We start from the raw sequence: 144179 nt of genomic DNA, 5'->3' as shown, positions 1-144179 counted from the left end.
CAAACATTAAAAACAATCTCAAATGATAGAAAAATACCGATACTTACTGACAAAATCTAACAAAATTTTGTGCAAGATCATCTTTAAATGATGAAGTTGTACAGATAATTGTCTGGCAGCACAACAGTCTTTTCTTTCTGTTTAAGATATTTCGGAAGCATGTTTTAGGCAGCAAATGACTAGGTACACAGATCGTCTTTGTCAACCTCGAATAAAAAGTCTGATTGAATTCATTACAACTTGGTAGTATTACGCTAAGATAAAGTTCTCGTAGTCTCCGGTCTTACTTGATCGTTATTCAAGAGGAAGTGATTTTGTGACAAAATATCACAAAGTCCATGACGGGAGGGTCTGACCGGCTTGACTTTGTAGCCCCTTTGTATACGGAGCCTCATCCAGCTTGAATGAATATTTACATACAAAGGCTGAGAGGGCATCAACGATGAAAGGTTATCCTTCATACGGTAGATATTTTACGTATTGTAAATTGTTTATCCTACATAAACGAACGGAGACGCCATAAAAATCTAGTGAACTTTCCTTTACAAGCTCGGTCATATGTTCTCCATAAATAGAGGGTATATGTATGATTTGTGAAGCCTGCATTTGTATCTGACACGATATTGTTTGTAAAATATTGTTCTATTGAAATGTTTTAACACACGTGCAGCGGTTTCTGCTATTTCCTGCGGCAGCGTTGTAAGAGGTCCTAACGGCAAAAAGGCTGCCTACGCTCATGATATCAGATTGTTTTATGTTTCTGTATGATGCGAAACCATAAGGAAAGACTGCGGAACCAGTAATAGTTCAAGTTATGAATTGAATAAAAAGAATGTCTTTTTTATTGCTAACTAAACTAAACTGCAAGTAAAACTTCTTAACAATTTCATAAGACTCGCCTGTATCTGTTAGTTTTATTGCATATCTGACAGTTTGTGATGCATCAGTTGTCTGTTTTCAAGAGTTATTCGGTGCAGCAAATTAAATCGTCTCGTTAACTATACTTCGGTGCTACGGTGAGAGGGCCAACTCCGAGTGCGTGACATAACAATAAAAACATCTGGTTTCGCCGTAACAATATGAAGAATGCTGACTCGTACGCAATATCTACTCACACCCTACGCAATAAATACACCGGCACCGCTACACCGCTACCTTCCAGTTAACTGATAATTACGGCTGTCGTAAAAGCTTAGGTTCAAATCCTATGCACACTTTGAAATGTTTATAGCTTTTCTCTATACAGTTTTGTCTGAGTCGTTAAATCTCGGCTATCAGATGCAAAGATAATTTGACAGTTGATGCCCGAGTCTCACTACAGAAATATTATGTTTCAGTTGAAGAGAGGCTCAAAGTGTGCATTCGTGAGCGGGATAGGACACGCAGCACCGGTTCTCATGCAGTCCAGGGGATATAAATATATCATATTTAATATTTTCATTGTATTTGTTAATTCAATATTTTATGAATTAACGTTGTAACGAGAAGATCTACGATGTTTTGTTCAGCTACACTACGTTCACTATGTTTTCATTGGGCGGATGGTGTAGATTTGGAGTTGTGCACACTTTGAGTTACCGTGAGATAAGCGTTTTAAGGTACATTCGCGTGTTGCGGATTAACTCAAGAGCTATGTTGAAAAGATAAGAATTTTTGAGCCAGAAGTCATAGCGAACTGCTCAAATCGAGATAGAAATGATTGAAGTGGGAAAAATGTTCAAAATGGAATAGCTTGCGCCGGAATTTTCTCGCACATCATTCGCAAATGCGGTTTTATTTTTCACAGGCATAAAACATTCGATTAAAATTTTGAGTAAAAAAACTCTCTTGACGTGCAGAATTTTTTGTCGTTTCCAGCTTTCAGATGGCGCAAGCTGGAAGATTAACCCTGTCATGGAAATTAAGTGATTAACATAAAAGGCGCTTTAGATCATATTGCAAAAAGTGCAGCACAAAGTTGCTTTTTGACCCAAAGACATCCCGCTGCAGCGTAAAAACGCATCTGCTGTCTATCGTTTAAGCGTGTAAGAATATATATATATATATTTATATTTTATGGATTAGTGGATTAAGAAGCTGAACATTGTAGGTTGACAAAGTCATCGCTGCTTTCGTGTACATCAAAGAGAATCTTTACGGCTTTTGGCTTATTGCCAAGCAATGTTTTGAAATTTTTGTTCTTTTACAACGACATCAAACAGTGAGAAAACTTGTGATCTCAGGGTATTGAAGCATGTCAGACTACATCTAGAAACTGCATTAAAGGAAAGATCGATTGTTTTTTTACAAAAATCACACTTGTTTCTTTAGGTTTTTTGTAAGGCTTGATTGGCTTACTGCTCTCTCAACAATTGGCTAGCTACACTCAGTTCCACCTGTTGCTATTTGCTCATAGCCCTTGTGTATTGGTCACATTTCATTTGCGTCCCGCTATAAATTGTGCGTTTATTTGTTAAAAATTGCCATCTTTATGGGAATTCTCTTCACGCAATTGCTAAAATAATCACCAGATGGTTGAAATGTGCCTCAGAATTCATTGCTGAAATAATGAAAGGTGCTTTAGCAGTTAATTTTAGTGGTTAGGTATTATCAAATAAGACAGCAATCGTAAAAGTTGCTGCCAGATCTTGATTGTTAGAGCTGATTGCTGTCAGCGCCATGAGATAACATCAATCTTTAATATTATAACATGCAAAACTGCCTGCTTCATTTATAACTATTTTTGCTCATTTTAAAATAAATTATGGTTCGTGCATAGTAAATATGTATAAATATGTATAAATTACATGCAGCATTTGTATATGCGCATACTTCAGGCATGTGGCTTACACTGTACATAGGCCTATAGTATTCTTATATACGCTTGATACATACAGATTGCTTGTAACACTTATATTGTGCAAACTTATGTTATAGATTCGTAAAAATAGTACATTATGTATTCGCTAATAAAAGTTACATGTTTTATTGCAATTGTGAAATGATTCTATAAATAGTAAATTTTAGCAAAATGATTAAATTTGATGTTAATAAAACCGCCTCGCTGGTGGATAAATATTTTAAAACATTTGGTTTGTAGTTGATAATTTTTTCACGGATCTGGAGCTCATTTGAAATGTCTTGTCTTTTTACTTGTAAAGATAAATTTTATTGTTTTATATTATATTGATTTTATTATTATTCTTTTTACATAGAGAGTAAAAAGTAAAACTGTTCTGAATGCTCATATAAATCTGTAGCTCAGCTTGAGTACTTTCCTTTAATCCTGTACAAATCTCCTCTACCGCAGCTCGAGTATATTGTGTTACAGTGCTGAAGTGTGACATAGCTCCTCATCATGACCTGAGATGTGTCTGCATTTTGTCATTTTTTGTCATACCATAACCACCCTTCTCCTCGCATTTGCTCGTGCATAATATATTACTTCTGCCACAAAAAAAAACAGACTTTTCCTGTCAGATACGGTATTTTCCTAACTTTGTTTATTCGTAACGGAAGAACTCTAAACAAATAATTTCCAATTACAGCCAGCTGCTGCAATGTTCAATGATTACCGGACAATTGGCGAGAAATTCTATCAATGAATGGAAAAGCAAAGCTTGATTTGTACAATGTTATGAACGAATCTTTTAATTGACAGACAAAAGAAGTAGATTTCGCTTAGACACCAGCAGACACCAATAGAGCTTTAAATTTAATGCTCACAAGACGGTTTTTTATCGAACATTAATTTGAGGTTAACTATTGTCAAACCTTGGCCTTAATTAAACTGGTTTTACAAAAACCAAATTTATCATATTATCATTCTTGTTATTTTTTGTATTTTTTAAATTATATTTGGTTTTAATGTCAAATTTGCAAGCACATTTCAATTAATAAACTTTAGAATCCCAAGTCCTTTGCCAAGTTTCGATAGCTTTAGAACTGGTAAATTGGTTCAATGGCAGCCATGTTCATGAGCTCATCTGATTGTTTGCTTTTCATCAAGACTGTCTCATGTTTTTGATGTTAGATGTCAAAATTATAGAGATGTTGTTATATTTAATATTTTAGAGATACCGCTATATTTAATACTAGCAGTAATTCCAGTGTTGCCAGAGATTTCTTCTAGTCTTAATCAGAAAGACTCCAGGTGGGTGTTTCAGAAGCTTGTTCTCAGGAACCATACGAGGTTTAAAACCAAGTATATTTAACAATCCGATGGACAGTACCGAGCATATGGGTGTGAGATTTGAATGAAATTACCCTAAAAAAGCGCTGAAATGCATAGTGTTTACAAGGAGTAACAGACAAAGATTAATTTATTACCCTTGATTTAACTGAAGTGCTCGGCCATATACATAATGAGTTCCGTGAAATGCGCAGACGTTTCTCTTCTCACACCTCTTTTGAGCGTTCCTTGTGAGCGTGTTGCACAGCCATGTTGGCCGACTAAAGTTGGTGTTTATTATTCAGACATACACTTTTGCTAGAGACAGATCTTTATGCGTTAGATTTGGATTTTAATGATTTTAAGTAGTATTCTCCCTTGCAGACTTGGTCGGAGTTTCGAATTATGAGAAATGAATCTCAAAATGTGTTATGAAAATGATGCTGCCTCATAAATACTTTGGATGTAAGTCACTGCAATATGCACTAAACAGAAGAGTTTTGGCTGCAAGTCAATGAAAAGGAAGAGTTTTACAACTGCTAGGTTTTTTGTCCAAATGACTGATATTGTACATTAGCCACAGATAAATAATGTTTTTGGAATTTAATAAGTACTCGTAACGTCAAGTATAAAACTTTGCGTCATTTTGTAAGTTGACAAAGCACTGAGGCTGCAAATCAGCAAACTTAACCAAGTCTCCTGCGATATGATTGTGAGCAATATATAACACTGATGTATTAAATTTTACCATAATTATAAAATTTATTGAAATTGGAGAGTCAGCAAAACCAGGCAGTCCTTGTCCTGTGTCAGCGAATTGCAGCGACGTAACGTAATCGATAAAATCAGTAGCAAAGAACTTTTTAAATATGTCGATGTCAATGGAGGTATTTTTTATTCAGTTTTCTAGCCATAAACACATGTCTAGATTGGCAGTTTTTAATCCAAATCTTTGATGAATTAATGTGTTAGTATTTGCCTATATTCCTTTTTAAAAACCTATTCTCTGTGGTTCTTTTTAGCCGGTTATGTAGTTAGCTAAATATATCTAAAACTTTTACTACTACATAATATATATACATGTAAATGCTATCTTATATAAAAAATTATTGAATTTATTTTAGAGTTTAGCGAAAACAAGAAACAAAAGGTATGGTTGGAGGGTTCATGATCAAACTCCTGTATCGATGTACATTATAGCATGTTCTTCAAATAACTTTAATATCTGAAACATAGCATAGGGTGTAGAAAATGACTAGTTATATTTTATCAGAACTGTTTGAGCTTGAAATGTTAATCTTATTTCTGCAACAAAGGAAGTATCGCGTAAGCAGCGACAGCGAGCATCATTGTAGACAAGCTGGAACACGATTAAGCCCTAATGTCTCCAGATAGGCTCAATGTTTATTAGCTCGAAATAATTCGGTGATCAGATTTCTAAATCCAAGAGCAACCGCAATCTATAAATAGCATAATTAACAACGGCAGCGGACCTTATCATATATACTCTCTTACACTTTTTCCTTTTATCATTTGTATACGAAACTTCTTGTAACATAAGCAAACAGAGTCAGTATTCGACCAACTGAATCTCCCAACTGCGGCAAGCCGATTGGTCACTCAAAGTTTAACTGTGACAGGGGAAGCTAGAAAATCCTGAGAGCATCTTTTGAACAAAATTTATTCCACCAATAGAGGAATAGATTGTAAATGAAATGGACGAATAGGAAGCGGACTTGCCTCACTGACTAAAGCAGCAGCACTCTTATCCTCTATTACCCCATCTGTTTATTCTTAATAACCCTGCAGCCTTCATCTTCTTCCAGAGTGCAGAACGCTGCCTTGATTAACAGAAACCCTCTGCTGCCAAACATCGTCGTCTGTTTTATCTCTGCTGCCTCTATCTGCAGCCTCTATCCGCTGCTCTGTGTTTTGATTCTGAGGACAGCCAGATACCCTGAGATGATGAATTCTGCTGTTTCAGCTTACCCCTGTCATTCATATTACAGCAGCGGTGGTGAGGCGCGGCCGTTGGGCAGCCATGGAGGTAGCAATAGTTGGCATCATCCAACCACACAACCTCACGGTGAGTCACTTTTTAAGCTTGTATTTGTTGGTATACCTTTATGTTTGTAGTTCCTGGTTTCCTTTAGTGCTGGAGTTCACATCTCTGCTCTCCGATTTCAACAGTCTAATAGAGCGTTGAATTATCAAGGCAGCGCTCTTAACACTTCGTACCCTTTCCCACAAAAACCTGCTGACTTTGTTTTGAAATACTACATAACTTGAAATATTAAAAACAATGTATTAAATTAAGCAAAGGGAAAAGCAGCGGCAAGCTCCAAAATCCTGAATAATTTTTCCATTGTCAATCAGATACCCTGCAGGTGGGTATATAAGAGGCTTGTTCTCAGGAACCAGATGAAGATTTCAAACCAAGTATTTTTAGCGACCTGGTGGAAGGCATGTAGCATATACGTGTGAAGTTTTGATAAAATCAGCCATAAACTGGAAACACATAACATTTACAGACAGACAGAATGACAATGTAGAATTTATTGATGCAGGTTTTTAATCCTGTAAATGTTCCTGACTTGTTAAAAACAATCAATTTTTTTAGGCAGACGACAGTCGTAAATCATTACTTGCATTACAGCAAGCTGCAATTTAGGCCTTGCAAGATTTGTGTATATATTCTGGTCAAAGAAATTTAAGCGTATTCACTCTCAGTTCATGTCATAGTCATACAAAATTAATGTATAGTCGGACTAGCTTACTATCAGTAGAAAGTTGAGATCTCTCATAGATTTATGCTGTTCTGTAGAAAGTCATAAAAATTTTGCAAACTGGTGATAAAAATTCTATAACTTAAATGATAATCACCCTAACGCTGAAGTTGAACACAAACTGTAGAGGTAAAAAACATATTTCAACTCAAGTGTTTACTTGTTTACTAATATATAAATATTTCTTCTTTTATTATTATTTATTTTGTTTGAAAGTGAGCTTAACCATCAGGTCACGTGAGTGTTATGTAATAATGCTATTAAACTGGTTGACAATGGCAGCACTCACTGGTTAATCAACTGTTAACCTCTGCTGAGTGTTGAAGACAAAAGTTTGTGGTTGTCATCCAGAGAAACCTAACTTAGATCTTATCAAGTGTTCATAATATTTGTTGTGTTTCACAATCATAGAAGCGCTACAAATACTCATTGACAAAAATTATCAAAAAATTCAACTTTGATAACAGTTTTTTAGAGTTGTATTGTTGTGATCATTACAAGGCTGCCAGGATATATGATAGAACACAATTTTTACAACACAAATTGTATTGTGTCATATTGAATGACAAATAACTTCATAGCCTTATTTCTGTCAACAGCTGGTCTGTCAAGCGTGTTTGACTACTACCAGCCCCAGGATTATTATCACTACCACCCCTCGTTGACAAGCCACTGTATGGCAGTTGGCAGCACGGCCAGCACACCGAGTCCTCATGCCTATGAAAGCAGCAGGGCCTTCCATAATGGAACTCCAGACGCTATATATGGACAGGTAACATACACCCGAACTCCTCGTTAGTTATTTCCACAATAATTGCAAAATCCGCACTTTCTGTGTCCAAATTTTCCATAAAAAAAAATTATTGTATCTAGCAACATTTTGCTATAAAGTAGCTTCCGTAATTTTATTTGCTTTTAATTGTACTTTAATGAAATTAAAATACAAGCTGCTCAAAAATTAATTTTGTATTAATGAACTTTTTGTTGAATTTTTCTTGAATAAAAGAATTATTTGCTGTCTATAAAATATGCTGTTATAACACAGCGTTAGCAGTTTTATTTTAATTTTATTTCGGGGAAGCCAAAATAAAAATCGTCCAAGGACTAATTTTATACGAATAAACTCTTGAAAAAATTTGCAAAAATTTAAGTAATTAAAATTCAAGAGAATATCTTAGGGTCTGTAGACATTATAAAGCTAAAATCTAACGCACATTTAATAACCAGTGGTATATATATATATATATATATATATATATATATATATATATATATATACATACATACTATATATGTATATTGTATATGGTTATTAAATGATTACTATATATATTATATATAGTAATCAGTGTGATATATATATTATATATAGTAATCAGTGGGATATATATAATGTATATAGTAATCGGTGTAAGTAATATAATTCAATTAAATCATTCAGACAGATCTGTAAGTCAAATGCTTTGAATTGGGCTACTGCACATATGTATAACTTTTTATTGGCATTAGTAACAATCAACAAAATAATGTTTTTTTAACATATCAAAACAAAAATGAGAAACTATTGAAATTGAAATTAGGAATTATTGAGTGAATTGAACAAAATTATTTCAGAAGCTGATTATCTAATATGAACATTCTGTTGAACTCGCTCAATAAATTATTAACGAAAGTGTTTTTAAATTCTTCTGCTTGGTTTTACTTAAAAATAACTTTGGAATACGAGTCCTATTTTGTATTAGGTTATGCTTAGACTATAGAAAGCTGAAGTTTACCGAAAAAAATTAATAAATATTTTACAAAGTCAATGAGCGGCTGTTGAAATTTTTTCCTGTCGACTTTGCAACTTGCGCTTTGACATTATTTTCCTAGAAAGAATTAGTTTAATATGTGTCAACTTATTTAATATATGTGGCAGTTTGAAATATATTTTGTCAGTAGAACAAGTAACAAAACCGAAATACTAAAAAAAAGAGTAACCCCGAGATTCATCTGCTTGTAGCTTACGAGTGAAGGCACATATGCACCCTACATCAACGGCAGCAACAAAAAGAAAGGAGTAAACTGTAACAGTAAAAAGGAAAGGCGACGTACGATTAGCATCAATGGAGCTTTTGCCAATTTGAGAGATTGCATACCTAATGTTCCGAAGGATACTAAACTGTCTAAAATTAAAACACTTCGTCTCGCATGCGGGTAAGTTGAGAGAGGAATTGGAAACAATCTGATGTCATAATTATCTTTGCTAAACGCTTATTATTTAGTTTTTAGATTCCTGGTGATAAAATAAAAATTCAATTTTGACATAAATTGACAGATTTACTGTAACTTGGTGATTAGATGACATTCTGATTGATTTGTTGATTATTTGGTAGTTTAATTGATTTGTTAATTTAAAAATTATTTAATACTTGGGTATGGTCAGAGTTAATTAGAACTTACATATCATGTGGGTTAGCCAATCAGGAAAGAGATGACAAAGCTCTTCTTGCTTAGGTCACAAATAATCGACTCTACCATATTTACTGTGAATTACTTTTATTTTTGTTTTTATTAAAAATGAAACTTTTTATATAATAATATTTTTATTTAAAATTTTCAACCCTGATTAAAGTTAGCAATTTAATCTTGACATTTTTTCATTGGCTTTCTACAGCAAAAATAACATTATTCAGTTGAGTTGACCACAGCTGAAATAAGTACGTTTGTTTTTTCTAGCAAAAGTTTTTCCATACGATGTTTTTTGTGAACAGATATGCTGAATAGCTGTGTTACTCAGGTAAATAAAGTCCTAGAGAACTGAGACCAATAGTTTTACGAAAATTTGAGCTGTTGTTTTGAAATAATCTACATGATAGCTGCTCTGCATGGGGTATATTTATGAAGTAGAGATATACAAAGCCAATTTTTTGCAGACATGAACAGGAATAATATCGGTACAAGCTTTCGATAACATCAGGCCTAGATCCAGCGAGGTTTTTATGTTCAGAGGCTTTTTGCATCTTTTCTAGTTTATCAGGCAGTTCTATAAGCTTAGAGATACATGTTTCACTTGTTGGAAAATTGGCAAAAGTAGTAAGTTTGCTGTTAGGATAAATATTTATATACCTATTAAAATTTTTTAAACAACAACTTTTTTTCTCTTTCAAACAACATTTCTTTATTATAACTTAGTTGGTCAATAAGCAAACTAAGCTGGAAAAATTGTAAACCTGTGTAAAGTAACTGGAAGAAGAGATCAGCATATTTGTGTATCCAGGGGTACAACCAGTATAGTGGTGCGTGATTACCATCTGTGGGCTAGCATATCAACCACCCGTTTACGCTTGTCACAGAGATGACATGCCATGGATATAGCCTAAACTTTCTTCTACACAAATATCCATGTAGACAACCTGATCAGCTGTGTCTTACGAAAACAGTGAATCAACTACGAGATGCATGTCACACAAACTTTTTATCATGTACGCAATTAAATTTATGTCTTGTCTAATAAACTTTGATTTGAGTCTGTCAGCGGTAGTCACTAGGAATTTTAACTATCTTGCTGACTTCCATCTTCAAGGTCAAATATTTGCTATAATATTATTGTCTACAGGCAGGGCTTGATTAATAGTTACTTTATAAATGGCTCTTCAATATGCTGATAATTATTATGTCAACTGTTTAACAAAATTTTATTTCTCTTTATATGGCCTTTGTGAAAAAGACCAATAAGTGTGTAATAAGCCATAATAATTGTGATTGCCGTGTATTTAATTTTAAATGCAGGAATTTAAAACTTAATTTAAATGCAAACACCAATTTGCAGGTGTCTTAAACATCTGAAAACCGGCGTTTAAAATGCTGGTTCCCAGAAACCAGACGAAGTTTTGAAATCACATATTTTTAGTGACCTTGCAAAAAGCACAGAGCATTTGCTTGCAAAGTTTGGATTAAAAATGGGCAAAAATGTGAAAGAACATAGCATCTACGTAAACTAACAGATACGCATGCACACACAGAATAACAAGGTGGGATCTGTTAATTTTTATTGCAACTATCATATGGAATGCCTATCACTAAAGGTTCCTTGCACTGAGATATTAGATAGATATGAACTATGATCTTATCACTGAACAGTGCCATTGATAAAATGACTGTGTGAATATTGCAAGCCTATCTCTCTAGTTCTTCACCCTTGTTCTAGCCTTCCAAACTGACGATTCCCTGTTCCATCCATTTTTATTTCAATACAGATACATACAGCACCTGATGGATGGTCTCTCAAGCGATAACCTTCAGCCAATGCAGGAGTTCAAAGCAGATCTCTCTAGAAAAACTCCGTGTAGAGCAGAGAAAAGGAAATGTATTGAAGCCGAGATTGTAAGTATAAAAACCATATTATTTTCATTTGGTTTATACAAATATTTTCTCCTAAAGGCTGATGTTTTTGCTTTAAAAGTTTTTCTTTTACAACTTGAATGAAATAATTTAAAAACTTGATGTAACAATTTTCCAGGTTAAGGTTTTGTAATCTCTTTAGTCAGTAAGCTTTGTTATACTAGACCGATGACGACTTCGCACTTTCTCTCGCGCCATCTTCAGTCTGTCTTCTTTTTATTCTATTCATAATTATGCAACCTGCCACCGATGTCAAACAGTAAATAACGGAGCTCACGGGCGAGCCGCGCGATCTGTCTTGAGTAAACAAAGCTAGCAACTGCACAGGTGGAGAAAATTAACTTCTGGCGCTGAGCTGTGATGTAATACTAGTGAGAGGAGAGGATACTGTCTTGTTAGGATTTGAGGTTTCCTTTCATCAAAGCAATTAAATTGCTAATGAGATCAATTAGTGTTTTTAGCCCAGAATTAATGTGATGCCTTTATTTTTATATTTTTCTTGTTTGTTATAGAAAGATGTAAACTACCATAAGAAAATTAATTTCTTTCAATTTTTCTTATTAGTGGTGGGGCTGCTTGTGTTACCATATTCATCAAATATTTATGAGCTTAATATCTATAAATATAAGTAATAAATATATTTTATATACAAGCTAGAGCGATACAGGCTTGAAGTTAAATAGTCAATTATTAAAAATATGTAGAAAAAAAAACAAATGGTTGTGTGAATAATATTATGCAATAAAAAGATAGATGGGTGTGAGGATTAGAGGATTAGATTAGGAGGATTAGAGGACACATCTTAATTTAAATTTTTTGTTAAGTTCTTTTTATGGTGGTGGCTGTTTTTAAAGTAAATAATTATATTTATTAAAATGTATATATGACGCTAGCGGGGTAAGTAAGACAAATAGCTCAAAAATACCAAGTGTATTTTAGGGGTCTAAAATAAGCATTTGTTAAGTCCTAGGTATATCGATAAATTTAGAGTTATTTTCTATATGTTGATTTCAACTATATGCGATTGACATAGTCATTACTTTATCAATGACCTACAAACAATGTAATAAATTTTTTTAGCACACTTCAAAAATGTTTGTTATAAGGCAAACATTTGTTTATCATTATTATCGACAACTAAAATTAATCCAAATATCTGATGAATTAATGTGTTAGTATTTGCTAATATTGCTTTTTTTAAATTTATTTGCTGTGGTTTTTTTTTTACCCAACTATTTAGTCAGCTAAATATATCAAAAACTTTTACTACTACATAATATATACATGTAAATGTTACTTTAAATAAAAAAATTATTGAATTTATTTCAAAGTCTAGCGAATACAAGAAACAGAGGTTTTGTTGGAGGGCTTGATGATCAAACTGCTGTATCGATCAAATTCAGCCCAACTCAGCTATTGTGTGCTCCTGTGTACCACTACTGACAATCTTTTTAAATTCTTGCTGAATATCTTAATTACTTTAAAAGGTTTAATCGCGTATCCTTTAGTCTTAGAAAATTCGGAAACACCTTTAGTAAGACGTCAAAGATCAGGAGGTTAGCTATTTGCTATTGCATCGATCTTTTACCACGTTATGCCACCATGTTCATTTGCCAAGACCAACCATTGGTAGCCGCTTGGTGTTTGATGTACAAGTTTTTATTCTTGTTGTTGTTTCTGCTGATGCTCTGACTTTATAAGCGAGTCCTTCAACCTATTAACGGCTTCTCTAGAAAACAACTTTGGCTACTAAAAACATGAATATCATATAAAATTTAATAATTTGCCACAAGTACATATACTTAGAAGTGATATATGAAAAACTTGGCTAGAATCTTGAGTGATCAGGAGCTGAAGGGTTGGGGGTGGTATTAGACTCCACTGCGTTATATAGAACAAGTACTATAAACATGGTGTCTTGAATGATAGCTTTGGTGGCTCAGTGGTATTTGACTTTATTATATATATGAGTTATGATAATATCTAATAATAATATATCAACCTTACCATCAAAGCTAAGGGCAAAGAGAGATGAGAAACTGGTATAAACTCTATTGCGCCATATAGGCCACTATATATATAGGTCACTATATATATAGGCCACTATATATATAGGCCACTATATATATAGGCCACTATATATATAGGCCACTATATATATAGGCCACTATATATATAGGTCACTATATATATAGGCCACTATATATATAGGTCACTATATATATAGGCCACTATATATATAGGTCACTAACCACATATAATCACTATTTTTCTATGATTCAGTTAATCCGCAAGTTTATGCCATCTGAAAGCTGGAAACAACAAAAAATCCCACACGTCAAGTTTGTGAATGATGAGCAAGAAAATGCTGCGCTAGCTATTCCATTTTAAACATTTTTCACATTTCAGTCATTTCTAGCTCGATTTGAGCAGTTCGCTATGACTTCTGGCGCAGGAGTCCTTATCTTTTTAACAAAGCTCTTGCGCTAATCCGAAACACGTGAGTGTACATTGAAACCCTTATCATACGGTAACTCAAAGTGCACACAATTCCAAATCTGCTCCATCCGCACAAAAGAAACAGTGATTGTGAGTTACTATAGTTCGAGTAAAAAAGAATAACTCTTATTCTGGTGATGTTTGACTTCACCGGTAAACACTTTCATCATATCGATGTGAGCAGTTACAGATAGGCTTTCACATACAGAACAGCGATAGTGGAGCTAGTAACCATGACATGAAAATGCTCAAAACCGATTATATCACGACGTTGATATTTTCTGTTTGAGTTTGTGACTTGAATATTTGGTTAAAAGTAGCATTTAGTTGAACCTACGCGGAAATATGACGCGGTTATATGCCATTAATAGTGCATTAATTTGGTAGGTGTCAGCTAACGTATTAGTTACACCGTCCTGATTTGTTTTAATGGCAGGGTTGCTCATCGGGCAGTATCGATTACATAATAGAGAGGCAAATCATGTCATTGTTAGTCACTTCCTGTAAGCGATGCTTCTCTTGGATTCCAGTCAGGCCCGTACTGACGCATGGCTCCCAGCTGCTTCTCTCTCTAGTCTCATTACAAAATTCACTTTCAGGCTTGTTTACGTTTACTCTCATTCTCTCGGAGTGCACCGATTATGCTGGCATAAACAATGAATGAATAGTCTAGACTGAGTTCTCAGCCCTTAATTTTTGTCCTACAAAACTATTAAGGGTATTCCACATCTTTAGATACCAAGGCTACAGATATCATAAATTGGTGATAGGATATTTAATTATGTTATCTTATTTCTCCTTGACTGATAGTCTGGGAAGGAGACAACCTCTCCCTTAGTCTGATTGAATGTACTCGCAGGTTTACATTGCACTATCTGAACTCTTACTTTGCGTGCGTTCAGAAATAATCAGTACACGCACACTAAACTTTTTGTTCAAGCAGCAAAAGAAAAATCGTTGTCTGACATCCCAGTTGGTCTTACCGTTCATTCCACGGTTGGTGTTTTTTGCATTGATTAGCGGAGTAGTTGTCTGGTTTTGGTCAGCACATACATTCATGGCTTGACAATGAATACATTACTTGTAGGCAGCTGCAGCGGAAAGGAAGTCAAGAGGTCGCAGCGGGTGGCCACAAACTATTTGGGCGCAAGACCTAAAAGGAGACAGCTCCTCCGAATATCTGCCACTCAAGCAAGCATACTTGGCAGCTGATGCGCAGAAGGCTATGCCTCCTCTAGCAAAAATGAAAAATGAGTTAACCTCTCCTGAACACTTAGGCTCAGAGGATATTCAAGATGCCTGCACTTCTGGTCACTCGTCACTCTGCGAAGAGTCGTCTTCTACTGCTGGAAGTTTGGGCTGATTTCTCAAGTTTTTTACAGCTATTCTGTGATTCTCAATAATAATCTATAGAATTATAGGCTCATGTCTAATATTACCGTTGCACCAGACACAATCACCATTTTTACAGTGAACACTCTTCAAATCTGTTTTGTTTGCAATTTGAAGTGACACTGCATATTACTTCTCTCTTGAGAGAGCTTTATTTTTCCTAAAACTTATTTATTTTATCTGGATCAAACTTATCACTTTTTTGTTTTTAATTGTAAACCACTGGATGCCTCTCAGCCTCATTTATGATATGTGCCAACATTGCGCCTTGCTGAAAGCTAGAACCTGGTGGGGATCTCATCTACCATCTATTAAAGTTTAACACCTGATTACAAAATATAATTCATACTATATAATCAACCAACTCTACTGCATCTATAGTAAGTGGCAGGGTAATTAATCTATTAGTTTGTGCCAAACTAGAACATAGACTAATGGTACATCTATGGAAAAGATGATGCAGCTCTTTATTTGCCTACCCTAAGTACCCTTCAACTAACCCTAAATACCCCTCACCTACCCCTAAATATCCTTCATCTACCCCTAAATACCCTTCACCTACCCATAAATATTCTTCAACTACCCCTAAATATCCTTCAACTACCCCTAAATAACCTTCACCTACCCCTAAATATCCTTCACCTACCCTAAATATCCTTCATCTGTCCCTAAATATCTTTTACCTACCCTAAATATCCTTCACCTACCCCTAAATACTCTTCACCTACCCTAAATACCCTTCACATACCCCTAAATATCCTACACCTACCCTAAATATCCTTCACCTGCCCCTAAATATTCTCCATCTACCATTAAATATCCTTCACTTACCCCTAAATACCCTTCACCTACCCTAAATATCCTTCACATACCCTTAAATATCCTTCAACTATCCCTCAATACCCTTCATCTACCCCTAAATATCCTTCATGTACCCTAAATATCCTTCACTCACTCCTAAATACCCTTCACCTACCCTAAATATCCTTCACCTGCCCCTAAATATCTTTTACCTACCCTAAATATCCTTCACCTACTCCTAAATACCCTTCACCTACCCCTAAATACCCTTCACCTACCCTAAATACCCTTCACATACCCCTAAATATTCTTCAACTATTCCTAAATACCCTTCATCTACCCCTAAATATCCTTCACGTACCCTAAATATCCTTCACTCACTCCTAAATACCCTTCACCTACCCCTAAATACCCTTCAACTACCCCTAAACTACCCCGAATTTCCAAAAACTGCAAAAAGGTGACTGGCAGCCTGCGCAGAAGGCTATACTTTCACTAACAAAGATGCAAAATGAGTTAACATCTTTTGAACACTTATTCAAGATGCTTGTATTTCCTGTCACTCATCACTCTTCTGCCAGTCACAGTAGTAATGTCCGCCAATATTCAAACTAGTGCTTGTCAAATAAACAAGTCATGCTGCTTTAAAAACACAAGTAATATATGCTTTATAATTTGATACTTGACATACTAAAAGCTTTACTTTCATCTAATAATGTCATGCGTCTCTTTCAAATATAAAAGAATAAACTTGTGCAATAGTTAGTGCTACTTGTGCTAAAAGAGTGCTATATAGTTAAGAGTGACCAATGTTACAAAATAAGTAAAAATAAAATTATTGTACTTTTGAGTGCAAATGTTCAAACTGTTTTATTTACCACAGCTACAATAATATAGACTATTTGATTCAATAGTACAGTGTAAGTGTGGTTGTTAGTGGTTACAAATAATCATGAAAATCAAAGGAGTTGTTTACTCATTTATTTAACTTAGGAGTTGTCTACTCTTAAAATTTTTGAGTAAGTAACTCCTTTTTGGCATGAACTGGGCTAATATCGGACCTTCATGCTGTTTTGCTTCTTAATATACAAACTAACAAATAATACTTTTTGCCTTAAAGGCGATTGATTGTCACCAGATATGTCTGTGAGACCTTTTATGATCAGAAGAACTTTAATAAAAAAAAGCAATGCTATGGTGGTTATCCTAGAAGTGTAATTTACTAGGCCATCTAAGAGTTCAAGACTCGCTAATGATATGCCATTTTTTTAGCAAATACCACAAAGATCACCTTCATGTTTAAAATAATCATGTAATTAACATAATGCATATAAAGATACCAGAATAAATGGCATCGCATCATGAATAAAAGTGGTTGGTTGAAATTATCATGCATATTTGATACTAGTACTAAAGCATTAACAACAAAAGGAGTTATTTAACAATTTGTCTGCAATTGCCGAAACTGAAAAAACTTAAAAACAAAATGTGAAACGTACTATTTTGGAAATACTCTAAAAAATGATTGGATAAGCAACAACCTCAATTTCTAATGTATAACATGACTAACCAATTTCTAGTGTATAACATGACTAACCAAGTTCTAGCGTATAACATGACTAACCAGTTTCTAATGTATAACATGACTAACCAATTTCTAATGTATAACATGACTAACCAATTTCTAATGTATAACATGACTAACCAATTTCTAATGTATAACATGACTAACCAATATCTAATGTATAACATGACTAACCAATTTCTAATGTATAACACAACTAATCAATTATTAGTGTATAATATGACTAACCAATTTCTAATGTATAATATGACTGATCCATCTTTTTGACTTAGTAAAGGTAGTAATTAACTTTTGCTCCTCCGAGCTTTTGCTACGAACGCTTCTCAAGCATTTCTGAAGGCTGAGAGAACTCCTATGAAAAACCTGACTAACAAAATTTTCGGGGGTTAGCGGGTCTCCACCAACTGTGCTGACAACATGACCAGATTTAAGACCAGACACTCTTTTTGACATCTCATAGTAACAGTTGAACCAGTGACCTGCTGTTTAGTAGGGCAGAGTGCCAGATCATCATACACTGTGGCTTCCACTACTACCTAGTTTGGCAAATATAAAATACATCATATTACCTATAATTAATTTTTTATTAAAGTTGTCTGCCAGTCCCAAGGAGAGATAACTCATATAATATACTTTCTTCAAAGTCTCCTGTGTTGAATCTTTACTATAACAAGAGTAACGTATGTGTGTCTGTCTGTGTGTCTGTCTGTGTGTCTGTCAGTATGTGTGTTTGTCTGTGTGTTTGTCTGTGTGTCTGTCTATGTGTATGTTTGTGTGTCTATCTGTGTGTCTGTCTGTGTGTCTGTCTGTGTGTCTGTCTGTGCGTCTGTCTGTGTGTCTGTCTGTGTGTCTTTCCGTTGGATGTCACATTAAGAGTGTTAATAAAAAAATATCACCCCGCACAGGATTTGAACCAGCATAGTCAGATTAAGAGTGCAGCAACCACTGCACCACTCGACCACCTTGTCACATATAAGAATAATTTCGCATATAGCTATTATGCATGACGACCTCTCATGGCGCACGAACTGCCAGAGTACTAGTACAATAGTAATAATAATATTGAATGTTGAATTAATAGCAAGCAGGTGTCTTCACTGATAGCACATAAAAATGCCTTTACTAGTTTATAGTAACAATTACTTACTATAACAGGAAGTTTGGTATAACAGTTTATTTAATCAGAGCGTAGAGAACTAGAAAGAAAAATTGTTTATTTAGAACACCTTCACATTACTGATTGAAAAAAACTATGTTTAGTCAAAGTTGTCTGTCCAGTTATGTTTATTGCTTCTCTGAGAAAGAACCAGATTGACAAAGACCCTAGGTGAGAGCAAAGTGTTTCTGAAAAACTGATCTAGTTAGCCTCCATTTAGCTCAAACCATCTGGGGCATCATGGGACATTCAGTAAACCTCTCGTCAGGTCAGCTTTTTTGTATTTTTATTAATTATACAGAATTATGGTCTAAAATATATTCTAGTTTTCCTTAAGCAGGTTGTAGGACTACCAGCGTGTTCATGATTACTAAAAGCTTGCCAGAATCGTGTGAATTTAAAAAACTTACCCTATTTATCATTGTAAGCTAATTTGGTCTTTTTCATTTCAGTAAAGAATTAGTGTTTGCTTTCTTTGCTAGCTTTCAGTTAAAAGCTGGACAGAAAGTTATAACTTTTACTGATAAGTGCATTGTTCTTTTTAATATTTTTATATGAAACCTGATAATTCCATTCAGGTTTGAACCACTTATCTTTGATCATGCATAAATCAATTATAGGAGCTAACTTACCAAATACATCTACTGTCATTTCAAAAAACATGTTTATAAGCTCCCTTCACCATAGCTAATGCATATAGAATTGTTTTATTTTGTATTTTTAGGTTGCGTGTTATATATTATTTGGTTATTATTTTGTTTGCAGTATAAATTTGTGTTCTAATCAATCTCGTTTAGCGTTCTGTTCAGGAAATAAATTCTATAGAATTTGGTGTGTAATTTCTTTTTGTAATGGACTATCATCTATGCTTATTTTTAAAACCAATGCAATTATCAGAAACTATTCAGTTGTGCATTTTAATACAGTGCCACTCTTGATGTCTATGAAGCGGAAATTTATAATGAAGAAGTCAATGAAAATATGAGTCGGGTTAGTAATAATATTAACAGAGTGATATTGTTCATCTCCAAGTAGTCAGCGAGTTCTAGTCTTAAATTATTGATATTAAACCCACCTATGCTAATGTAATCTTCCAGTCTCTCTTTGCCGTTACAAAACGCACCAACACGCAATACAATCTGGGCAATCTGATACATACCAGAGATGGGCACTCGAGTTAACCTGCTTTCTTGATAAGACTCACCTCATAGATGAATTAAAACGAATCAAATCTCTTGTATCTTTTACCTACTATAGACTTGTATTGACTCGGAGCATCTTACCAGTGACAATATAATTAAATCGAGTCTTTACTGTCATCATAGAGAAATTGACCCGATTCTCAATTTTCAATAAGCAAAACGGCTCGAGATGCACCAATTTTTTTCCTTTATAATTACTGCTTTGACAGAAAACTCATCACGGGTTGTGATGTCTCAAGTAACAGAATCGGTTACTTGATTTGCATCAAAGCGAAAATGTGAGTGCAGTCCCATTTTGCCACCTGAACACGTTTTTAAAAAACTTCGATATCACTGCGAATATTTTATTGGTCAATAATATTTACTACGCACTAGCTTTATGATTGCCTGCGCACAGACAGTAAGCTTATTTATAAGCTTTATAGCTGCTCTCGAATATTGTTCATTCTATTGAAAAGTATTTATAACGACACGATTTGTACCTGTACAAAAACAATGATCATGGATCGCAGTGTTATCAGATCCACCAAAAACTTTGCCACAAATAAGTTAGGAAGTTAAGTTATCATTGTGCCAAAAACTAACCAGTTGCATAATTTTTTCTTTAATCACAAAACACAGCATAAAATTGAGGTTTCAATTTTTTTTAATTTCCAGTTTAGGGTAAATAAAAGAAATATTGTATACAGTGACCTTAACGTGTTTCAGCTAGTAAAGTTCTTCAACACCGCAGACCAATGACACTTTTTTCTACTATATTTTTATATTGGTTAATGTGTGTCTGTGTTTTGGTCAAACTGCAAAAATGATTGCGCTTTTTTGCAGCCAGTTTTGCTAAACTACAAAAATATTAAACATACCATTTGTTTTTCAAATGCATTGATTCTTGTGCAGAATCTTTTGCTGGTGGTAAGAAACTTTAAAATGACGCTATACGACAGAAACTCTGCTTTTACAGCAAAATTACTGAGTGTATGTCAGCAAAAAATGGTAGGCATGACTTAATTCTACCTGAGAAAGCAGTAAAATCCCCAGTGAAATAGTTTATATTTGCTTTACAAACAGCCAATAGACTGAGCTCATGCGTGTAGCTAAATTAGCGATTGTGGGTTATCGTTGTTTTGATATAATTTTATTATCGTAAGTCAATTTTTGGAAAGATTTATAGAGAATTGATTTTGTTTATTTGGTAGAATTGTATTGAATTGAGCCTTTGAGTTTGAAATAGCTAAGTAATTGAGAATTGAATTGTTGTTTTTGCAATGAATTGTGAATTGAATAAATTCTTAGACGACACGACACAAAAGACTTGTGAATTGAAATGTTAAATTTTGTGATGAAAGCTGAAATGAATTGAGTCATTTTAAATCCATATAACCATCTCGGGTTCATACTCATCGCGGTATATCAACAGGAATCCCACAATACATCGGTGATTGTCTGTGATAACGTTGTTCACACTATTACAAACCCATCTGCGTTTACATGAGTGAAAAGTCTGCTGAAGCGATGAACTGCTCCCGCAGCAATCATCATGAAGGAAAATATAGATAAAGCAATCCGTGATGGCCAATCACCATCACCAAAGTGGTGCACATTGCTCAGACTGTCATTGATGCTCGACAAAATATCTGTAAAGTTTGACAGCTGCAATTTGATGATGTCAGTAGGTGATGCCATCATTAAAGGTTGACTTGCAACAAAATTCATAATACAGTTATTTGATATAAAAAGATTCACCATGTCTTACTCTGTTGTGTTCTAGGAGCAAAATATGTGGAAATGTGATTACAAGCTCTTAAAAGCTAAAAAACGAACAGTTAATTGCAGCCACACGAGACCTCCGTAGTTTGGGTTCCCTTTCCAAAACGGTTCAAATGTGGCGTATCTGTGTTAGATGGTTTCTGTTTACACTTTCATGCAACCTTATTCGTTGAAATATTTCACAAATATACTTCCCGCATTCAATAAAACCATGTCTATTGTTCTTACGCGTCTGTTTTATCGTCATTGTAATGCTGTCACTTTTAGCAGTGATATTTTATAACTTACTGTAAAAATTCGTTTAATTTTTTAGCCTTAGCTTGAAGGAGTACATATCATTGTCTGATAATCACGATGAGCCTGTTGGTCATTTGTGATAATCGAAAAGTGCTGCAAAAATTATTTGCGAAGTATTGGGTCACATGATCAGATTACGACTTGCCGATTAGACCAAACCGAAACAAAACTGTAAAGTAGCGAGCATCTATATTTGATACGGGGTCTTCGGTAAAACCCGAAGTGTTTGTCATAAACTAGTGCTACGATGAGTTTTATATTGCCCTTTCAATTCATGGGAGAACATCACGTGACAAGACGATAACCAAATTTCATGACTACGTCAGAGAAATAAAGAGACTCCAATCTACGGGGGCTTTTCGTTTGAGCTTTTAAAAGCTTGTAATCACATTTCCGCATATGTGGCATCTACCACACAACAGAGTAAGACATGGTGAATCTTTTGATACCAAATAACTGTAATGTGAATTTTTTTGCAAGTCAACCTTTAATGCGCTCGCAAGGTCTATGACTTACTGTCGAGATGACAACTCCTACATACAATGAAACAGTGCATTAGGCTTTAACTATCAATTTTAGGGTTGATCAGTTTTAGTTCTGAAAGAATCTTTAAAAGCTTGGTAGGGATATCTTTAATTTCAAAGTCATTCCTTTAGCCTTAGCCCCATTATTTACTCTGAAATAAACACTCACCTCATGTGAGGGCTGCTCATATAAATTTCACCACCCCCAACAGTATTGAAGCTTGGGTGAGTTCAGTATAATCCTTAAGATATGTAAAAATTCAAGGCAAAGCACGCTTTTACCTTAAGCTGTTGAGAGCACTAGAGACTCATTATCTTTCTTCTGCTCACCTCAGCCACCAGTTGTAAGCTTTTCAAATATGGAGTTATTACAACTTATTCATAAGAGAACAAGAAACAAGATACCGAGAAGCTGTCTTCTCTTGGGTTTTATGTTAAATCAAGGGTGGTCAATGATCATAGATGTTTTCATCTATGATCGATCGATAAATGAACAGACAGCATTGATCCATTCATTGGTGGCGCATTTTTATGCTGTATCTATTTTAACAGCCCTAAGACTTTAGTTAAATTCAGCATTTTATTTAGAAAGATGATTTAATTCTGCTTGAAAGTGATATTTTACAATTCAAAGAGAACACTCTATTGAACCAGTCCATATGCTACATTTACAACAAGTCATGTGTCAGCAATTTTCTAAAACATAAGGAAACAATATGTTTTGAGGTAACGCTGTATATTGTTCCTTATACTGCCAGTGTGTTTATTTGAAAACATTCCATAAATAAATATTAGTTATATTTTATTAAATTATCCATATTCAGGTTTTGATTAACATTTAATTTTATTGTTTGGATTTGTACAGTTTTAGGAATAGTATATCAGTAGAGCAATTTTTTTTATAATAATTACATTGTTTTGAACTGGATTCCAAGAAGTCATATTTCTCACAAAAGACTAAATGTTTTATGTATTAGAAGAGAGCTGACAGCTGTGTTATTTTGTTACTATTTTAATTATTTAAAATGCCAGCTGTCGTGCAGTTTTTCTAACACTGGTTTTCATACAATGTTTTCTCATTTTTGTTAGTCAGATTGCAATTTTTTCATTAGTCCAAATGCAAGCATGCTGTTAATGATTGTTATGTTATGTCTGTGTTATGTTATTGCACCACATGGCTGGAGTGATCATATTTTACAGTTCTACCTATAAGCGCTTCTTTTTAGCTTTAGCAACAATACCTTTCTTAACATGCTGTTCTCATAAAACCAATGACATGATGTTGGAAGAACATACAGCATAGAACATAACTGCAAAAAATATTTCTTTAGAAATAGTTCTGTGTAGGGGAAATGAATGAGGGGCAATATTTATTTTTTGTAATTCGCAGCATTAGATGGTCAAACTAAAATAATCAAAATAAAACTTTTTGCATCCAAGCCTGGCATTTTTATTGATTGAATTACAGATGTTTTAAAAACACTGTTTGTTATTATGAGTCAGGGGCAGACAACTCTTAAAACTATAACCTGCAGAGCGATATTTATGACGCTGTATATTGAAGCATATCAGATAAGGATATAAAAGTGCGTATGGGTGAGTAACAAAAGCTGGATTCGTGCAGAGTATAATGGTCTCTCTCACTTTTGCATAGTCAGTGTTGTAGAAAAGTATAAATCCTTGTAAGTCCGTAGCAAAACAAAATGGCGACTATAATAATATCTTGATGTGCAGTTAAAAATATAGCATAGTCATTGTCACTGTGACTCAACTGCTGTTTTTAGCAGCGCGAAGTTTTTCAAAAGCATTCATCTGAACGTTCTGCTGTACTTCCTTGATGTACCATTTGCCGTTCACCTGCATGTGTAGGGGAGTTATTGGAGTGAGTGGCCTATAAAATGACATAAACTTATGACTTGCAGTTTAATTGGTAACAAACAAACTTTTTAATTTATTCGTTTAAACATTAGGTAAGGGAGACAATTTCTAATTCAATTGTTTCAAAAAGCAATGGTTATGAAAAGCAGCTTTTGAATCAAGCATGTTTGTTTTCAATAATTACAGTGGAAACCTCAAAACAATAGCATTTAGATTTACATCCCCTGCCATTCATACTTCACAGCATTTTTCAGAAAATTTTTAAATATGTGAAAATGTGTCATGATACAAAGGCTTAACTTATTTTAGCATAATTTGATATAATTTTTAACTATGACCAAATATGTGACAAACTAATAACAAATAAACTTTTAAATAATGTAAAACAAAATTGCTGCCCAGTTTTTAGCTCGTGAATCTAGTCGTGGCATCGAAAGGTCAATCTATAAGTATTTATCACATTCACTATGTTTCCATGATGCGCAGTACTTCCATGCGGCCTCTCCGAAGTCGAGGGGATTGTACATTTACATGCTGAGCAGTGGTTTTCAGCAGATTAATTTTCAGCAGTAATTAGTCAGAGAAGAGAAATTGTATAAATTGAATCGCCTGATGGAGAAATAGAATCGATCATGGATACCGAACATCAGAAACAGTCTATTTATGCTTCTGTCGTCATTATACTTTTATTTACAATACACATTCACAAGGTTTTACAAACCTTAACACAATTTTTACACAGTAATATATTTTTAACAAGTATTTTTTAGTAATATGTTATTTAAATGACACTTTAGGACTTGCCACCTATTTTTCGAAAAGTGTTGGTGTCGATAACAAAGTCAAGTCAGATCACCTCATCATCCTCGTGGGTGCAGACCATAATTAAATTTAAGTGAAAGAAGATCGGAAGAAAAAAAACAAGAAAAGTAAGATAACTTTTGTACAATTTTATGGCCCTAGATGAATCTGCCTCCACAGCAAGAGAGTTATGCGCAGCCACTGCCAAATTGCGGCTTCTTTGTTGCGAATTTGCACTGGCTTCGCACTGATCAGTGCGCAGTGATTTCAGTGCGAAGACGTCGTTTCCATGATTCGGAGAGAGCGCAACTCCGAAGTACTGCGCATCATGAAAACAGTGATTTAGTTACTATTTGTCTGACTACAAGAATGTTTTTGAAATAGTAGTTACTCTTGCGAAGGATATTTTCACAGCAAGAAAATATGACAAGTTCAATTGAACAACTAAAGATGCAACTATATCTTTGGATGCTTATGCTGTTTCAAGACCAACTTCATCCATGTGTTATTTGAGGTATAAACGATTAAATAGTCTGTTTTGTTGAATTTTTAACACCAAATGAAGACTTTTGTCACATATTTAGTAAAGAACTCATTAGCGGAGCTTGGTATTTTTGACTTATTGTTAATTGGTGCAGAATTATGGTCTGAAATCTTTCTATTTTTGGTTTGAGCAGGCTGTGGGTTTCCTAGCTGTGTTGCTAATTATTAAAATCTTACAAGAATTCTGTGAAAAAATTATGCGACTTCTTAAAAACTTGTTTATCATAATAAGCTGATTTGGTTTTCTTTATTTCTACTGACAAACCGGTTCAAAAATTACAGTTTTTATACATCTCTAGAAAGTGCACCAGGAGTATTACAGACCGATAGATCTCGTTGGCAGTCAGCTTGAAGGTTTGGAACAAATAGATGACTAGGATTCCGATGAGCACCATTAGTATGAGCGGCAGCGCGATGATGGTGTAAGACAGGTTTCTGCCAAACACCAGACTGGGTGTTCCTAAAAATATTAAAAATTCTCTTTAAACTTGCATATGATTCAAAAACTTAATTCTGTTTTTCTACTTCCTGCTTTTTTCCATTTTTCTTTGCGTTTTGGTCAAAGCCACTACCCTACTTTCATGTTGCATCAACAATGGACTATTTGGCAGCTTATACAATAAATGACCTTGAAATATACTTATCTATATTGCAAAGGACTCCCTGAAACCCCTTACTACTACACAAAAAACCGCACTACTTTGAATCCATAGGGAAATATATGTATTTTCACAAATATATAAATACTAGCTGCGCTTCCCGGTTCTGCCCGGGCATTAAAGATCAGCTTATAAACAATGAGAAGTAATGAAAGGTGCCTGCCACTTACTATTAGCCTGTCACATTGCCAATGGAAAATTTAGTAAGCTAATTAGTTACAATCACTTATTTACGCAATAACCCTGCGTGGTATGCAACGCCGTTGGGTATTTGCTCTCATATAGCGACTTAAATTGTCGAGCGAACAACTAAATCTGTGTGGACTAATGGGTAGGGTGTTGGACTTGCAAATGGGAGGGTCTGAGATCAAATCATCTTCAGGACTGATCCTTTATTCAAGATCTTAATAGGTATAGCCGGAATACAGACACACTGCACACGACAGACATTCTTTAAGAAATATAGATTGACAATGAATGAATTGAGTCATTCTCGCGCTCTGCTTGATGGGCTTCTTTTTTATCGTAAATGTTGGCAGGCTCCACCCCTTTGACACGAAGGTTGACTTAGTGGAAGGTTGGTCCTTTCAGAAGCTGGCTCTGTAGCAGGTTTGTCTTTCATCTGCAAGCTCGGTAGCAGCTTGGTCTTCACCTCTGCCAACTCGATGGTCGGTCTAGCTGGTTTTACTGGCCGATGACCGGTTGGCTGTACATCCAGCTGGTTCGAGGGCCGGCTCAATTCCTCCTTGCCTCGATTTGGTGAGACACACCCGAGTCCCTAACAGCTCAGAGAGCTCAAGTCATCCTCCTTGCCTTGGTACTGCCGGCTGATCGTGATGGCCTTCCTTAGCCCTGAGCCTTAGTACTGCCGGCTGATCGTGATGACCCTCATTGGCCCTGGGCCTTGATATTAGCGGTGATACATTCGTCAACAAAATAAAATATGATAATCTTTGATCGGCTTCTGTCAGAGTTTTTTACCGTTGCTAAAAGGTGTTTAGAGCTGTCAGCTGATTAGAGCTTTAGCTGTGGCGTCAATTACAAAAGTCGAGCATGACGTGAGTCACCATTGATATTTCAAATCTGCTTAATGGATGAGATCATTCTTTTGTAATTTACTGCTTCTTTAAGACTACCGACAGACAAAAATGGTACACAATCATTGACAAAATGACTTTATAACATTATAGCAGAGAGCAATGCTTCTCTACTTTTTAAATTTTTTCAGGTATAGTAGATAATTGTGGTGGGCTTGATCTGGGAAAGCCCTGACTTCCTGATCACCCTGATAGAGACTCACTTGACAAGGACTCTAAAGAAAAAGTCTCATATGCCCACACAGTGACTGGTTTGCCATATATACCTATAACCATTGTCTAAATGAGCCATTGACCTCCACCTCTCCCATCCACTGAGGATGTCATATATCCCTCACCAGCGGAGGGAATCACATACCCTCATCAGCTTAGGTGAATATTGTCAGTAATCATCCTTTCAAGTGTTGTCCATATTGCAGTTCAATTCGATCACCATTTGTGACCTTTTTGTGTCAGTGAATATTGTCAGTTATCATCCTTTAAAGTGTTGACCATATCGCAGCTCAATTCAATCACCATTTGTGACTTTTTGCATTTGAAGTTTAACTACTGCAGCCAAAAGTTAAAAAAGTAAAAAGCAGGGTTGGCCCTTCTGGGTGAGTCCAAACCAAACCTCAAGCCTGAGTAGATAATATATGTTCAACAACACAATGCCACCTTCCTTCTTAATTATCGGGCTAGTTGCATTTTAATTTGACTAAACATAGAATTATACTAACATAGAGCAGGAAATAGCAGCTGCTAGTTTTTTGGAGGAGACACCACTTTTTAGCAAATTCAATCGAATAATTTATTGATAAAAAAACGAGTGTTTGTTTTGTTGCTCTTCGTTCACCGAAAATACTTTTCAGATTAGGTTTGAGGGAAAACTCATTGCAAATCTACATTTACTTGGTTGAAGTGCTGGCTCTAGTTCATTTGTTTTTAACCTGCTGGCTACTATAAACTGGAATCTGTTGAACAAGCCAAAATACCTCCTCTGACATCTCTGTAGTTCTAAGCTTTTAGGATTTAAAAAGGGGCGTATAATACCTAGTTCACTCTTTTCAAGGAATATTGCTTCTGGTTTGTTTAGATCATAGTAGAAGCCATCTTTTGAGACAGATTTTGCCTTAGCGTGTAGATCATCTTCACTCATCTTGGCTGGATACATTTTTGTTATCCATGGTGAATCATCCTGCAAATGTATTAGTAACATATTTGGAGTTACCTAACCAATAATAAATATTAGAAAGAAGACAACTCTAACCAATTCATTGCCATTCACGCGCGTAGTGATAGTCTATTAAAGGCGAACAAACTAAGAATGAAAACGACTTGGTGCACCAGAAATCTAAAATTTAATGAGTTATAATTAATTAATTAATGTACCCACGACCAAACGAGCGGAGCGAAGTGTGGGAGTTTTTTATGATAAATGCATGTGCAGGCAACTTACGAAAATTATTCATCAACAATGAGACGAACCCTCGTCAATAAATTTCATCAACAAATTTAAGCATCGTTATGTAAAGTCGTTAAAGTATAATAACGATACAAAACACATTTAAACCTATTTAAATATGTTACCAAGTCTTTGTAAACCGTCGGTATTATCTTAAAACTTACCCATCTGATCGGATTATACACAAATAGACAGATTAATTTCAACGAAAATCGCCACAAAACACTTGAAAAGCTTGGTTTAATAAAAGTTAAGACCAAAAATTGAAACGCCGAGGGACAGATAATAGAACGATGAAGTCTTGCGCATTTTATGAAAAAGTAGCGTGCGCTTTTCACCGGTCTATAGCATTGTCGAATTGCCGGAGGTTTGGCAACTAACATAGGAGTACAGAAATCGTTTCATTTTTGCCGATTTCAATTTTTTCATTTTCATTTGCCGACACATTTGAGTACTTTCCCATTCTAACTGATGTCCAACGCAGTATAAGCAAAGCAAATGACGATGATATTTTTTAACGTTTCTTATGAGATTATTACAATAATTAATTATAAGTTTGGATGACTACAGAACAATGACTACGTAGTACAGACTTTCTAAAAATCTAACGCAGTGTAGGTAAAGGCATGACGATGATATTTTTTCTAACGGTTCTAACTGATGTCCAACGCAGTATAAGTAAAGCAAATGACGATGATATTTTTTAACATTTCTTATGAGATTATTACAATAATTAATTATAAGTTTGGATGACTACAGAACAATGACTACGTAGTACAGACTTTCTAAAAATCTAACGCAGTGTAAGTAAAGGCATGACGATGATATTTTTTCTAACGGTTCTAATGAGACTATTGCAATAATTAATTATAAGTTTGGATGACTACAGGACAATGACTACGTAGTACAGATTTTCTAAAAATCTATATAAATATCACAACTTCGTGATATTGTTAGCTATGCCGTTTTGAAATGTAAACAAAATTGTGCATTGGTTTTTTATTATTACTATATAAATAATATTGGTTATTCTAATAATATCAGTGCATTTTACTTCTAATATTGGCCAATATTGCATTTCTTTTTTTGCAGGAGGAGAGATATAAACATATAATCTTTTCCTTTCATTATTGCTATTTGTTGTATATAATAACACCCAGTACATTACAGCTACCATTGCAGTTATCCTATTTGACTGCTAATATTGCATTTCTCAACCATCAGTACCCTTTCTTTTTTCCAATATCACTTTGGTCGTGGGCTGTATGACAGTGGAATTTCTAGTTATAATAATCACTACGATTTGGTTAACAATTAACTTTCTATTAAATTGATTATTAATTAGCAAACATCTAAGAATCGATCAGCTACAAATAATTTGTTGAAGGTATGGGATAAATGGTACATAAAAGCAACAGACGTAAAATATTGACATCACAGATATGATGAGAAATATTGTGGCTGTCAAACTTTCACCATATTTTACCGAGCATCCATGACAGTCTGTGCAATGTGCACCACTTCGGTGACAGTGATTGGACATCACGGATTGCTTGATCTATATTTCTTCCATGACAGTTGCTGCGGGACTAGCATTTCAGCATTTCAGCAACCACATTGTATAATATAAAGATGTCATGCCACAGACTACTCACTGCTGTAAACGCAGATGGGTTTGTAATAGTGTGAACAAAATTATCACAGACGATCATCAGAGTATTGTGGGATTGACGCTGACATACTGGGATACAGTGTGAACCGGTCTCAACTTACGGTGCAGCAATTTTTTACTAGCTCGAGACATGATTTTTCTTCTTGCTTGGTCTTCTCATTTATTATGATTTTGTCTGGAAGGGAGCACCTGGTCGTAGAGCACTGAAATGTAACAACAGGTGATCTCATTTTACTCGAATAAACTTCACATCAGCTTAGTAATATAAAGCCAGGGAACATCACATCTTAATGTTCTGGAAATCTTCAAAACACGAGCAACTCGAACAATTAAACAATGCCTGGATAGAAAATATTTTTTTGGCCATTTTTCCAAGCGTCCGCTTTTGAGAATCTTTAATAAATTCAAATTAAAATTCGATGAAATACAAAGTGCAAATGAATAACTCATGTTCAACAAGCCACTATAAACATCTGTAGTCCATTTGACAAGCCAAGATCCAAACTCAAACAATCAAAACAGCTTAGCTGTGATAACGCTGCAAATAAGCAGGGGTCCAAACTCACCCGAAGCATAAACATTGCTCAAATAGTTTTTAATCAAAAAATGCTTAGATGTAACACAAAGAAGCAGATGTATACATGCAATTATTTTTTAATTTTTATGTATAAAAAGACACTGCATTGTGACTTGAAAACGCTTTTTGCTTCGTATTATTTTTGACTATACGGCTCATGTTCTAAAAAAATAAAACATCTTCATTTTTTAGAAAGAATTAAACTTTATGAGTAAAGACGCCTGTGTAGTGGATCAGGCCCTCAGCTATGCCCTGTCTCTGGCCAATCATGCAACACCAGCACTACAGCGAGTACACTGAGGCAACTACCAAAACTTATCAATTGGCTTTTGAATAGGAACTGCATCGCATGGCAATATAAAGCTGTAACCAAGAGGACTATACGTTCCTTACCACGCTGACTTTGCAGCTGGCTTTGCAGCAGGTCTGGGCAGCCTGTAAGAATGCTAAGCGTGCAATAACCAGCCCCAGCAAGCCTTGGAATAGCCGCTTTGACAGCAGAGTACTCTAAGGCTAATGTCAGCACTTTTATGCATAAGCAAAACTAGTGCTATTGCAGCAACGTGTGTATGCACATGTATTTTGAAGAGAGGTCAACAAAAATATGCTATGAACCCGTTGATTTCAGTAGGAATGTGACGATGCTGCCACAAGCCTCTTGTTACACATTTAGGCTCAAAACACTGCGCGAGACTAACTATTACAAAAACATCTTAAATTTCACCAAATTTATTAATAAAATTAATAAATTAAAAAAAATTCAAATCATTAATTTATTTCTTAATACTTATTAAATAATTAAACTTAATAAAACAAACCATTTCTGCATTGATCAATTTGCTTGTGATTATTTTAGAGAATTCTGTCTAAATGTTACCCTCTCAGGCTACATCAAGACTCCATAAAAATTAATGCATTGTTGGGAGTTGCAAGCTCTTGCTAACTGATAAAAAAGTGGTAAAAATATGGAGAAATCCTAGATCCCAGTGTTTGACAGCAATGTTGAAATTCATAAAATTGCAATGCAAAAAGTACAATAGAAAGTCCTATAGTGTAAACCTCTTTTAAAGTACAACTTCCACTTAGCGTAGAGAATCTATGTAAAACTTTTGCTTTGTATTACATAAGAAATTTCATATATACAAAAGCTCCAAATTTTTGCAAGTTCTCAAATTTGATTTGAGTAAGGCGAGTCCCATAGCCTTGAAAATATCATTTTCTCTCTTGTTGCACTTGGGAGAGAAAATGTTGTATAGGGGTATAAAAAGCTAGGTTCAGATTTTCCCTATTTAAAGGGCCAAAGGGGGAGTTTGTGACAATCGTGGAATGGATTAGGCTATTTACATGTATTTTACTGTTCATATAATATAAAATCCCTATAATCTAATATCTAATCCATATAATGTAAACGCTCTCGGAACGGATTATTTATGTTGTAGGAGCATCTACTGTACAATACTTTAAACTATACCTATAAATATATTTCTCAAAGTTGGTCGCGTGTATACATGTGTGTAGTTCTAGCTATAGCTATTAAAATATTGACATAACGAATCTGTATCGCATTACCAACTCAGCCACACAAGCTTGATATATAGGAGCAAACACGCACCGGCCTTGCGTACTACGCAAGGTGATTGCGTAACGTCATGGAGAGAGTAGCTCTTATTAGTACGCTTACTCAAATTATGCATTGGAAATGTGCCAGGCTAATAGCGAGTGGCAGGCAACTCTCATTGTTTATAAGCTGATTTTTAATACCCGGGCAACGCCGGGTAGCGCAGCTAGTATATATACAGTTTATACAAAGTAGGCGCAATGCTGTACTTACCTTGACCGAGCTGAAGTAATCATGATAGAACTCATAAAGCAAGAGAGTTTGATTTTCCAAGCCTTCACATGCCAGCATTATGTTGATGCATTGCGATATGTTGGTTGTGCCCAAACATGTTATCTCTTTTTCTGATATGCTGGCCAGTTTGCAACTGTATGTTTGGTTAGCAAAGTTGGACTGGAGGCTGTTGGTCGCAGCCGTAAAGAAGCTGAAGGATGTAGCAAAACATGCGGCGAACAGAATGAGGAAGAATATTGATGAAATCACCTACAAAAAATGTCACAGATGTTTGCAACTACATGATGGCACTCACTGATTTATATCAGTACTAAAATATATTCTTCACACTCTGCATTAAAAAACCTGCTAACGAACTTCGCTGTAGGCAGCAACTACACATATATGTGGGTGTTTTATTTCATCAATTAGTAGAAATATAACATTAAGCAAAATGAGGATATAGTTATAATATTCATTAGGTTAAACAAAATAAATGAAAGCTTAGTTCCTACTTGTTAAGGCATGATGAGGCCTACATGCACAGTAGCGCTGCAGCTAGCCCACAAGAATTGGTACACTCAAACAGCAGGTCTGGATTAATCTAGGCTTAACCCTTTGAACCCTAATGCCTCTTTTGGGGCCTTATGTAGGGTGTGTCAGAAACTCTAGTGGCCGGAAAACCGGCCTTGGTATGACTCTGTTTACAATCGCTGTTTCTAAGCAACAACGCAAGCCAAACTGTTTAATCTTTGCATAGAACAAAGGCCCGAAAGTTTTTACATCCATTTCTACCGTTTTTAAAGATACAGTGCACCCTCGAGATACGATTACCCTGATATACGATTTTTTTCACCTAACGAAGTTGAACATCGTGAGATCTTCATCTCGCTATACAAATTTTATTTCACCATACGAATTCGAGAAAAGTTTCGCTCAAGTCAAAATTTTGCGGTCAGTGTGCTCATAACGCACGTTGAAATAGCAAAGACGCTGAAATGCTGTTTGCCGAAAACATTTTCACAACGTTAAGAAGAGACACGATGACCGACTTCTCTCAGGTCAGCGTTCCACGTGGGAAATTTTGTGAAAAGCACATAATCGTGAGCAAGTATTCATTTTTAGCGTTATAATCCCTTTACAAGACAAAGGAAAAATGATTTCCATGACAACAGAGTTGGAGGTCATAGATAAATAGGAAGGAGACGCCTATATTGTTAATATTGCCAAGGAATATGATCGCAATCAATCAACAATTGCAATTATTAAAAATAAGAAATCCGTTAAAGCAAACACAAGGAAGAGCTTACGACTGACGACTTGAAAGAGTTGAAAGCAATACACGGTATGTAGAAGATACAGAAAAAACCTACATCGGCAGAGAAGTCTTAAGTGTTAACTTACTGATGCGAACTGGTACATAAAAACAATACTGTTCAATGCATATCATTATTTATCTTCTTAGTGTGGCATGTTTTTTGTGCTTTATTCAATACATTTTATGTTTTATTTTGTTTTATTTATTTCATTTTGATTTTATGTTTTATTTTTTGTTTAACGATGTCTTTGCAGATGGGCCTGTTTTTTACTACGTAATTACAAATCATCATATGTATGTAACTCATATATAACTAGCTACTCAAGATAGTTGATGCATCCATATTACTATCTAGAACTTGCTAAAACCATGCCCTTTAGGGTATAAATATGTACAAACTTCTGTATGTATGGTCACATTGATTTTTGTGCACATTTCATTCAAGACAAACTACTGTACAACCTTCTCTGAATCCTTTTACAAATGTTAGCTAGCTAGCAATTTTCTGCACTGCACCAGCATTTACAGTGCACGAGCAAGCCTCATCCTCCATAAGTGATAATCCGCACTAAGTTAGCCTATTTTCTTCGAGCACTCTCTGTACCAGCAGCAAAAGCTGTGTCTTCCTGGCAATTTCTGCTTTTCACTACCCAACAATTATAAACTAGATCAACAGCTCAAGTCACGTTACTCCAAAAGTATGTGCGTACACTACTGTATAGTAAATACAATGTCATTTTTGATGACCATTATATGGTCAAGTGTACGAGAGGCCACTTTTGAGAATTGCAACGTACGGCGTTTCTTGTCAAGTTAGGTTTTAAAAGGTTTTAACCAGACTCGCTAAAGGCTATAGTAAAAGCTGGGAAGCGAAAAGATTTAAAATTTAACAGAGTTAAAATTTAGTGAAATAGTTGGGGTAAAAATACATACTAAAACTCAGCTTTAACTAGCTTTGAATGTGTGTTTAGTAAGCTAAACATATTTGAAGTGAATTAAAAGCTTATGTTGTACGTATGTCTTGATAGTGAGAACTCCTTACCCATGCATACTGCATTTCATACACACATGATGTTGCATTTTACCGTTTTGCAGATCATAATTACTAGGTGCACTTAATACAATGCAGCTACTGTAGGTAACTAAAGTAAACAAACTATTTTGTTACTAATTTTCAAAATGTTCAACATTTTTATAAATTTTTGGACGATTTTTACCTTTTTTTTACATTGTACAATTACAATGGTTTATATACCCCTACATACGATTTTTTCACCATACGATGTCAACCTTGGAACAGATCAACATCGTATCTCGTGGGTGCACTGCATTTATCGACTTCCTTCATTATAATAACAAATATGTATTTGGACGATATCGTGAAAAATCGTTGTGGCTCATTCGCTGGTAGGTAATAAATGGTTATGATGCAAACAAAGAATTTAATTATATTAACTATATTTTTTTAGTATATTTTGTGTCATGAAATGATGATGAACATGTGTTTGATGGCTATGATACTACTGTAAATGTTTTTATGAGTTTTATAAAATTTTTCGAACTTTTTTAGTTTTAGCCTGAATAATAGTGAAGTACTGTTTTTTTCTGTTTGATGACATTTGCTGAGGGTTGCCCAACTTTTTTACTAGTGTTTTATCAAATATCATTGTATTATGAGCACATTTAGATATATTTAATAAAAGTTTAAAAACTTCGGATCGTTGGACAAATTGCCCAGAGTTACAGACACGTGTTGACAAAAACGGCCAGGGTTCAAAGAATTAACAAATGGCTTTTAACATTAATTCTAAAACTAATAAATGCAGACATTTTGTATAAGTTTCAGCAGTTTAAATAATTTTATTTAAATATTTATAAAATTTTATTTAATATTTTTAATTTAATAATTTTTTTGTGAAATTGTAAGTGAATATCAAGGTAGCCAGCAACTACATTTAGCGCTACATTATATCTCTCGTAGTACATAAGATCACCTGCTGCAGAGTGTCACATTAGCCTGCAACAAAATATAAGTAGCACTGGTTGGATTCACAGACTATTGTTAGCACCTTATTAGGAAATCACCTGCAAGAGAGTGTCAGAGCAGCCTGCAGCTATAAGCATACTTAAATGGCAAGAATTAATTTAAACTACAACAGCAAGATCTCCTTCACGCTCTACTTCAAGTGTTTTGGATCCTCTGACCAATACATTGAATAAACCTCATTCTAAAGAGTTGTCTTTCTATTGTAAGATATTATCTAAGACAGAAAAACCGAATTTTTAGAAGTTATCCCCTCGACGATTAACTGAGCATGAATTTCAAATCGGACGTGTCGTTCTGCTCACATTATTTGTTAATAAAATGAATAATATTCAACCATTTATTATTTTAATAATAATAATAACTTAAATAATGATAATCTGACGCAAAAAATGTGAATTATTACGGACAAAAAGGATTGATTTCAAGCATAAGAATTGATATTGATTTTTTAAAATTAAGTTATTGTTTTTGTCATCATACGATTGAGTAGCCTAAAGGAGATTGAGACAGCAATATAAAATACGTTGCTGATCGGTATTTTGCTGTCCAGCGCCTATTTTAGTTCAAGTGTCACAGTAGGGTAACAGCATAAATTTCATAACCACTTTGATCTCCTGTAATGCTTCCGCACGATAGCTGAACTCCCAGAGCTAGCTGATAGCCAGCCACCGATAGCTAATGCCCAGAGAAAACTGGATTTACTACTCTGGTGCCTGAAACCTTGTAATTCACGAAACCGATTTCATGAGTCATGACATAATATTTACTATAATAAGAGCCATGAGCTTCCATCCGTCTGTCTAAAGTCACAGTAATAAATCAGAAAAAAGATTGCTCTGTACATGGTTTGAACTCACAACACTCCGCGTGGGAGACAGGTGTGCTACTACCTGTGCCAACCAATACAATTATGCCAATTATTGTATATATAGTTATTCTCTACTTCATCTATGCTCCTGGTGAACTCTTACGGCGCACTGGACTACCGCGGTACTGGTATATATAATAACGAAATCAACACTTTGTTAAAAATCAAGATTTATTCCTCATTTACAGATGCAGGCTTGTTAAAGAGAGGGTCGGATAAGGCAGTGCTTACAAAGGTATGATTTTGGTTGAAAATAAACCATGTTAGTTGCTAGAGTTGCAGTGGAACTGATGAGATAACAAATATATGTAGCTTCTACTCATAAAAGGAGTGGGGGGAGTTGTAGTACTCATGTTGTTGTTTGCAATTGTATCCAAACCAAATTGCTTCTGACTATGCAATGCATGATGACTGAATGATTTGCATTGGAGCAGAGAAATTGTAAGCAATAATTCATTAACACTGAAAAACTTTATGACAGTTGCATAGGAATTATGGCTGTGTGTAAATATAAAAACATATAATATAAAACTAATAATATAAATTAACAGTAATAGTAAATTAAATATAATACCATATAGTATGATACAATATAATTTTTACTATAATAAGAGCTGTGTCTATTTGTCTGCCTGTTTGTCTGTTTGTTCATCACCGTGGCAACAGCGTTGGCGGATAAAGTTGTCTCGCACAAGAATTGAACTCAGACACTCAATTTTACAGACCAGCGTGTTAACCATTATATTACTCATCTGCCTTACCACTTTGCGGGATAATTATGCAAAAACTGATTACTCATAATGATCTCACAGGATGTACGAAATTGCCAAGAGTACTGGTACGGTATCATACTAGCAGTATGCTTGGCTTCACCCAGGATTTCTTTCAAGGATTTCTTTCAATTTCTTTCAAATCTTTGAAATAGCCTCAGAGTAAGAATAAGAATAAGCCTTCAGCCTCCAGCCTCCAGCCTCCAGCCTCCAGCCTCCAGCATTTAAGAGGCTGGTTCTCAGGAACCGCATAGAGTTTTGGTACCAAATATTTTGATGACTTGATGGAAACATGAAGCATATCATGTGAGGTTTGGATCAAATCGGCCAAAAAATGTCGAAATGTATAGAATTTACGAGGACTAACACACATACAATGACAATATGAGATTTATTAATGATTTACATATACTATAATGAGTTACATGTACTGTGATAAACACAAAATAATATGGCATAAAATAATACTATGTAATAAAATATTATATTTTATCATATAATAAAATGTTATATTTTATTATACAATAAAATATTATATAATTAAATTTAATGTAATAAAATATAATATACAATAATATACAATATAATATATAATTATATGATAAAATATTATATTTTATCATATAATAAATTATTATATTTTATTATATAATTAAGTATTATAATAAAATTTAATGTAATAAAATATAATATACTATAAGGAGACAGCAGCTTATCTAATAAAAGTTGTGTTAATGATAATTTTTTACAAAAATGGTCTAAAATGTCTGAAATCTCATTTCCTCAAAAACTTAAAGGCGCTGTTGTTCAAGTGGTAATCTCTTTTCTATGAGTTCTCTGAGAACAACAGACAGGATATGGCTCTAACAATCATAGTTGACTTAGGCAGCAGCTGTCAGCTAAGAATTTTAGCAATAACAACCGCCTACTCATAAGTAAGTGTTGTTTAATGTAAGCTGAGCAATATATGATTGCTTCGCTTGTTGTTGCAACTCATTATCACGTAATCATTGCAGATTCTCCCCTATGACTATCTCTATTATTATCATCACCATTTATATTATTCACAAAAGCCACAACTGGTTATCACTGGAATCTGTTATAAAAACAACCTTGTTTTTTAACCTTTGCGCTATTAGCAGAGCTATTCAAATGTTGATTTGATGAAGTTGCTTGAGATTATAATAATGTAGAGGATTTGAACTCGTATATAGTAGTTCGGGAAGGAAACAGTAGGCCTACTTATATCTCATGTTTAAGAGACATGAACATGAGACATGAACATGTTTCATGCGACATGAAACATTTGAACCCTTAATACCTCGTGCACCATAAAATATCTTTTGCATACTATATGCATTTTTATTAAAAAAAATTCAGCTGTTGTCCTAACTGTTTAGCTAACTGTTGCCTTTTCTTATTGTTTTATTATGGTTGTACGGCATGATTTTAAAAAATATTTCTATTTGCAATGAAATTATTGCCAATAAAGTAGTATATAAAACTGTTTTATAATAGTTTTACACTAGAGCTATCTCTCTTATCTCACTAGAGTTATCTCCCTTAGCTACTAGAGTTATTTTCCTTAGTCCACTAAAGTGATCTCCCTCAGCCCCCTGAGAATTATCACCCTTAGCCAACTACTTAGCCTACCATAAAACCTTTACGGATCTACCATAGAACCTTTACAGACTGCATAAAAGCTTTACAGACCACATAAAACCTTTACAGAACTGCATAAAACCTTTACAGACCTACCATAGAACCTTTACAGACCTACCATAGAACCTTCACAGACCTGCCATAAAACCTTTATAGACCTACCATAAAACCTTTACAGACCTGCATAAAACCTATACAGACCTGCCGTAAAACCTTTACAGACCTTCCATAAAACCTTTACAGACCTACCATCAAACCTTTACAGGCTTGCCATAAAACCTTTACAGACTTGCCATAAAACCTTTACAGACCTGCATAAAACCTTTACAGACCTACCATAGAACCTTTACAGACCTACCATAAAACCTTTACTCGGTACATTTGTAATTGTTAAAGACTATTAAACGAAACTTTACATTTTAGCACTCCCTTCTTTTTAATTTTATTTTTTCTACTATCACATGTTTAGTATTGACGTATGACTATAAAGGTCGCTCTTATGCAATAGGTCTATTTGGTGTGCAATTGTGAAGGTCAGCAAACAGTTACAATATTACAAAACTTCATGGTCGTGCATTTTTTATTTGTTTATATTTTATTTTCACCACAATAATTTCATTCATATTTAAAAATTTTGAATGGTAAGTTATTATACTATACTAGGTACTGAGCATGGCATGTAAGTTACATTTTATAGACTCAAAGCAACATTGATGTGTAGGTATTGTTAACCTTTAGATTATTTGATGTGAGAACTACATGTAAGTGTGAGATGATACTCACAGCTTGAATGTGCAGAACTTTTCTTTGTGCTAGCGAAAATATTGGCACAAAAACACATTTTTAAAATACAAGTAGCCGTTGACTAAAGACCGCGTTTGATTCCAGTCAGAAGTAAGTCGATTCGGACGTAAGTCGATTCTGTATATTCTGTCAATTCTGATCTATCTTAAATGAGTTTAGCTTTCTAAACACATACTTGAAGGAAGTTTTAGTATGTACTTTAGTAAAGTTCAAACTTTCAACTAAGATTTTATCATTTATCTGTTTGTGAATCTGTTTTACCATAACGAATAACGCTGAACTAGCCATGGCAAGCAATGTATACCTCTTTATAGCGTATATAATCAGGACACAAATCGCCAAATTTTGCCTTAACGAAAAACTAACGAAAAAGCTTAACAAAAATAACGAAGAACAGCTTATGCTACGCCTCGCACTGAACTGCTTGACCTTCCCAGAGACATTGTCGTAAAGTCGGGTGGATCCATGTCGCATAGGTCGTAAGTCGACGACTACCTGTAACCCAACAAACTTGAAGTTTGCATAAATGTTACAAAATGATCCACGACCCTTGCTGCAACACTCTACAGATTCCATTTGATGTTTATGCTTAAACAAGGTGAAATATGTAATTTTGATAGAATAAATGTAGCAGAAGTTCTTGAAGAAGGAATGAATGGTACAGATAGACTAAGAAACAAACTCTTTTTAAAAAAAAGAAGACTTGAATTATCATAATTGCTGCTTACAGCATAGCATTAGTATATCAGCTCCTAAATTAAATAGTAGCTTTTATACGAAATGGTTTGACATACTAGAAATAATTCCATTGACGAAAGTAGTTCAATAATGCCATGAACATACATGTAAGTACATATTTTAGAATAATAATAGAAATAATATCAATTTTTCAAAATTAAAACTTAATCTTAATTTTAGTACTTTCACATTCTACAAAAATGCTTATAGATTACATGCAGTTTAATTTTTTTTAAACTGAATTCCATTCACACCAAGGCAATCCTACTTGAAATGCACTCAGTGAGTCGGGGTCAGACAACTCCTCATCTCCTTTGGAGGATTCTGTTGGTGCAACAGATGTGCCAGACATCACATCGAGCTCATTTTCCTCAAAGCTTAGCTGATTCACCAACTTTTTGTTTTTCTTTCGACAGCATGCCATGTTGCTTCCTGTCAGCTCCCCTCACCTGATAGATTAAAAGACAATGACATAAATAATGGTTTAAAAACCTGAAAAACAATGCTGACAGAAACTGCTTATAGAGGTTAAATGTGCTTGAGTAAGTAGATCAGTATGTTGACCCTTGCCTGATACCCAGATTGTTTTTACGAAGGGCATGCTGCCGCAATCACTTTTTGTCAACTCCAATATCACTGATTACAAAGCTATTTTGAACACCAGTACAAAGCAAGCTGGTCATAATATGCATGAGTGTAGATTATGAATGCAGTAGTCACACATTAAAATAGAATTTATAAACATAATCAAGAGCAAAAAATTTCTATAGACCTGGGTATAAGCGGATACTATTAGCTAAACAGCTAGTTTTCAAACATGTTGCTATTACACTCTTAACAAGGCTTTTAGGAGCAGCAAAACACGGGATACGATTCAAGTTTTAGCAGGTGCTTGGGCTATGACTAAATATGAAAGGTAAAAAAGTAACCATCTAAATTTTCTACAATATAAATTATTTTGAACAACAATATAAAATTTGATAGAGTAGTGTTGGACCTATTTAGTGCAATATTACGCCAGCAGATCGTCTGACATATTGCAGCCCTTTGCACAAAATATTGAGACAAGAATCTTTTCTGCTTGCAAGAGAGCGATGTAAGATGACGCCGCAGTCTTGGTTTTACAAAACAGTTTTACAAACTATAGTACAAACAACTATAGTAATTTTTACTATAAAAAGAGCTGTGTTCGATCATCTGTCCGAGACAAGGGTTGGAGGTTTGGAAAAGAGATTCATGAAGTTTGCTTTGATAAGCTGACACTCTAACATCTAACACCCTGGCCAATCGGCTGCCTTTCATTGCCTCAGAATAATTGGGGAGATAATTATTTCTCTGTGCTTCTCCTGTTCGCAAATTTATTCATATTAACACAGAGAAAAAAGAATGTGGTAGTTTACGCGTGGCTCAATTTAATCTTTTTGATGTTTGCCTTTAACTTTTTTTCAAGCTCTCCATAAAATTCACAAGTCCTTTGCATTAGAAACTATTTTTTGTGTACAGAAAAATGCAATTACAAGCAGCAGTTAGTCGCAATCTGTAAATACTGCAAGAGGTTATAGCCTATAATAAAATCATACAGCTGCATAAGGTAGTGTAAGTTAACCTTGTTTTCCCACATCTAGGGACAAGTTCGATACAAGTTTAAGAGAGCACAACCATTTTAATTTTGAACTGACAGACTCAGTTTTCTAGTGAGCCATTTGAGAAACTAGCCCGAACAGCATAAACACGTTTTGGTATTTATTCAAGCAAGTAACTCTTTTGTTTAATTACATTTGTCAAATTTTCTCTATGTCTATGACTATATTTGTACCTAATTGAACGCATAACTTGTTAAGCTAAACTTTGTTGCTGCTAAAATGCCTCAGACTACTGCCAGTAGCTAACAGCACAATACAAATATGGTGGTGGAGTTTCGGTGAACATAATTAAAGCACTCAACTGGTCATAAGTGATATATGCTGAGCACTTATACGGTTAAAACAGCGACACAAACGCAGCAGATAGCTGCTTCTCTTTCCTCAATATCATTAATTATCTATTGGAAAGTGCTCAGAGGTAAATGTCTATGTAATTGCTTGTGTGTGCGTGTACGTTACTTAGAACAACACTTATACTAGGTAATCGATTCTATATCATATGAATGTTATGATCCTGAAACTGCTGCATACTCGGCAGCTGTTCAACCAGCTGACTTGGTAACTACAGTTCAGATATGAGGCAGCACTTCTTAGCGAGTTGTAAATCTAATCACCAGAACCAGTCAGAATATACGAATAATATGAAGAATAAAATCAAGATACATTTCTCTAAGATAGCATAAGAAACAACGAAATTAACTGTTAAAATATATCAAAAAAAGTTTTCTTTCCAGTATAGAGCGTGCCTTCTGAAAAAAGTGGAAAATTGATTTAAATTGATATGGATGGTGCGCTTCGTTCAACTAATACTATAATCATGGACCCAAAACCAAATACAGGTAATAAGAGAAAAGTTGTCGATGCAAACCAATAATACTACAGCTACTGTATAATCATTAGATTAAAAAGTTCAGTTTAGTTTTCCTTTTTTGAAGGACCAGAGAGATGAGTTTGGGAAGATCTTGGAACCGATTACGCTATTTACGCGTGTGTTCTACGCTTCATATAATGTGAAATCTCTATAGCGTAAACGTTCCTGGAATGGACTATTTCCGTTGTAGGGGTGTCTACTGTACATTTATATAAGATAGCATAACAAACAATGAAATTAACAATTTTGTGACACAAAGTTAAGTTATGTTTACATTATATTATTACAGTTTAAATCTTATACAGAAGACATGACTTACAGCCATGCTATAGCATTATAGATGTCACTTATGACACCATATGTGTGGACCGATAAGAAACTGTAATTTTGCCATCACTTATAGTACAATACATATCAATACATACCAATACATACCCATACATATCAATACGTATCAATATGTATCAATCAATACACAAGAAAACACTGATTCTGACCAGTAAATTTACTCATTTGAGGTTATTATTATTATCAATATTTTCTATTTATATTGGTGCAACACGAGTAAAAAAATTGTTGAGCCAAATGTATTGCTTGAGGTTTTCAATAGCCATAAAAGTAAAAAGGCAAAATATTGTCTATGATCAAGGCTCAGTCTACATCAATGCATTTCCATATCTATGAAAAGTAGTTAGCAGTACTAATGGGTGTCACAACGCTGCCTTCAATTACAGCTTTAGTTATCTCCAGCATTCACTTACTCGCTGTCACAAATCTTAAAGATAAACTTACACAAAAATTTAGCTGATTTCATTAGAAAATATCTGTATTTTTCTATCATTTGCAATTTTTTCATGTTTGAGGTGCTCGGAATGCCAGGATGTTTCCAGATTAAAATTGATAAAACTTGATTGCGATTAAAACGCTCAGAAGAAAAATACGTGCAAAATGATGTCACTAGTTGTTATGGTTGCTATAGTTGATATCGGCTATTGCGTTCAAGTTACAGCATTACGTGTCTCTATTCTGTCAGTCTCTTTGTAACTATAGATGACATAATCACACTCAAGTTTGATCTGAGCGTTTTAACCAAGATCAAGTTTTGTTGATTTTAATCTTGAAGCATCCTGGCATTCAAACCACACAAACACCATAAACAATTGCGCGTGAGAGAAAAATACTGATACTTTCTGATAAATTTACCTAAAATTAATCTGTGCATACACACAGCTATTTATTACATCTAGGAGTTGTCTTTTCTTTTGTAAATTAACAATTGCATGCCTACTTATGTCAATATATATAAATCTCAATGTTTGTCAATCGTCTGTCTAGTTATAGCGATAAAGTTTTATGACTGACAAATTTACTTCACACTGGATTTGGTTTGAACTTAGAAGTTCCACGATCTGCAGACCTGCGAGCTAATCGACTACGCTATGTTGTCCTTGTCATACTATGGCATAATAGGGCACATACTTATGTATCACTTGCGAAAATACTAGTACGCTTAAAGTTCATGATCGCAGTTATGGATCATTACGCATAACGTAACGCCACAAGCTGATGTCAGTCGTAGGACACGGCTCTTATCATAGTAAGTTACTACCTCTCCTAGCCAAGTTATTCAAATGCATTGGGTAATTATTTTATTTCCCGTGCAGTGCTGGACATTCATCTAGTACATGTATATAGGAAAAAATGGTGCTTCAGTAAAGCATTAGGCAAGCTTTACAGTCAACAAACCCAGTCTTCATGAGATTGGGCATTTCACTGTGTTTTCTGGATTTTCCAGCAAATATCAAATGTTTTATTATAGCAAATAGATTTTTTACAATTACAGCCAGTATATGTAAACAAAGTGAAAGTAATTATAATAAATTGAACTGCAAGTAAACAAATAATTTCATCATAAATCTGTAAGCAAGCATCTAATATAGTCTTATGCAAACTTCAATATTGAATATGCTAAACATTTTTGTGTTTTTGTGAATATTACATTTTTATGAAAACTCTTAAAAGTTTTTTCAAAATAGAAAATTTGGCAAACAAAAATGTCGCAAGTAGGTTTGCCTTTAAAACAAAAAGTTAGACACTTTGTACATGAGTATGTCAAATTGGAAAACTGTATAAAGAATGCTACCTAAATATACCTCACTTTATGAACTACCCTCAAGTCATGGTCTGGCTTTGCTGTTAGATAGTGGCTCATTTTATTACACAGTCAGTTTTAGTCACTTCATCAATACAAATAGCCTATTGACTGATTAATGCTTAGCAGAATGGGCAAAATCTTTACTATAAAACAAGCCGTACCCATCCATCTGCCTGAAGCCACAGATGAGTTTTGGAAACAGATTTGCATCACACAGGATTCGAACCTGTTTCTTTTGGCATGGCCTACTAACCCTCTATTATCAACCGCACCAACCAACTATTCACTAGCATTCCGGCATAATTATGCGTATAGTTATTACACCTGATGATCTTTCACTAATGACTCACTAGACTGCTTGGGTACTAGTTGTTGTAAAATAGCAACATAACAGTTTAACTGGTTATGAAGAAACATATATTTTACGATGGGTCAATATTAACCTGTTAAAAACACAGTGTTGTAATGTAACACTTTTAACACACTAAATGTCGTTTGGGCTGATGTTCAAAAGCACCAATTTTTGGCAAAGAACACAACATTATCCTGATCAGTGGCAAAACATGCATGCAATCATTTTATTCACTAGGCTTTATACAAGCTGCAATACTTGTTGTACAATGATTGATTATAAAAGTTTCTCCTTATTGACTGTAGATTAACCAATGAATTTACTCATTCAAAGCTACTACTATTATTCACTGTTTATCTTTTATATTCTAGATTAATTTTTTTGCAACACAAAAAATACAATCATTTCAATAGAATTAGCTGATGGGACACGAGTAAAGCAAAAATATTTTAAACAAATACCAAAATATTGGGATTAATTTCGACCCCACTTGAAATTCATGCTGAATTTATCATGTTTAAGCATAAAGTTCTCATACAGGCCACAAGCACCATAGACAGACTTGCTCGACTATTATCATAAAATGGTAACCTATGCTGCCCGTGATCACAAGTGGTGAATACAGTTTGACTTGTGCAAGAGAACCGCACACAGAACCTCTCTAAAATACGCTGAAAAGGTGAAATTCAGCATGAAACTGCCGACAGGGTATATAGGGGCTCATATGGGAGTCATGCTTATCCACCTCTATCTTCTGCTGAGCACACCCATGTTCTAAACGACTAAGCGCTCACTGAAGGCTCAGCTTTATGTGAACACAAGTCATCGAGCCTCAGGCCATAATGTTTTGCTGCGCTAGATTATCACAAAGGCTCCTGCTGCTGATATGACAATCAATGGAAAAACATTAGGCCAAACATTGGCTGTATAACTGTTAACAAACTCTTACAAACTGACATCGCCGAAGCAACGCAGATATATCGGAGAACGTTACAGGTGTCGGAGTTTCCCGATAATTCACCGACCATCTACAACAGTCTGTGGAATGTACAGCACTTCAGCAGTGGTGATTGTCTGGTGTATTTTGCTGATGCTGTTGATTTTCCTTAATGGCAATTGCTGCAAGACTAGCATTTTATCATTTCAGCAACTGCATTGTATAATTAGAACAATATGTTGCAGACTATTCACTGATATTGATGAGGATGGGTTTGCGATAGTTTGAACACTGTTATTATAAATGATCACCAAAGGGAGTATTGTGGGATTGAAAATGAGATTACACAAAATTTTTGTAGCTTTTATCAGAAAGTATCGATATTTGTCTATCATTTGCGATTGTTTTTGATGTTTGAGATGATCTGATTGCCAGGATGTTTCAAGATTAAAATTGATAAGACTTAATTGCGATTCAAACTCTCAAGAGAGAAATCCACAGCACAATGTTAATTGTTATCATAATTGATATGATAATTGATAACCAAATTGTTATCCTTGCTATAGTTGATATCAGCTGTTGTGTTCAAGTTGAACCGTTACGTGTCTCTATTTTGTCAGCCTCTTTGCAACTATAGGCATCATAATTGCACTATCACTTGATTTGAGCATTTCAATCATGATCAAGTTTTATCAATTTTAATCTTAAAACATCCTGGTAATCAAATCATCTCAAATATCAAAAACAATCGCTAATGATAGAAAAATATCGATACTTTCTGATAAAACTGGCAAAATTTTGTGTAAGTTAATCTTTAACGCTGACATGCTAGTATGAACCAGCTTTAACTAGTATGAACCAGCTTTAACTAGTATGAACCAGCTTTAACTAGTATGAACCAGCTTTAACTAGTATGAACCAGCTTTAACTAGTATGAACCAGCTTTAACTAGTATGAACCAGCTTTAACTAGTATGAACTAGCTTTAACCCGGAATGTCGAGTTCTGATTCTTGACCAGAGCTCTTATTATTTAGTAGACTCTCCTACAATGTAAATAATCCGTTCCAGGAACGTTTACGTTATAAGGATATTATGCTATACGAACAGGAAAATACCTGTAAATTGCCTGATCCGTTCCAAGATCTTTCCAAACTCACCCCTTTGACTATACAGAAAGAAAAAAACTAGAGTTAACTTTTTAATTTGTTGGTGGTATCGTAACTGTAATATTACTATTGCATCAACAAGTTGTCAATGCAAATTAATAATATTACAATTACGATACAGTTACAATGGTCATAGTATTTCAGCCATAACCATTGGCTGAACAGGTGAAAATCTAGTGTAAACTTGTGGATATAAGTTAAACAGCGCGGTTGGCTAACCCTTGTGAGCGCTGCGCTGCGCAGCAGTTGCGTGTGCAGTCAGCTACTACAGTGCCCAGCGTGTCCTTGGAAGGATGACCAGTAAATAGCTCGAACACTCAACTCGCTATGAATAAATTAGCTCACTTGCTGACACTTGCTGACATACATGCGTCATCTGGCTGAATTGCTGCCTTGCAGAGAAAATGTATCAGATAGTCTCTGAGCTTGCTATTGTATCTCACAAGCCCTACAAACCCATGCGGATTTGAAGTTGTGCCCACGTTGAGTTACTGTGTGATAAGTGTGTCAATGGACATGTTGCATGTTGCGGATCAACATGGGCATTTTAGTAGAAAAAAAGAATTTTATACCAGAGGTCATGGTGCCACACTCCAAGCTCGTCAAATCAAAATAGGAGCAATTGAATTACGAGAAATGTTTGCGCATCATTCGCAAGCATGAAACATTCAATAAAAATTTCTGAGTAACAAAATTCTCTTGGCTTACGAGTTTTTGATGTTTTCTATTTGTGGATGCTGCAAACTTGCCGATTACAAGTGTCAAGGACACATAGCGATTCTGTTGGGCGATGCTCAAAGCCATGATTTGAAAATCAGAGATCTTAAGTTTTGAATCAGCTGTCCGCATGTCATAATGCTACACGTCAGAATTGTTTGGCATTTTAAGTCGATCTACCTTATTAGCTTACACACTTCAGATGTTATACGATTTTTGTTGGCAACTAAAAAAAATTTTCTTTTCATTGCAAAAGAAACTAAACTGTAGGCATTGATGCACGCCTTAAAACTCAACAGCAATGAAATATCCTTGTATGTTTTACATGTTGTCAGCCACTAGTAATTTGCTTTTTCTAGTGCTTGTCTGAAGGCTAACATTCACCAGAAGCATGCCAAAACACTTTACTTCTTACCTGGCATGCTTAGTGGTTAGACATATGCCATGTAGCGATATATTATTTGACTTTGTATTGCTGTGTTTAAATTGTTTCCCCTAAAAGTTGAGCTCACAAACCTTGGGAGAGATACATGCATTGTAAGAAATTCTACTTCTTTGAAAGCTTTCAAGTTACTGCCATTTTATTCAGCTCAGAGAGGTGATGGCAGCATTATGACTTAATCCTTTCATGCTAAGCTCTACTCCACTGCTGTTAAACATATTAACTGCTGGACCGTGTGTTGGCCTTGATCAATGTCGACATAAGTAAGTAGGTATTGCTCTTGTAATAACAGGTGTTTAGTGCATTTGTGGTCAGCAAATCTCTCTAATTAAGTTTCATAGAGGAGCTAATTACACTTACATGTACTTTAAACAAAGATTTACTTTGCTTAATGACTCTTGTCTAATAGATTTAACTCTAGCATATTTATACTATAAACATCCACAATAAATCGGCTATACTAATAATTCTCATTTTGTCATTGTGTCTGTTAGTCCGTGCAAACCCTGCCTTTCCACATTTTTTGGCCCATTTCATTCAAACTTCCCACACACAGGCTACATGCCTTCTGTCAGGTTGCCAAAATATTTGGTTTCAAAACTCTATCTGATTTTTGAGAACAGCCTCTTAAAACACCCATATGATGAGAAAATCAAGAGTGCCCCCTCCCATACATCAAGGACAATTGCCATCAATGAGTATGTGCAGGGATTGTTGTTATAAAAGCAGTGTTGCAATTCGTATTGAAAACCTACATGTTTGCTGCAGGCTATCGAATTGAAAAGAAAAGAAACCCTGGGCAACACATAGCTCAATGCTAGTCAAAAATACATTTAAAGACAATTTAGACACAATTGCTTTGTTGCACACGTATTTTGACAGAAATTCACTGTATTTTCATAGCGAATTGGTAACCAAACACTTTATAATATTTTTGCATTTTGAGGCGCAAGTTTTAAAATAAATGCGAGGAAGAGTTTAACCTATGAGCCAATTATCATCTTACAGAGGACGCGCTGACCTGCTGTATCAACAGAATAAACGTGCGCGCAATAGGAAACAGAGCGTATGTCTGGACTTATTGACTCTTAATAACACGCGTGTTTATGGGGCATTCTCTTATACCATAAATATATAAATCAATTACGATTACTGAGACAGCGGTAGCCAAAGAGCTGTCAACGCGGTATAACAAGCTCGCAATGCTATGTACTAATTTCCAACAAGTATCTTGTTGCATTCTAAGTTTCATATTATGACATTGTTAATATTATGTACTCATGACCTTAGAGCGACCTCCAACAAACAAATCTAAATATAATCATTGTGCTTGTGCTAGTGAGGAAAGATTAGACTCAACACCAGCAAAAAAGTGAAAAAAGCATGTGAATAAATCAAGTAACAAGCTATTCTTGTCCTATTTTGACACATTTCAAGCAGAAACTTTGATGTGAGGCCATTAGTAAAGTTTTATTACGGTATAAATGCTGGTAAATATAATAGTAATTTCAACTCAAAGATAAAAGAATACTAGCCAGTTAGTTTCTTACTAGTAAACATACTAACTCAGTATTTTTAGTATTACTAACCCTTTCGCTGGGTCAGTCTCCCAAAAATGTCCGAATGTTGTGTAATTTTATGTTGACAATTCAATAAAATCAGCGTTTTATGAACATGCATGACTTGAACTAAAATTTACTGGATGGTTTTAGATGTGAGGCTTTCCATTAAGTACGTTACTTTGTTTGGAGTTTTTCCCAAGCCCTTATTTAGACACAGTCAAATAATTGCCCTTCATCGCTCCGCTGTATCGCTTCCCATAAATGCATAGTATTCACAAAAACAGCACAAGTGGACACAGCACTATTATAATACGAATTATCATAATCATGACTTTGCTCTATAGATTTTAGGAGTTGAAATCACTACTATCATGTGAATTATTACTCTATTGATTAGTCAAAAGATCACTGACCACCGTGGGATCAAATAAAAGTATTATTTATTCGTTTCGAAAAGCCGAATCGCTTGCTGACGGGTTTTTCCATTTTTTTGATATTTTGTATTTGTTTGGTTTGTAGCAAAAAGAAATACCCTTCAGGTAATCGTTTCACATTGTAATTCATAGATGAATGTTTTGATGATAATATTTTGGATTTAATAATGTTCATATCCTTTGTTATTGTTACTAGGCGACTGCTTCATAAACTTTTCTCCGTGGAACTGATAAACGACGTTTATGTTGTTTCCCCGGCAAAAGGGTTGATAATGGTATAAAAATATTGTTGCTAAATGTTATTATTATTATTGTCTTTATTATTAGTATTAGAAATATTAGTATACAGTGCACCCTCGAGATACGATTACCCTGATATACGATTTTTTCACCTTACGAAGTCAAACATCGTGATATCTTCACCTCGCTATACGAATTTTATTTCACCATACGAATTTGAGAAAAGTTTCGCCCGAGTTAAAATTTGGCCGTCGGTGTGCTCATAACACACGTCGAAATAAAAAAGACACCGAAATATAGTTTGCCGAAAACATTCTTAGAACGTTTAGAAGAGACACGATGATCGACTTCTCTCATATCCGCGTGAAAAATTTCGTGTAAAATGCACAAGCGAGAGCAAATATTCATTTGTAGCGTTATTATAGCTTTTGCTATAAACTTTCAAGTCAGCATACGTATATAACTACAAGTATCTACATTTAATTCGTTATCTATGGAATCTGAGACCGATCCAAACGTTACAAAACGAAGGAAAATTGATTTCTATGTCAACGAAGTTGGATGTCGTAAATAAGAAGGGACCCGTATTATTAACATTGTCAAGGAATATGATCGCAACCAATCAGCATTTGCAATTATTATGCAATTATTATTAAAACAAGAACTCCATTAAAGCAAGCACAAGAAAGAGCTTCCGACAGAAGATTTGAATGAGCTAGGTCATGCACGCGATCAGCATTCAAAAGGAGCAACCATTTAGTAAAGGCAAGGATGTAGAAGATACGGAAAGCCCCACATTCGCAGAAATATTTTAAGTGTTTAATTTACTGATGTGGACTGGTACATTAAAACAATGCATGTATAATATATATTATTTATCTCTTGTGTGGCATGTTTTTCATATTTTAGTCATTTTATTTGTTTCCTTTTGGTTTTATGTTTTATTCTCTTGTTTAACCATGTCTTTGCATATGGGCTTGTTATCTTCTACGTGAATACAATTCATCGTATGTATGTATGTAACTCATATAACTAGCTACTCAGGATAGTTGAAGCATCCACATTACTTTCTGAAACTTGCTAAAGCCCTGTCCCCCCTAGGGTATAAATACGTACAAACTTTGTATGTATAGTTACATTGATTCTTTTGCACATTTCATACAAGACAAACTACTGTACCACATTCTCTGGATCCTTTTACAAGCGCTAGCTAGAAATTTTCTGCATTGCACTATCAATTTTTTTCGTAGAAAAGGTAGAAGAATTGGACAGGAATGGACAACTTCTTTTAGCCTACTAAAAAATTCCAATTCATTACGTTTTAAATTTATTTTCAAGTGCACAGCACCATAATTAGCATTGATACGCTTTTGCCTCATCTCTGCTTTACTCGCTACATGTACCAGCTAAAGCCACGTTACTCCAAAGGTATGTACGTCCTGTATAGAAAATAAAATTTTATTTTTCTTTTCGGTAGCCATTAAATGGTCAAGTGTGCGAGGGGCCGCTTTCTATAACTGCATCGCTCGGCCTTATTGATTTAGGTTGAAAAAGGTTTCAAACAGATAGGCTAAAGTTTGTAGTGAAAGTGAAGGTATGAACTGCTGAAGGATAAAATTTCGTGATAAAAAGTTGATACATACTAAAACTTAGTTTCAAGTGTAGGTTTAGCAAGCTAAACTTACTTGAAGTGAATTCAAAGTTTATGTTATGCGTACCTTTTGAAGGCAAGAACTCCTTACCGTACGTTATGCATTTGGTACACACATTATAATTTTGCGTTTTATTGCAGATCATAACCATTAAAATACACTAAATACAATACAGTTACTGTAGGTAACTATAATTACTAAAGTTAACATACTATTTTGTTGCTAATTGTCAATATGTACACATTTTTATGAAAAAAATTTGACGATTTTCACCAGGGAGTGTTTGCATTGTTTAATTACAATGGTCTCTATACCCCGATATACGAATTTTTCACCATACGATGCCAACCCTGGAACGAATTAACATCGTATCTCGGGGGTGCACTGTAATTTGCTTTGTCACAGTGTTAGCACTGTTAGAATTAATGGTCCACGGCTTTAACTAGAGCCAAAAGGTACCATTTACATAGCTCTACATTTCTGAGGAACTTTCTTAAGTGTTATTACATCTCCTAATAAGACTGATTCTTGTATTATTTCAAAGAGATGTCAACTAAAACCTCCGACAGATAATGCAGATATCTGTAAGACATAGCTCCAGATAGCCTGATAACTACAGATATAAATAACCTTTATTCTCAAATCCTACAATCATCAAATTTTATTAACTGATTCTTTGTACTTCTTTATTTTCCATTATTAATTCTACTGTGATTATTATTTTTATATAAGTTGTAAGTTTTAAAGAAGCTGTTTTCAGTAGTTTTTTTATCATTGTTACTATTATTATAGGCTGTACTTAATTATACTTTCTCTTCCTCATTCTTCACCTCTCCTGCATCTCTCTGTAATGTCTATTAGCTAATATCTGTTTGTCTCCTTATTCACTAGTTTGAGATCAGGTCTTCCTACTACTATCCCTTTATCTGTCTATAGATTGAAGTTCCAAAACAGCTCCTTGTTGTTCTCTATAGCCCGCTCAGTGCGGTGATTACACCGTTTCTCTGTGCACTGTAGTTCATATGCCTTGGATATACTCCAGTGTACTGCTACAGCTATTCTATCCTGTCTGTGTATCTTTTGTTCAATCAAATGGCACCTTTCTCTTCGCATAATCTACACATCGCTATGTTGATGGTTTGCCCTCTTCTGGTTTTTTTCTAGATAGTTCTCTAGACAGTTATTTAGATAGTTCTCTAGATAGTTCTCTAGACAGTTCTCTAGATAGGTTTCTAGATAGTTCTCTAGACAGTTCTCTAGATAGTTCTCTAGATAATTCTGGAGCTTGTGATTGTTATCATCGCTCTTCAACCAATTTTAGTATTCTTCATTAGTAGAGACTTTTGTTGATCTCAAATGTTGTCCATGGGTCGGTTTGTTACTCCATTAGTTACTTTGCTTGTCGACCATTGTCACCCTTACTATCATGTATTTTTATTCATGATGAAACTAGTTTTTGGTCAGAGACCAGGTTTCTTAAAACCTCAGGTTTCCTGAGCCATATTTCCATTCTTAGCTTGTTATCTCTGTAGAATGCGTGCCGCTACCAGCAAATCAGTTGAGCAGTTTCAAATGAGAGTGCTACTCCAAGCATGGCCATTAATGGTGTCAATCGATGACTTATTTATTATGAGTATAAGTATTTTTTATAAAACTGAGTTGAATTTCTCAGCTCGTCAGCAGGTTTTTGCTGGCATCTATTTTGAAGCCCTAACATAAGATGTCCAACACCTTTCTCAGTATAATCGATGATCCTAGTAGAGCAAAGAACTGCACTTTGTCTTCCTCCTCCATCTTGATGTCTAACACGCCCAAGTATTCGTCCAGTTCGGTTACAACTCCCATTGCTCTCACCACAGGTATTACTGTTACAGATGTTCTTCACAGCTTTTTACATCTCTTGCAAGTTGTTGATATTTCTCTATCTATTCCATCGCTTTCTCTTCTGTTGTAATTGTCACCAGATACTGCAACCCTATAATCCATGTGTGGTCATTTTCATTGTCTTTCGTCACGATATCTGGTCTGCGGGTTTGAATCACACGGCCTGTTTGTATTATTATTTGTTTAGAAAAATTAATGCTTAGTTACTTGTTAGCATTTAAATTTGTGGTAGAACAGTTAACCAGAAGTTGTAGCACTCGCTGTTCTTTCTGATCCTAGCAGCACAGCAAATTTTATATTCAAATAGTTTTCTTATTGTTTCATTTATTCAGTTTATCTTCCCATCTTCTTACAACTCTGAGTGCTCTCTATTATAGCCACTACAGTAGTAATAAGTCTTCATGTTATTACTACCATTATTATTCTTATCATTCATATTATTAGTATTATTATTATTATCATACAAAAGATATGTTTTTGCTTGTTCTTTATTTTAACTTCTAGACGTAGAAGAGGCTAGTTTAGAATGTGACATAAGTGAGATAAGTTGTAGTCTGTGCAAACCTTACATCGGCATCGCACTCAACCTCACACAAAATAAAAAAAACTATATATTTAAGCATCTGTGCTCACGTGGACTAGAAGTAAATATGTTTGACAATGTAAATGTAACAATGCAAATTTGTGTTGTCAGTTAGGCCTGTTATGCATTAGCTTGTGTGACATCACAAATCTTTTTTCATTTCAAGTTTTGATTTTCACTCAAAACTAGTAGGCTAACGAATAAAATGATATACACAAAATCTGTTTTGATTGCGCCCTGCTCATCAGCATTTTAATAATAAAACTATGAGTAAAATTATGTATGTTATGAAATGAACGAAAATTTGATCGAGGCTATGAACAGAGAACCTATAAAATACAGAAATCCATTGCATCTGTTTATATGATTACATCTACTCTGATGTAACCTCAGCACTAACCTTAATTTCTCGATATATGTCATCTACCTTCTCACATTTATTGTCTATGAGCGTCTACTTTCTCATGTTACCTTTTATACACCCGATATTCATGCGTATAGTTTTGTATATCCAGTAACTGAGCAGCTTTCAGCACTAAACAAAAAGTCAGCGAGTGGCACACTCTACTTACCTCGTTTATTCCGAAAGCAATCGGTGATGCCACAAATATAACTGCTCTGTCATTACCCAAATGACAGCTGATAACCGCTGCTGGTAGGCAGTCCTCCTATTGGTCAGGAGCATGAGGACTAGAGGGGCAGTGCAACTACCTTTCAAGAGGGAAGAAAAGAGAGGAAGAGTGTGAATGAACGCGAATAGAAGCCAATCAGCGATTGAAGAAGGCCATAACTGGTTGGTGATTGAAGTTTGAATGCAATACCAGGGAGACTGTGCATATCCCTGCAGGCAGCCCATTGATTGCTGGTTATTCATTAGACTATAACATCTCCATCAAATAAAGGCAAACAGCGGTACAGCATGTCTGGGTAAAAAGTCTTTATGCATGCGATAGGTCAGCTGCTTACCTGCTTTGTAAAAAATGACGAAGAAGCCATTTGGTAAAATCGTCAAACAGTTTGTGCCATTGGAAATATTGAAGTGCTAGTCGAATGGTCGACATTGCACGGGTGTTAGAATGAACAACTAATGAATTTGAATAACTTATGTGGAAAGCTAGATATTTACTAAGATCTTTACAAAAACAATACCAGTATTTTGGGTCAGCTTAACAATCGTTATGCCTAACAGTCAACGGTGCTAGTTATTAACCTAAGCAAGCACTGTAAGCGTCAGTCTTTTAACCAATGTAATGACTATTTGCTGATTGAACCCATTTTATTACGTGTAGCTTACTGGTCAAGTTCCGGGCCTCTAGATCTGGGTGTCCCTAGAATGAATCGAGTGTCGTGTGGACTTTTCCTTGCTCGATTTTATTTGCTATAATTGGACACAGGTTTAAAAAAAACAAAAAGACAAACACTAAGATGTATTTATACAGATTATCAGCGTTTGTAAAAGAAATGAATTTCTACAAAGAACAGACACTCGAAAAATAGCAGCACACTTATGCTTGCAGCCTCATATAATGGAGCCTTATAAAGTCACAGTGCCAGGAACTCAGATGAGTTGGAAAGATCTAGAAAGATAATCATGAATAGCATAATAATAAAAGATGAATAATGTAGACAGACTGTTACACTGATCTAAGAGATACAAGCATATTAACTGACATTCAAGCAACAAAACAACTAATGAGCATTATACTTTGAAGTACTAACCGAGAGATAAATGCACTAGCCAACCTGTCATATGTAATTGCAATGAAAAGGAGAGACAGATGAATGACATAAAATGAAATGGCCGTTACAATTCTTTTCTCCTTTCTTCAGTGCGGCAACTACTATAATGGCATACTTGCACATTTATTATATATATTTTAAAGATTTGATGGCAAATAAAACTGGGATTAGTCTGTGTTTCTCCTACTTTGTAAACAGAAACAATGAACTACCTCTAATAGAAGGAATCTTTCCAATTTGTGAGGGAACTTTCTCATAAATTTTCACAGACATCTTGTGACAAGCGCATAACAAACAACCCACTCGGACAAGATATGTAGGTCACCTTATTTCTTTGACATTTATTAGCACTTTTGAAGAGAAGGGTTAAATAGTTCATGATCTTGCACTTAGCCTTAGGGCCAACTAACATCTATTGCCTTAATTAGAACAAGCAACTCAGTAAAACATTCTTTACAATTTGTGATAATAGATTGGCCGTTGACATAGAAATGACTGATAGAAATGACTGTTGACACGTAAATCATGATTACAAAGTCTTTTACTAAAATCATATATTGTTCATTTTGTCTTGCGCTGCTCCAAGCTGGTATCCTTTTGTATCGAAAATTGGCAAAAAAAAATTAGAATGATTTCAAAAATTATGCTTTAGAGTTCTGCTACCGGATATGGAAAGTTACGACCAGTGTCACACCATTTTCAATTAGTAACATTTTTGAGAGAAGATAACTTCAAATGCCCTGAATACTGAGAAGCTAAGTGTGTTTTTAAATATTTGCTGTTTTAAATATTTAAATCATATTTTCAATCTGCCAGACTATCCATTACATTCCTACTTCTCCAAAAAAAACCTGCACCTTATGCCAGACACTAATACCTGGCCAAATTCACAACATAGAACAGCGTTATGCAAAGTGAGCTTTTTCTTTCAATACACAATTTACTTCACTACTTTTGTCCCACGGTCTAACTTGCTTTAAATGGCTTTAACCAGGGTAAATAAAGTTAATATTTATTTATCTAAACCTTGTAAAATCAGCAGGTTTGCGTATGAAACCATAAAAATTAACCAATTTTATGTTTGAAACTTGGTTTCAACTATATCTCATGCTGGTAATTGTTTAGTAGATATTACCTGCCTGGATCTACTTTACCTTGTTAGCAGCAATAAATAAGATTCACAAATGTAATTGTATATATTACAATGATATCTTTATCCCTAGAGCTCAGGGCCAATCAGCAGACATACTTCTTTATTTCCTGCGGGAATGCCGAGTGTCATAAAGCAACTTTGTTCTCAATAAACTGAGATCAAATGGGTCTCTTGAGATAGAAGTATTATTTTTCGGCAGTCGTGCAATCCAATGAGTGTATACCCTACCGATATCTTTACTGGAGATACCTTAATAACTTGGTAACAGCAGCTGTATAGAAATCAGCAATAATCATTGATCAGCACCAGGCTAGCACTATAACGATGTTGATCATTATATATCATCCAGTGTAACGTAGAACTAATACTCTGTGGACAGGTGTGAACATGCTCATGAACTCTTGTCACACCATTTTCAATTAGTAACATTTTTGAGAGAAGATAACTTCAAATAATAAGGGATTGTTCATAACACGACTTCATAATAAGAAACATTTGTGATAAAATAATTCCAGCTTAAAAATATTGTAATAGGATAACTCCAAAGTAGAAATATGAGCATTAAAACCCAAATACAAATATTGTAACAAAAAGCAGCCTTGTTACAACATGCGAGAGAGAAAATGAATGACAAGTTGTCAATATACTCAGTTATACACCTGGTTGTTTATATTGCAATATGAAAGAGCATATATATTTACATATTGTACATAGAACAACAGATAGTATCATATATATACAAGCTCCAGCAGGGTGCTACAAGTAACTGTAGCTAGTTATGATTACTAGTCACTACAGATTAAGTGTGAAACTGTGGAGTTGGACACGTCACATATGCGGTTAGTTCAGGCAGTCCTCCAGCACATGTCAATTCTTCCTCGACACTCAGACTGAGACATGTTATTTGCCACTCTTCTTCTGTACCAGTTCCTTAAACTACAGCATCACAAAAGAAAAAATTATATACTGCCTATCATGGGTATATTCTTGTGATATTTTGGCAACTTTCCAGAATGATTTAAAAAGATTATATACATGTATAAAATATATATGTTTTATAACCGTATGCTAGTTGAATGCCCGAGTAATAAAAAGACTGCACAGAAAATATATTTTTATTTAACATTTAACAACATTTACCATTAAAACTTTTAAACTTCGTATCACCGCAAAAGTGTTTTGTGCAGTTCAATTAAATTAAGAGAAAAACTAAAACAACTGTAAAGGTGTTTACATGAGCAAGTAACGACTAGATAAAGCTTGTTACTATGACATTACAATAAAAAATGATTTGGCAATGATACAATTAATACGAGCTAAAAAACAAAATAAAAATCGTGAATGTGTCGAGCTAATAATAACAACGAGTACATAGAAGTGTATGTAAAAAAGGTTACTTTTGCTGTAGAAGCTATCTATCAAAACTTTGAATACGATGATACTGGCACCTCTTGATACAGGTACCTTTTGATAATGGTACCTTGTGATGCTGGTACCTCTTGATACAGGTACTTCTCGATATTGGTACAAACCTATAGCAGTCAAGCACACGAGAGTACTTTGTCTGACTGAATGGAGAAAGCACGTAGAGGCAACTCCTACTCGAGATAATAAAACAAAAAACTGTTCACGTGAAAAGTTTTCGGCTTTTACAGTTTTAGCGAATGCCTTAGGAAGAATTGGAAATTGATGGTGTTGTGAAATTTAAAACGGCACATTTGAAAATTACAAACTAAAAAGAAGGTAATGGATTTTGAACAAGCTTTTAAAAAACTTTTAAGGAAAAGAAAAACAAGCGCAAAAGGTCTTATTAATTACTAATAAAAGTACATATTTAGCGTGTGCAATCTCAATGAGGATAGATAAAATAATTGAGAATGATAGGAATGGCTTAGCCTAGTGGTTAGGCGCGATTGTTTGTAGACTTGCGATGAGTTCAATTTTAGTGCCGTGCGGATTTTTTATTGCTATATTTTAATCGTTATAATTGGACACAGGGATAACAGACCAACAAAAGTCAATCATTGAGATTAATGATTTAGATTTAGGTGAATGTGTATTCCGGTCATGATGTAACTAAAGGGTCACTACATACTGCTCAACTTGAGTAGCTGACATACACACAGTAAACCTCTACAGGTTAATCCGTTCTGATATCTACTTCCTAATGTCATATGTTGGAGCAAACATTCTTATAGGAGTGCATTATATTTCGTTAATTCGTCACAGAAACTAAAAAGCAATTATAAATACTTCAAGTAATCACACATAGCATTAAAACAAAAATATTACGTAAAACTATGTGAAAATCTAAATTATATGCAAAAATTAAATTAATGAAATAAAAAAAATGAATGCTTATTGCTACTTTGCCTTAGAGAGACTTGATAAAAAGGGAGGGTTCAGCAATTCGCAAGTTTGAAGGAAGAGTGAGTGATACAAATGCTTGGAATAACGTGCTGTAATTTAAACTAGATATGATTTAAATTATTTTTTATATGGTTTTTAAAAACGTACGCATTGCATATGTTGATTTATAGGCTAAAGTTCTAGATCAATGAATCTAAATAGGTTTACATAATGAACAAGCGTTATTATTGACGAGTCAGTTATTATGTTATAAAATAACACAAAATACTATCTTTTAGTAATTTAATAATGATGAGTGATTATTAAATGAATAGATCGATTGATTAAACATTAGGTATTTAAATCCAACTGAAATAAAGCTTCCAACCTACTTTCACTAAAAATTGTGTTAAATGATTAAAAAAAAAAATTACTCCAATGCCGTAAGAGGAACAACTCCCACTCAATTTCTCAGCTTACTCGTACTTCCAATACTAAGTGTTTTTAAATGTAAAAATACAAAACAGTTTCCATTCGATTCACTCAGTCCAGCCTGGTATGGCATTAAACAGTAAAGGAGGCACAACTCCCACTCAATTTTATCAGCTCATTCCTTGTATCACGAAAGCCCAGTGTTTCAGACATAGATATAATAAACCCTTATATAGATATAATAAATAGGATTTACTATATCTATGGTTTCATATAATGTAAAATCATGTAAAAATAAGGAACAGTTCCCATTTAATTTACTCTGTCAAGCCTGGTGTTGCAAAATATGGTAAAAGAGGCACAACTCCCACTTATTTTACTCAGCCCGACTGTTATACTCTTGAAGGAAGTGCGCTAGATGGAAAACGGGGCAAATCCTCCCAGGGCCTCTGTTCAAGTTAGGCCACCTAGCTTAAGAGAAATGACACTCAGCTAATCTGAAGTTACAATAGCATTCTTTTACATACATGCAGAATTTAAAAGAATGGTATAGTAAAGCGATATTGGAGTTGTTAACTATAAAGCAATATTGGAGATGTCATACCGCATTCCTGTTCTTGTACCACAGCAAACCTTCAGTATTCACATTCTTGAACGAGCCAATGATCATTCAGCTCTAAGAAAAGCTATGTATTGTACAAAACAACCTAAGTCAGATTAGCAGATGAGTTGCCTGACTGCAACTATTCGTACCTGTGACAGAATCTTTTTCTCCCTTTTGCTTCTCTCTTCATAGTTAAACATGGCGAGAGCACGCTTTTCATCAGCGCTGTAGATCTGGTTTTCCTTTCTCAATCGTACCGCTTCCATTCGTCGATGCCTTGAGCCACTCATGACAAACCCTATAAATAGATGCTAGGCATCGGTAAATGTATTTACAACGCAACAACTACTAAATATATATTCAACTCGTCAATTTAGGCTAACGAGTCAATTCACTTGTCTTTAAAATTTCAGTCAACTAATAGGAGTAAAAATAACAGATTTATGGTTTTTCCAGATTATTGTAACATGTTTTTCACTTCTGATCTGTTCCGTTTGCAAAAGTTACAGCAACGACATGTATTTGTGTTACATTTTTTAATCCCAGACACATCTTCCTAATAGCTAATTTTAACAATTTTCACAGCAAGCGTTCACCTCGGCACACGTATAGCGATAAGAGACCATCTTTATCTCTATTTATTTGCCACGGCTTTAAAAAACTTGCAAAAAAAACCTTCAGAGTGATAAAAGGGCACTACAGGCCCACAACCACCTGTAATGCTTGTAAAATGAACAGAAATTGAGACAATGCAAAGTGAAAAGAGAAGACAAATCTAGTATTGAACAAAACTATATGAAAATGAACAGAGGTGCTTTCTGAACAGTGCTTGAGACAACTGATTACAGGAGTATTAGCTGAATGAGTTGTTATTGTCAGGGTACACAAAGACACTAAGTTTAAAGATAAACTTGCATAAAATTTTAGCAGATTTTATCAGAAAGTATCAGTATTTTTCTATCATTAGCGATTGTTTTTGATGTTTGATGTGATCTGACTACCAGGATGTTTCAAGATTAAATTGATAAAACTCAATTGTGGTTATGACGCTCAGAAGAAAAACATGTGTGAAATGACATCCCTAGTTGCTATAGTTGATATAAGCCATTGCATTTAAGTTGCAGCGCTGCGCCTCCACTCTGTCGGTCTCTTTGCAACATAAACACTATAATGTTCGTTTGATCTGAGCATTCTAATCATGATCAAGTTTCATTGATTTTAATCTAGAAACATCCTGACAATCAGTTTATCTCAAACATCAAAAACAATCGTAAATGATCAAAAAATACCGCTACGTTCTGATAAAATTTACTAAAATTGTGTGAAAGTTCATATTTAAGCAGGGATAGGACACTATTATATAGATATTAATAAATCCCACTTTATCACTGTGTGTCTGTCTGTTAGTCCACATAAACAGAATGAATTTCTACAGTTATTTGGCTGATTTCATTTAAACTTCACAGAAAAATGCTTCATACTTTCTACCAGGTCGTTCAAAATCTTTGATTTTAAAACTGTGTCTGGTTCCTCAGAACTAGCCCATCAGACATTCACCAGCAGGTTGGAGATGAAAGAAATCCCGGGCTTACTACTAGTAAAGGTTACATATTGACAACACACAGCCTAGTACCATGCCATCTCACCTTTGATATCAGTGAGAATCACTCATTATGATAATTTATAGTCTTACCAAATTACATAGAGATGAGACAACTGAGAACCCTACACCAATAAATCAGTTAGTTCATAATTATTTCTAGGAATAACGAGTTCGTGAGACCTTTCAGACTTAAGTTTGAATTGATCCAACACACAAATTCTTCTGTTTAGCATGACCAATTTCATGAATTAGTTCCTACTCCATGTACTGCTTAAACAAGGATAACACAGTACCTTCCTGGTTTTATCTTCGCTCACATATCAATCATAAATTGTCATGCGATTTCCTCAAAACACAGTAGGCAATTAGAGTATTAAAATTCTTTCCCGTTAAAATCTCCTTTAAGAAGTGTGCGGAGTAGCAACGCTTCTTATCACTTAGTGGCACAACAAGGTCTGCTGATAGCACCAGCCATGACTAACTATGCATTTTCAGTAGCTCTTTAAAAAGGAAGACAGATGGAATCACTAAATAGCAATGCTTAAGTCTTTAATGAATTTAAAAATGATTGATGAATTAAACATATGTTACTATATTTTGACATACTTTGAAGCTACCTATTTGTCTGTTATTTGAAACTATTAGCAGGAGTTCTACAAAAATCAGAGTTTCAACTGATTTCACTCTGCGAACAGCTTCAAACATTTTGTAAAATTTACTAAATCAGATTTTATATTGCCACAAGTACTAAAGATTAATTAGTTTGGTTTGCAAACACGAAACCTAATAGCATGCAAAAAAATTAGCGTTAATTTAGAACTTTCATCTTTAAGGTTTTTCAAATCTCATCCAAGCGAATAAATTTCAAAAACATGTGAAGACATTTTCTTTTAAAAAATGTGAGCGTTAGCTTTTCCCAAACACCACCTAAGGGCAGTAAATCATGAACCATATGATTGAGATATGAAAACCTTGATGTCAAGGTGACTCTCCACCATGTGACCTTGCTATAGCCGCTCTATAGAAGCGTGTGAAACTTGAATAGCATTGGGAGAATCAAATCTTTAAAGAACAAAACACATATGGTCTACTTAGCTAGTAGATATCGTCTTTATGTAGGCTGAATATTCTGCTAAAAGAATTACCACACTCATTCATCCACCCAGGAGAAATTTTGATAACCAGCAAACTCAACAGCCGGATAAATAAAACAAAAAGATGAGTGAATGCGTCCCAACTATTGTTCCGTCGTTACCGTGACAACACTTGTCAACAAGGAGGTGTTATGCCAGAAAGCTGCCATTCTAACGTGATCATTCTCTCATTAATATACTGTTCTGATTAAGTCAATTATCATATCCTCTTAGGGAGAGATATGTCTGTGAAACTTACAGCATATCATAACTTGAGCGCGTCATGAATTCTAATTATCATATCAATGAGAAACTAAATGTACTATAAATAGACCATGAAGAATGGAGGTCTAACCCAATCATGTTGTATCAAACGACAGTAAGGAAACATTGACATGTTCCAACATTCTAGCAAATAATGTTACGACGCTTATAATGTAAAATTTGTAGTTTTTCACTTATTTACACCAACGGGCAGACAAATCCTAAATTTTAACCTATCCAAAACCCTGCATGATGCAAGATTAAGTTGTTTGGTTTTAAAATGGGTGCTTATGAATTCGGCAAACCAAAATTCTGAATTGCATAAAGACGTATGGCTAAGCAGGTCTCTGCCATCAAGCGATGTTTTGCTGAGATAATTCCTGGTGTCTGTGCCAGGAATTAGTAAGCACAGATGGCAGATGACACAAAATGAATAAATAAAAAACCTCATCCGACTTTTGGCATTTTCAACTCTTTTTGTAAGAATTTTGGTGTCATGGTTAATCCATCTCAGAGTAAAATTGGTCTACATTCTAAAGTCTGAAGAAAAACAAAAAAGGGGAAAATATTTGGGGCCAAGTCATTGGATGGAGACGAGAAGACAATAATGTTTATGACCGTTTGGAAGAAAGCCTCTAATAGATTGTTACCTTGCCCACACATCTTGCGAGCCTTCTCCAGCAATCGCTCAGAATGCAAAAATCAAGTGATGTAATAAGCAATGAAGTAGTAACAGAGAAATTTGCCAAATGCTTGAGCAAAAGGATCATTAGAGCATAGGTACTGGTTCAATCAGTGAGTTGTCTGCTCTTTTACTAATAGTAAACACTACTAAACTAGTAAGGCAGTGCATGAGATCATATGCCTTCTATTCAGTTTCCCTTGGGTTGGGAATTTTTCTCATCGGGTGACCAGGTATGACTAGGGTATTTATTGTGTTCTTAATATAATGTTTAATAGTTAGGATGATAAATTAGCAGATTTAAATTTATTGTCTTTACTATTTAAATAAACTATATTACTCATATGAAACCCATCAAAATTCTAAACTCAGAAAGCCCGAGTTCAGTATAGAGACCACTTATGCTCATTTATACTTACTTGCTTCCTTATACTTACATTTTGGAAATTTACCAAATAGTAAGTCCACTAGTAATACAGTCAAACCTCGTCATAAAACGTTATCCGCTCCGGGTTTTACTTTGTAAGAACACACAGTATATTGTTTGATTCAAACCTAACATTTAAAACACTGATAAATATTTCCCCTTTATTACATATAGCATTCACCCCAACAAAAAGTTTAAATTAATTTAACTTAAATATTAAATTAATATTTTTAGGTTTTAAGTTTTAAAAGCCTTTTTATTTTTACTTATAAAACTTGGTGTTTTGAGAAAATGTGGGCATCATATGATGGTACTTGCTTCATATTAAGTCATACGTTGCAAAGCCGTTTGATGTTAGGATAGATAGCCTATGCATTTTATTATCACTGATCAGCCATTCAAAGCAAATTATACCATGAGATAAAAATATAAAATAAAGAATAGTAATGTAAATTATGAGTATTGGAAGAAAAATCTCTCTTTACATAACTCTGTTATATAATGATTAGCAAAGTGTTGATGTCTGGTATAAGTTGTAGTGGTTTTCTGAACAAGTAAGAATATAATCGATGGCCAGGTAGATTGAAGACCTGATCTGCGTATTTTAGACAGCAAATATCTACTAACACATTTAGCTCATCAGCATTAATAGCATTTAGACGCTGGTCATAATTGTATGATCATGTCTGACTGTATACTCTGTATACTCTGTATACTGTTGCTTGTGGTACAATCGCGACTTATTCACTGGACTCTGTTTACATTTAGTAAACAAAAGGTGCAGTGTTTGGTGAGCAGCGATGCAAACCGGTTGATGCCGTGCTTGTAATTTTGTCTGACTCTGTTAGTAATCCATAGGCAAAGCAGCAGGAAGAGAGAGAAGAGCAGCCAATAGCTACATCCTGGTTCACATTATACATTGATTAAATCCTTTCAAATTTTGCAGCCTTCGAAGCATTTGGGAAACTATCTTCACAAAAATAGATAAACAAGAATTATTTATGACTGCCTAAGCTTAGACTCTTACAATAATAAGTTCTGCGGAAAATAGCTTGTTTTTTAAAATTAATAATTCTTGTTCAACACAAGAACTTCGTTCACTAATAATAGGTGGATGATATAGGCTAGAATATACAGCTATAAGCTATATGAACCGTGTTCCTCAAAGTTGCAGCGCTACGGGTCTCTATTCTGTCGGTCTCTTTTCGACTATAGACGTCATAACTGCACTTTCGCTTCATCTGAGTGTTTGAATTGTGATCAAATTTTATCGATTTTAATCTTGAAACACAGGCAGTCAGATCACCTCAAACATCAAAAACAGTCTCAAATGATAGGAAAGTATCGATATTTTCTGATAAAACCTACTAAAATTCAGTGTGAATTCATCTTCAACTGTTCAACATAGGCTTTAATTAAGCAAATGCAGAGTGATGCCATCCAGGCTCACATAGGTCAAGCAGAGCCACTAACTATATCCAACTAAACTTTCTCATTTACAGAGCAAACCAACATAGCTAGTGTTCATCCTCGTGTGCTGTCGATTTCCTCTCAGCACCTGGCTTCAACAACGCCAAACTTTGATCGGTCATAAAACTCAACAACAATAATACTAATGGATGCTCAAAAAATAAAAACAGAAAAGCGTGACTTGACACACTTCTTCTCTGAGCAATTAAAAGGATTACTGAAGCTGGACTTCTTCCTAATCCTCTGATAGACTATTAACATTTTTCTCATTTTCTCTAAGTCTTAGCCTGGATCCTTCCTCTCACATCGCTCTGTTTATTTCAGCCTTGGAAAATAACCAGGGTTAATATTTTATCTATGATAATCAATCATTTATTTACTCTCATGTGGACTGCTTGTAAAACTGTACATGTGGACGGCTTGTAAAACTGTACATGTGGACTGCTTGTAGAACTGTACATGCGGACTGCTTGTAAAACTGTACATGTGGACGGCTTGTAAAACTGTACATGTGGACTGCTTGTAAAACTGTACATGTGGACGGCTTGTAAAACTGTACACGTGGACTGCTTGTAGAACTGTACATGCGGACTGCTTGTAAAACTGTACATGTGGACGGCTTGTAAAACTGTACATGTGGACTACTTGTAAAACTGTACATGTGGACTACTTGTAAAACTGTACATGTGGACTACTTGTAAAACTGTACATGTGGACTGCTTGTAAAACTGTACATGTGGACTGCTTGTAAAACTGTACATGTGGACTGCTTGTAAAACTGTACATGTAGATTGCTTGTAAAACTGTACACATGGACTACTTGTAAAACTGTACATGTAGACGACTTGTAAAACTGTACATGTGGACTACTTGTAAAACTGTACATGTGGACGGCTTGTAAAACTGTACACGTGGACTGCTTGTAAAATTGCACATGTGGACTGCTTGTTCAACTGTATGGGTGAGATGCTTATGAAATTGTACACATGGATTGCTTGTGAAATTGTACACATGGACTGCTTGTGAATTTGTACACATGGACTGCTTGTGAATCTGTACACATGGACTGCTTGTGAATATGTACATGTGCACTACTCGCAAGCTAATACAGTAGCAGGCTAATAGCTAACAAATCATTTTCTCACTTGGGTTGACAGTAATTATAATTATTCAAAAATGAATCATATGTGATGTTCTAATTTTCAGAAAGTTACGAAATTTCGATGAATTTTATTTTATGTCTTATGTGCTCCCATACAAAGTTGTACTTTATATCGCTAAGGGATTATCATCAATGCTCCTGCACAATACGCTACATTTTGGAAGCAAGTGTCAAGCTAAGATGGCATCATGAATTAATGTGTTATAACTGCACCAATAGGTAAAATTAGCAATTATAGCTGTCGCCACTAAAAATGACCTCAGATCACTGTATATGAAACATGTACCGACAGAAATAGGTCTCCATTAAAAATGATTGCATAACAAGGAAACATCTACCACTGTAATGCATGAGAGAATAACTCTTGATTGATTTTTCTACTAGAAGAGAGCAAGCCTCACCTTGTTCCTCATAGGCAGTGATCTCTTCAGGAAGCAAACCAATTTCACCACGACGTGGAATTCTTTTTCCGTCAGCGATGTAGGCTGCCATGGCAGCACCCTCTCCTGGCAGCAGAGCCTTTCCAAAGCTGTAAAAAGAGCATATAACAGGAATTCTCACTACAAAAGAAATCTTACGGAGCACAATAAATTTTGCACTAGTCATAGGCATGCACAGAAAGTAGCAACATTATCTAATGACGGCAATACTTAGAGAAAAGCCGCTGATCCACTAACCACTCATACAGATGCTTCCAGAGATCTCATGGAACTTAAATAGCAAAGATAGCGAGAAAACCATACAGTTAATTATTAGAGCCAAGTCTGACTGCGAACACCACCCTTCCTTACACCAAATTTGCAGTCTACAGAACCCAGGGTTGGTTGTTAGGGAAAAGTATTGCATCGCAACGGATTTGAACTCGAACATTTGTCCTAGCAACAGGCGAGCTACCGTCTGCACCACTCAACCACCTTGCTGCATTGTGGAATAATTGTGCACATAATTATTACACATGATGATCTCTCACGGCGTATGGAATTGCCTGGGTACTAGTATTAAATAATATTGTATGATTTCTTGATGAAGTTTTCCAAACCTTGGATAAAAATTCTGTCTCACTTTGAAGAACTGCGACCCAATACCTTCTCAATGGAAAGTTAGGAAAAATGACTTTTTTTCCGCTAAATGTTCTCTGATAAGAAAAATGAAGCCCCAAACAAACAGTAATAGTGACACCACCTACCTTTATTCTTAAAGAACACACACGCAGACGTTCCATTACTTCTTGCTTATTCCTATCCCACTACTTATAGCTAGTGCAATAATATACTAGTGATGTCCACATTGATAATCCGATATTAACGAATCAAACTAGCAAACTTTTTGTCAACGAGGACAAATCTGTGCAAAAAAGATTTCATAAGGATTAGTTATGTCAGCTAATAGATGGTACAGGTTAGAGAAGAGCTGCTAATGTGTCTAGCCAGGGATGCTTAAATAAGTAGTACATGTTTGAGAACGGCATGGCTACGCCCTAAGGATGACACACGCTAAGCCTTAGTTCACCACAAAAACTCCTATAAATAATCATTATGAGACACGCACCTCTTCATCTTCCGAAATTCCAAAATATTTCCCTGCACCTGCTTATAAGATACGCTATTTTTAGAACCAAAATTGTAATTTTGTATGATTTTTTTGGCAGAATGATTGCGGTCTTTTTATCGATAAATAAATCAATGAAAGTATGTAAAAAACACGCTGAAAGTGACACGTGTTGTCAGCGCTTGGCTCTTGACGATATAACTGCCAGATTGAAATGTACGTAAAATGTATTACAATATGTTTATAAGCGATCACTGATAGATATGAACTTTATTATACATATAAAGTTCAAATGGTCACCGCCGTTCAAAGAAGATTAGATCATACGACAAAAATAAAATAAAGAATAATAAAATAAGTAAAGTAAAAGAGATAATATATTTAAGCTCTCTTATTCCACTTCATTGTATACCAAGACTGAGAGAGCGAGCAGTCTAAAGATAGAACACTATCAGTAGAAGTGTGCATCAGGCTAGTTAATATTCATGTCATCAAAAATATAGCTAAAAATATTTATGTTGCCCAATATCACAACTGAGCGTGTTGAATATAACTGTTGTATTCGCTTATTTGAAGTCATATGCATGTATATAACTTGAAATAAGCAACTAAGAATGTATGTCATGTGATCATATCTGTACAGATTGTTGTCTTCAAGTATTAGTAAGTGAAATGTTCAGAATTTAACCTACGTAATCATTCACAAACATAATTTTACAGCTGTTTGGTTTACATATATTTGAAATCCTGACAAAATAAAGATAAAATTAAAATACAATTTATGGTTATTGACTAAACAACAATGTTATTGAAGCAACAATGTTATAGGTGAGAATTTTAGTTTTCCAACAAAAGGTTCCAGTTTATTTCACGCACCACTGTAAGTAGTTTTGGGTGCAAACAGACAGGTTGTCATCGACCTTTGTTTTTTACTTGGAGCTTTATTAATATTCTCTTATGCCATCTGTGACAATTTTGAATGAAACCTCGACATTGTTTCACTGCAAGCGTCTGCACGCCGACTAAAACTGTAAACACTAAGATTACTTTAAATCCAAACAACTTCTCAGCTAAGCGGATAGATGTCCCAACAATAAACCCCCAGACAACAGTTATACTTTAGACGATGAAATGAAAACGACCAAGGCCAGTTACTTCACACCGAGTGGAATATTGATAATTATCAGAGGAATAATAAAAACCGCAGGCACACGAATGAAGGAAAAACGTCTGCTCAGATCTGATTGATAGGCAGAGAGCTGTCAGAAGAAGCAGAGATGAGACAGAAGACTGGAATGCTGATTAATGATTTTTGGGTGGGTAGAAAGCTCCACCTAGGCGGCCATCACGTCACGCATGCGTTAATGTTGCCGCGGATGTGAGCTAAAGCGACCAATGTGAACTTAGTTATAAGGTCTGCGGGTGACAGAAAGAGCTCAGTGTGGCAGGAGACTCGATAGGGACGCGCAACACCATTCTGAAGAGGTAAGTATCATTATTGCATTAAACATACATTGAAAAAAGAATCCCGCCAAATAGATTACCAAATTTTTTTTAATGTTTTAGATTATGAGGAAAACGTGACAGTGATTTGACGGAAAATTCTACATCCAAATACCTTTTTAGACATTTTCAATCATAAAACAGAAGAAGACATCAAATGAATTCCAAACCGTCACCTGCTTTTCTAAATCTCTGAATGAAAAGGCATTTTATTCTTCTGCTTTCTCACAAGGAACAAATTTAAAGATACTAACTGTGGTTTGACGTTTAAATGGAGATTATAATACCCATTGGTATTTCATAATTGTAATGACATAATTTCAAGTTTAGGCACATCTCTGTCAGAAGATAAGTGTGAGTCTACTGCCGACAGCAGTTAATACTATCTTCCCCAATTATATAATTCCTTGTTGTTAGTAGCAAAGCGTAAGAAACCCAAAACCTCTATACTATTTATTAACAAATTTGGATGAAGTCAAATTTTGTGAAACCAATCATTGAATTTGAGTGATGGCAGATAAGTCAATAACAGTGTTTTCACAGCAGACAATACTTTCAATAATATAACATTATTAAAGTGTCTTAACAGAATAACACCGCTTTATTATTCACATGAAAAAGCTGTAAGACTTCCAACAATTTTGTTCGTAAAGTTATAAAGTTGATATAATTCTGTGTAGACCAGGGATGGTATACGAAACACTAAAAAGCATTTACTTGGTTAGCACGTAGCCTCCTTACTAAACCATAGGCCTACCACCTACCACATTATTCATTTAAAAGCGTATAATGAGAAACGGCATTTACTTCCAACTGTACCATAGTTTACCTTAGTTAATAAATTTAATTTAATTTCCAGTTGTAATTTAATTTTCTTAGTTAATTTTCAGTGTTTATGTTTTGTCTCAGCTTATGCAAATTTAAAAATATCACCTCAAATACGTAATATTTCAATGACTCAAGACACTTACCTTAGCATGGCTACTAAACTGGTATAACATAATTCAACTCTCTGGAGAACTGTTCATATCGTGTGTACCATAACCTGTTTTACATAGAGATGAGATTAAGACGGATAAAGTTGATAACACTTTCAGGTAGCCAGAGAAATGAAGGTATTACTAGTGGTTTGTTCAGTGCTAGCGGCGGTGAATGCCCGTGTAATGAGAAGACCCAAGTTCGCCCCTTCAGGACCGCTGGATGACACCACAGGTTGGCATGAATACAGACCATACGCACGCATATGGGCTGGCCCGAGTCTATAGCTAATTTATATGCAATATCAATTGGCATTTGTAACTAAAACAAGAACTGGGAGGAAACCTGTCAGTTGAAACTCAAATGCAGCCAGCCTCGCCAACTAGTTACACCCATGGTTTTGTCAGATGAAGCTGTACTTCGATTGCACAACATTTAAATTTACTATTGTAAAGGCCACATTTCAGGAGGTATAGAGCACCACATTTAAATTTATCATTCTAAAGGCCACATTTGAGGAATTTCAGAGAACCTTTAAAATTCTCTTTTATAATTTATTTTTAATTATTTTATATTGTTTTATAGCAAATATTATAAATAGCCTCATACAAACAATGCATGAAGTCTGAATGAGTCATTTCATGTGTTTTTGGTAACCACTAAGCAATATGGTCACATTCAATATTGTTGTAGTGGACATCTGCTATGATGGCAGCGTAAAATTTCTCGCTGACAAAGATAATCTTTGCTGGTACTGGGAGTGCGTGGAGACATCTCAGAACAATGAGATAAATATACAGCTGTTGCCAAGGCGATGCGCACTCGGTAGTAAAATGCCATACACGTATGTATACTCTCATGCATCCAACATTAGAACTTTTATGTCAAAAATGTCAGAGGTAGTACAAACGTACTGGATTAATTTGAATTACATCGTTCTTTTTCATATTAGAATTAGATTTGCATCAAAAGCATAGTATAGAGATCTATACTATGACTTGTGTATTATTGATCACGTATTCCAGCTCACCACACTTCCATCAATCACATCCCAAAATCGTTGAACATATTGCCTTATCCCAAACTTGCTCATTTCTGCATTTGTATTAGATTTTAAAATCTTGCGTAAACTATGACCAGAGTATTTGTATTTAGCCTTACACAAATGACATGACAAATATCATTGTGTATGCCGTGACACCAACATACTACATCCACCATCGTATGTTACAGTTTATGAATTTACTGTTACCACAATTCATTAGCCCGACTGCTCAGCAATAATTTTAAATTACCAATTTTTAAAACACTTTTGTTCAACTCACTCAATGATTCCTGATATCTGTATTTTCATTTTGGTTTTTGCATGCAACAAAAAGCATAATTTTTGTTGATGATTTACCAATGCAGATACAAAGTTATGCATACATACTACTAGTGCTTCATACTCGCAGCTGTGCAATCAGTTATCAGTCACCTCAACAAAAGAATGATACCACAATTTTCTTTGGGAGGGACCACCCTAATTACTTTATGTCAAGAAGTTCAACCAACTCCTTGCGAGTTCTGTGTCGTAACTCACAGAATCAATAGCTAGATTCTCCTTATATCCAACTGACGTGTTTTGGATGTTGATGGTACTCCCAGCATTGAAATGATTTGATGGGCTTTGTTAAAAATGATAGCTTGTCATGCCATTTGCCTGACAAGATGAAATATTTTTGATAAATAGCTATATATAACCCAGTTTAAATTAGATTAGATACACCTGCCCCATCATGTGATTTGTATCAACCATTTTCTCGCCTTTCTATGCTTGTCTGTAGTTAAATGAAGTACTCTCTTATTTCGTAGATATACGCATGGTCTGAGCAACCCGTGTTCCTTCAATTTCAACACCAAAATCTCTTTCGAGTGCACGAGGGCAGATGATCAATCAGTCCATAAGGTATGGCAGAAAGGCTAATTTATAAACTAAAAATACATACGCTTAGTATATGTAGTGTATCCCAGTAATTTAGTTCAGAAGATATAATAAAATGCCTTCCTAGTTTATAAAATTTATAAGCCTATTATATATAATGTATCCCAGTATTTCGGTTCAGAATCGACGCTCAAAGCGTCATTGGTTGTTACAATTAAAATTCCTTGTCCTTTCACTAGATGGTTAGTAAAAACATTATCTTTGCTGAATTTTTCCTAAAATAGCATAAAGACATAAAATATGTAGAATATGAAGAATTACCATGGCTGAAAATCTTGCAACAAAAGTTCTATCCTGGTTTAAGTTCTGCAAGCGCCTGATTAATTGGGGCAACTGAGTTCAAAATCATAATCTCCTAATAAGGTATTGTCCATTTATACAGGAGCCAGAATGTTTCAAGGACTTTGTCTGCCACAACAATGGAACAGCCACCTATGAAGGATCCGTGTGCTGGTGCGACTGCCCAGAAGCTTGGAGCGGCAATTTTGATTGCTCTATTCCAAAGCAAAAACCAGCCGTGCTAAATGCAACAAGCAATGGCACAGAATGTAAGCAAAAGAGTGTTCTTTAGAGTTCTACCTTTCTGTTTCTCTAACTAATCCTGAAAAGATTCTTATAAATTCTATAGCCTTTAAAATTATTGGCTAACGTTATCATAACTACCTTGGTAACCAGTCTGGACTTGAGAAAATTTGAGAAATAGTTCATTTTCAGACGGTTCCAAGTCAAACAACAACCAATCGGAATGTAGACTTTTAGCAAGCTCTGAAGAACCCAAATTCCAACGAAATTTCCATCAAGAAGCCAGCAATAATTCAACTAATTACTTTGCTGAAGCTTTGAACCAGATCAGTGGTTTTAGACAGTAGCAGTAGGGCAATAATAGGGTAAGACTCTTTTAATAAGAGGCTCACAGGGACCAGTTCTTACAGGTGCTGATGAAGTTCCTCCATGTTCTCTGCCTAACAACTTCTGTGCGAACAACGGAACATGCCACAATCTATGTGGAGACTTCTGGTGCGAATGCCCTGTACCCTTCACCAATGGGAAGCGCTGCGAGGGATGTGAGTTTACACTAGCAATATAAGCTTTTCTTTTCAGAAATGGAACTAGCATATATACTCAATACTAGTTACATTTGAGTTAATATAAATGCTGTTTATAAAAGACTAAGATGTGGTGTTGCCAATTTTAACCAGTAATTCTTTTTCAGATTGGTATGTCTAGTTTTTTGTGCATGATGAGTGGAATGAACTTGTAGCTAAGACAGTATTTCAGCAAAATATTCAAGTAGATAAAAATACTTTCTGTGCAAAAAATTGATAAAGGAATCACCAAATAGATAAAGAACTTGAACGCGTACATAGTCATGACGTGGTTGAATTTTGAACTTTGAGTAAAAAACTTACATTTGTCACGAGAACTATTTCTATTTATTGTTAGTTTCCTGTGACACCAACCCTTGCCAAAACGGTGGAACATGTGATCGTGGTGAAGGAGGCATTAGTGAAGTCTCGAGATGCGCATGCCCTCCAGGATTTCATGGATTTCTTTGTGAGTTAGGAAGAGCTCAAGTACGAAGCACGATAGCCCGGCAGCCTTTTACAAGCCCTACACAACCACCTGTGACTGACACACAGCCTTTTACAAACCCTACACAACCACCTGTGACTGACACACAGCCTTTTGCAAACCCTACACAACCACCTGTGACCGACACACAGCCTTTTACAAACCCTACACAACCACCTGTGACCGACACACAGCCTTTTACAAACCCTACACTGCCACCTGTGACCACCACACAGCCTTTTACAAACCCTACACAACCACCTGTGACCACCACACAGCCTTTTACAAGCCCTACACAACCACCCGTGACCATGACACAGTTTTTTACAAGCTCTAGACAACCATTTGTGAGCAACACACAGTCTTTTACAAGCCCGACACAACCACTTGTGACCAACACACAGTTTTTTACAAGCCCAACACAACCACCTGTGACCGCCACACAGCCTCTAATAACTGCTAGTGACCCAATCGTCACTGATAACTGGGATTTCACAACTAGTGGTCTATAGCGAGTGTGAACTGCTGTGTGCTATTTATGTAATGTAAAAGTTGTCAAAGTGATAGACTAACCAGAGCAACTCATTCCATATAATAAGCTTCACAAGAACATTTGAGACAAATGGATATTTGTTTCATATTTATACGGAGACCAAAATAAAGTTTGAAAGGGAAGAGAAGATGTGCAATGCTTGACTAATGTTGTGACAGTCAAGAAGAAGTGCTGATAACAATCTTTTGCCGGTTCTTAGTTGAATAAGAACAATATCAATTTATCATTAAAGATATACACAAATAATTCCAATATGCCGGTTTTTCTCTAAACTGTAATTTAGTGCAGACCAAAACGTCTAGAGTAAATGAAAGAGGATTAGACAAGCGAAAAGTAAACCACATTTATCAAACCCAAGAGAAGAGTTGATTTGATCTGTAAGTATGTAGACGCCTGCTATGTTCAATAGAATTGAATCTGCAGCCTGGTAGCATCATAACGCACCCCAAAAAGACAAAGCCAGCAAACTGGCTAAACAACAGCTACAACAGATGTGAGGACTCTCTCAGCAAGTCTAAAATATCTAAACAATTCTCTCACATCAAAACAACCGGAGATTTGCTAATAATTGGATTAAAACATATCTTTTAATTTTAACACTTTCCTGCACCTGTCAGACTGAGCTCACCTCCAGTTTTAGCTCTATGCATACACCGAAGTCATTTGCGCATCTATGTTCAATCTATTCTCAGAGCCGGATCTAGCTCAGCATCTCACCGCATATGCACTAATCTACAGATTTCAGGCCTTGTTGCTATCTTAGTAGTCTGCACATAAACGAGGACCTTCCTTATCCTTTAGCTTTTTAGCTGCAAATACTTTACCAGAATCTTGCAGCATGACAGATGTATTACTAGTCTTCTTCCACAACAATGGAAGTTGATACAAGTCACCGATAGAGGAAGCCTAACAAACATCTTGATAGCATATTGAGGTCCCCTTCCATGATCAAAGCTTATATCCATCAAAGCTTATATCCATCAAAGAGTCTACATATTGCAGTTGTGCTCTACTGAATTCCCCCCCCCCCTGGTGAAACAACAATTAATACAAAAGATACCCATAGTGCAGGGCTTCCCAAACAGGGGTGCTCACACATCTAAGGGATGCAAGCTGTTGTTTGTGAGGGGGTAATGGGGTGCAAGAATCAATAGCGATTATGATGAAAGTGTATTTGCAATCACACAAAAATTCAAGTTAATATTTTTTGCCATAACTAGTCACAACCTATCAGCAGGTCTTTTATATGTTGCTGCTGTGTGAAAACATTAGACTTTTCTTATAATAACCTTCCAATAACATACTGTTTTAGGATATTCCGAATATGTTTGTTTTTCATTATGTTGTGAGCCTTTCTTTTGCTTTATTCAAACCAAGGGGTGTGAGATTGCCCCATCAGTCGTAGGGGGTTCAGCAATTAAAATGAATAAGGAAGCGCTGCCATAGTGTGTCTGAAAATGTAGTCTAATAAATGAGTCTAGCAGGTGAATGTACCCAAAACAATTGCCTTCCTTTAGTTTATGTATTACTTTTACTTATTTCAATATTGCTTGAAAAAATATAGGCCGGGAGCTCCATGTCTCCTTTCCTTTTTTTCCGGAAGCTACTTTTTAAATTTATTTTACTATCGTTATATGGCATAATTTGAAAAAACCATTTCTATTTGATATTAAATTATTGCCATAAAACTAATATATATATATATATGTCATGTTTCAAGAAACGAATTATCATGTTACCTTTGATGTACCTATTGTTGGAAGGCGAAGAGTAAAAATTAGAAAGCCTAACTAAACCTCAATTTTAAACCTCAAGACATGATTTACTGACAGAGTTAGATGATAAGCCAGGGGTTCATCCAAGATCACAGCAAGTTCAGACTAGACTCACAATTCCTAGATTTGGCCACCAGCCTACAGCCGCAGCCAATAATTTTTAGTCTAGAGAAAACACCTTGAGATTCGAGTTTAACGGGACCGAGCTCGTATGTTTTCACTAATATCTCAAATTAAATTGTCCTATATAAAATAACTAAATACCAAGTAATCCATTCCCATCCTTGAAACTGCTAGATGAGAAAGACCAAGCGATGCAGTTCTCGTAAGCGGCCTCTTGTACACTCGGCCACTTAGCCGCTGCATTGAGAGCTGTCTCCCATGCTTGTATCTTAAACTTGTCGCGTATTTCAAAGCAAAAATTTGCTCGAAAGTTTCCTAGTATCTCACATACTGTACTGAAATAGCTTGGGTGAAGAATCCTAGAGACAACTAACCACTTATCAACATCAGGTGCGCAATTTATAGTCAATGAAAACCCTGTAACCGCGCTAGTCACATAAAACATATTTTTGCCTGAGTAGTATCAAATTTCCGCAATCCTACCTCGAAACTCCAGGCTAAGCAGCCATACCTAAATCATATGTTAGATAGGGGGTCTGCTCACTACATGAACAATTTCCAAAAGAAAATGCCTAACAAACACCAAGCCGTGAGCTGTTCATTGTATACAATCAAATAAAACATTGACTTACTCCATGCGAGAGTCATGTAACGCATCATCATCTGTAGGTAATGAAGGGCCAATAGATTCTGAGGCAGCATCACTTGTACTGGTGGTGCCGATAAGCTGAGCCTTCTTTCTGTTGGGGTTGGACAGATCTGGGATGTCTGAAGGAACTAACAACAAACACAACCTTTCATATTAAAGTGAGAATAACAAACAAACACGTAACCTGTTAGAGATGAGTAAAAGCTGGTCGAATGGACATGTAAACACAAACAGCTACTAGAGTGACAATCAGCGCAGATAGTAGGAAATGGATATGATCAAGATGAAATACAAAAACATACACAGCTTAGTAAGATACAAATTACAGTTGTCAGTCATTATGTCAAAGACGATGATGTAACATTATAATAATATTAATATTGTAATAATAATAGTAATAATAGTATTAATATTGTAATAATAATAGTAATAATAATATTAATATTGTAATAATAATAGTAATAATAATATTAATATTGTAATAATAATAGTAATAATAATATTAATATTGTAATAATAATAGTAATAACAATATTAATATTGTAATAATAATAGTAATAATAATATTAATATTGTAATAATAATAGTAATAACAATATTTTAATAATAATAGTAATAATAATATTAATATTTTAATAATAATAGTAATAATAATATTATTATTGTAATAATAATAGTAATAATAATATTATTATTGTAATAATAATAGTAATAATAATATTATTATTGTAATAATAATGGTAATAATAATATTAATATTGTAATAATAATAGTAATAATAGTAATAATAATATTCATATTGTAATAGTAATAATAATATTATCAAAACTGGGTGAGACTGTGAGAGTACTCTATATTCACAGAGGCAGCAGAGAAACGTCCAGCAAACTATCCTTTCGGCAACGACTAACAGCATTAGAAAGGTACTCCCAACCTGAGTCAATATGACCTTGACAAATAAAGGTTTAACCTAAGCATCGCATAATTTTATTCTCCCCTAATAATTGCTTTCTCTTGCACCCTTCCCTGCGCACTTTAACTCTAATGGCTGAAGTAGGAAGTTCCTGCTACGGCACAAGCACTACCATTAGCTCAAGTAATCACCTTCCATAAAACTAATTCAAATGACAACTTAAAATTCTGTTGGCAAACACGGCGGACTAACACAAAAACATGAATAAGCATATTTATTTAAGCCTTACTAAATCCAACACCGCATGGTCTATAAATTAGAATTATTAAAGACAGAGTGTTTTCATCGTTATTAATAAAAACAGACCAGCCAACCAGCACAACCCGACAAAACAATTAGTACAACTCGTGTGTGAACATAAAGTGCAAGCAACATCAAAGGCACTGCAGGTACTTTACAAGGTTTTTAAATCAGTAAAATGTCATCCGATGCGTGTCACCAAATGCCGACTATCTGGCTGGGAACCGTGCTTCTACCTAACATTATCATTCTTCACCCAGCGCAGATGACGTCTGCACTTCACCCGTCACAGATGACGTCTGCATGCATTCATTTCCATTTGGGTACATAATGTTTTGAGTTGACACCAAATAGAAATAAAACACTAAAGCAGCAGACTATATAGGTAGTTTCACAGTTGTAAAACTCCATGAAATCATCGCTAGCCATACCTGCGGTTCTCGAACTCTTTGAACCTTTTGACACCTCCAGCCACTCCTCTTCTTCTGATTCACTTTCAGACCTCCTGAATAAAAGAATGGAGTATGAACAAAAATCGAAGTAGATTTATAAACACGCGACTATTTGAACATACCCAACATTTAGAAGTTATCATCCCTTATGAACAGATAATATGTACATATACCCAATATTTAGAAGTTATCATCCCTTGTAAACAGGTAATACATATACCTTATATTAAGAAGTTATCATCCCTTGTGAACAGATAATACGTAAGCTACATATACCTGGTATTGAGAAGATATCATTCCTTATGAGCAGGTAATATAGGAAAAGACATCTCTTGCAAGCACATTTAGTTACGGAGGAATGCTTTACATACTACACACTATCATATACATACGATTTACATAAAATGCATCAAGAATTTAAGTGCAATCATTATATAACTGTAGCCTAAAATGTCGCATAAACTCCTCAGTAAAATTAACACATAATCAGATAACTTTACTTTCTGATAAACTAAAATATGAAAACAAACATTTTAAAAGATATCAACTGTCTGACAGGCGATAGTAGTGACGATCGTACACAGGGTGCAGTTGTCTCATTGAAAACCAGCCTTAAAGCAACAACACACAGGCAGTTCAAATAAAAATATTATTAAATCACTTGTAGAAAGGCTCACAACTTTAAAAGTAGAAATGAGGCAAAGAAAAGGGAATTATGGGTAATTCAATGACCTTTTGGACTTCTTTTTCTTTTTGCTTTTTTTAATTTTTCTGTCATCCTCTGAGTCGGAGTCACTCTGTTCCGAGTCTGTCGACCTTCTCTTCTTCTTCTTTTTACTCTTTTTCTTTTTATCAGATTTCAACTTCTTCAATTTCTTCTTTTCTTTTTTGCTTCTCTTTTTAGTTTCTGCGAGAGAGAAACTTCAGACATGATAGCAGTAGCTACGTTAACTAAAATGTTAAGGTAGTTAATATTGGAACACTTTCTAAACTCCTATTTTCTAAACTCAGAATCTATAAAAAATTGTAAATCCGACTAGGAACAATTACAAAAACTTTTTTATATTTGCATTTGTTTGGTCTAATCAACTTGCTTTAACTTAAACAGATGTACACATTTTTGTTCTTGTCAATTCCTATTGGTTAGGAGTGAACTGTACTCTCACGCAATTGGTTCAATAAATTGGGAAGTGGCAAAAAATGAATCGACGCCTATATTGCTCGCTTTTACAAACAAAATATGAAGCGACAATGGGTTCTGGATTATCAGTATTCTCAAAACATTTGAGCAAAACTACTAAACTTATGCTTGACCATCTATACATATATATATATATATATATATGCATATATATATATATATATATATATATATATATGTATATATATATATATATATGTATATATATATATATATACATATATATATATATATATATACATATATATATATATATATATATACATATATATATATATATGTATATATATATATATATATATATATGAAACCATAGAGAAATACTGCAAGTTGATAACACTGAGAACAACAGCTATGAATGTATGTAAGTGATGGTTTACCTATAGAGCTTCTATCAGAGTCGTCTCCTTTCTGTTCAGCATCTTCATCGCTATAACACATAAATGTATTCAATGAGTTATCCTTGCCTGCGTGTGATCCAATGACCGACAACAGATTAGAGTACCAAGTCTAAGAATATAGTCAATGAATGTATAACCAGTATACAGTCTTATTGAGGTATTAGCTAATTATTGTGCCATTGCCCTAGAAGTAGTTTTTTTCCATTTTTTTCCTGTATATTGGACTGAAAAATTCCCCCATGGCATGAATAAATCCTTATTACTTAACACTTATTACTTAAAAATTGACAATGCTTTTCTCATGCCAGCTTCCAAACCTTATGTTGATACTGTGAGACTCTCCAATCTATATATAGTGCACACTCACGATATGATTTTGATCTGTTCCAAGGTTGGCATCGTATGGTAAAAAAATCATATGCAGGGGTATAGAAACCATAGTAATTATATAATGCAAACATTCCCTGGTAAAAATTATCAAAATTTTATATAAGTTCTGTACATATTAAAAATTAGTAACAAAAAAGCATGTTAACCTTAGTAACTATAGTTACGTACAGTAACTTTACTGTTGTTAGTGTATTTAGCGGTTATGATCTGCATTAACTGTAACATTATAATGTGCCATGTACAGTACGTACCGAAAGGAGTTCTTACCTTCAAGATAGACATATGTATAACAAGAAATTTGAATTCACCTCAAATAAGTTTAGCTTACTAAACACACACACTTAAAGCTAAGTTTTAGTATGTATTTTTAATTATTTTACTGAATTTCAACTTTTTATCACTAAAATTTTATCACTTAGCAGTTTCTGTCTTCGCTTTCGCTATAACCTTTAGAGGACCTGTATAAAAAAATATTCAACCTAATTCGGCATAAAAGCCCGAACGATGCTGTTTTCGCAATGAGTAGATTTTTGTTAGTAGGTTAAGGAAAGTTGTCTGACCTCTGACATTCTGTTTGAAAAGATTGCAACTCCAACTTTGCTAGTGGATTCAAAGGGAAAATATTACCGTTTTACAAGCGAGAATTGCTGAACTGAGAGAAATCGGTCATTGTATTTTTATCAAGCGTTGTGAAAATATTTTCGGCAGACAGAATTTCGGGTTCTTTGTTATTTTGACGTCCGTAATAAGCACATCGACTGCCAAATTTGAAGTCGGTAAAATTTTGTTGAATCCGCATGGTGAAATAAGATTCGTATAGTTAGGTGAAAAAATACCCATGTTCAACTTCGTAAGGTGAAAAAATCGCATATATCAGGGTAATCATATTCTGAAGATGCACGGCATATAGAAACGAAAAGCCACTTTGCGGTAGATTTGAACTCTGAACCTCCAGGTCTGCAGGCAGACATTCTATCCACTAAGCCACGCAGCTTATTTGCAAAACAATGGAATGATTGTGCACATAGGTATTACATCTGCCAATCTTTAATGGTGATCAGTTAAAATACCTACACTTCATGCTAGAACTAATTTACTTGAAGTAAAGATTTGGCGAGAAGAAAAATACCTGCCTAGACTTATAGCACCCACAGAAATAAACAAGCACATTTATTTGAAAGTTAGATAGTAAATAAATGTTGATTTTTGTGCAAAAACCTTTTGATTACCTGTGCAACTACCCGGCCATCCAGTAGTGATAGTATAAAATAATTTTTAACAATGTTATCAAGTTAGATGATGAGGAAGAAATTCTGAAAACAAACAATTTAGAGCCAAATTTTTGAGAACTTTTCTATGGATGAGGCTTTTCCTACCTTCAACTGAAATGCAAATACCTGGCTACTCAGTGTGAGAAAAATTGTGATGTAGAAAACCTAGTAGTGAGACCATGTAACATTTCCAGCTCATCGATAACTTGTTCATAATAAAATTCGACAGCCATCAAAAGTGAGTCATAGAAATTATGCCACTTCAATGTGAACCTTTGTACCCTTCACGTGCATAAAACCTCATCAAACCAATCAGTCTCTTGCGTAAGAATTTTAAACTTTTACAAAAAATAAAAACTAGATTAGCTTAGATTAGAATCTAGAGTTGCCTCCCTTGTATAAGTACTGATGACTAAATCTTTTACAGCTGTCTATTTGTTCAACAGTCACTAAACTTTAGTCAAAATTTGCAGCTTGTGATATTCATTGACCTTAGACTAAGTTCTACAAACATATTGGTTGCTAAATAATGGAACAACTGGGCAAGGCCTGCCACAAATGGGCAGGGCCTGCCGCATTGTTTGTTCCCTGTTCCTCATGCCGAGTAAGGATGTTCAAATAACAAGCTCAATCATTGGTGGATTTCTTAACTGCCACTACTAGAGACCACGAATCGTAGTAGTAAAAGTTGCATTATGATTTGGTGCACATTAAAAAAATATTCATCTATTTAACCAGATTAAACCAATATGATGTTGACAAACCAAAACTTAAAACGGATTTTATATTACGTGCCTGCTAGAGAATGGGGGAGGCTCGGGTGACGCTGCCCAACATTCTCTCACTCCCTTTGCTCCAATAGCTTCTCTTTCCTCTCTCCGCCTGCAAGCAAACGAAGATTGCAGCTTATCCAACTTGTTTTTTAAAAATCTGGTCCGTCATAAAAAACTCCATGAGGCTATCTGCAATATTTTATACATATTTTGTTTACATATAATTCTCAGCACTGATTGTTTTTGTCAAGATGGCCACAGAAACTCATGTCTTTTATGTTTGCTCATTCTTAACACAACTCTTAGTATGCTAATTTTCAGACTATTATTTTTTGCATTCTGTCCAATGCTGTCACTATCTGTATAAACAAAATTTACAAAAAACTGAAGTGAATGGTACGCAGGCTTATATCAAAACAATATTACTATAATACAATTTCTATGCTTTAAGTTTTTTCCGAGTCCTTATTATCTTTCACATACAAATAAAAAAACTACCTTCTGGCTCAAATAATAAGAAAACCTCTAATAAACTGAGGACCTGCGGATCATAATGTTTCGTGTATGCTATATTTCATAAAGCTGTATCAACACCACAACGTAAGAAGCAGCAGCACAGTAGTAAACAAGTTTGCAAGAAGATAAGATGTTATACATACACTTGCATATACTCTAGCTGTTGTGAGGGGACTTCTCGCTGCCTGTCTTTACCTCTATAATCTGACTTAATCCAAGGACCTAGCGGATTGCTCTGCGCGGCTGCCAATATAACAACTAGAGTGACACAAATGCAACAAGCAATATACTGATAAGTGAGTACAGCTGTGAATAGAGGCAGTTAGTAGTTCCATTCCTCCTCATGCAGAAAACCAGAAAGATTTATATTATGTATGCAGTAATGTCTTCTAATTCCCAGGAGTTACATTCCAGGACCAATCAAAAAATAGGAATTTCCATGCAATAGAAACTGAATTTATTTGAACACTAGTGAAATATTAAACTGATTTCTAAGTGTCTATAATTACTCAACATGGCAGTACATGTCCTTCTACTTGTGGTATACTTGTATAACACATGGTACATGTATATACTTGTATAACACATGGTACATGTATATACTTGTATAACACATGGTACATGTATATACTTGTATAACACATGGTACATGTATATACAATACTGAAACTCATAAAAATTAACGAGAACTGAATAAAGAAGTATGATGGGAAGAGAATCAAAGAGGTCAATAAATATTCTTGAGCCAATCAGAATAGCATAATAATAAAAAGGACTTGTTGAAAGATTTCTATGTATGACGAAGGATTGTCAAATTCCATTCAATAATTTGAAAGCGGTCACGAGCTATTCCTGTGAGACTTTCTACTTTTATTACTGACTTTCACAATAAACTGCATAATCTGCATTCATGCCTTAGCAACAAACAGCACGGACAGTGTATTGCTACGTATCCAAACGAAGGCCATTGTCAGTGGAGAGAAAGCCCTAGAGTCATAGATAGTTGCAATAAAATATACTGTACTTCTGTACACTGCACTGACTCTTTCATTTCAAACCAAGAAAATGACTTCGACTTTTAAACATAAGTCACCATCTATATATATATATATATATATATATATATATATATATATATATATATATATATATATATATATATATATATATATATATATATATATATATATATATTATATATATATATGTAGGGGACTAAAAAGTGTACAGCAGACAGTGAAAGAGGAGGAGCAAAGCATCAAAGCATATGCAGCCTCCATGGCCATCTCAGATAAGTTGCTAGCTGAATTTCAATCGGCTGCTCTTACAACGGACCTACGTCCTGATGATGAAGAAATTGACTGGCACACGAAACCTCTTCATGGTGCTTACCACCAACAAATATCTAAGGTTGGCAATCTTCACCAGACATATATGTGGCTGAACAAAGGAAACCTAACGGCCAATACAGAGTCGCTAATCATGGCAGCCCAGGAGCAAGTGCTCCCAACAAGGCAGCTCCAAACAAAAATCTATCACACTAGAGACGATCCTAGATGCAGACTGTGCAAAGATGGACCTGAGACCATCCAACACATCATCAGTGGATGCAAGCAGCTAGCAGGGAACGCATACACTGAGCGGCATAACCATGTCGCAGGTGTTGTGTATAGAAGTCTATGTGATGAGTATGGCCTTAATAAACCACAACACTGGTGGGAAGCTCCTGGTAAGGTCAATGAAAATGACTGGGCTAAGATCCTCTGGGACTTCTACATCCAAACTGACAAGCATGTCCTAGCAAACCAACCAGATATAGTGGTGATATAGGGCTACTATAACAGATATAGCAGTACCCAATGACTACAATATAGCCAGCAAAGAAAAAGAAAAGGTAGAGAAATATCTCCCTCTTGGAGAAGAAATTGAAAAATGCTGGAATGTAAGAACAACTGTAATCCCAGTAGTCATTAGGGCACTGGGCGCAATAACACCGGCGCATAAAATGTGGCTTGCCCAAATACCAACAGCAATCAACTCAGGTGAGCTGCAAAAAAGTGCGCTATTGGGAACAGCTAAGATCTTGAGGCGAGTGCTCAAACTCCCAGGTCTCTGGTAGAAGACCCGAGCTAGAGCAGAATTTACCACCCATACGGGGTATCCGATGTGAGCAAACAATTTTATATATATATATATATATATATATACATATATATATACATATATATATGTATATATATAGGTATATATATATACATATATGTATACATATATATATACATATATATATATGTATATATATATATGTATATATATATATGTATATATATATATACATATATCTAAACTTAGATCTGAAGACCAATTTTCTAAACTTAGTAGTTTAGAAAATTGGTACGAAAGATGAATGATTGTTATGACATTTATTACATCGGTGAAATACTCTCCCTTGAAGCCCTAGGGGTTACTTACGCGTAAAGCTCTTAGGGGATTATTAGCGAGCATATTTTAACATTTCGCGTAACGATCATTAAGCTAGCTCCAAACGCGGCTATTGTTCAAGTAAAGATTTAAACTACAGTATTTGCTAATGAGGCGAGTTATTCAAATTTATAAGGTAATTATTTTATTACTCCTGCAACGCCAGGCATGCCGAGCATTCGGCTATAAAATAAAAATGAAGAAACTCGAGGGACACTAAACCTGTATTCAGTGAGGCCGGGATAGTTGAAGCCACAAAGTAAAAAGAATTATTCTATATATATATATATATAATTAAACATTTATTACATATTTGAGATAAAATTAAATGTAAAATAGTCAAATAAATGCTATCATTTTTTTGTAAAAAGATCCAAAATATTCATTTATAAGGTTTGATTAAATAGTGGAGAAGCAGCCCAGAGCTATCTTTCACTCTCATTTATATAAATACGGAGAATAAAGTAAGACAAGATTATTGGCCAGAATTTTATGCTGAGTTTAATGATATAGTTTCTACACCTATAACTGGTCAAATGTAGAAGTTCCAAGACGATTTTATTTTGAGAGAGGACAACTCCTAAAATTTCAGGAAATATCCATTTTTCTGCTTGGAATTACTGCTATGAGTCAAGTTTTCACATTTTAGAGTTATAAAAGCTGATGATGAGGATGATGAGGAGTGTGTCTTCTATTGTGTGGAAAATTGTGGGGAAACCTTGGTTAGGGTTCTTCAGAAAAGTATCGATGAATCTGACAAGCTGGCTATAGAAACTGCAGTAGGAGTGTTTGACCAAGCTGTATACTGTAAAGCACAAACTATTCGCTTCCTCAATCCAATTCTGATGTCAAGACTTGTCCCTAGATTAAGAGATTTCCACACAGTGGCGGCTTTCCTTGGTGTGATAGACAAAAGGTATGGTGATGATGGGTGGGCCAAAATAATCACAGAATCGCAATGTATCGCTGAAGGAAGCCTGAAAGGGGTGATCAATGGTCATAGTTACAATAGGCCCATCATGGCACACAAACTCTGGCTGAAAGCACTGTATGACCTATTGTTTGATGAATTCACTGAAAGTCTTGAATCCGCTAGTGCCCTTGACTCTCCTAGTTTGGATGTTAGTAGAGCTGTTTTCAATGACACTGAATATAATCAATCTGAACTCGCCCACATGAATCAGGCATTCCAAGATTTTATAGTCACCTCTTCAATAGGCAACCCCACATTTAGATTATGGGTAGAGTATATTGAAATGGTGACACAGCTGCAAAGTTTTTCCCGAGCCACAAGGGAATCTGATTGGAACCTCCATGTCAACTAACTACAACGACTCTTGCCATGGTTTTTTGCATACGACCACTCAACTATGCAAGGTATGGCACACTTTACTATATGAAGATGACGCAGCTGGCAAAGACTCACCCCCTAATTTACCAAGCAATGGCAGATCACCGTGGTTATTCTACCTTTCAATATGAGCATCACCGCCCATTCTCCAGCGTTGCTTCTGATATGGCGATAGAACAGCCCATCAATCATGATTCTAAATCACAGGGAGGTCTCATTGGATTTACAAAAACCTAATCTGCCTCACAGAGATGGATCATGGCTCATCCACAAAGGACAGCTGTGCACACAGAAATAAAGGAGCTTCTAGAAATTGACTCCACTAGCTTAGACAAGCACGGCTTGTCAGAATCAGCATGGAAAGCTGACAAAAACACAATATGTCTCATCAAAGAAATCATATCAGCTCGAATCAACCCATTCAAGCACAAAGTTAAAAACCTTGTCTCTATCGTCAGTGGAGGGGAGGCTCCAACTGATATTGCCTATGATTTACAAAATGCAAGACAAATCGGAGAAAAGCAGTTTCAAGATTTTGTCACCAAATGGATGACAACCCAAGAAGTAGAATTCAATGCACCAATAAAGGCAAACAAACTGAAAGGTTTTGCTTTGAGTCCAAGTGCTAAGAAAACTTCCAGTAAGAAAAGTCTACAGTGTACAGAATGGATCTTCGATCGTCTTTTTGTATTCAGCCAGCAGAGGAACATAGATCTTAGAAAAGTACTTTCTTATTCCCTTGGCAATGTAAGCTGGAAGCCTGGCAAACGCGGATGGATTGATGATGAAGACGGCTAAGTCTACTCTTATGACAGCATTGGAGAAAAAGCTAGAGCTACATCCAACATGTTACAACAAATTTGAAAACCTTCCAAAATTTGATGCTTTGGTCATTGATGGAATGGCTGAGATTCAAGCTTTGAAACCCTCAGCAACATTCGGAATGGTTGGTAGTGAGAAGGCTAGCATCAATCGCTACATCATATGGTTCTTCTCGAGTAGATTTTGTCAGTGATAGCTATCCTGAGGCGAGCATCAAATCAACAGAATGAATGCATCGTGGATTGAAAGGTAGTCAAAAGGTGACAATTTTTGGACCAAATCAAATAATACCAAAATGGTCAGACTTCCTGGCAGAGGGTGCTAACAAAGAAGCTTTGGTGGCTTTCTTGAGTAAGGAGTAGAGCAGTGTACAGATCAAACAGGGTCTTGATGTACATAGCATTTTCTTCCAAATGCAACAAGATTAGTTTTCAAATGGATGGGAAAACTAGTAATAAAAATATAGTGAGTCTAGCATCAGATCTTGAGGAAGCTGACACAAGAATGATAGCACATATAAAGCCCATCATGGAAGACTAAGGATTGGACTGTACGAAGATGATAAAGTGTCAAGATACAGATGTGTTTATGATTTGTATATCTTTGGTACATGAGCTTCCATCAGATCAATTGTACTACTTCTGTGAGAAGAAAGAACGAATGCAATACATACACATTGGAAATGTATCAGGTATTCTAACACCGCCTACTGCCAGGTACTTCAGGGTCTACGTGCACTCAGCGGTTGTGATAGTATGTCTCTGATGATTCTGATTCGGTTTTTGATGAGATGAAAGACATGTTTTGTCGATGCAAGACAGGATGTTCATCCAATAGATGCCAGTGCCAGAAGGCTGGACTCAAATGTACAGATATGTGTCAGTGCAAGGACTGTGGAAATAAAACTGGTGCTGAAGAAGAGAATACAGATTCTGATGAGAATGCTGGTAAAGGTAGGTTATTAAACATCAAGTATCAGGTTATGTCTTTAAAAGTTTGCAGAATATTTCCACTCATGATACCTTTCCCTGATACCAGACCGAAAAAAAGATTTTACATCTTGGTCAAATCTTTAAACAGCTGTGACAGTTTTTGATTCATTTTTCCTTCTTGTAGATGCGTAGGAGATAACACACAGTCATGGTGCTACATCAAACCGACAGACAGACAAATTATGTAATCCATTATATTATATAATATTGTGCATAAGTTCAAATCTATGCAACTTGAAAAGATATAAATACTAAATCTGAAATATACTACAAATTCTGATCTTGATTGATGTGTTGCAACCACTTTGCTTTCCCCAAATGATAAACTGGCGGAATTTGAAATTATATCATTAAATTCATGTATTACATAATACATTTTAAAAATGTTGTGGCCAGTTGAGAGAATTTTCAATTACATACACAGAACAAGCTCCAAATTCTGGTCCAAAAACAAATAGAATTGGGTGGTATTCACAATCATATTTAATACATACTTCAAGTTACGCATATAACTTACATATTACTATCATTATGTAATATAAATTCAAATCTATGCATTTTTGAAATCTTATAATATGATGTTTGAAATCAGCTACAAACTTTGATCTAGTTCGATGTATCACAGTCTCGCTCTGTACTGGTTGAACTTGTAAATTATAAAAATTATAATATTAATTTATTGTATCACGTAATACATTATAATTAGTCTGGTGGTTAGTTTCCCCAAAACTAGTTTAGACTAGTTTTGGGGAAGTCTGGACAAGTATTTTACTAGTATTTTTTTAGTGTAGAAACTAGATATTCAGAATCAGCATAGAATTCTGGCCTAGAAAATTATTTCAACATATTATCCATCCTAATATAAAATAAATCACTTTTTTGAGCACTTTATGGTAGGCTACTTTTTCACGAAGTCATAAACAATTTTATTTAAAAATTACATATCCAACACTCAGAAATTTGACTCAATCCCTTAATGACCTCGGTAAAACAATAGTTGAAGCGTAAGAGTGAAGCATAAAGGAGAATAACTTTAATTAGTGTTTATACTATACCTCTATGTCTGCTTTGAGATGAAGAATATCTACTAGTGTCTTGTCTTCTACAAATAATCCAGTAATAAACTTGATGTATATCTGAACTCGGCTCAAATCTCTAATCTGACAAAAAGCAACATGAAAATAGCAGTTGTTGCAGCTCTACGTTAAATACACAATGATTCAGCAAGATCCAGTGAGCTGTTCTGTTAAAAAAATTAAATATAAAAAATTGTTATAAAAAAATTAATATTAAGATCTTTGCGAAAACATTAAAAAACTTGAGGCAATGGGAACGCTGGTTCGTCTTCGTATGACTTGTACAAGTATTTAGTTGAAATGATATACAGTCGAATCTCAACTTATGAACACCTAAAAATGCTAATGTTTCAACATAACGAGGTAAACCCTGAGCAGGTATTTGTCTTGACACATGAAACAACATGCAACATCTGACATTCAAAGTTTCTTGTAAACCATATCCTATGTACACAGTTCTCTTTCAAACTCTTGAATTTTATCAAACAGTGTTTTACAGTTTACTATAATAATGTTATAATTATAGATCCTGAGAAGGCTAGTGCAAGATGAAGGTAGTCAAAAAAAAATTACTATATCAAACTCGTAAAAAATGTGAATACACATCAGCAAAGTAATTTTTTTTTAAATCCACCAAGCCATTTAATAGTAATCACGAAAAACAGAATATATGCACAAAGTTGAGACACAAAAAGAAAGCTTAAAAAGAGAAAAAGTGGAGACACTAAATGAGATTATGCATATATTTATAAAATAAGTTAAACAATACAGGCGAGCTATACTAATATAATGTTCATGAAGTGTGAGTTAAACTAATTATCTCCATCACAACCTCTAAACCTTTTACATATAATTTAGCTTTATTTACATTGAAATTGTTACAAAGTTTCATATTACGCCTTTGCCTAATGCTATAAACAACTATCTGAAGTATTTATCATTGAGTTTTTAGATTGTGAAACAAATTAATATAGGATAAAAATGATATAGCGAAAGCGAGGCAAAAGGCCAAGCTGGAAACAATAATAAAAAATTAAGACGACGACAAGATTAAAGTAAGTTTAGTTAAAGATTAAAACTTAGCTCCAAGTGTTCGTTTAGTAAGCTAAATTCATTCAAGTTAAATTCAAGGTTCATGTTATGTTACGTAGCATCACAGAAATTTAGTGGACCGAGGGCGTTGAAATCAAGTCTCCCTCACACCACCATTAGCCATTACATCGGTCTTAAAGATAAGAACTCCATCCAGCACTGTACATAGTAATTTTAAATTTTATTGCATATCATAACCACTAAATAGGTATTTGTTACTTTGTGAGTGTAGTTACTGAATTACAACAATCAAAAATGTGTTTTTCCAACGCAATATCCCGTTTCAAGGTGGATTTTTTCATAGCATGGGAAGGGATTAATTTGTATTTAGTTATTTTATATAGGAAAAATAGCATTGAGATACGAGAACAATGACATATGAGTACAAGATCAGTGCCCGGATGCATTAAGCTTGTATGTCGAGGTATGACTGTAATTTTCAGCTCATTATTATTATTACAGCTGTAATAATAATAATTAATTTTATTATTATTGAAATTATTACTATTATATGAAGATTGCACGTATTTTACTAGTTCCTCTTTTATTATTATTACTAAATCAAGTAGCTGTGAACCGCCAAAAAGGTTATAATACATAAAACAAAATGTACAAATTAACAAAAGGAAATGACATCCAATGATTAAATTAGAAGATGCAATTATCATTCTGGTGTTGTCTACCATTTTGCAATTGATTCCTGTAAGTAAAGCATATGCAATTAAAAAGATCATTAACAGAGCATGGTAACTAACATTACTCCGGGCGTCTTAATACATATCAGTAACATATTACCTGAACTGTATTCGATAGCAATTCCACAAGGGCTAAACTACTTGGAATAACATATATTTCTGTTTTAAGACCAATCAGTTAGTCCTTTAAAAGATTGTATAAAAATTTTTTTGTTAACAATTCGGTTTGTTTATCATTTCCAAATCATAAAACACTTCATTGTATCAAATCACTTTCGCATCGGTCCATGTCAACTCAAGCTGAATTGGAAAACTACAATGGGAATTTGTTTTAAATATGTGAGTAATTAAATCACCACCTATTTGAATGCAGCTTTGACAACCAGTTTAACAACCCTAAACAGACGCTTGAAGAGTTTTGTTTGCATATATATGAAACATCCTGAAGATTAAAATCGCACAGCTCAACTAGCTTACAGATTTTGTTACCACTTTGTTGTAAACAAAACTATGTTGCCATGCCCAATATGTTTCAGAGTAGAGCAGAAATTTTAAGTTATAGGAATAAGCAGTATATATTGTGGACTTGTGACATGTATGTTACCTTGGTGATCGGCTCCGAGCTCTGTCATCTCCCCTGCCACTATGGCGAGGACTACGGCTACGACTTCGGGGAGGCATCATTCAGTTCAAAGCAATGATAACATGTCTTGTTATAGATAAGTAATATAGGCCTAAAAATATCCGTGTACTGAAAAAAGAAACAGACACGTGAGCTACACAGATCATCAACAACTTTTAGTTGAAGAACTTTTGTGAGACAAGGCGAATAGTATGAAAAAGAGCTTGAAATGTTTTAACGCGCTAATGTGCAAAAAAATCTAACGTATAATCAATCGAGCTAAATGAACATGCCAAGTAGAAACCTCAGGGTGGATTTAGTGGCCAAATGTCAATCAAATATTGACTACAGCATCATGAATATGGCAATCGATGAAATGCAAATTAAACTAAATAATCATCCACTTTCAAATAATCAAAAAAATGCTCAGCAAAGGACGCAATACATAAGTATATTTTGTCATAACATGTAATGCGTTACGTACACCTTCGAGAACATATACTTTCATTAAATACTACTTCGATGACCTCGACCTTATCTGCTGTTCCTTACATCTGTAGTTATTACAATAAAGCATCGTCGCACCGTACTTAATAGCCTATCTTGACAAACTGTTGTTTTTGCGGAGTTGTCCCTGCGTCAAGCGGGCGATCAAAACAACAGCTTGTCAAGACAGGCTACGTACTTGATTGAAAACATTCAAAACCAGGGGAGAAGATAACTCTTACTCATCTAATAAGCAAGTTGAATAAATTTGATTTGGGTCACATAATAAAACATCTCTGATCATTAGACCATGAGTAATTATCCGATTGAGTTTAAATATTGAGTAAAATTTGATTATAGCTAATATTTATGTGAAAACCATTTTACAGCTGTATGGTTTGTTCAAAGATGAGGTTTTCTTGTTTTTTTTAATTTCTTGGTCTCAGCATAATAACGACAAAATAATGAAATAACTGAAGTATACGCATCTAAGATGTAATAATAGAAATTTTCAGCTTACCCATGGTTTTTGTATATGTTAAAAATTTGGAGCTTTAACATATAATATTTAAGAGTTAAGTATCTTTATATATACTATAACTATGATTATGCTACATGTATATATGTATACTATACTATATGCTCTAAATTTCTGATTCTAAAAGCTATCCAAGGTGAGGTGTGAGGTATAAGAAATAAAAATGTTTCATGGTGCTATAGATGTGTCTCGAAAATAAGTGAGAATTGCTAAATGGCTGTAATTGACAGTCTTTTTAGCAAAACAATTCTGGCAAATTAACATCATTGCTTTCAAGGTCAAATTTTCTCAACTTTGACCTACTAACTTAAAGTTTTTGTGAGTTTCTTTTTGAAGTTTTCATGTTTTGAAGTTTTGGATACCTAAAATAGCTTTTATTAATCTACGAACTATTCTAAAAGCCATCCACCTATTTGTCCTATGATTTACGTAGAAAGACTAATCTCGTGCTCCCTCAACACTATGAATGATGAATGCTGCCAGGTTAGCATCTTTAAAACCCAGCACTAAATCGCATGGAATAACTAGCAGTTTTCTGCCAAAATTTGCTTTTGGCTTTCAACAGCTTTTTTGCTCTGAGGCAATGATACCACTATAGGTCTCATTCTGTGGTTCAGCTAAATAACGCAAAATTTCTAAAGCCAGTCAGTATCAGAGAGTGTGCAATATGACTTATCAACATATTGGGCTGTACAGCTTTACATAATAAACTCGCACTCACAAGTCAGGTGCACCGTGAGAGATTCTCAGATGTAATAACTGACCGTACAATTAATCTGGTGTGCCAGAGAAGGATTGATCGGTGCAGGTTTGCTGCTCTACCATGCTGAAAATCGTGAGTTCAAATCCGATATGGTGCAATCTTTTTTCTCTTCATCCAACCAACACAATGGATAAACGGATGAACAGACGAATAGCAGACAGATGGACAGACGGATGGATAGACGGATGGACAGACAAATGAACGGATGGATGGACAGACAGATGGACAGACGGATAGACAGACAGATAGACAGATGAATGGACAGACAGATGAACAGACGGATGAATAGATAAATGAACAGATGAATGAACAAACGGATGAACAGACAGATGGACAGACGAATGAACAAACGGATGAACAGATGGATGAATTGACGAATGGACAGACGGATGAACAGACAGATGGACAGACGGATGGACAGAGGGATGGACAGACAAATGGACAAACGGATGAACAGACAAATGAACAGTTGGATGAACAGACGGATGAACAGACAGATGAACAGACGAATGAACAGATGAATGAACAGACGGATAAACAGATGGATGGACAGACAGATGAACAGACGGATGGACAGACGCATGAACAGACGGATGAACAGATGAATGAACAAACGGATGAAAAGATGGATGAACAAATGAATGAACAGATGGATGAACATTTGAATGAACAAACGGATGAACAGACGGATAAACAGACGGATGAACAGATGAATGAATAGACAGATGAACAGACGGATGAACAGACGAATGAACAGATGAATGAACAGATGGATGAACAGACGAATGAACAGAAGGATGAACAGATAGATGAACAGAAGGATAAACAGATGGATGAACAGATGAATGAACAGACGGATGAACAGAAGGATGAACAGACGGATGGACAGACGGATGAACAGATAGATGAACAGACGGATGAACAGACGGATGAACAGTAAAATGGAAAGACAGATGAATGAACAGACAGATGAACAGACGGATGGATGGACAGACAGACAAACAGACGGAGAAACAAACGGATAGATTGAGGTAGCGGTTATTGGAGTATAAGTTATAATAAAGATTGGAGCACTTCAGAGTTCACTCAAAGACCACCATTTAAATAACCATCATCCACTAGCCTGGGCCTGGCTCTCTTGGAGTAGGGGAGGTGGGGGAAGGAGACGAGAGAGCCTGGGACACATAGCGAAAAAAAGGTAAGATAACTTCTGCAAACTGAGCGACATATGTGTCATGATCACAGAAACCATGGTTAAGTTGGAATTATTAAATTTAGCGTTATCTGCCTTAACAGAAGGAAAAAACTCTCACAGTTATTTTGCAAAAAAAATTTCGATTCTAGCTTAATTACAGCAGATTTTATGGTCAATAAACTGAATGCATGTTTACCATCAGCGCGAAAACATAGTTCCGAGAAAACTGGAGTTAAAGTCTGAGAAACGAAAACTGATGCATAGTTTTGTTTACATTTCAAAACGTCATAGCAACCAATATCAAGAGGTTGTGATATTTATCTAGATTTCTGTCTTTATATCAAAAACATTATGCTGAATTTAAAAATCTAAACAGATTTTGGTTGGTTGTCATAGAAATGGCTGTATATCTATAAGAAAATGTATTACCTAATTTTGCAGATATTTAAAACGGCTTGGCAGTGCCGCGATATTGAGCACAACCGTAGTATGATCAACAAAATGTTTAAAAAATAATAGCAGTAACATATTGCACATCATCGGTCACTCTATACTTTGATCTTGCAAATTCGAATAATTTTTCTTATAATCAAATCTTATAAAATCGAATAATTATTCTTATAATTAAATATTGTAAAAATCTTATAAGAATGGTTAGGAATATATCATGGTCATTTCCTTTACTTACACTGCTTTTGGCATCAGTTGGAATACCAAAGTACTCATTATAAGTGTCCAAAATGTCAGAATTATCCTTCAAATCGGCAAAAAAGAAACGATTACGTTTTTCGGACGCCATTTTTCAGTACTTCCTGTTTAGCATAGCAACGGTTTTATGGGTTTTTTCTGAGGTTTTAAGACATTTATTATCTAAACTGACTTCAGATTCAGAAAATCACTCTTTGATTGGTCCAGAAACACGTGTTACAAAAATCCTTACCAAAATTATAAATTCAGTTAGTGCAACTTTAAAGTCGAATAACTCAACTTCGTGATTTGCGACTTAACCATGGTTTCTGTGACCGCGACCCATATGTTACATATGACGCTCAGACTGATCCTAACAAAAGCGTACTAATAGATACTAACCGATACTAACGATATCTCTCCCTCTCCTCCACCCCCACCTCCACCTCCAAAGAGAGCCATGCCCTGGCTAATCATCCGCCTACACAGCTACCTATAGAATTGAAGGCAAAAACTCAACAGGTTTTATTACATTGGTTCTAGCAAATCTTATCTTTTATTTCCATCTTTGAATGGTCTCTGATGGTTGGCAACTTATTTGATCTTTCTAAGTACTTAACAGTATAATAACAGCAAAATCCAATCAACTTGTTTTTATCTTAGAGCAATTGACGGACAAGGCTGACAACCATGTAACTGGACAGCTTCAATAAATTATGTTTACGTCAGACTATCACTCATGCTATCGATAGCAATATGCATTACCAAGTATTGTTGACAGAACCTAATTGATTGAAACATGAACAAAACATTTGTTCACTACCATCTTAAACCTTGCTGGCAAACTCTCTCTCTTATTTCAACAATGTTCAAGTGGGCACCAACAAAATGTCTAAAGAATGTTTGTCTTTTTATTTAGATGCTCTCTCAGCCTGTGATACACAAAAGCAGTCATAATAAAGCCAAAAGAAAATTTAGCTAAGTTCTACTGATAAAAACTGGCAGTTTTTTGGTAAAAACATAATTTCTGTTCACAATTAAATTCTCTTGTTTGCTATTTACTAAATATGTAAACATGTGAATGTCCAGTGGTTGCAAGATTTTGAATATTTCAAAAACAGCTTCCAAGACTGCCTATAATCAACATTACTTTATAGATTGTATATTTTATAGAGTTTTTTTTATCTAGGACAGGATGTGATGTCAGCAACGTTCAAACTTAATGTACCTGCTTAACAATCAGAAACCATAACATTATGAAAACAATTGTATCAACTGCCCTGTGTGTGAATTGATCAAATACTTTTGTGCTACATGCAATAAAAGATAAAATTATAAAAATTGAATAAAAGAGAAATTGTTTTGCAGATTTTCAGGAAAAATAACTCCTAATGAGTCGCATATTTGCCAACAATAGGTTTAATCCCTTGAATGTTTACATTACACAATTAAAAAATGTTGAGGCGTTTATTGTTAATAAACTAAAATCATCTTTTTGCACTGTTAGATAGATAAATATGAACTTAACTATCATTGGTCAACGGCAAACTAATAATTGAAAAAAGAGAAAATGACTATTCCTGAAAACCTACGTTAAACAAAATTATAATTAAAACTGTTCACTCAGAATTTTAAATAATTGGTTTAATCTTCACTGAGAGTCTAGTAGTAACTATTCGAAAAATACTAGTTTTCATTAAATGCATAGATTGATATATAGATGGATATATAGATGGATATATAGGTATATATAGATATACATAGATAGATACGTAGATATATATGTAGATAGATATGTAGATGGATATATAGATAGATATGTCGATAGATATGTAGATAGATATGTAAATAAATATGTAGATAGATATGTAGATAGATATGTAAATAGATATGTAGATAGGTATGCAGATGGATATATAGATAGATGTGTAGATAGATAGATAGATATGTAGATAGATATGAACTTTATTATCACTGATCAATGCTGCACAAAGTAAATTATACTATAAGACAAAAATAAAATAAAGAACAGTAAAATAAAATTACGAGTATAGGAAGAAAAAGCTGTTTATACATATTACACTGTTTTACAGTGATGATTAGCAAAGTGTTGGTGTCTGGAATAAGTTGTAGTGGAATTTTTGAACAAGTAAGAATGTAATCGATGGTCAGACAGATTTGAGATACGATCTGAGCATTATTAAACTTCCAGTTTTAATTCCTCTGAAACATTTATTTGCTGCGTTCAAATTTACATACAACAATATTTTAGTCACATGTGTACATTAAATGAAATACTATTTGTGATACAGTGCAAGTTAACAATTACAATGTTTTGAGAGATGGCGTTGTTTGAATGCTGAGTTCTTTGATTAATGTTTCAGGATGCTTCTCTGCTCATCTCTGATAGATACTATTATTATAAAAGGTTTTTCTTTACAGTCGCATGGTGGTAGGTGACTGGTTTTAGTCCGTGTTGAGTCCGGGTCTTAACAAAAGGTCAAAGGATCCGACATCTTCCTCAATTCCACTAAGCGAGGACCTTCCTCAATATGTGAGCTGTTCCTAAGATGGCTGTCTTCTGTATAGTCTCAAAAGACATGTTGAGACTATACAGAAGAGTATACACACTAATTATTATTATTAATATTATTATTCTTATTATTATTATATTAATCTGTACAGAAGTATAGTTTACATCTATATATGCAACCCATTGCTTTACCAGCTATGATTTGCAAATACTGATTAATTGCATTGGCAAGTCTATGACCGTGTAGGCAAGAGTCGTAATTTCAAATATATATATACACTTTTATTGGGCAGTCCATAACCATTTTTATAGAAAAAATGTTTTACGTAAAGTAGGTACAACATTATCTGAAAACTTTTAAAATAAAATATTTTTTATGTAAACATATTTGTTTTATATAACAATCATGTTTATGATACAAAAAATAAATCAATAAATGAGAAGGTATTGGCATGTGATGTCATAAACGCAAATGAGAACTATATGAATGTAAAGATCATTGAGGCTTGAAACACCCCTCACTGGCTTGAGTGCTACACGCGTCACCTAGTACTTCACTCCGGAAGCTCAAGTACCTCAAGGGTTATATACGTTACAAATACATGTGGCTACGAATTGTTTACAATTGCTCTAAAAATTGTGAAACTTTGAGAGTCGCTAAGCAGTATTGCCAGGATTACGTAGCTATTATTTAAACATGCATTTAATGTAAACAAATTTTATGATAAACTTGTTAAGTAACCATGGATTCTCGTGATTCAGTCGACACATAGAGGCATCTAGAGGGTGCGGACTTAATTAAACTTTTGACGTGATGATAAGAGCGGTTATAAAGGCTATATGCTCATTCCCAGGAATGATAAGAAGAAAGTTGTTTCACATTCAAACAGTGTTCGGCCTTTGATCAAGGATCAAATACAAAAAAGTGATAAATATCTTTTAGACTAACAGTAAGTATTATATAACAGTTTTAACGCTTTGTCATTTGGACCATCTGGTAAGCGTGTACGTATGTATAACTTATATTATTATTAGCAATCATCAAAAAAGGATATTTTTCGTTACACGCCAAAAGAAAGAAGAAAAAGATAAAAATATCATCTGGTATCATATTTCAAGTCCAGAAGTTGATAAAAATAATATACCTTGAGGTTTAAATTGATTTTTAATTTTAGCATGTTTACAAGTGAGTTTTTATGAAATATCTACATCGTAGTCTGTCTGTACGAGAATGGCTGTTTTAATTTTGGTGTAATTCAGGGCTTCCGATTACGAGTGCTCGCAACCCTTAGGAGGCTCGCACCCCAAGCATGTCAGAGTGTGTCGAATTGAGGCAATGCTAAAAAGAGTTCTGTTTTTTTCTGATGAGCATAGTAAATATATATCTATGGTATAATATCGATGGTTTGATGAGCAGTGTATGAGGTGCGTAGCATGCCATACTAATGCTGCTTTACAAACCCCTGAAACCGCAGCTTCAAAAATTAGTTATCCTTTTAAGGTTAGATGTAGTTTATTCATTTGTTCTAGGAGTATATAAACTGTATTGTGTATGGCTTTGCTGGCACCCCTAAGGAATTGCCAGCAAGACTATATCATGGGGCTGTACCGTGAGTCTATACCATGAGTCTATACCCATTCGTATCCACTTTCTGAGGATATTGTGACGATCCTTAAATCTCAATTTAGTCCTCTGCATGCCATCTTTCAGCAAGCCACCTTCATTCTCATATAAACTGGCCATCATTCATTCTCTCAATACATCTAAAGTGTCTCAAGTACATACAGTCTAATACCTTCAATAGATTCTTTTCTGGCTCTTTTAATGCATCAGAATTAGTGATCTTATCCTTTGTACAAGAGACCCATGATTGATTGTAAATGTCTCATCACATATATCTGCAGTTTGTGAGTTTGTGAGTCTGTGACTCTGTGAGTCTGCGAGTCTGCAGTCTGCGAGTCTGCGAGTTTGCGAGTCTTTGAGTCTGTGAGTGTGTGACTCTGCGAGTCTGCGAGTCTGCGAGTCTGCGTGTCTGTGAGTCTGTGAGTTTGTGTGTCTGTGAGTGTGTGAATCTGTGAGTCTGTGAGTCTGAGTCTGTGAGTCTGTAAGTCTGTGAGTCTGTAAGTCTGTGAGTCTGTTAGTTAGTGAGTCTGTGAGTCTGTAAGTCTGTGAGTTTGTGAGTCTGTGAGTCTGTGAGTCTACAGTCTGTAAGTCTGTGAGTCTGTGAGTCTGTAAGTCTGTGAGTCTGTGAGTTTGTGAGTCTGTGAGTCTGTAAGTCTGTGAGTCTGTAAGTCTGTGAGTTTGTGAGTTTGTGAGTCTGTGAGTCTGTGAGTCTGTGAGTCTGTGAGTCTGTGAGTCTGTGAGTCTGTGAGTCAACAGTCTGTAAGTCTGTGAGTCAGTGAGTCTGTAAGTCTGTGAGTCTGCAAGTCTGTAAGTCTGTGAGTCTGTGAGTCTGTTAGTCTGTGAGTCTGTGAGTCTGTGTGTCTGTAAGTCTGTGAGTCTGTGAGTTTGCATGCTGTAGGTAGTACATGTGTCAACACCATACAGCAAAGCTGCCATCACTGTAGATATGGCCTTTAAAAGAAGAATGTTGGTTGCTCTAGAGTCTAGACCCTAGTTCTCAAGTTTCCAATAACATGGCAAATTTTAGCATTTACTCACAGAAATTCATGTTTCCCATTAGCATTGTTAGCCAGAATATTTTCTGACTAACAATGCTGATATAATGGCTAATAACTAAAGGCTAATATTTCACAGATGCTAAAAAGTTTAGCATTGTTTCAGGGGTCTCCAATGGTGTATAAAATTAGATCTCTTACCAAATTTCTGGCACTGATTATGAATTTGCAATGAAATGATTTTAAATTTGAGCCATTTACGGATTTACCTTACTTTGTAGTCATTTGTCGAGACGTATCGAGATGTGTCATGGTGTGTTGAGTTGTGCGGCCGCTTGTCGAAATGTATCAAGGTGTGTCGAGGCTTGACGAGATGCTCCTAAGTATGTCAGGGCGTGTCGAGTTGTGGCGAAGCTATAACAAGTACTGTTTTATTCTGATGATAGAGCATAATAAATATATATCTATGGTATAATATTGATGATTTGATGAGCAGTGTATGAGGTGCGTAGCATGCCATACTAATGCTGCTTTACAAACCACTGAAGCCGCAGCTTCAAAAGTTAGATATCCTTTTAAGGCCAGATGTAGTTTATTCATTTGTTCTAGGAGCATATAAACTGTAATTTGTATAATCTTGCTATGCAGAAGTTATTACATTTTAGTCAGGCTGCTTTATTTTTGCCATGTTACCAGTTGTAGCCTAGTTTTTTTAAATAAAACCTAATAACGGGTCGGGGCAGGTCGTACTGGATGCAACAAGCTGAAATAAGTTTTACTCCAAGCTCATGTTTCACCCCTACAACTGTGGAAACACTTGATTGAAAACACAAAAAATTGTTTGATACTTTGAGAAATAAACCTTAAAAGTTCAGTAACTATGGACTTTACCCAATTGAAACCAGGTGATAAGGGAAACAATTAGCAGAGCTTGGCGCCACTGTTTCCTGTGAATCAGCTGTAGCTTGCCATCGTGTGCCGGCATGGTATCAACTCCTTATCTAGTCCATTCTACTTCAGTAATATAGCGTTCAACTAACAGCTCATTATAGTCACATCACCAATGAACTTTAGTTTTTTATAACATATTTCAATACAGCAATACTTTCGCAACACCAAGACAGATTTGAATATGCATATGCTTATACTGCTTTGGTAACTCCATAATAAATAGGGACTACCTAGGTCTACAAAATTATGGCAACCCGGTGTTCATCATTGATAAAAAGATCATCTCATGTATTATCTTTAAAGAATAAATCTTTACAAAATTTTAAAGGTTAAAGTGTGCTCTTTTCATTTCATTAGATGGAAATCTTTTGTTTTTTGTCAACGGCGAGTTACCAGCTAAATTAAGTTCTAATCCTAAAACTCGGGGTAAACTTGTTAATCATTGCATATCTGGAAAAGTATTGTTGTGCATGCTACATATGTAGCTTACAGCCTACTTTATGATAATAATTTGGTACTAATATGATTAGTACCAAAATGTTATATTGGTACCAAATATGATGCTAATAGTAATATGCTGGTACTTCTATGACTAATAATGATACCTGCAACCTAGATAACTCTATGACAGATTTTGATAGAATAATATTTTGATAAATCGATGAGTGATCTTGATACACGCCATTCACCGAACTCTGACAATTCTTAGACATACTGCCCACGGTAAATGCATGTAACTTCATGACAATTTTATATGCCTTGGCAAGGTAACTCTACGTAGCTATGACAGCTCTCGACAAGTTCTATTTATGGAATTGAATAAGAACTAACCGAATGTCCTGGTTCTCTGGTCTATTAGTGTAATCTGGTTATATAGCTTACTTGCATTTTTTATTAAACTCAAACTACTACCCTGGCAGCGGCGTGAAAAGTCGTGAGGTCATGTAATCACTAACTGCACAATTATTTCAACAGCCAAGGTAGTTGTTTGGTGCAGGTGGCAGCATGCTTGTGCGTTTGAATCATGTGCGGTGCAATCTTTTTTCTAAAAGCTAAGACTTGCTTCTGACAGACGAATGGACAGATGGACAAGGCTCTTATCGTAGTAAAGACTAGGTGAATGCCCGCCATTGCACGAGTAATAAAAGCGACTTATAAACTGTGGTAGGCAGTGTAGCCGTCATTCTCTAACTTCCTTTACCCAATGGATGTGAGTAACTTAAGCTAGTAACTTAAATTAATCTAAAAGTTAATATTAAAAATAATAAGAGCCGTGCATATAATTGTGTTTATAATCGTTACGTTACACGTCATGATTGCGATAAACAATTTCAGTGTGTGTATTTTGACCGGTGTAATAGGTATGTGCACAATGATTCTATAGTATAGCACGTAGGGTCTGTGATGCAGCGGATAGCATGGCTGTCTGCAGAACCAGTTTCCAAGTTCAAATCCAGTAGGTTTTCATTCCTAACAGGCATTGAGATTTCTAGATACAGGTTGTTATAATAAAGTTATTGCAAAGCTATTCCAATAATGATGAACTAAAATTTGCTGACCAGTATGTCTTTCAGAACTATGCATGTCAGCACTAGCTCTATTTCCTGTTTTTTTTCAATTTATTTACCACTGAGAGTGCCAGACGTGAGCATAATTACTCGCTCCCAAAATTTCTCATTTCTGTGATTGATAAATCTGTGCCAACTTCTCCTCAGACAGACCAGAGTAAATAGTCAACACTCTGAATGACCAATTTCAGCTAAGCAAGTTTGTAATATGCTGTAAGTAATTCTTAATTTTGCTTATTCACCTAGTACGAAATAAATTGAAAAAAGATTGTTGTGAAAAATTATATTGCAGACTTTAGTAAACGCTATCCAAAAAGAAAACAATTCAAGCAACAAGTGGAGTCAGGAAAATTCTTTAATACAATTCACGAAAGAAAACAAGAAGTGACCATCAGAAGCTGCTCAACGATTTGATGAAAAAAATAGATATATATTTTTTGAAAGAACTTGAATAAAGAAATTTTTCAAACAAAGAAAAAAAAGTTCAACTTCAAAATTTTCAAATATTCAATTAGAAAACCTTGAATAGTATGATTGGTCAGTTACCAACCTCATAGTACCCATTAAGGACTTGGGACTATTTTAAGAAACAGTTAAAGTGATATAGAAATTATAGATAGTGATAAGTGCACATGTATATATATTTATATAATTATGTACAAACTGATGCTAGGATGACTGCCTCCTTATACTGACAGTAGCTGAAAACTAAGTAAACAATATTCTTTAAACTAATTATGTGTAAATATATATTCTGTAGAAGTAAATAACTATCTAAACGATTATTATTTAAGTAAATCTAATACAGAATGAGGCTAAATATGATCATGAAAGGTCTACAGTGAGGTATTATTTGCTCTATTATTTTAAGCATATTTTTTATTATCATAACAGAGCATATTTTCTATATGCTCTGTTATAATAATATTTAGTTATTGTTATAACTCTATTGTTGCTCACTGACTTTGTAAGAGCTCTTTCTTCAAGTATACTTTCCATCAAAAGTCATAATTTATAATAAAAGATAACATATTAACTACTCGTCGACAATTAGTCTTTTTTTCTAACCTTCAGCCATGGCTTCAGGCAGATGAACGAACATGGCTCCTATTATAGTGAAGTATGTGTTGTTATTACCATATTTGGGCATTACTGCTATTACCATATTTGGGCATTACTGCTATTACCATATTTGGGCATTACTGCTATTACCATATTTGGGCATTTGTACAGCCTTTGTGCAATTTACAAACTCAATCATATGGGTAATCACTTGTAGCATTAATCTCGAAAGTGAGAAACTGCTGCCTCAATAGGCAGTGACACATTCAGCTGGTTAGCAGGTGATCTATGTCTATTTGTTTGGCCTTTCGTAGATGCCGATACATGCTATACCAGAAACCAAAGAAAGCAACTTACTCAAAGGCTGCCCGTCTCTCTACACAATACTTCAGCTTCTTCTCACAGTAACCTCTTGCGCTGTTCTAGCAGCTTGTATATCTACAACCTTTTGGGTTGAGACTTTTCTAGACTCAGGCCGAAGTCAGCATCGTTACTTATCTGTGGGCCTCTGGAGTGTCTGCTACTACGCAAACTTATCCCACCCCGGCATCGCCACCGAGTGCCTGAGAGTCAAATTCAATGGTGAGATTTAAAAAAATCTGCTGCTACTTTTAATTAGTAATCATCTACCAAAGGATGGTTTTGGTTACATATCACGAGAAAAAATTATAAAAATAAAATAAAATCATCATCTGGTATAATATTTCACACCAAAAATTTGATAAAGCTAATAATAAGCCTTATATCCAGTAAGCGTCATGTACAAAACATTGCACTGCTTTATCATTTTATTTGAACACCTTGAAACCAATTTTTTGTTTGTTTCTGGTATTCCAACAGTTAACATTTGTCAGTGGCAGTTTTGAAAGTTTGTGCACAGTTTTTCAGTGTCTGCTTGCTTCGGGAGTTTTTGGAAGAGTTTCAAAAGTTAGAACAATCTTTTGTGTTTAGTTCTGGCAGCAAATGGCACACCGTTTTTAGAAAATGAGAGCAATTACAATGGCAGTTAAAAATGGCAGTTAAAAAACAGTTAAAGTCTGCCTTGTATAGCCTTAGACCCATCAAATGCATATACAAAATGTTGCACTGCCCTACAACTTTATTTGGGCAACTTGGAACAAATTCTTTGTTGGTTTGTCTTTAGTATTGTCACAGCTAACATCTGTCAGTGGCAGATTTCTATAGTCTACATTCACCTTGTCTTGCAGACTTCACGCTGGTGGTACAGATTTGTCAAGTGATTTCGCTCACTGCTTCTTGTTTCTCAGTTTTGCTATGTCTTGTACGAATTTTGCTGAAATTCTTCAAGACCTGGAGAAACCGCGAAAACATCGTGAGCTACACGATAAGAAAATTCCGCATTGTCTGTCATCTTATTTCAAGTAAGTGTGATTAGATTACAGTCACAAAACTTGAGGTTTATATTTAAAAAGGCTTAAATGGAATAGCTGAAAGCAAGTGTAGCCAATCAGGATTAAGATAATAAGGAAACCTTTGCTACATTTTTTGTGGTCGCACCAAGTAAAGAGGAAGTAAAGTAACCAAAATTTATGAAACTAATATCATACAGTTTTTAAGCGTTTATCAACTCTTTCGTTGCAGTAATCCAATATGGCGATGACTAATAGTTGTATTTACTGTAGTTTTTGATACCTTTATACATTGAAGGTACCTCCTGATTCACTGTGCACTTGAGTGATCATTGCAAAGCTTTTATCAGTATGCAGGAATGTTAAGTCCCAACTCCAAATCGCACTATGACGCCATTTATCACCCTAAAGGGTATAGGAACGTGCGATGACGCAACAAAAAGAGACAGAGCTTATCTCTAAATAAACATCTTTCCAGCATCACCTGATCTTCTAGTATATTCTTAGAATATGTAGTAACTCTCATTTATCAATCATTCCGGAACAAGAATGTTGAGGAAAAAAGTTACTTATAAATACAGATTTTGATACCCTAGAATGTTTTTACTGTCAAATACAAATAAGGGCTAGTAGTTACTAGGAATAATAATTGGAAAGTACTAGCCTGTTCTCAGGACAGTGCAACTAGCAGAACATAACTATCCTGGAACTAGTGATTCACAATATGGCATCTTAATTGTTTAGTAGTAATTTTTTAATTACTTTCAAGGTAGACGATTTAAAAATTGCCACCATTTAATGAGATATTGCTAATTGTATTAATAATGTAATCACGTAAAGGCGATTTATTTCATTACTGACGATTTTTAGAGTAAACGATACTACAATTAAAATGCACAGGCCTTCTAGTTTTACAATACGCTATTTCATGGCCTTCTACGACTATGGGCGTTCATGAAATAAATGTTTCTGATCATCTTCTATCTTTTATAAATATATTTCTTAAAGTATGTCCCTATGTATGCATTCCGGCTATAGCTATTAAAATCTTGCAATAAGCAACCGTACTAAATAAGATTTAATCTGGACCCTACCCTTCGCCAGTCCAATGCCCTCCCCAATAGGCCACAGAGAATGAGTTAATAGCCTGCCGATATAAGTCGCTATATGGGAGCACATACCCAACAGCTTTGCATACCACGCAGGATGATTGCATAAGTAAGTGATTGTCATTAGTTAGCTTACTAAAATTTTCTATTGGCATTCTGCTAGGCTAATAGCAAGTGGCAGGCAACTTTCATTACTTCTCATTTTATATTAGCCGATTTTTAATACTCGGAAAATGTCGGGTAGCACAGCTAGTCATGAATACAAAACAGTTTTTTGAGGTGAAATATTACCAGAAATTTTTAAGTTTTTTACATAATATTGCAACATATCGTGAATCATCTATTTGCAATATCGAATAATCTGGTGATTTATGGAACTTGTGAAGCTTTACTCTGACCACACCTCTAAATTTTGTAACAGAATCATATACTTTTTAATGCTATAAAATAACCTCTTGTTCTATTTCTCCAGTTCTAGGAATTGCCGTAAGTGTCCCATTGTACATGTGTGAGGCAAATATTGAGGGAGTTGAACTGTCTACCGGAATACGCCATGCTGTGAAACACGTACAGTTCAAGGATGATACAAAGCAGGATGAGCATACTACTATGTCAGGCAGTTTGTATTCTATACACAAATATATGTTTAAAATTAACATTTAATTTGGTTCTCTAGTATTTCGAAATCAAACTTCTATTTGGGTTTTGAAAGCATGGTTTAAAGCAAATTAATCGAAATATTTTTCTGGTCATTATAGACTACCCAATGAGCTTGGACGTTGTACAGCAGCCATACACTATCCTGATATTACATCAGCATTATTGATAGATGTGTTATATCATGTAATTGGTCAATTATCTCTATGCCTCAGCAAATTGTAATTGAAAAAAGGTTCCTAATTTCCATAATCGATTTCTGTAGAAAACTTCACATCTTCTAACCATACTTCAACTACGGTGGAACCTTCCGGAATCACCCACTACTCCTTATTCGCTCTTGGTATATGGATGCAGTTTGTAGCCTTGGGTCTCTTGATCATTGTATTCATAATGGCCTTGGTGAAGCAGGTGAAGAAACGACAAACGCTGTACACAGAAAGTTTACCGAACAGCAGGTATTTCAAAGCCAAGTAATGATATATACCAAAAATGATAATCTGGCGGTCATAAATAGTTGATGTGTCCGTAGAAATGTATGAAATGAATTTCATCATTTCATACATTTCTACTGTAGATGTGTACTCTGTATGAAACATCTTGGTAGCTTGAAGGGCTAAAACTCAGTGATAATGACTTTGCAGTCAGGTGCTGCCAATCATTCTTCTGAAACAAGCAGGGGTTACATAGCGGTCTGCTTTTTAATCAAGTCATAAAAATAAAGCAAATAGCTAACAGAGAGTGAGCAGCAGCATTCATACCTGCTCGAGTCTGCAAAAGCAGGAAACAGTTTTTAAGATACAAAAATTTTGGAATTTAAAAAATGACTGAAATTTCAATAGAACTTTTAAAATTAGGTCAATGAACTTGACAATGCCATTATTTACCACCCATAATGTAATATTTACATTGGAATGGTTAAAAGTAATAAGAACTTCATCCAACAAAGCCGTGATATTGTCACTGAACCTCATCTTCCATGAGAGCACAACTTCTATGCATAAGTAGCATAAGACTAAAACTTATCTATTATCATTCTCTAATGAATTGTTTATATAGTCTGAGTAATAATGTTGGAGCATGTATTTTAAAACAGGGTACGAACGAGGCCATCATTTACACTAGAAATGAGGGCAAGACCAAGAAGTGAATCGCAAAGGGCATTCTTCGGTCGTCAGTCAAGTTCAGCTTCAATGATGCCTCCATCACAGGAGGTACCAGTCACACCCTGACATACACGCTAGAACCAAATGTTCAATGATGCCTCCATCGCAGGAGGTACCAGTCACACCCTGACATACACGCTAGAACCAAATGACAAAATCAGCGGAGGCAAATGCTTCCTCATCAGAATTCCAACTAAAGTGGATAAGGGCCAAGGAGCAAACAATTCCATTTGTAACGCCAATAATGACAACTTTTATGAAGATTATGAGGTATATCAAGAGTTGACTCAAGTCAAGACCTATTACAAATGGGAACTTCTATTATAAATAAATCACTAGTCAGTTATTTTAGTAAGATTGAAAATTGTCTGTATGTGTGAGGTTTATGACACATTGCGCTACTACTACCAATAATAATAGTAATACAGCAACTATTCAATAATATGTACATTTAGCTACATACAACAAAAATATTATATACAAATCGCTATTAACATAGCATGTCACTGCCAAAATTTCAGCTAACGTTGATCATTAATATCTCGTGTATCTACATGTAAAACAAAATGTTATCAACATTTACTATCCATGATTTTTAAAAAGTATTTTATGAAAAGGGTGAGTTCAATCTCCAGCATGTTTAAATGTAATATTAGCCAGTGTAAAAATGCTGCTCATTATAATTGTAAATATATTATTTGCGAATACTATGACACTGTGGTACATACTAGTTGCCATTAAAAGGTTAGCAAATGACACTCACTGCAGGTTAAATATATAATAATGACACAGAATGACTAGTGGTTGAATTCCTTGTATAAAAAAGAGACATGCTATTGCTTGTCGGTACCTCCTGATGCGATGCTATTTGCCAATGTCATATAACTAGACATTTCATCATCGTCTTCAGCCATGCTGCCTACCGGGACATCATATCTGTCTACACTCGGACCAGAGTCTAGAAGGTTGTCAACCATAAATGCATTTGATGTCTGTGAATTAGAGGTAAATGGTGGATTGACGGTGGCTGTCACGCAGTGACCTTGACCCGTGGCAGCTGGATGACTGTAAGGTAACTGGTAGAGGGAAGGATAGTGCTGAGGATAACTTTGTGCAGGAAACTGGGTATGAAGCAAAGGCATTTGATGAAAATATGGCTGTCCATTCATGCCCTGCATTGTACTAGTGGGCGGGACAAGCTGATGCCTACTTTCTGACGGCCTTTTGAGATCATTTGATGTTGAATGACCTGGCACTGTAGTGGGAAAGGTGTTAAAAGAGGAGGGATGACTAAATCCAGGTTGGAAAGAAGCGGGTTTGACTGAACCACTAGCTAGAGGATGCACAACTGACGGAGAACCTGAACTGGACATGCCGTGGTTATTGCTGTTGTTTGCATTGCCTATTCGTGGGAGGTTGTCCTGAGCTAGTGATTTGCTGCCGTGTAACTTAGACTTTTGTGTAGCATTGGACGGTCGAGAGGGCACTGGCAACTGAGATTTGACAGCCTCAACTTCTGGTACCTAAAATTTAAATTTTTCAATTCTATAAAAGGTTGTAAGCAATAAAAACTCGATGAAGAAACATGCTAATAAAATTAGACGATAACAGTTATGCCGTATGTTAACTACATCATTGTCACAGAACTTCTATACAGTTGACCAACTAGCACAACTGGTTTGAATATGTAAATATCGTAAAACCTGTATTTGAACGCCACCTTTATTTTAACACCCCCTCTATTAGAGCACCATAATGGGAGAAGGATTGAAAAATAGAGCACCACCCTTCACTTGAAAGCCACTTCTATTTGAAAAATACTATTTGACATTCTTAATTTTCACAAACCCATAATAGCAAGTGATCAGTAGAAAAGGTCTCTACAAAACCGTACTGATAATGACTTGATTACATCAATAACAATTAATTCATTTGTTGTTTGTGTTCGTATCAATGTCAATTTTCCAACTTCAAGTCTTTAGGCTTTTTTGCTAAAAACTTGGATTGCAACGCCATAGAAATAATTAGTAACTGTATCAGGCTAATAGTAGATCCTTTTTCAACACGAACTGATATTTCGATGTATATGAGAAAAAGTTTTCACTTTTGCGGTGAAAACTGTGCTACTACGTATTTGAGGCTAACATTTTGAGACTATTTTGATGACACGCAGTTTCTTTTATTTGCACTACAAGTTTCTATTCAAAATGACATCGCGTAAAAAGTTTTGCTCTGCTACAAAGTTTTTTGGACACCAATATTGACTAGCTCAGCTGTGCAGAAGAATTGAGGTCAGAAGACACTGTATAAGGTATTGAACAGCCAGAAGAAATGCAATGGTTTCAAACAAAGGCAACAATCATAACGCAACTGGCCGAGCAAATTATATTAATATTTTTGTTTTAAAGATGTTAATATTTGTTTGAAAATATTAATTTTTGTCGATGCATGTACTATAATTATGGTTTGTTTATGACAGTTGTTCTTGAATATATATTTGCAACATTTGATATGTTATTATTATAACTTATAAATTTGCATATTTATAGCATACTATTTGATAGCACGATTGTGATAATCTGAACTCTGCTTACAATGGATCGATGCTCGTAACACCTGTTCTATTACACACAAAAAACCAGTTTTGGCTACGAACTGTAGCAAACATATTGATGAGTGCAATGAGTTTTTACGTAACCTTGTTGAATACAGTTATAAAATGAAAATTTGCCTTCAAATTTAAAATAAAATACAAAACTTTAAAGCTCCAACAAATGAGAATGTAGGCCATAAGATCATCATAGGTTAATTACAAGCGATATACATGTACAGTCAAATGGTAAAGACATGTATCAGCTTCCTCGTGAAATTTATTTGAAAAATCTAGGGTAAGTTAGATGTAAGTTAGCAAACTTCTTGCAACCACAACGACTAATGTCGCACCACCCAAAAGAGCGTGCTAAATATAGGCGACATTCGATTCGCCCGAAAAGTGTTAAATTTAGCTTCTCAACATCCTGACGATGTGTCTTAAAAGTACAATGCCACCTTTATTTGAACGTCACCTCTAATAAAGCGGCGCTCTAAAGGAAGGGTTGAAAATAGAGCGCTATAGCGTTAAAATAAAGGTTTTACGGTATCTAGACACAGATTAGGAAGACAGATTACAACAAGGTCAAAGTGCATTTCTACCGAGTTCATTTTTCTGTTGACTAGATAATTGAGATGCACTATACAACTTGAATTCAGTCGTGGTTATATGAGTGAAAAGACCTCTCAGAGTACAAAGCCTACATAAAATAAAAATGGGACATGAAATGTAGTCATGTGTAAAAGTACAAGACCACAAGATAATTTTTATACACCTGAACTATTATAGGACTTAATAGTGATATGCTATTCGCTGAAGTCCCACTCACAATGTTTGAAAGAAATATGTATATAATATAGGTGGTTATAAGTGGTTATATATAAAAGGTGATTATTTTTTCTTTCAAACTATGTGTTAAATCTTTTAAGTTTTCTCAAAAGTTTGATATTTCTTCTTCACTAGCAGTGTAGATTCAATCATTTTTAAAATTTTAAGCACTCATGTCCCAAAATAGCTCTCAGTAAAAAAATATTTCCATTTATTATTACTTAGCGACATAATAGCTAGAGTATTGTTTTTAAAGGCGAGTAGATAAAAACAGATAGAGGAGATTCTGAGTATTAAAATGAGACCATGTTTCTGTATTCATGTACTTTTACAAAACAAATTACAACTGGTTATATATATTTCAGATTTACTAGACTATTTTAGGCGGTCCTATACTACTGTCCATGACTATACTTTCTGTAAAGATGAGAGAAAATATTTACCAGATTCGAATGAGCACTTGCTGCCTCAGTTGTAGAAACGCTGGAAGTCTGTATTTTTTCTCCAGATGACTTACTGCCTGCTGTCACAGTACTAGCTTGATTATTGGTCTGAACGATTGCAGTGCTAGCTGAATGAGTAATTTGAGCTTCTGTCGCAGTAGAATCTTGTAGACTTTGCGCATGAGCTGAACCCACATTCGCTTTTTCGATCGTCTCGGATTCATGTGCCTTCAATTTGGGAGTTTGTAAGTTTGTCTGATGCTTACCACCGGATATGTTCACATCACCATTAACTGAGGATGTTTTTGGAGACGATGGAGTCTGTAGTTCAGTTTGTTTTTTTACAGCAGTACTTTTTTGAAATTCATCAGTCTGCGAATCACTATGGAAGTCGTTCTGCATGATTGGGGTTACCAAATTATTTTGTTTGACGGAAATCGTCCTATTTTTTGGCCTAACTGGCTTTGGGTCATTCTGTAAGATTGAAGCCGGGTCATTTTGTAGGATTGGAGTTGGATCATTTTGCATGATTGGAGTTGCCCGATCCTGCTGTATGATGGGTGTTACTTTTACTTTAGAGCGAGTCTGATTAGCACTGCGCCCCTCAGAGTCATCTGTATCATCATCACCAGACGATGATTCCAGTCTGTTATTAACCCTGTGTACTCCATCAGGGTCCTCCGCATCAGTCTACCAAGGGCAGTTACAATAACATCATGACTATGAACAAACATTATAAAGGTAAATCTCGATAATGCAATTATCTGTTTCATATATCAAAACTATTGTATATTGGAGCAAATACTATATGAATAGATTGTATTTTTGTCAATTTGTTCCACAGTGAAAAACTAATGATTGATTTGTCAAGTAAATACATGTAGCACCAAAGCAAATACTTTACAAAGCTAAATTTTAAAAACTAAATTATTAAGGTAATAGTCAATTTCTTACTGGTATTTTCACCGAATTAAATATTAACAGAAGCCTAGGGTTGCCAATACACAAGTTTGGTATTGGAGTGAGTGATAGAGATATGTTTAATAACTTCCTCTACTTGTACCACATACAACTTATATTAACTCAATTAGCACACCCTCATTATTTTACCTTTTATTCGCAATTTTTATTAGTGTTTCCTTACAAAACTACAGTACTTTGCGAAGTCTCAAAATACGTATGCTGGATATTATACAGTGTGTCGAGACAAATTTTGGCAAAGATTTTACGTTTTACATCGGACAATTTATGTGGAGATGATCATTGAGGTTTGACTGTATATAAAAAGCGACAATGCTCATGAGTTCTGAACGAATAACACAAAGGAAGTAAAGCTCTCCACAATGCCATTAGATATCAACTCATCCTATCAATAATTTAAAACTCTCTCAAGTAGTTTTTCCACTTAGTGCAAAAATGCTCCAAGTTGATAGCTTAAAAATGATAAAATTTAATGTAAACAATAGTTTAATGGCAAGCTTTTTTTCTGGCACAGATGACAGCACTTACGAGATGGTACGAAGGTATGAAATGCACCTATTTGCTCCCTGGGGTATTTGTCTAATTAGACACCTTACAAAACACCTAGCTCATATTTCGTTAAAAATTATTCTTCATTTTTACTTTGAAAGGTCACTTTTGGATATCCCAATTTTGAATAATAACATAAAGAGTGATAATAACAATGAAGAACACGGGGAAAAAGTGAGGATTACAGTTGGTTCAAGAAGGAATCAGAGTGCAATCACACACAAGGCAAAATGTGAAAAGGTCATAATGAACAATTGGCATCACTTAATGTCGTGAGCCTCAGTAGCGAGTCTCCTAATGAGTAGCTCCTAATGAGTAGCGCAAGGTATGTTTATGTATGAGCACACCTCGGCTTCGGCAGCTGAAGCCACATCCTGCCCGGCAGTAGACACGATGTCTTGCTCGACAAGTGGCAAGTACTCATCCTCACTGTCACTCGACTCCTCAGTCGATTCATCTGAAGCGAAATTTTTCTTGAGCCGTTTCTTCTTTCTCGACTCTTTCTTTCCTTTTTTAGTACCAGCAGAATAAGCTGGAAACAACAAACCCTTGTCATGCAAATAGACAACCGAGAGATAGACTGAGAATTAGTGAGATAGATAGAAAGATAGACTGAGAAATAGAGCAAATGATGCAATGATTTAAAAGCCAGCAGCGCAATGATTTAAAGACCAGCAACGCAGCTAGAGAATACTTGGAGAGCCAAAACGTTGCTAATCAATTTCTCAGTCTACAGTTTTAGCTAAAACATGATATTTACCTCTACTTAATTCCATTAGAATTTAGTAATATGAACGCAACTAAACGTGTAGGCCAAAACAATAATAGGAATTATCTGTTGCCCTGCCAGGAATGTGGTGAGACGAGTTGATCAAGTGCTAAGCTCACACAATCTCAACTGGAACCACAGCGGATCATGCGGACAGCCCTGAGGTGGGCAAAGAAGAAGTTAGCTTACAGAGCTATTTACTTACTCTTCATTTTATTCCATTTATTCACCCTTCGCTTAGCCCGATGTTCCTCTTCTTCTGTACTGGAAGAACATGGGGTGGTGGCCAGCGACTCCTCACTAGAGGTGAATCCAAATTTAGCCTCTCTCTTCTTTCTATAAGACATCATGCATGAGTCACAAAACCTTATCATAGAAGGAAACATTTAACATCTGCAACCTCTTATCACATCAAACACGGGTGGAGCACTCTATTAAATTGTCAACTCTGTGGTTGGGAAACACTTTAGAAACTAAAACCAGAGAATACAAATCTAAACTACCTATTCTTAGCTGACAGTGTAGTGAAGCTGCAATGACAAAATCACAACAAAGTAATGCAATCCGATACACCAACTTTGAATTGTTGTAAATAGGCATATCATGCGATTGGCTTGGTGTCAGAGGTCTACCTAATGTGATTGGCCAGTTGTCAGGTTGCCGTAGGTCTACCTAACGTGATTGGCCAGTTGTCAGGTTGCCATAGGTCTATCTAATGTGATTGGCCAGTAGTTAGAATGCCATAGGTCGACCTACCATTTGATTGGCCGGCTATCGAGATGTTATATATAGATATATTATACTAATATTTTACATATATATCGCGGATAAGTCTGAAAACCACGAACTTACAAACCAATTAATTGCTGAAGTTGCATGTAAAAACTACGACCTGTAACATTAGCTAGCATCGCATAACAGCTTTGTTTGTACGGATATAAAGACACTGCAAATCAATTTCAAACAAATGCAAAACTGCTAACTTTATACTAAAACATTTCATCATCTTGTTCAAAAGTACCTACACAAATTGAACAAAAATTTGTGGAAAAGCCAAGAAAGATGACAAAACATCTTCTTTTCCGCAATTCCCTCAATGTGAGTATATCATTTTATTTATATCAATCTGAATTTTATCAAGCTGTTTCGTAACAACTTAACAACATCCATACCTATCAATAAGCAAAATTCTATTAATGGTTCAAATACAAAATACAGGGCATACTTTTGGAAAAGTGAATATTTTATACAATGACATAGACTGAAAATCGCTGTTTTGCTTTTGTTGTTTTTTACATGTTTTAAAATGTGTCTAATAAAATGGCACACATTAAGTTCATATATTGATTATAGATGACCTAACACAAAATTGTAGTTAATTTTATCAGAAAGTATCGGCATTTTTCTATCATTTGTGATTTTTTTGATGTTTAAGATGATCTGACTGACAGGATGTTTCAAGATTCAAATTAACAAAACTTGATCGCGGTTAAGATGCTCAGATCAAGAGAAAGTGTGATTATGATGTCTATCTTGTCTACCACAGAATACTCGATAAAAATGGTTACAATCTTACAATTAAATCTACATACAATCTAAGGAGAATGTAAGAAGAGGTCTCTGCAGTCCAACACTCAGACTGAAAAGGCTAATAGGAGTCAGCCCTCAAAGAGTTGCTGTTTTTGAAAGAAATGATAAAAAGAACAACTTGTCAAACATGTTGTCTATTGTATGGTAGTATTGTATGGTAGTAATAATACAATATAAGGAAGCACTAAAGTGCATCACTGCATCGTTGTGAGACAAGGTGGCAAACAGAGCTGCATGGAGGTAGTGATAAAACCTAAACCATAAAACAGCCATTGCCGAAACTACCGCCTGCAAGAGAGAGACTAATGTACACAACATGAGCCAACCTGAGAGCAGCCTGAGTAGCTGTCGCTGTCCTTCGTGGTCTCTGGTAAGTTTTCTTTTTACGCTGCTCTGGTTCTGACTCTTCCTCATCACAAACTATAAACCAGCCAAACAGACATCCAAGTTTGCACTGAGACTAATTCAAGGGAGTGTAACTGCAGCAAAGTATACATATATCGCAAAAGCTGACATGACAAACAAATTTTGGTGGAGCTAAGGCTATGTTTTGAGCAAACTTTGAAGTTGGTTTGTTTGGATGAACTATTTTTGTTATTGCTATGTAACCGAGTAACAATTACATTTATAAAAATACTTTGTGATTTGCAATGTATTACTTCAGCATTGTAGTTAATTCAAACCTTATTTCCATACGCATTGCAAATACCTACCATGTGTCAGTGTCTATCACTATAAGCCATGTTACATATTCACTATAAGAATTAGATAAATTAGCCAAGTTTATCACTGATAGATTTTCTAAATTTATTTCTATCATCGTTGTTGAATATTATAAGAGTTTCATGAGCAAATAGAGATACAAAAACAATCTTTCTGCCATATTTTTACGAACCACAAAACAAGCAGCGGTACAATGCAGAGTTAGTGACACTGCATCAGATTAAAAACACGACAAATCTCAATTTGGTTCAGACAGATTAAGAAGCAATAACTCTTTTTAAGATGGAAAAAGATATTTTCATTCTTTAGAATTCTACGGTTACATGACCTTCACGACCTTCACATTGTAAATATATTGCGCTGTCAGCTATGCAGTTAGCTTTCAACACCTATTCACAAGAGTGCTGTCTGTGTATGCTAGTAAGGCCTTGAAGCGCATTTTCAACTGTATTAAATTCAACAGGAATTCAAATAGGAGTTATGCGCTCCTTGATAATATGAGAATAACAGGAAATCCTGTCAGCATAGTCAGTTGTCAGTAATACTTGATTAGCTAGCATAAGGTGAAGTAAAGCCATAAAACGGCCTCAATAAACGCTCTGAAATGAATAATAAATTTGTATGACGATTAAAATCTGGCACTTTATCATCACACTCTTGTGACTACAGCATCGCGATTTCAAAAAATCCCCAACCAATTCAATATTGCAAATAGGCGATTTGCGATATATCGTGATATTATTATGTAAAAGAACTTTTAATATTTTTTGTATATTCTAACTTAAAAAGAAACTGTTTTGTATTTGTAATAATTAGAAACATTTATTTTATGAATGGCCGTGAGCCTGGAAGGCCATGGAATGAGCTTATAAGACTAAAAGGCCTGAGTGCTTTAGTTCCATTATCACTCAATCTGAAAATCGTCAGGTGAGAGATATATCACCATCACATGATTATATCGCTTATACGAATGGTGATGTATCTTTAAATGGTGGCCATTTTCAAATCGTCTACCTTTAAATCGCCACCAAACAATCAAATGCCTGTACCGTGAAGCTCTACTTGTGATGCAATTCCAAATATTAGCAGTTCAACTGACAGTTATACAGTACTAGCTGACCGTTGAGCTATATATATTCAGTATCACTGTAGTTAAAAGCATTACCTAAAAACTGATCAACTTACAGAACCAAAAACAGGAAGTATTACGCAGACAAACAACGGTACATAATAACTGGTCCAGCCGTTTGTAAGTCTAATACTCACAACATGGCGACCTATTATTCACAAGTGACACTTACTGAAGTCTCGAACTTTCTCACGCGGTGTATATTTCCTTCCTCCTTTCCGAATGCCTCCTGGTGTCCAAATATCATCTGAAACGTTCTCATCTGAACCTACTGATGGCCCTTCGTCTTCATTGGCCTCATCTGACATCTTGTAGTCTTCGTCGTCTTCCGCGGCGCTATCGGCATCCATATCATTAAATCTGGTGCACAACATATATACATGTAGGATATATAGTAGGATATACAGAACATGTGAAATAATAGAAGCAAAGTAGTCTCTACTGCAAATCATAAAATAAGCAGTGTTAATAATATAGTTACATATTATTAACACTGTTTATTACATGAATATAATATCATTCAACTACATAAATGATGTAGTTGAACTCTGCAGAAAGCAAAAGAACAACAGCAACCTAGATCAAGAGAAGTGAGAAGATATTGATTAATGATGGTGCTAGACAAATAATCATAGATATATAAAATTTCGGTGAATGTTCTAGATAAATCAAGGCAAGGAAAAAACAACACTGGCTTATTGACGAGTAGAAATACATGCGATGTCACTTTCAATAAACTCTCTGTCACAAATGTTATTTGAAAAATCACTATTCTTACACAATATCTAGTGTGACGTGTCAGCCAAGCCAATATAATAGCAATTCTTAGATTCCGCCTGACAAGTATATAAAGAGTACATGGTTGGTCAAACAAAAAGTAAGAAGTTTTAGAGAGGTGTTACAGCATATACATGTGCAAATAGAATTACGGAGCATGAGATTTTAATACAAAGTAAAGTAAATCTTCAATAATGCGATTGTGTAATAAATCTTTAACTATTACTACATCTTTGCTACAACAAGAGCCATGTCTATCAGTCTGAAGGCCCAGTTTGGTTGGAAATAAGATCACAAGTGTGGGATTTGAACTGGCGATTTTTAGCAAGGCAAGCATACAATCTAACAACTGCGCCACTCAATTGCTCACCGATAATTGTGAATAATTATACGAATAGTTATTACACCTGATGATCTCTCATGGCGCACTAGACTAACAGTGTACTAGTTTTTATAGAATGAGTACACTAAAAATTGCAGAGTTCGCTTCCATATAAAATTTTGTTCGTGATTGCCAACTACCCTAAACTGCAATTATTGATTAAAACGAAGGGCCGTTTTCCCGTGCAAAATTCCATAGTTGAGTATTTACAAACCATGACATTTCACTGTTGCAATATTGTGAAACATCAGCAAAGCATAACCACCAATCAGGACTATAATAAGAGCCGTGTCGGTCTGTCCATCTAAAGCCACAGTCGGAGGTAGAAAAAGGATAATCCATTGAATGGGATTTGAACCCAAAACATTCAAATTAGCAGCTTAGCACACTACCACCTGAGCTAATCACTAGCCATCCATTCCATAGCCATTATTCCTTGTGCTTTATCGGCTCGCTTGATGACATCACACAGCTCACCGGACGTGCAGTTTTAATAAAATATGCAAATGTTATCCAATAATAAAGTTCCCAATTTTAGTTAGTGAAGAAATATTGCACTTTCCGCTATATAAGTTGATATAAAGTATTGCACAATAGTCTAGAATCTGCATTTAGCTTTAGCATAAACGCATAAAACATTACTTAGTAACTTCATTAATAAAACACGATGGGAGCCACTCACTTGCTTGGTCTTTTGCGTTTCCTGGCACCTATTGATCCTTTGGAGGTCACAGAAATATTTTCCTTTTCTCGTTGTATCACCTCCTCCCTGCTGCTGTCCAATTCTTCATCCACCTCCTCATCACTCATAATAGAAAATTTTGTGCCATCTAACAGATTACTGATGTCCTTGCCTCTTGACTGACCCGGGGGAGGTCTGGATTGGCCCGACGATTTTGTAACCTTGGAAGCCGAGACTAAAGAGGAGTTAGTGCCTGTAGCAGAACCCACACAATGTTACTGCTAGAACCAAAGCTAAGAAGTTGCATCATCTGCATAAGTCTGAATACACATAGCTGTTAGCTAGCGAGTCTGAACTAGCATCACTGACCAAAGTATTTGATTTGTAACCACAGATTTGAAGCTACCTTTCTACTTTATCAACTCGGAGTTAATATGATTAACTTTGAGAGAGTAAGGTTTGACAGAGTTTACACATACATATTCCTGCACTTGATATTTTATAAAAAACAGATCAATAGCAAACGATAATACGAATAGTGTAAACCATGGTAAATGGTTGTCAAGTTATTCAACTTGACCATAGCTAGCATTTATCTAATAATATTAAAGATATGATATTTAAAACAAAGACAAGTGGATGCATACAAAATCATCTCGTAAAACAGCTATTTTGGCTCAAATGCTCTTTGCTAACAATATTTGCGAAATATTATCCACAGTATCACTGGTGATCTAAAGAAAGGGTGACAGTGCTACCCTGTGCAGTAAAATCCATAAAAAAAACTTTGTATCGCTAAAACATTTTCAAAATTTACTGACAGAGATTATTTTCATAATAACTTCACTTTGTGATGGGCACAGACCATCACAAAGTGAAGCGTGTGGTGTTGGTCCAAAATGATCACGATAGGGTAAAATCAGCAGAGAAGAGTTAGTGATATAAGGTGAGCATTACGAGATCAGTAGGGTGGAGGTCAGTAGGGCGGAGGTCAGTAGGGTGGGCTCAGTAGGGTGGAGGTCAGTAAGGTGGAGGTTAGAAAGGTGGAGGTCAGTAGGGTGGGGTCGGTAGGTTAAAGGCAGTAAATTGGGTTATCAGGGTGAGGTCAGCAGGTGAAGTCAACAGGTTGAGAGTCAGCGGGTTTGATTTGTTGTTTAAAAAAAAAGTCAAATTGTCTGAATCCTCAAAGGTTGACTTGCAACAAAATTCACATTACAGTTATTTGATAGATTCACCATGTCTTACTCTGTTGTCTTGTAGGAGCAAAATATGCGGAAATGTGATTACAAGCTCCTCAAAGCTCAAAAACGAACAGTTAATTCATCACAAAACCGCCATAGATTAGAATCTCTAACCAAAACGGCTTAAATGGGACGTAGTTGTACAAGATGGCTTTTGTTTACACTTTCACGCAACCTCATTCGTCGGAATATTTTCACAAATTTACTTCACGCATTCAATAAAACCATGTCTATTGTTCTTACGCATCTGTTTTATCGTCATTGTAATGCTGTCATTTTCAGCACTGATATCTTATAACTTACCGTAAAAATTTGTTTAATTTTTTAACCTTGGCTCGAAAGCGTACATATCATTGTCTGATAATCATGATGAGCCTGTTGGTCACTTGTGATAATCGAAAATCGCTGCAGAAATTATTTGCGAAGTATTGGGCCACATGATCAGATTACGACTAGATGATTAAACCAAGTCGAAACAAAACTGTAAAGTAGCGAGCATCTATATTTGATACAGGGTCTTCGGTAAAACCCGAAGTGTTTGTCATAAACTAGTGCTACAAGAAGTTTTATATTGAACCTTTTATTGGCCTTTCAATTCACGCGAGAACATCACGTGACAAAACAATAATCAAATGTAATGACAACGTCAGAGAAATAAACTGATTCCAATCTACGGCGGCTTTTGGTTTTTGAGCTTTTAAAAGGTTGTAATCACATTCCCACATATTTTGCACCTACAACACAGCAGAGTAAGACATGGTGAATCTTTTGATTCCAAATAACTATAATATGAATTTTGTTGCAAATCAACCTTTAACCATATCATCTGGCGCAACCAACGAGCCACAATAAAACGCCAACTAAATGACTACATATCTTCACATACCAGCCAGTATTGTAGGATCATCATCACAGTCATCTTTGGAGATAGCGTTGTTCATGACGGCCTCATACTGCTCAAATGTATAATTGACCTTAGTTCGTTTGCGACATGACCTCTTCATTGTCACCTCCTCATAATCGTCCTCGCTGTCATATGCGTATTCATCTAGTTTCTTGCTTTTCCTTTCTCGAGCGGGCTACAAAACATTGAGACAAATGTCTTAGAGCATGCTAGATGCTACAGGGCAAATAAAGGTCTATAACGTAACTTTTTGCTTATCATTTTATTTTGGAAGCATACAAAGATGACTAGGTACAAATGCTAAACATGACTTGGTGTACACGCTAAGCCTGATGTAGAACACATGTTAAACGTGACTTGGTACATGAACTAAACATGACACAGTTCATTTAGTAAACATGACAAGGTACACATGCTAAACACAACTTGGTACACATGCTAAACACAACTTGGTACACATGCTAAACACAACTTAATACACATGCTAAACACGGCTTGATACCCATTCTGAACAGGATATGGTACACATGCTAAACACGGCTTGATACCCATTCTGAACAGGATATGGTACACATGCTAAACACGGCTTGATACCCATGCTGAACAGGATATGGTACACATGCTAAACACGGCTTGATAGCATTCTGAACAGGATATGGTACACATGCTAAACATGGCATTGTACAGATTTTAAGCATATTATTCTTGTTATTATTATCCTTGTTGTTCCCGAGTATGACCCATATAGACCCCAGTATGACCCATATATATATGACCCATATAGACACTATCGACACTTAGTGCACAGATCATCTGAAGATCTGATAATTTGAAAATGCTAGAAGGAAGTAAACAAGCTAAAGCCACGGATGGAGTGATGGCGATTCTGAGCTGAGCCAGTAGCAAGCGGCAGGAGAATTGCGAGGCGAGAAACAGTCTGCACTTACTCTATCCGCCGAGTTGAATTCAGTGATAATATTGGAAGGGTTGATACCATTGGATAGAGCATACTTCTCTTGTCGCTCTAGCTTTTTCATTCGAGCTTCTTTCTCCTTTATCAGCCCGTCTATCCTCTCCAAGTCTGCTTCGAGCTTCTCGATCAGCAGCAACTACCAAGGTACAGACGTTCATTAGACTGAGAGTTCACTTAGACTATTGAGACATATGATTTGACTAGCCGAATTCTCGGGAATTAAAATTTTTTATTTCTATTTAACAAAATTTGTCACTCTAACTTTTAAACTACATATCATGAGAAAAGTGTTTTGTGTAGTTTAAATAAATTAAGAGAAATTAAAACAACTGTAAAGGTTTTCAAACTTTGTCAAACAACTGTAACTTACACACTTCATATCCTGAGGAAAATGTTTCGTGCAGGTCGAATAAATTAAAAAAAATAAAACAACTATAAAAAAGTTTAGATTTAAAAGTGAAATAATTAACAAGTAATAGCTAAATTATGTCGGTTTTGCTATGATTATAATAAAAGGTGATTCGGTAATGATACAATAAATACAAACTGAGAAAAAAAAATAAAAATCCCGAATATGTTGAATTAATAATAACAATTCTTGCATAGAAGTGTGTGTATAAAAAAGGTTACTGTTCCACCGGAAGCTATCCATCAAAACTTTGAATGTGACGATACTGGTACCTCTCGATACCGGTACAAATGTAAAAATGAGATATTGTACTGTCTTTGTTTGACCGAACGGAAAGAGAATGTCGAGGCTCTTCCCACGAAGATAATATAATTGTCCGTGTGAGAAGAATTGGCCTTGATCCCAGACATAGTGATTAAACCTTACGAAAATTATTTTTTAACAGGGAAATCGTAACGCATGGGTGCAATGCTAAAATAATTAGCGTGTCATACGCTATATGATAACATCATTGATCAATATGGTGTTGTAGCTCAGTGGTAGAGTGCCCGAATAAGAACCTTGTGAGTTCATTTGTGGTGAGTTCAAATCCATCAAGACACGGAATATCAATAACTACAGATGGAGGGATAGATTGGATAACATGATGAATCAGATGACAAGACTGATTATATATGAAGATAGTAAAGTTAAAGTCCCGGGTGCGCCCACCCCACCTGATAGCAAATAAACTCCAGAGCATATGGTAGGCCTTGATCTACTGAGATTGCAGAACTAGTAGTCGCGGACAGGAGATACAAACCTTCCTCGCAGCTCACAGTAACACATACAACTGAAGATATATACTTACATGCTCACAATTGGGGCAGTGCCACTCCCCATCTGGAATGTAAAAGAGAGGTGGCTTGACACAACCTGTATGCCAGCCAGCATCACATTTGTCACACAGCAGCATGAGATGAGGTTGATTGTACTTTTTGCATGATGTGCATGGAGTATCATCATTGTCCACCTGTAAATGAACAACACCAACTACATATCTACTTCACAATTGGTTAAAAAACATACATAACTGAAATCAGTCACCGTTGCATACAATGGCAGACACATAGGCATCCCAATTTCTGTTCCCTTCTGATAGAACCTTCTGATAAAACAACCGCTGATGTTTGGGACTTACCATGTATCTATAAGCTTAACCTAACCAGGGACTGTCTTGGCAAGTACAAAGATATCAAAATCTGCATTTAATTGTTACTTCAGAAAACAATCAGCTCTTTGAAAATGTGTCCAAACAACAATAACAATGTTTCTATTTGATAGAGAGAGTTCTGTCTTACACAAATTGTGTTGTACTCAACAGAATAAATTCAGAATAACAACATGAAAGAGACCACATGATTTTTTATTTTCAATTCTAAAGCCAAATAAATTGCTCAAACCCAAAGTTTGAACATATTCCTTATTATCCCAATATTATTGTTTCAGTTCGCGTTAATTTGGAATTATCATTGCATAAAATATGATTCGAAGATGTAAACAAAACGATAAAGTCAACTAGCAAGGCATAGAGATCCAAGGCACCAGAAAATTTGTAGCTTGTTTTTAAACCATTTGGATGGATTCACACAGGCGTTCACCAAAATTCGGAAAGCAATGATACAAGTTGTCTGCTCTTTTTATGCTACATGTACATTAAAAGATTAGACAAATTCCCATTTCAAGTACCATACCTAAATGTATTTTAAATGTTTTTTAATGGTTTATAAGATATTGTTTAAAAGTTTTAACGTGGTAATTTCTGTAAGCAAATCTTTTTGCAGTGTTGTTTTGCAATAATTTTTGGTATCCAAATACATTTCTTACCAAAGATTTATTCAACTTTTGCCTTGCATTAATGTTGGGCCTATTTAAAGGTCTATTGTTATGATGTCACACGAAATAACCTTGACGAAATATTATTCACTTAAACATGTTTATTGAATACTTTTTCTCCTACAGACAACATTAGCTAAGTACCTCACTGCTAAGGTCTTCATTCGTCATCAGATGAACGACTCCCGAGCGTTTTGCCTGCCTCATAGCATTACGACCTTTTTTCATCGGGTATTCTGCGCCAGACAGGGATGAATCACTGCTGTCATCTTCAATCTGCAGTTAAATTGAAGCATCTATAGTCTGAGTGTTGGCAAACTCTTAACTGACATATTGGGAAACATTTAAGTGGTACTCAATCAAACTTCTACTTAAATTCTCCTGAGATTGTAAGTAGAGGTTTCCAATGTTCAAATTTCCAAACATACAAAAAATGTACATCATAAACTAGGAACAAGCATGTGGCTTTACAGTCTAATCATTTCTGACATGTGATGGTGGAAGTTTCTTAAAACAAAACAGTTTCATAAGAGGTGGTGAAAAGGAAATTGGAAATGAAATGTAAACAAATACAATAATAATAATAATAAGATAAACCAAGTGAGTTCAGACTTGACTTCCTTTATTATAGTAGCCTATCACCACATATCTCTATTACTACCCCGACCTCTCAACCTATGGATCAACCTCAACTCTTCAATCTGCAGGTAATTTAAAGAGAGTTGACAACTTCAACTAACTGATTACAATGATTAAAAGACATAGATAACAATATGGGAATAAATAACATAATGACTAATATTATATCTGACTATATAATGAATAATTGATTTCGTGCTTGCTAAGAATGGGGTTTTCTTTTATCCTAGCGAACATTAGCAAAAAGAGAAAACAACTTTTTGTGTTGTCCTGCAAAGTATTTTACGCTACAAACTATCAGGGTTGAGAATTCCCCTATTATGATTGAGAAGGAATACTTTAACAATAAGCCTGCCAATAATCACAAGGTTATATTCATAAGGTACCGAGCCTCCTCCAATGTTCACTGTTAGGAAAATGTCAGGAATCATGGAGTACATTTAGAGCAACGAGGGAGAAACCCTTCCATGGCTAATACCTCTTAGCCCTAGATGAAAGACCATTTAACTATTCTACTATGATTTCCCTTGAAAGAACTAAATCCATGAAATTTACATACAGTAAGGCAGTGATGCAAACACTTGTCTATTTTTCAATAAGCTCTGACCACTACGAACTACTCACCTGAATGACCACTGCAGGTTACATGCCTCTGCCATCCAATAAACAATAATAGTGTTTTATATAGCCACAAATCTGTGCTAATCAATAGATTTCTAAGACATTGACAAAATTTGTTAATTGGCTGCAGTTGAACTGTAAAAAATTCATTTCAACAGAAAATCCGTATTGAAGACTTGCAAACAAATTATGATATGTAATCTAAAATCACCAGATTTTTTGATGAGTCCAACTTTAGGTCATTTATGACCTCTCATGCAGCTTGAGGCAGCGAGCAGCAAAATGATTTTAAAAATCAGTTTAAGGTCGTGAGAAGAAGAAAAATTAGGGGAAATATTCACAACTAATTATATCTTTGAGTTATGAAATGGTTTAATCAACAACCATCAGCGAGATTTAACAAGTTTTTTAAAACTACTAAACTCTCCGTCATATACACCAAAGCAATAAATTTCAATATTATCATACAACACATAGTGATACAGGCAATACTCGAAGCCGGGAGTAGCTTCAATGCCACGAGTGTCCTTGTTGTTTATGATCAAAAACACAAGTTCCATGGTTCAAATGCTACCTTTTGAATTTTCATATTGCATTTGCAGTCAGTCATCTCAAGCGGCGCACAAAACCTATCAAAAACAGCCAGACTCTCTGTCTGGACCATTTAATAGGCAAACGAATATAATTGACCAATGAACGGCGCCAGCACCTCCACATAGACTGTCTAAAAGAGTCACGCACGCAAACATCAACCGTACAAAAATATAGACACCTGCTTGACTCTCTGTAAGACACAATCGCGTTTAAATCCACAGGTATCCCCTGTTCCTCATAGACAGGTAATAATTACGTTGAACTTCAACACTTCTATGCCATCATCCCTTGAATACCCAAATTAGCTAATATAGAACATTTTAATAGTATTTGTTTGTATTATATTTACTTTTGGATTTGTAAGATGAATGCTGCTATCATGGTTTATAATGGAACTCCATGGCAGCATTTACCATATCCATTTGTACACTGTGCAGGTAAACAAGGAAATGAATGCTAAGTGGTCAGCAGTAAGTGAGAAGACAACTAACAAGAAACTTACTTGCAGGTCTTGAAAAACAGGTTTGCGCTGCCGACCACTTGATCGGTGACTGGATTTGGGCGAGTCGACTGCCGCTTCCTGTTTTTGACCCTTCTTGCGTCTTTTCTGTTTCTTCTTCATCATCTCCTTCCATTTCTTCTTTTCATGTTTCTTTTTAGCCTGAGGGCAGATACATTATCCAATAGCTTGAACGTAGATATATACAACATAGGAACTGAGGAGAACAGACACATGAATCCACAGTCTAGGGTACATGCATCAGCATATAGCATATAAATCAACATATAGCCTGCAGGTATATGCATTAACATAGCACCCAGAGTGGATAAACCTACACATAGCCTGAGGGTAGATAAATGAGCACACAACCCTGGCATTTAGGCAGCAGTCAATGCCTGAAGTGCAAATGTACCTTCATCAGAGAGCAGCGAGTCTGGTTCATGAGGACAAGTGACTTTTTGAGCTGGCTAAGAGGTAGGTTGTCTTCACTGTCTGTCTCAAAACATTGGTCAGAAGCCCCCTTTGCTGTGGGAGTCTGATCTGAGGCTACGGACATAAGACTAAGGTCTGTTGCAGAATATGTAAATGGTATCCTGGCATCATGGGCTATCTCTTCATTGTCGCTCGCCTGTCAGATCAATAAAGAGCCCTAAGTTGCAATAATATAGCCTCTGAACTTAGACTGGGTCAATACAAGGGGCTTCACCTACCTACCTACCTACCTACCTACCACCGTCAAGACAAACTTTAAGGTCCTTGCGCAAATACAGCCGCAACAAAGAGATATCAGTATTTATCAAGCAACAACTTGGATAATGTCTGTTAAGGAAATCTCCAAACCAAAGAGAAACATTATGTAATATTTTTCTTTGGTTGGAGTGCTACACCAACAGTGCTACACCAACACTAATCAGACAAAGAAAACCGAGGCACACATTCTAAGTTCGCCATACACAGTTGGTACCGTGAAAGCCAGCTTTAGCAAGTTTCTTTTTGACTTGTATGAACTTCAAAAGTTGCTTTCAAAAATTTGTTTTAAAGTAGGTAAAACAATGGCAAGCTGAGGAATGTAGAACGTTGAGTTTGTCTCTACGTATTTTACTGAGTCAAAATTGATGGATTCTGCGAGTTGTACGGGTGCTGCAAAGTAAAACTTCCCGATTCTACTTTGCAACACCCTTACAACTATTTTGGCCTTCATAAATTATTTAGGCCAATTGGAAACTCTCAGAAATTTTTTAAACTTTGTGAAAGCACTAATACTGAAGTACAATTATATCTAAACTATCTCCTAACTGTCTATAATTGGTTTTCTAAAAACCTTGAACTAATTATTTGAGGTCCGAAACTCCTTCGTGTTACATTATTATACTATTTATATATATTACTAGTACCCTTGTAGTCTAAAGGGCTATGAAAGATCATTAGGTGTGCGGACAAATCACACAGAATAGTATCTACACAAATATTGAGAAATTCCAAACGGCAATTGATAGGCGCAGGGATTAGAGTGTCTGTTTGCTAAGCTAGATGTCACGAGTTCGAATTCCTGCGATATAATCTTTTATCCCAACCTCTAACATTGGTTTGACCCAGATGGACGGACAGACGCATACAGACGCATACAGACACATACAGACAAGGGCCTTATTGTAGTAAATATTGTAAAGGTATTAAGATAAATATAATATTATTTTCCACCATATCAGTACCGGTACTACTTGTGCCTTATACGGATAAAATTAAAGTTTGTACTAACATTTATATATAATCTTTGTTTGAAAAAATTGATACTTCATTAGAGCAAACGAAACATTTCGTTGCTGTGAAACAACGCATACGATTTACCGTCCGACAAATGAATGACAAAACGGCTTCAAAAAATGCACACAAAAGGATATACAACACTTCGCAAATTACAATGTTAATCTGTTATTACAATGTTAATCTGTTATTACAATGTTGACCAGTCGCAATTTTCTCAACTTTTGGAAGTGACACCAAATCTTTGTCGTAAGTTTATTGCAGAAAAACATTCGCCTTCACCCTAAGCACACCAGTAATACCACTATTTTATAATAGTAAATGCAAACAAGCGACCTTGAAAATTTTGATTTCACAGGTTACCTGTTTGCTTGTGTTGACAACACAGTCAGTTGTCTCATCCTTCAAGGCACCCTTAAATGGTGAGTTCACCATCCCGTCTGCGCTCTTTTGCTCAGCTACCTGCTCTTCCTTCATGTCGGCACTCAATTTTTCATCATTAGAATTTTGAATGTCATCTTTTGTTTCCTGTTTTACATCAGATTCTCCTGTCAAACTAGCCTTTTTCACAGAGTCAGCCTCATCTTCGCTAAGCTCTGTTTTTACTGTTGGAACACCTGAGAGTTGTGCCTTCACAGGTGTAGATCTGTCTAGCGCAAATTTGGTAGGCGTGGCTGCACGAGAGAGATTGAAAGCAGCAGCTCCTAGGAAACAATAAATATGTTAACCAGTAATTAATTAATATCACAAACTAATAGATTTTAAAGACTGACTACATTCACTAGAAGAAACTGTGTTATCTTTGAAAGTTAATCATATCTCTTTACACTAAATACATATATATAGTTTACAGGTTTTTCCTGATCCAACCATGAAAAGTACCATTAGATTAATTATCTCAACAACAACCTTGGCTACACTTTGCATACAATCCATCAGCTTGAGATATTGAATTACAAGTCGGAAAAAACGCAAGTTTAACACATGCACAGCCAAAACTCCGCTTATGATCACATCAACATGTGAATTTTTATAACATAAAATGTAAAATTTGAGTATGAAGTGATTTCCAACATAAAACACTCTAAGTTTCTCAAAAGCAGTTTTATAAGTGAAAAGTCTGACAAAAATTGAAATAAAGTGTAAAAAATGTAGAACTAAAGATAAACGTGGAAATTAGTTTAAACTACTTGTAGTTTCTGTTAGAGTAGGTTGTAATGTACCCTTATAACCTCCTAATCTTCTTACCTACATGTATTACAGAGGCTACAGTTCCACTCGCGCATCTCAAATTTAAACTACTGTAAAACCTCTAATTGAACGCCATGGTGCTCTATTTTTCAACCTCTCCTCTATGGTGGCGGTCAATTGGAGGTGGTGTTCAAATAGAGGCTGGCGGTCTATTTTTAAATAGCTCGTCAGAATTTTCGCAAAATAAATTTAGCCCTATTGCGGGCGAAGCGAGTGTAACCTATATTTTGCACTCTTTTTTCCAGTGGACAGATATTAAACATTTTGAATGCAATAAATATGCTAACTTACCTCTAACTTGTCAAATATCTCTTAATAAATGTGCATCAAGAAATAGAGAAATATCTCTACAAGTTGATATGTATTGCTTGCAATTGACCTGCGATGATATTATAGCCTGTGTCCTTCTTTGCAATTTGTTGGCATTTTCAATTTTTATTTCATTTTTAAAGTTGAAGACATATTTTTATTTTAAATCTATATTTAGCAATCTTGCATAAAAGATCATTGCACTCACTGATATGCTTGCTACAGTTTGCAGCCAAAACTAGCTTTTTATGTGCAGTAGAAGTGGAGCTATGAGCATCGATCCATTGTAAGTCGTGTTAAAGATGTAGTTGCGTCAAAAAATTCAATTTAATGAAATTAAGACCCATTAAAGGCTAAAACATCAGCTACAATTTGATGCCATTTTTGTCTTTGTAGACCGACCCTGTCCAGAGATATATGCGTTTGAATGAGGCCCTCTTTTAAAAAGCTCACGTTCCAGCGGGTGCCTTTTTCGTGACGTCACAAGCAAGGTATCTGAAACGAAACCACGAGCAATAAATATGAGGTCGCTTCGTTAGCCAATCATGCGCGCGAAATTTTTATATAGGCCGTCATAAATGTTATCACTCGTAAAACGCGTTGTCTGTGATCTCGAAGATTCTCGTAATTAGATAATTCATTCTCATAGTTACTGATTCAACGCGTTTCAACAATTACTAAGTTATACATAGTTTTAAAATGGCTTCAAGTTCGAGCGACCGCTACTCAAAGTTATCTGAGCAACTTTTAGTAAAAGATTGGAGTAGATAGCCTATGGTCAAAGCTGACAGGCGTCAGCAGCGTTTTGCTGCAGAGGAAGACAGAATGGAGGTAAATTAACTTAGAGTCTTCTATACCTAAGTAAATGTAATATTTTTTTAGTCAAAAATACATATACCAATTAATAAAATGATAACTCTTTGCTATCTCCAATCATCGTTTCATAGCTTATCTGCCGTTTTACCTAGCTATAAATTTTTTTTCGAATTTTCTTTGGTAAATTAGAGTCATGATTACAAATTATTTTCACTCGTAGGAAGTGGGTAAAATCGATTGATCATTGCAAATCTTTAATCTCCAGAACCAAAGCTTCGAATCGTTGGCTTGGCGTACTTGTGCCTTTATTAAATGTTTATTCGTTTTTTTAAAATTACACTCGCAATCTCCAATTCAACTTGCAATCCAACTCCCAATTTGGAAGCTGTCAATAGATACGCTTTAGAATGACATATCTATGAATGACATATTTTTTGCATTTGTTTTACTGATTACAGAATGTTTATGTCGTCCCACCAGCCGAAGAAGCTTTGTCAGTGTGGAAACTGCCATAAAGGGGAAAGAGAGACTTGAATGCGTGCTGCATAAGCCATGATGTTTTGTTTGAGTTTGTTGCAGTAGATGAATTTGTCTTATTGTATCAGCTAATACTATGTGAGTGGCCACGACTTGATGAATATTTTTAATAAAAGCTTTATGCCGAGATTAAAATATTTTTGCTTGTAAAATTTATATAATAAAATAATATTGTTGAAGATAATGCAAAACATGATTTGCAGAATATTGTAGTGAATTTGATATGGTATATGGATGTCCGCAAAACTGGAGAATGTGAGTTCAAATCCAGTTTGCAGCAGACTTCTTATCCTTAAAACTCTATCCCTGTCTATATTCTTTTTAAAGACGTGGCTTGCTTATTTCACTTAGGTAGTATTCGGTAAGAATACTACTAGTAAGAAACTAGTACGTAGACGGTGTAGGCAATGATATACAGCTCCGCCCCAACGATAGGCGACATAATGTAGGCGGGGCTTATGGGAGGCTGTATATCGTTAGTATGGGTAGCTGCTGAACTGTGCTGATACAAAGACCGCATTCTACATAAGTGACTTGACAGATTTACCGTAGACCGGTAGAATTGGTAGTCGGTACCCAAATGTTTACACAACATTTGGAGAAAGTGAGTAGAACAAATTTTCAATTTTCGTTATTTGAGGCCTTTGAAACATTCATAATAATGCATCTGTAGCAGGATTTAAAATTTTATTCTAGCCAACATGAGCAAATACAAATTAAGATATATGCCAATAGAGCCGCGTAAGACTAGACTTTTATCGCAAAAACCCGATGTGAATACGAGAGATAGAGACAGGTTGCCTAACGTGTGACATCATTTTGGGCAAGTCTGGGCACGTTTTGGTGGCCTGAGCGTTTTTACGGCGATCAGATTTTTTTGGTTTTAATCTTCAAATATCTTGGCAATGCGATCGCGTAACACAACAAACAACATATCAACTGATATAGAAAAAAAATGCTTTCTTTTAAGATCAACTTAAATTTGACGCAACTACATCTTTAAGATAGCCGCAAAATGCTATTAAATAACATGCTATAAACCTGCATATATATAAGTTATACAACAACAATTCCATGACCAAACGAGCGGAGCGAAGTGCGGGAGTTTTTATGATAAATGCATGTGCACACAACTTACAAAAATTATTCATCAACAATGAGACGAACCCTCGCCAAGAAATTTCATCGACAAATTTAAGCATCGTTTTGTAAAGTCGTTAAAGTATAATAACAATACAAAACACATTTAAACCTATTTAAATATGTTACCAAGCCTTTGAAGGGTTACCACAAATTCCTAAAACTAACCCATCTGATCGGATTATACACAAATAGACAGATTAATTTGGACGAAAATCGCCACAAAACGCTTGAAAAGCTTGGTTTAATAAAAGTTACGACCAGAAATTGAAACGCCGAACGACAGATAATAGAACGATAAAGTCTTGCGCATTTCACGAAAAAATAACGTGCACTTTTCACCAGTCTATAGCATTGTCGAATTGCCGAAGGTTTCGGCAATTAACATAGGAGTACAGAAATCGTTTCATTTTTGCTGATTTCAATTTTTTAATTTTCATTTGCCGACACATTTGAATACTTTCGCATTCTAACTGATGTCCAACGCAGTGTAAGTAAAGCAAATGACGATGATATTTTTTTAACGTTTCTTATGAGGCTATTACAATAATTAATTATAAGTTTGGATGACTACAGAACAATGACTACGTAGTACAGATTTTCTAAAAATCTATATAAATATCACAACTTCGTGATATTGTTAGCTATGCCGTTTTGAAATGTAAAAAAAATTGTGCATTGGTTTTATATTATTACTATATAAATAATATTGGTTATTCTAATAATATCAGTGCATTTTACTTCTAATATTGGCCAATATTGCATTTCTCTTTTTGCAGGAGGAGAGATATAAACATATAATCTTTTCCTTTCATTATTGCTATTTGTTGTATATAATAACACCCACACCTAGTACATTACAGCTACCATTGCAGTTATCCTATTTGACTGCTAATATTGCATTTCTCAACCATCAGTACCCTTTATTTTTTCCAGTATCACTTTGGTCGTGGGCTGTATGACAGTGGAATTTCTAGTTTATCAAATGATACAAATATATATTCATGAACAAGTGACATAAACGAAACACACTTATATTACATGCAGAAACAAAAATTAACGTTTTTAAAACAAAAAAAATCTTTCCATTGTTTGCTCGGATAGCTGCGTTCTGATTGTTGCTTTGATGTAATGAACATCTTCTAGTTGTCCAATACCTTCCACAATATCTTCTGGCTTCAATTCTTCTTCTGCACTGCTGAACCAGTCGATATTAGCATCCAAACTATTTTTCGGCAGAGCAAAGCTTTCACGTGCTGCATTTAGCACTGTTGCAGTGCTAAAAGTTTACCTTTAGACGTATAACCTTTGGTCCAAAACTGCGAACCGGTTTTTATATGCATGTCCTTCGAAGTATTAGGACCGCGATAAACGAGGAACTACTATTAGTCTGAGATAGTAGTTATTTCTATGGCGTTGCTTTCCAATTCCCATCTACCATCGCAAATTTAAGCCGTTTTTTTTATCTATATATATACACTATATGTAGGCTAATTCGAAGTAGAAAGACCGCATTAAACAGAGAGCTACTACTAGCCTGAGACCGTTATTGATTATTGCTACGGTGTTGCTTTCAAAATTTTAACGAAAAAAACGAAAAGCATTGGAATTGGACAATGAGATATTCAACTGCTATTAAGATAAACGATTCATTAGTAATACGATTTTTTGTACACTTTTCTACTGATCAGTTGATAATATGGGCTCGGAAAGGTCAAATAATGTCAAAGTGGTGGTCAAATGGAAGCGCATTCAATTGGAGAGTGGTGGTCTATTTTTCAACCTTTCTTTCGTTCAAATAGAGGCGACGTTCAACTAGAGGTTTTACGGCAACTTTATAATCTCCTCAAATCAAATGGGCTTAAATTTATTTTCCCAGCCTTTATTTGAACGTTGTCTTCAATTGACTGTCACTATCGAAGGGTTGAAAAATAGTGCGCTATGGCGTTCATTTAGCGGTTTTACGGTAATTATAACGCAAGGTCGACGTAGATTCCTCAATACTGAGAAAGGCTGCCCCGCATTTAGATATCCTGTATCGACTTTCGAGCAGTGATTACGGAACTACAATAATGGGCTTGTGTGTGCTAGCAGGAAGTTTCTTCCACACAAATAAAAAATATCAAAACACGTTTGTAAAAATTAGCAATTTTTGAAAGTCAACTGTTTAAAACCTATCAACGTATGCCAAGCTTTTATTATAACGGATTTTAAATGGAGAATTTTTAGAAAATTTATTTCAGAATACAAATATTTAGCCTCGTTGCTGTTTTTGGTGGATATTTTGCAATTAACGTAAATCTTTGTCCATTTTTACGACTTGAAAATGTTAATAAAACCTGGTGCAGTGATTTGGTTGAAATTACACAAAAATAATAATATTATTGAAACCTTTGCTGCTGCTAATGCAATAAAAAATTTGTGTTGCCAGTAACGTTTAAATCAAAAACAATTTCCTAAAAAAATAATTTATAATTGCTTGGCACACTTGTGCATAGAGTTTCCAGCAAGTAATGCAGGAACAAAAGTCAATAGCAATACCAGTCTCGACCTTACAGTTGCGTATCTAACCATCTTCTCGACTAAATTGAAGCTGTAACGCCTTAGGTCAAGGCTGTTAGAGAGCCACAATTACAATAACCTAATATTCGTCACAATAGCAAATCTTATCACTAATATAGTTATGGGTGTGTTGTCATTCCACCTAAGTTTTCATATACACGATTGCGTCGATTGCTATAAAATTGAAGTCTTTTGGCCGTCGTTGTCTGTCAAAACAAGCAATATTATATAACTATTGCTAACTCTAAAGCTAGCAAAAAATAATAATTGTTCAATATTCCATCTGCTTTTATCACACCTAATTATATATTCTAAAAACAACAGGTGTGAAATCTCATATTTTTAGTTGCTCTAAAAACATGCCAATAGCCCATATTTCAGAGATATATATACACACATACACTATATACATTTTATATATACATACATACACTATATACACTTTATATATACATACATACACTATATATACATACATACACTATATATATACATACATACACTATATACACTTTATATATACATAAATACACTATATATATAAATACATACACTATAGATGCAGTACTTAGTCTCTTTCATAGAAGTGCTCAACGTTAAGATAGAGCATTGTAAAATTAAATAAGATGAAAGTTTAGTCTGACGATTATTACAGTGGACGCTTCTATAACGTAAATAACGATTATTACAGTGGACGCTTCTATAACGTAAATAACGATTATTACAGTGGACGCTTCTATAACGTAAATAATCCATTCCAGGAATGTTTACGTTATAGGGAACTTACGTTATAATAACAGTAAAATACATGTAAATGGCCTAATCTGTTCCAAGATCTTTCCAAACTCACCCTGTTGGCCAAGCAAAAAAGGAAAGACTTTACTTTAATCTTTTAATTTGTGGGCTGTACCGTAACTGCAGAATTATTGGTTTGCGTCAACAACACAACTTTTCTCTTTTTTATGATTAATCTCACTGGTTTTATAGACCATGATTGCAGTAAATTTACAAAAGTTGATAGGGACTGCACATTTTTGGCGGTCATTTACAACGATTTGCTTATTTTTTCTAAACAGCAAAGTCTATTCAGCAAAGTAAAGCTAAGAACAAATATTTTGTACGTGTACAATAAGGCAAAACAACAATATCATTTTACTATAAAAAGCAGTTCTACCTGTTCGTCGTCTATTACTATCCAGGGGTCAAGGTTAGGATAAAGATTATTTTTGATGATACTCCAACTTGTGACAATAAGACCGGTAGATCGAAACTGTAACACCTGCACCAACTGATGGCTTTTATATTTATGAACAATCGCGCAACTATCCTATTCGCCTTTTTGGCGACACATTTAACGATCTAATACGACGAGCTAGTATGTCGCCAAAGTTATATATAATAGATACTACGTTAAACGCACGGTGCTTTTTTTCTGCAAGCGTGGCAAAATAAACTAACATTCAAATCGATTCTTAAAACTCGCCCAACTTAACACATTACGTTATATGGAATTTCTTATGAAGTAGGAAACAAAAACGTCACATAAATTTTTTACGTTATCTGGAATTTACGTTATAGGAGGTATACGTTATAGGAGCGCCTACTGTACTTTGGTTAATATTGCTTTGCAGTACCAAAGTAACCAAAGTACAGTATATGTATATATATATACTGTACTTGTTTACAAACATATAAATATATTTACAAGTACAGTATATATATACTGTACTTGTTTACAGTATATATATATACACAAATGCATATATATACTGTATATAAGTATATATATACATATATATACAAATATATATATGTGTGCGTCAGCCATATATATATATATATATATATATATATATATATATATATATATATATATATATATATATATATATATAATACATGTCACTGGTCATTGACTTTTTATTCTTACCTGTTGCTAAGGAGAGTACACTAAGTGGGGTATCACAACGTTCAGAGTTTTGAGCTAACACACATGGGATTGGCTTGTTCTCCTTCAAACAGCCAATCAAAACTTCCATCTCTTCTCGATCCCTAAATTAGCATTACTCTTTGTCTGCACCAGGTCAATCAATGCATACCAACATCACAGGCAGATATTTCATATGTATTGTGTATATGATAGAGCTAGGTATCTACAGAAAACTCAAAGAACTGCGACCATGACATCTATAATGGGAGAAGTCTCGTTAATAGCTATTAATCTTCACAGTTCCAAGCTATCTCCATCCGGACATAAGAAGACAACTTTGAACAATGAACTTTTTTACACCAGAAAATGAAAAGACAATTCCAACTGTGTATGTTATTTAAAGAAAGGACAACTCATAAATAATAAACAAGGTTTGACAACTCTAAATACGACACTGTAGTATTATAAGTTCACTCACTTAGCTACTATCCGCCAAGAAGCTCCATCCGTATCATCTTGCTCTTCTTGGTAAATGTTAACAGAGAGTTTTTCATCCTAGGAAAAATAACTGACATATTCTTATAAAAGGATACTGGAAAAACAAAATGGCCACAATAACACTTTTAGTTCTGGACAGGTTTGACTCGCATTTATCTTGGAGCACTCAATTAGTCACTACAAGCGTACATGACTATGTGCAGATGATTATATATATAAGCTCAATCTTAGGTTTACGGCATGACAAGCACAACATGTCATTTTGGTTTTGACCGTAATCTAGAATGTCTAAAATAAATAAAATAAATCTGATGACACTTTATTTAAATGTACTAAACTTGCACAATAACAATCCTACCTGAACAAGCCAGTAACACAATCCTGCACTATCCCGCCCGTAGCATTGTTGGCGCAGATCCTCTTCAGGTAACTCTGCGCGAAGCCTTTCTTGGAATTTTAGATTACTGTCAAATTGTGCTTCAAGCAAGTTCTGTAAAAAATACAAAATGAGCTTACAGTACTCAAGTGAGAAATAGAATTCATCATACAACAAATTTATGTAGCAGAGTTAACATAATACCCTGATAATACAAAGTCGGGTCTGAACTTTTAGCTTTCCATAACCTCGCTCTTCTAGTTCCCAAGCATTCCATTGATTGTATGACATGCAGAATTTAACCAGCTCTCGCTCCCATCTGTCACCTGGAACATTTTTCTTTATTCGTCGTAGAAGATACAGATGAAGGCCTTGAATTAGGTCAGATACTTCTGAAACAAAAATGACAATGGCTGCATATAAAACTAACTTGTTAGAAAACGATTTCAATCTTACAACGTTCCAGTAAAATAGTAAAGAATACAAAAAATACATTTGAAATTATAAATTACCCTGTTGTACGAGCACATAGCATAAACCTATGATGCATACGAGGTCACATGTATTTGCACTCATCAGTAAAATCAGTTTGCAAACTATAATTAACCTAAGACTTTTTTTCATCTATAATATAAACACAATTGCGTTCTACATCCAATCATCGAGAATAATTTAAAAATTGAGCAAGCTCCCACTAGTGTTATCGTTTACCTGCTGAATTGTCTTCAAATCCTTCTTTTAATTTACTGATATCCAACGAATGAAGCCCTAATTGCTTTCCAAAGCGGTCAATAAAAAGACAAACAGCCGCAAAGTCAGGAAAACTTGTACATAAACATGTTCTTTGTTGCTGGAGTGGTTGATTTGTTAGGTTCTCCGCCATAGCTGAAGCCGAGACATATCAAACCAATGGTTCGAAATAATCCAGTAAAACGTAACTCACTACTTTTCGTAATTACGATTTACAAATTTAAGCTTGCAAGATATTAAAAAGGAGTTGAGCGGTCTATCATTATATTTCGGTATTAGTCTAAGCTCGTTCGAAAATTCTGTCGCCGGTAACAAAAGCGCCTTTGTTTACCGTTAAGGCGAAACACTTTTGCGACGCTTCAACAAACGTCGCTCCAGCGAGTTCGTTTCCTTTGAAATAAAAATAGTAAATGATAGTTTTTCGACGTTCTACATTATTGTTATTTTCCTTTGTCAAGTCAAACATGTTTAGCTACATTTACCAATTATTTACTGTTATAAATTGACGTAAATTTTTTGGCTTTTCATTCAAATACAACAATTTAATGAGCGGCATGCTGAACAGACTAAACGAATGATTTAATGAGCAAATGGTTTAGCCAAGCTGAATAATAATACACAGCCAATTCTTTGATTTTTTAATTTAATGAATATAGGTTTGACATATTATCGAGTCTCTGTTTAAATAACAAATATTCTGGTTCATTACAAACATATGGACTAAAATGTATCAACAAAAATAAACATCGAAAAAGTAGATTCAAATAAAAAATCTAATTTAAAAACCCCTACTTTTCTAATCCTGATATATGTTCAGATTTTGTACATTAAGCTATTTTTATGCACATTTAATCACATTTAATGCGTGTTAATCATATTTTCTTTTTAGTCTGTTTAATACTAAAAGTTTATACATGTGGTGCATTACACACAAATGTTTATATGTATATTACCTCGTAAATGTCTTCACACTAGACCACTTGATGTGGAAGTGGTGTGCCTCATATGATTTAATTTAGTTTGTCAGTAGTTTTCAGCTTTCGAGTGATTGAGTTTAATGTTAGTCAGTAGTGCAAGCTTAACTTGCTATATAAGTTTATAGTGCTTTAGCTGAATGGTTATTTGCATGATTTTCAATGTCTCTTATGGTTCTAGGTAGAAAGCTGTTAAAGTATTCTTTTTTAGTGGCATGTACGGATGATGGTAGTCCTTTAATGTTTGCTCGAGTTTGAATGTCAGGCTCGAATTGGTCAATAAGTTGGTCGTATGAACTGTTCAGTGCTGAACATATGTAGGGCCAATACTATCATACATATTAATGCAAAAGAGTACCCACAAATAGATGTATGTTATTTTTTCAAACAAATGTGATGGTCATATTGCGAATTTTTTGGAACTGTTG

General features: G+C 35.1%; 7 protein-coding genes across 8 annotated transcripts; 3 read left to right on the top strand and 4 right to left on the bottom strand.

Annotated features, from left to right (window-relative positions):
* The first annotated feature begins 5019 nt into the window (after positions 1–5019).
* On the top strand, positions 5020–15535 carry LOC137406813 (heart- and neural crest derivatives-expressed protein 2-like). The gene is made up of 6 exons (XM_068093425.1): positions 5020–5037; positions 5960–6236; positions 7536–7708; positions 8939–9132; positions 11175–11301; positions 14906–15535. The coding sequence occupies exons 1-6, from the start codon at positions 5020–5022 to the stop codon at positions 15179–15181; spliced, it is 1065 nt and encodes a 354-aa protein (XP_067949526.1). The 3' UTR covers positions 15182–15535.
* An 8437-nt stretch (positions 15536–23972) lies between these two features.
* LOC137406377 (uncharacterized) lies at positions 23973–56569 on the bottom strand. Of its 2 annotated transcripts, none has more exons than XM_068092948.1 (7): positions 56460–56569; positions 41517–41697; positions 33042–33311; positions 30735–30836; positions 28550–28694; positions 26086–26221; positions 23973–24430 (listed from the first exon to the last, which is right to left on the bottom strand). In XM_068092948.1, exons 2-7 carry the CDS (start codon positions 41670–41672, stop codon positions 24307–24309), a joined length of 933 nt encoding a protein of 310 aa, XP_067949049.1. In that variant the 5' UTR covers positions 41673–41697; positions 56460–56569; the 3' UTR covers positions 23973–24306. The 2 variants fall into 2 exon arrangements, with proteins under 2 accessions (XP_067949049.1, XP_067949050.1); XM_068092949.1 differs by lacking the exon at positions 56460–56569 and adding an exon at positions 56288–56383.
* A 2673-nt stretch (positions 56570–59242) lies between these two features.
* Positions 59243–95518, bottom strand: LOC137406168 (NKAP family protein CG6066-like). Its single transcript, XM_068092701.1, has 12 exons — positions 95424–95518; positions 94922–95068; positions 92510–92556; positions 85952–86051; positions 85315–85401; positions 82838–82887; positions 81989–82163; positions 81236–81309; positions 79575–79719; positions 69308–69435; positions 62315–62463; positions 59243–59716 (listed from the first exon to the last, which is right to left on the bottom strand). Exons 2-12 carry the CDS (start codon positions 94999–95001, stop codon positions 59681–59683), a joined length of 1071 nt encoding a protein of 356 aa, XP_067948802.1. The 5' UTR covers positions 95002–95068; positions 95424–95518; the 3' UTR covers positions 59243–59680.
* On the top strand, positions 71840–77171 carry LOC137405962 (abnormal pharyngeal pumping eat-20-like). Its single transcript, XM_068092448.1, has 7 exons — positions 71840–71939; positions 73055–73169; positions 73629–73779; positions 74790–74883; positions 75302–75467; positions 75852–75983; positions 76363–77171. The coding sequence occupies exons 2-7, from the start codon at positions 73067–73069 to the stop codon at positions 77001–77003; spliced, it is 1287 nt and encodes a 428-aa protein (XP_067948549.1). The 5' UTR covers positions 71840–71939; positions 73055–73066; the 3' UTR covers positions 77004–77171.
* A 1509-nt stretch (positions 95519–97027) lies between the features above and the next one.
* On the top strand, positions 97028–97447 carry LOC137406812 (testis-specific expressed protein 55-like). The gene has a single exon (XM_068093424.1). It carries the CDS (start codon positions 97028–97030, stop codon positions 97445–97447), a length of 420 nt encoding a protein of 139 aa, XP_067949525.1.
* A 5516-nt stretch (positions 97448–102963) lies between these two features.
* LOC137406810 (uncharacterized) lies at positions 102964–103701 on the bottom strand. The gene has a single exon (XM_068093422.1). It carries the CDS (start codon positions 103699–103701, stop codon positions 102964–102966), a length of 738 nt encoding a protein of 245 aa, XP_067949523.1.
* An 8205-nt stretch (positions 103702–111906) lies between these two features.
* On the bottom strand, positions 111907–142910 carry LOC137406809 (enolase-phosphatase E1-like). Its single transcript, XM_068093421.1, has 19 exons — positions 142739–142910; positions 142232–142419; positions 142010–142141; positions 141632–141708; positions 141154–141275; positions 132972–133312; positions 131257–131472; positions 130845–131003; positions 128633–128764; positions 127464–127625; positions 126179–126340; positions 125214–125406; positions 123087–123339; positions 121418–121605; positions 119720–119813; positions 118009–118139; positions 117382–117566; positions 115505–116194; positions 111907–113166 (listed from the first exon to the last, which is right to left on the bottom strand). Exons 1-19 carry the CDS (start codon positions 142908–142910, stop codon positions 112477–112479), a joined length of 4287 nt encoding a protein of 1428 aa, XP_067949522.1. The 3' UTR covers positions 111907–112476.
* Positions 142911–144179: the final 1269 nt, after the last annotated feature.

Source organism: Watersipora subatra, chromosome 10 (assembly GCF_963576615.1).
Source record: "Watersipora subatra chromosome 10, tzWatSuba1.1, whole genome shotgun sequence".
In the NCBI taxonomy this organism is placed as follows: Eukaryota; Metazoa; Bryozoa; class Gymnolaemata; order Cheilostomatida; family Watersiporidae; genus Watersipora; species Watersipora subatra.
This window is presented reverse-complemented; position numbering and strand designations above follow the sequence as displayed.

Bases quoted from the DNA above. Each gene is read 5' to 3' on its own strand.
- LOC137406813 (XM_068093425.1), top strand. The intron at 9,133-11,174 runs GTAAGTTGAGAG...ATTTCAATACAG, and splicing joins ACACTTCGTCTCGCATGCGG to ATACATACAGCACCTGATGG. The intron at 11,302-14,905 runs GTAAGTATAAAA...CATTACTTGTAG, and splicing joins AATGTATTGAAGCCGAGATT to GCAGCTGCAGCGGAAAGGAA.
- LOC137406377 (XM_068092948.1), bottom strand. From the start codon at position 41,672: ATGGCATGCTGTCGAAAGAAAAACAAAAAGTTGGTGAATCAGCTAAGC. The intron at 33,312-41,516 runs GTAGGATTGCCT...CATTTTTTGTAG, and splicing joins ACTCACTGAGTGCATTTCAA to GTGATTTCATCAATATTCTT. The intron at 30,837-33,041 runs GTAAGTACAGCA...GTTACATTTCAG, and splicing joins ATTACTTCAGCTCGGTCAAG to TGCTCTACGACCAGGTGCTC.
- LOC137405962 (XM_068092448.1), top strand. From the start codon at position 73,067: ATGAAGGTATTACTAGTGGTTTGTTCAGTGCTAGCGGCGGTGAATGCC. The intron at 73,780-74,789 runs GTATGTATACTC...CTTATTTCGTAG, and splicing joins GGTAGTAAAATGCCATACAC to ATATACGCATGGTCTGAGCA. The intron at 74,884-75,301 runs GTATGGCAGAAA...CCATTTATACAG, and splicing joins ATGATCAATCAGTCCATAAG to GAGCCAGAATGTTTCAAGGA.
- LOC137406168 (XM_068092701.1), bottom strand. From the start codon at position 95,001: ATGATGCCTCCCCGAAGTCGTAGCCGTAGTCCTCGCCATAGTGGCAGG. The intron at 82,888-85,314 runs GCACGTAATATA...TATGTGTTATAG, and splicing joins CCTCCCCCATTCTCTAGCAG to CGATGAAGATGCTGAACAGA. The intron at 82,164-82,837 runs GTAAACCATCAC...TCTCTCTCGCAG, and splicing joins CTCTGATAGAAGCTCTATAG to AAACTAAAAAGAGAAGCAAA.
- LOC137406812 (XM_068093424.1), top strand. From the start codon at position 97,028: ATGAATGAACAAACGGATGAACAGACAGATGGACAGACGAATGAACAA.
- LOC137406810 (XM_068093422.1), bottom strand. From the start codon at position 103,701: ATGGCAGCTTTGCTGTATGGTGTTGACACATGTACTACCTACAGCATG.
- LOC137406809 (XM_068093421.1), bottom strand. From the start codon at position 142,910: ATGGCGGAGAACCTAACAAATCAACCACTCCAGCAACAAAGAACATGT. The intron at 128,765-130,844 runs GTAAGTTTCTTG...ATTTAACTGCAG, and splicing joins CTGTTTTTCAAGACCTGCAA to ATTGAAGATGACAGCAGTGA. The intron at 119,814-121,417 runs GTAAGTGTCACT...GCTGGTTTATAG, and splicing joins TGAGAAAGTTCGAGACTTCA to TTTGTGATGAGGAAGAGTCA.